The following is a 144,179-nucleotide window of genomic DNA, read 5'->3' on the forward strand; positions in this document are numbered from 1 at the left end:
ATATGAAGGTATTCCACTATTATTATTATTATTTATTTCTTGTTATGCTTGTAATAATTCAGGTGCTTTCCAAACAGAAAAGCTACAGGCCTTGCCCCAAGGAGCTCACAATCTAAAGGTGGACAAGGAGAGAGACATGAAGGAGAGGGAGTCCACAGAGAAGTCAAGAGGCCAAGATGGAAATCAACCATATCTTAGCAATCAAATCTGGTTCGAACGCATTGTTGCAAAGCTATACAAACTATTTTCCAATTACTGCTCATATTTTCCATTTTGGTTCAACTAATTCACTCCTAGGTGCTATGGCACAGATAGATGTGCAGGAAGGAAGCTTTCAATATGTGAGCTCAGAGAGAGTAGCACATGTGTAAAGTAGAGCTGGAAAACTCACCTAAAAGTATAGAAATGAGAGGTGTTTGTCTGGATTTTCAAAATTCAGTTCAGTACCAGGATAGTTTAGATCCAGAATGGTATGGCTTTAGGTCAGGTCCTACGAGGTGGGAGTTACATGTGATGGTTTCCATCTGGAATGTAAGTGTACTCTATGTATCTGGAGGTTCCTTAATACAGGCTAATACAAACTACAAAATCTATCATGGCAGGGCTAGGGAAGTTAAGAATGAAATGACCACACTGATGTGGTATATTCACATGTTTCCAAGGGAGGAGAAGCATGGTGCTGAGAGTTCGAGGGTGGTCATTCTTAGGTCAGTTGTAAAATTACATTTTTAATAATGTAGGACACCAGTCACCGATTAAAAAGAAACAGACTGTTTAATTTTAAAAATACTGTTTTTGACTAAGACAATAAGTCACTCATCAGTTATGAAAAATACTATTAGATATTCTTTATACATTTAAATGTCTAAGTATTTTTTATAAAACCTCCAAACAGGTTCCCCCAAACTCTGAAATTTTCAAAGAAACTCTCTTAAGGCTTGCCTTTAAAAACTTCTCAACAAATTGCCATATTTTTCCAAGTACTCAGGGGATCATTGTATGTTTGTTTATTCCTGAAGTATCTTTCTCTTAGGAAATAGGAGTGTATTGTGAAGGCAAAAGCTAATAAGCAGTTGAATATTAAAGTGCATAGGTTGTCCATGTTTGGAAAAATGAATGGTTGAAGAAGCAGTAGCTGTTGTGATTACAGATTTCTGGGGAGTAATCCATCATCAGCTTTTTAGCAAGCCACAGATATTTCTTTTACTGTAAGAAACATTTTTTACAGTCTTCAAATCCTGCAAATGCATTTCTAACAATGGTATCAGGACAGTGATAATCCTCGCTGGGAGGGAGAAGCTGTAATTAAATAATCAAATAGACTGATCTTTCATAATTTACAGGTATTCATATTCCTTCAATAAATAAAAGAATATACTTTATCTTGTGATCCTGTATAGCTTTTGAAACAAATCAAGTTTCTAGCAATTTAAATAAATTATTCTAATAGCTTGACATGAATTATGCTGACAAGAGCCATTTATGATTATTATGGTGCCCAGAATCTTTTAAGAAACTACAAAGTTAAATAAAGGCTTACAAGTCTCTTAAGCTACTTTTTATTTGCATAGAAAAATATTTATCATAGGAGTCAACTATCATGTGAGAGAAATTGCATTTGTTGTAATTGAAAAAGATAGCTAAAAAGTTTCTGTGGGTTATTGCAACAGTACAAGAATACAAGATGCTTCCATTTATTAAAAAATGTAAAACAAATCGTGAAAGCTAAAGCAGGCTACAAAACAGAAGGTCCCCGTATTATCTTTCTCTTGACTACTATGTTACAAGATCATGTGCCACAGCTGAGTACTATAAAGTGTAATTCTGCATTTGCTAATGTAACTCTTAAAACAAATTCCCCCCCAAAAGCACTATGCAAAATATATATATTTGTGAATGCTTCCTCCTGTAAGCATCACAACCTTGTTATCACATAATCACCCTGATCAATTGTTTCCTGTTTCCCATCGCAGTCAATGCAAATGTCCAAGTCCTTGTCCAGCTGATCCTGCGGTGTGGCTGATTCTGAGTTCTCTAACTCCATTTTCTCTGTTTCTGAAGCACAAATACTTCCCTCTTCTTGTGAATCCGAAGAGTCACTGTTATTTTGTGACTCAGCTAACACGCACTTTTCGTCAGGACTTTGGATGTTTAATTCACAGTTCATAGTCAGTTCTCCCTCTTCCAGTTCAGCAGTTTTCTCACATTGTTCTTCTGCCTGTTGACGGGACACTTCTTCAGAAACAGTGTATATTTTATTTGTACTCTGCTCCACAGAATTTGTTTTTGATCGTCTGTGAAATAACCCAAAATTTTTTATGTCTGTTACAAAATTCACACGCTTTTGTTTCTCCTTAGTGGACTCTGACACCATCATTGCTGAGCCGTTGCTCACATTATGCGCTTCAGAGGCAATAGTGGCTGATCTTGGGTGAATCATCGTTGTTATGTCAAAAAGGCTGAAGGTCTTTTTCTTTCCTTTCTTGTTTCCTTCACTCTCACTATTTTCTTCATTTTCTGACAGGGAGGCAGCATCTTTGTTCACCTTTTCAGTCTGCAAATTAGACAGCTTGCTTCCCTTTAACAAACCCAGGACTTCAAAACGAAAGCTGGAAATATCTTGTTTTAACTCCTAAAAATTAGGAAGATGAAACATCAGAACGTGAAAGCTAATTTGACTTTTCCTCTTGTAATTAAGAAAAAAAAAGGCTGTTGCTAGGGATCAGTAATAAACTTCACCATCTGGATAATACCTGGCATCTTAAAGGTGCTTTGCAGACTGTCTAATGGGTGAGACAGAAAAGTGATTAGCAATTTTATCAGAGGAAACGTCAGAGTAAATGTACCTTAGCCTAGACTACTCATAGAAATCACTGACAGTGGTGGAGGAAGGAGCATGGACAACTTGAAGACCTACAGCCAATCTGCTAGACAGTATTATCCCATCATAACAACAGCATTTTGATGAGCTCTTAACATCATCCCTTACAAACACACACGGGGACACATGCATGCACAAGGCATACACATGTGTGTACGCTTCCCTGTGAGTAGCAGTGCAGGTAGGACTTCGTGCATTTCCACTAAATGTTTGGCAGCTAGCAGCTAAGTCAGAGCTAGTCATTGGAGGCTGCTTTCAGCCAGTGCAACCTCTGTCTCTTAAAGGCCTGTCTAGGAGAAGGCACCTGGCCTTCAGGAGGTCCCTATTTCTCCTCCTTTTCTCTAAAGGCATAATCATAGAATCATTTGGGTTGGAAAAGACCTTTAAGATCATCGAGACCAACCATAAACCTAACACTGCCAAGTTCACCACTAAACCATGTCGCTAAACATCACACCTACGCATCTTTTAAAACCTCCAGGGATGGTGACTCAACCACTTCCCTGGGCAGCCTGTCCCAATGCTTGATAACCCTTTCGGTGAAGAAGTTTTTCCTAATATCCAATCTAAACCTCCCCTGGCACAACTTGAGGCTGTTTACTCTCGTCCTCTCACTCGTTACTTGGGAGAGGAGACTGACACCCACCTCACTACAAGCCCCTTTCAGGTGGTTGTAGAGACCGATAAGGTCTCCCCTCAGCCTCCTTTTCTCCAGGCTAAACAACCCCAGTTCCCTCAGCCGCCCCTCATCAGACTTGTGCTCCAGACCCTTCACCAACTTGGTTGCCCTTCTCTGGACACGCTCCAGCCCCTCCATGTCTTCCCTGCAGTGAGGGGCCCAAAACTGAACACAGGACTCGAGGTGTCACCTCACCAGTGCCCAGTACAGGGGGACCATCACCGCCCTGCTCCTGCTGGCCACGCTACTTCTGATACAGGCCAGGATGCCGTTGGCCTCCTTGGCCACCTGGGCACACTGCTGGCTCATATTCAGCCGGCTGTCGACCAGCACCCCCAGGTCCTTTTCCACCGGGCAGCTTTCCAGCCGCTCTTCCCCAAGCCTGTAGCGCTGTGTGGGGTTGTTGTGACCCAAGTGCAGGACCCGGCACTTGGCCTTGTTGAACCTCATACAGTTGGCCTCGTCCCATCTCAAAGGGACAGAAAAGGTGATGATGATTGACCAGGATGTAACTGAAGGTATGGGAACTGAGCATGACGTCAATGGTATAGAATAAGGGGTGGATACTGTCCTGGTTTCAGCTGGGATAGAGTTAATTGTCTTCCTAGTAGCTGGTACAGTGCTATGTTTTGAGTTCAGTATGAGAAGAATGTTGATAACACACTGATGTTTTCAGTTGTTGCTCAGTAGTGTTTAGACTAAAGTCAAGGATTTTTCAGCTTCTCATGCCCAGCCAGTGAGAAAGCTGGAGGGGCACAAGAAGTTGGCACAGGACACAGCCAGGGCAGCTGACCCAAACTGGCCAATGGGGTATTCCATACCATGTGATGTCACATCTAGTATATAAACTGGGGGGAGGGGGTGCGGGGGGAATCGCTGCTCGGGGCCTAATTGGGCGTCGATCGGTGGGTGGTGAGCAATTGCACTGTGCATCATTTGTATATTCCAACCCTTTTATTATTACTGTTGTCATTTTATTAGTGTTATCATTATCATTATTAGTTTCTTCTTTTCTGTTCTATTAAACTGTTCTTATCTCAACCCACAAGTTTTACTTCTTTTCCCGATTTTCTCCCCCATCCCACTGGGTGGGGGGGGAGTGAGTGAGCGGCTGCGTGGTGCTTAGTTGCTGGCTGGGGTTAAACCGCAACAACCATCGATCCAGCCTGTCCAGATCCCTCTGCAGAGCCTTCCTACCCTGAAGCAGATCAACACTCCCGCCCAACTCGGTGTTGTCTGCAAACTTACTGAGGGTGCACTCGATCCCCTCGTCCAGACCATTGATAAAGATATTAAACAGAACTTGCCCCAATACTGAGCCCTGGGGACCACCACTTGTGACTGGCTGCCAACTGGATTTATCTCCATTCACCACAACTCTTTGGGCCCGGCCATCCAGCCGGCTTTTTACCCAGTGAAGAGTACACCCATCCGAGCCATGAGCAGCCAGTTTCTCCAGGAGAATGCTGTAGGAAAGGGTGTCAAAGGCTTTACTAAAGTCCGGTAAACAACATCCACAGCCTTTCCCTCATCCGCTAAGTGGGTCACCTTATCATGGAAGCAGATCAGGTTGGTCAAGCAGGACCTGCGTTTCATAAACCCATGCTGACCTGGCCTGATCACCTGGTTGTCCTGTACGTGCTGTGTGATGGCACTCAAGATGATCTGAATGAAGCAATAATGAAGCAATTAGCTCAGGCTCTGGCTGTATCTTTGTAAGCTGAGGCAGATGAATGTCATTTTGAATGTTTGGAGTTTGAGGTGCCAATAGTAACAAAAATGTTTGATTCTAGAAATACACAGTGATGGATGTAAGTGTTGTGATATATATGGCCCTGTTCACTTTATCTGTGTCAAAGGATTTTAATGTTTGACTGCTTATTTAAGTTTTCCATCTTTTAAGTCATATAAAAGGTGTTCCGTTACAAGTAAGTGCACAACAGCACTCTATAGCAGAAAAATTCTATTTCCTAAGGTGCTGAAACTGTTTGCATCTTGCTTTAGCAAATATGTTGTTACACGCACTTAGTCACACCTTGGTGTCCCCTTACATGGGCACAATTCAAACCAGCTGATAAAACTGATTATTGCTCCAGCTAAAGAAAGAAGGAGACTTGCTGGAGTCCATGTACAGTACTATCTGTGTGTGGTTCATCAGGACACAGACATTACTCTAGGAAGCAAGTTATATGCTACCTGAACAACTGAGGATTGTGAGAAATATGCTTCACAGTCTTATAATATCTTAATAAAACACCTATAAACATATAAATAAATGCATACCTTAAAATTTTCTTCTGTCAGTCCTTCCTCAGTTTTGGCATCTCTTATCATTGCTGCAACGTATCTCTTAACCAGATTTCTCATAACTTCCTAAAAATATGAAATACTCTGTTAGCTTTCTTGGTATTAGTTACTAAACCTACACTCACTGGGCCTGTCTGGATTTCTTTGTGCTTAGGAACACGACAAAAAAATGTACAAACCTTAGATCTGGTTTAAAATTTTTTCTGCTTTTCAATGGAAAGTGCTGATACTAATTATCCTGAGAAGGGCTGCATTGGATTTGATCAAAGGTATGTCTCATGCCAGTAACATGCAGTCTGACAGTGAGCAGTTGGTGATGCCTCATGAGTAGTGCAAGTCTAGTTTGGTTGTATAATGTTATTTCCAGTTATACTCTCCCAAGCCTCCTGCAATGTGAGATTCAGACACTTTCTGAATCAGAAATGATAGCTCTAGGTTTAATGGGCCGTGACAGGTTTTCCTATGTGTTTTGAACTCATGTAAACTTTCAGCATCCACAAATCCTCTGCCAATGAATTCCACAGTATAGCTGGAATAAGATTCCATTTGGGATTTTTTTTTATTTTTAACCTGCTCTCTGATAGTTTCCATTCTTGCCTTCTACTTCTAAGAATCCTAAATTTATTTAGGTTGGAAGAGATGCCTGGGGGCTGTCTGATCCAGCTCAGGGCCATGTCCAGTCAAGTGCTGAATATCTCCAAGGGTGAAGACGCTGTAGCCTCCCTGAGCAATTTTTTTCCAATTCTTTACTGCCCTCATTGTGATGATTTTCCTTACAGAATTTCCCTTCCTGCAACTTGTGTCCATCGACTCCTGTTATTTGCTGTGCACTTCCAAGAAAAATCTGGCTCCTTCTTCTCTCTAACCACCCACTATGTTACTGAAGACAGCAATTAGATTTGCCTTAACCTACTCCAAGCTGAAATCTGAGCTTCTCCTTTTATGTCAGCCCTCTAACCATCTTGGTGGCCCTTTGTTGGATTCCTTCCAGTTTGTTAATATCTCTCTTGTAGTGGGGGGCCCAAAATAGGACACACTGCTCCAGATACAGTCTTGAAAGTGTGGGCTGGAGGAGAATAATCACTTCCCTCAAAGTGCTGCCTACAGCCTTACTAATGCGGTGTAGTACGTGTCTGGTATTCAGTTTGTGGCTAGATGGTAAACAGCTGCTCTGTGTTCACCTTTCCCATGATTTTATAGATCCCTGTCGTACTTCCCACAGCTGTCTCCCTTTCAGGTTGGAAAAGCCGTAGTTTACCCAGTCATTTCCCATATGGAGGCAATTAATTACCAAACCTACAAGTGTACAGCCCGCATCTCGTTTAACTTGCAGCCCTTTTAACACAACAAAAATTGAAAATAAATCTGAAAATTATTCCTTGTGCTACAATAATCTCAAAAAATCAGAGGCTAAAGCAGGAAGGATGGAAAAGAAGAACAGCTTACAGGGGATCTAGACAGAAGGGTTATTAAGGGACAGAACAGACAGATGGAGAGCAGGTTCTGATGCAACATGTCAGTGAGCTGCATATATGATCCTGATGAATCTCAGCAGGGAGGTGGGACTATTTGTTTGCTTTTTTAAAGGAAATCCATGTTACAGCGGGCAAAATACTGGTTAGGATATTATTGCTCTAGGAAATATCATTTTGCACACCAAAAGTAGACAACTCTACTTCTCAAATGCTGTTGTTTGAACACCAAAAATACTATGCTTATTTGCTGAGGATGAAATAAGTATGCATTTTGTGGTTTTTTTGTGGGGGGTTTTTTTCTGCTTTCTCATTAAATACTTCTTTTTTTTCCACTCATGAAGACCTTTTGGAGGCATAGAAAAATAATTGCCCCCAAAATAAACATGGGCCTGTACCTGGTATTGATGATGTCTTCTCAGATTGTCAGCTGCACGCCTCTGAAAAAAAAGGAAAGGAAAAGAAAAGAACAGAACAAAAAACCATTAATCCCTCTTTGGTAGTAAAATACTTACAGCATAGAAAAACAGCAGGTCTGTGCAATATGTGGTATCTAGCAAGCTGAGAGACATGGTTCAAAATCTGTTGAAAAATGGCAGTATTGGAGCAAAGCCTGTCATTAGCTTTACAGAAGGAAGAATGGTGTTACTGGGAAGGCAAAATGGATTTTCTACCTTTTCATCAATGTGCTGCTATTACAGCATTGGCATGGATGTGGTGGGGCAGCCAGGTCTCTGCTTGCAGAGCCCCAAAGTCACTGATCTGAGATAGAAGGGGAACAATGTGATCATGTCACTCGCTTGCAGAGACTGAAGTGTATTTTACTGAATTGAGAAAAGCTTGACATAAGCATGGTGGTAGCAAGACACTCGATATGGCTCCTAATGTGTGTTTTAAGACAGAGCTAACCAAAACCTGCATTATAAAACCATATTAAAGGGAAAATTTCCTGCTTAGTTCCCTGTTAAAAACACTGGGTGTCGTGGTTTAAGCCCAGCCGGTAACAAAGCACCACGCAGCTGCTCAGCTTTCCCAGGGACTCACAGCCATCTTCGGGGGGCTCTGCTCCCCCGCTGTAAAAGGAACCAGGCCTTAAGCCTTATTTTTTCTAAGACTATTCATATTAGACATATAACTAACGATTAGAAATTGTTTTAGATATGATTAATAGAATGCAGGTGCTTATAAAACAATATGCATAAGCTGCTTATTTGTCCTATGTGTCTCCCCCTCCATGGCTGGCTTGAAACCCAGTCAAGCTGAATCAACAGAAGAAGGATCATACATCTTAGACCTAAGACATGGGAGTAAGTGATTAACTTTAGAACAAGAAAAATTAATAGAATAGCCTGAGTGATTTTCAGAAATTCAAAGGTGATCTTTGATGTGCAAGAAGATAAGTGATTGTGGTGACCAAAGACCTTCTGCCTACGACCACTTACTTCAGAAGAACCAGGACATGAGAATTGATGAGATAAGATGATGAATGGTAACGACATGGGAACAGAGATCGACTGGAAAATTACAAAGACTTTGGACTGGGACAATGGGTGGTAAAAAGGTATATAAGATTGGGAAATTTCTGGAAGGTTGTCATTCACTGCGGTGGTGGCCCAACTCTGAGTTGTTAATAAAGCAAACCTAGAGAAATCCACGTTTGAAAATTCTTTAACACCCGCTCCCCTCCATGGGCTGGGGGGGACAGCCTGCCGCCTCACCACCGGCTGCGGGGGCAAATCCTCCTCCTCCTCCTTCCCCGACCTCGGTATCCGCAGAGGGGTTCCTCTCACATTCCAATCCCCCTCCTCCTACCAGTTCCCCTTCTTAAATCTGTTCTCCCAGAGGCGCTACCACCATCACCGACTGGGTCGGCCTGGGCCAGCGGCAGGTCTGACTTGGAGCCCGGGAAGCTTCGAGCAGCTTCCCACAGGAGCCGGCCCTGCCATCCCTCCCCGCTACCAAAAAACCCTTGCGCCACACAAATCCATAACACTTGGTCACAGAGAGGGGTATGGAAGATAGAAACTTAGCTTGTAATGCAGAGTTTGGTGTTGATAATGAGGGAGTGTAAGAAGGGTAGTAACTCTGAAGAGGAACAGCAAAAAGAAGTGTGGTAGGATGAAAGCATGGTACAGGCTTCAAGCAAGCCTTGCATTAGATTATACCGCTGTATCTAAGGGCTGTCCACAAGAAGATGGGGGAAAAAAAGGCCTGAATTACTTAGTCCTTGAATTCCTGTTGTCCTCAATAGCATACTGAGTCACATCTCCATATTCTCTACCTTTAATTATCCCTGACTGGTGAAAGACTTACAATTTTAACTTCGGTTTTTATACCTGCTGCTGGCAAGAAAAGAAGGTGTCTGAGCACTGATTGTATTTCTACAAAACAGAACACTTAACAGCATCTTAGAACAGGATAAAAGGACATCCAAGGGACTTGTTAAAATTGACCTCAGTTGCATAATGAGGCAGGCACAGTAAGGTATTTTGTCATCTCCTTTTATTTGAAACTAATTGGCAATTTATGATTAACAATTTCCCTGTACTTGGAATCAGTTTACACTTTAGGGTTGATTTCTTGTTTGTAATTCATTTGAGGGTGGCAGTAGCTGTGTGGTTGGGCTTGGCAAAAAAAAATTAGAAAGGTGAAAAGCATTATTTCCTAATCGCTCTGAACAGCCACTGTGGTGTAGGGTTTTATACATAACCATCTTGTCTTCAGTGTTTTTCCCGATCATGTTGCTGTATCTATGCCTCATCCAAAGAGAAGACAGAGATTCCTTGTGTTTAAGGGTGGAAGGATGGGCGAGCCTGCCCACCGCCGGGGCCGGAGGGGGCAAGGCAGCCGTGGGAAGGCTGAGACCCTCACACCACCCGTCTTTAGCCGGTTTTTAGAAAAAAAAAATCTGATTTTTCGCAGTTGACCACACGATGGAGATGTTCCATTGCTGCTGAGAAAGCACTAAGGGAGTCCGCGGCTAAGAAAGCTCTCAACAACAGATCTGACTCACAGGTAAAGGGAAAAACACTTTAAGGTGTAATTGAAACGCACTTCAGTTCAGGTAAAGCTAATAACTCCTATAAATAAAACAAATGCTGATTCTTGTCTCGCAGAATACTTTCTGCAGTTGCTGTCTGCTCTGCTTTATTTTACAGTGAAATGTGAAATAAATGCATAGGTTTAATTCTGTACCCATAAGAAAAGCTTCATATAAATCCTTTCCCTAGCATGTCTGCCGTAAACTATACTGACTCTGAACCCTTTCTTTATGAGTTCTGCCTGCATATAATGAACTTTCAAGTGTACACGTATATGTATATATATATACATGTATATATATATACACAGTGGTGTTTTGGTGACACATTTAATACATCCTTGATTCATTCCTAGCTCATGAATCCTGGCTTTTTGGTACTAAGGTTTCTTATGCAGGTATCATGCCTGATCCTTGAAAAATGCTGGCTTTAACAAGCCAGCTCCATTATGTCTATCATCTGTTTTGTATCCTCTAGCACTGACTCAGCCTTTGGATGCACACTACTGATTCTTCTACTGGGAAACACCATAGTACGTCACTGCTAATTAGGGCTTCCTAATAGGAGAGTTAGCATTTAGAGGTTGCAGAACAAAATGTTTTGAAATCTGAGTTCTGCCTCACAGAGAACATGGCATCCATACATCCATATAGCCAATGTAAGAAAATGAGCCTGAAACTGAGTCTATAGTGGGGTTATTTTCCCAGTTCTGGTCATAGGGAAGGAATCAGAGTTCATAATGCAGGACTCAATGAAAAGAAGTATCTTGTAGCTCTGAGGCCAAAGTTATTACAGAGGAGATTCCAGTGAGCTGGAGTCAGAGAACCATCATCTGAGATCCCCAAACAAAAGCCAGAGAAAACTCTTCATTTCCCTTTGGTTGAAAGGGTATAGAGGTTCTAAATTTAATTTGTGATGAAGTTTGTTGGGACAACTGAAAAAGTTCTGGGAACCCAAGGCTGAGCTGTGGGTGATGGGAATAAGTTTTTCAAAACCAGAAAGCAGCAAATTGCCCCAGGACAAACTATGAGATCACCTAGGTATGCCCATTCATTCTCCAATGACTTAACCTCTTGCGGAAAATCCAGTTAACAGCATCTGGTTTGCATCTACCCAAACTGTGTGTAGACCTGACCACTGGAGTGAATAGTGGCTCTCACACTCTGATGGGTATGGACAGATTTTCTTAATGTGGAAATCAGAGCGCATAGTGCATACCCACATCTTGGCCCTTTGTGGAGCTTGGGTGCATAACTGGGCCTAGAAATTGCAAAATGTTCCAAATTCAGATAGCCCTAATGGGTCTTCTGTTAGAGCTGAGGAGCTAGCTGAAGAACTTTGTAGTTCTATGAGATGCCCAGATGTGTGGACTGACATGACTCCCTGGTCAGACACAGCCATTCACTTTTTCCAGGCAGCTGGAAGTCTTGTTGCCATGAGCCCCCTGCTTCAGAGGGGTTTCAGCTATACTTGCAGCTAAGTACTTATTCTGTAGTGGAAACTAGCGATGGATATGGTCCTATTGTCTCACAGACTTTGGGATTTCCACTTTCATCTTTTTTTTTTTTTTTAAATTTACTCAACAGAAATTAACCAAAAATGCCCTACATTTCTCCCTCAGCTATGTCCTCTGCTCCCAAACAGTTCAGTAATTAGTGGTTCACATTCAAATCATAAGGAAGCCAGGTTCAGCTCCTTCTTTTCTGTTCTCCCAAGAGAGTATGTTTCTCCTCCAAGGTCTTAATGATTTTGAGATGGAAATCTCTCCTGTCAGAGCTGTTCTGCTTGGGGTAAATAATTAAATATCCACTGGAGAATAGAAATGAACCTGGGTCTCCCTTAGCCCAAGCTATTTGCTTTACTTGGCACCTGCTCCTTCTCTCTCCAAACAGAAATTTCATCCTGAAGCGGAAAAGTTTTTCCCAACAAAAGCTTCTCTGAAACTGGTATATATTAATGAAGAAGTTTGGGGTTTAAGGATTTTGTATTTTTTTCATTAAAAAAAAGAAAATTCTGTCTGGAAAAATTCCCAACCAGCTCTGTGTATAGACTCCCTGCCCTTTGACCCTTTGCTGCACCAGTTTTCCAGAGCTCAAGCTGCTAATTTCTAGAAGGTGGTATTTATGTACCCCAGCAGGAGGTAGGTGCAGGAACCAGAGGGTGACCTTTCTGAACCCCCTTCCTCACCATGCCATTCAGCAGAGGGCTGAGAGCACCCTGTTTCTTACTTTATTGTTCCACAGAGCCAGGAATGAGTTTACTCCCAGAGCTGCCATTTGAGAGGGAAAAAATATCCCTTATCGTGGATGGGAAGTGTGACAGAAAATACTGTCCTGAAGGTTTTGCTGGGATGTATAAGGGTATTCTGGATCTCTCTCAGTCAAACAGGCATATTGTGTTAACCAACCCTAGATCCTCAGCTGCTATACGCTGGCATCACTCCACTAATTTTAATATCACTCAATCAGTTTACACTAGCTAATCATCCCTACCAAATGTTTAACAAATGCCTAGAAGCATTGCCCACTCTCCCACACACGCAAGTACACCACTTCGTTGATATTCTCTTTCTAACAAAATCTCACAGTTTTTCCTCCTGTTGGTCTCTGCATTTACTTCTTTCCCTTGCCAGGTTACACAGTGATGTTTTATTCCTGAAATTCTTCACCATTCATGCTAGTTCATGTCTTTTATTTTTATTTCTAGCTGAATCACTGTGTCTCTTTACTGCTTTTCTAATACTAATTTTAATGCTTTTTTTTTCAGTGTTTCTTTCTTGTAGTCTATTACGGGTTTGTTTCAATGTCATCCTCCTTTCTTTCCTATCCACAAGTATGACAGCTAAGTGAAGCATATTTTGCTTTCACAATGTCAACTGGTTAAGCCTGATTAGAAGCTTTCCACAAAGAGGACAAAATCCATTCATCAGCTTAGGAATTGTGAATTAGTTTTATATGTCACTCTTCCTCTTTATCATACATCTGTACACCCCTGTGAACTTGTTCCTCCAAGTATATCTGGTGATTAAACTGAATGCCAGGATATGACAGCAAGAATATGTAGGAAAAGCCTATCCTTATTACTCACTTCTCAAGACACTGGGAAGAAATACAAAGAAAAGGTCAATAGAGTAATGGTCCAGCAAAGAACTGTATCGTAACCCCTGGCTTCTTTGAAATGAATGGAAGTTTTGCTACCAGGGTCAACAGCATGAGGACTGTAACCCTTTCTTCTTCTCCTTACCCACATATGATACGCTCGTACTCTCACTTAATGCTTTGCTATTGGAGTTCCTAACAGACTTGAAAACATTTATATTCACCAAATCCCTATCGTATAGGGACAGTGCCATTATCCACATTTTACCCACAATAGTTTTCTTTATGTTGGAATTGGCTAAAAGCAGTCTAGTTACTGAGGTTCTGGTTTGCTTGCTATGGGAAATGCAGAAAACATAACTAGAAAGATTTAGTTGTTGGTGGGTTAGGTTGTTGCCTGGATATTTCCTCTGACAATATAGAAAAACCTTGCTGCTGACTGCAGTATCTCAACTGGATAAAGCTAGGAGGGACAAATTCAAATCTGCTTAACCCACTGCAGCTACCAGAGAAAGTCTGTGGCTGAGATATTACACAGGCATCTGCTGAATCCAGATGCAGGACTACTCTTGCTCCCCTTGTGTGTCTTTTCCTCTCTTTTTTTTAGCAATTTCACTGCTAATCAGCACTATTAGAATAGGATACCAATGTGATTCTGAAATAACTCTACCTGTAAATTCAATTAAGCAATTCCAAGTAAATGCTGTTACCTTTCAAAATGTTTTCAAAATGGAACAGCTTTTGGTAAGAATGCTTTTATGGTAAACCCATTCGATTACATGGAGAGAGAGAGAGACAGAGACAGAGAATATCGCATGATGAGTACTTCATATACAAGTCTGTGATTCATGATATGTCAATGATACTTGAACTGTGACACTTGAGCTAGAGATCATCACCCACATCTCTGGGATTGGCAGACAAGTATACACATTTGATCTCTCATATTTGTATTGCTTTTAATCTTTCTTGCATTATCTGTAGATGAGGCACAGTCATGGTTCATATTGTCATTGCACAGGAATACGATGATGCTTTCTCTTCAGTCAAATACATTGACATGAAAGTAAAAAATAAACGTTCTCTGTTAGAATTATTCTCTACTCATATGCACATTATTTGGCAGTTTGGATGCTCTGTAAGGCTGAGAAATACTCATCTATATAGCAAAGAGGAGGACTACAGCCAGAGTAAAACACAGAACTTACCCCTATTGTTCCAAAACTTTCAGGCTTTCTCCTAATTTTTTTCTTGCAAAGGTGTCTCCATAACCATTTGACCAGATACCACAGAGACTTTGGGCTTGGTATGACATTAAAAGGAGTAGGCAGAGTTCCTCCTTCTTCAAAGTAACTCATCCAGAGTTTTGTTCGAGCAAACTTCCACTCAATGTCTGCATGATCCTGCACACAAGAAACACAACACCAGCACAGATGTTGCTGTAATTAAGGAGGTGAAACAAACTACAAAAATCTGAAAACCTAAAACTAGAACAACCCTGAAATACTAAAGAATTTTCTTGTTAAAATACTGGCACCTTCTTTAGACAGAAGGTATTTAACACAAAGCAAAGCTAAGCTGCTTTACTTCAGTAAAGAGATGTTAGTTATGTACAGTATACATCCACCTTCAACCTTGCTTTCCTTGCTACAGGCTTTTAAATGATTAGAAGTCTCAAACAACAAAGGATAATTACAAGCAGAAAAATGCTACATTTCTGGAAGAGATGTTTTGTTACAATACCAGCTCATCATTATTCCACATAGATCACCCTAATTACTCTGCTGTGTAGCAGCTTCAACAAGTCTGTAAGTCTCATGCACTCTCTTAGCAATTGCCAGCCCCAGAAATTCACAAATAGGTTATCCAACAAATCACGAGGCTACAAAAAACTGTTGAGTTGAGTATCTTTTTTTCCTCCTACTTCAGAATTATATATTTGGAATAGGTTGTGGGGTTTTTATTTTTTTATTTTTATTGGAAATTTTATTTCTTTTGGATTCTATATAATATTGTATAATTTTGAAAATTTTTTAAAAAATCAAAACTGAAGTCTATGGAAAGATTGCTAAATCCTAGCAGCTGAACAAGAAGTTTAAATTGCTAATACTAGATTTGGACAACAAACATAGTAGCCAAGAACTTAAACTACAGGTCTAGCCCTAGTCTTTAATATTTTGCCAGATACACAGTAATCAAAACAGTAACTTAGAAGTTGTAGTAGGAAAAGTATTCTACCTGCAGTCTGAGTTTTGAAGAATGCTATTGTGTTGTGATATTGTGTACCAGACTTTGTCAGGTAGCATTATATAAACACATGTAGTCAGTATTTCTCTTGTGGAAAAACTTGTAATTTCCAGATTAGAAAAAAGGCACATTTTAAAACCTTAAGACTGTGAAGGTTTCTTCTATTTGTTTGCTTTCTGCATGATCACATTTTAATTATCTTATGATGAATCAGTGTTTATTTTCATTAGTCACCTTAATAGACAGCTGAGAAATAAAAATAAGCCAATAGCTCTAATAAGGATAAAGACAGTTTTCATTGAAGGAGAAGACAGGACACTGCTGAATGAGAATTCATGACCTTTTGTTTGAATTGCTAATGGGTCCAAAACTGTCCATGAAACATGGGCATCCAATTTCTTTTAACTGTACATTCATGCTATACAAAAATCCAAAAGTAACAGCCTTTTAAAGGTTAATAAATATAATGTATTAGAAATACAGCAAAGACAGAACAAACTTTGGCGGAGTCTCTTTCTCAGGAGAGGTGCTGCACAGCGCAGCTTGGGCTGGGCTGGAGCCCACGTCACTTGCCAGCAGCTTCAGGACACCCTTCCCAACCCACGAGCTGCCTTCTGCAGCAGGGCCACCCATTCCCCATTCAGAGCTGTGGGGAAATTCCCTTCTGCCCAATCCAGCTGGGGTCTGGTTTCTGTGTCCTTCCAGAACAGTGCAAAAGAATTGAAATGAATCAGAGAATTTGTCCCACTATCCTGTCTGTAAGAAAGATTTACTGCCAGAAAAATGGGATGTAGGAACAGAGAGAAGGTATATATTATAAATGATCTAAGAATAAGGAACAACTTACAGCAATAAGTTGGTAAGAATTATTCATCATGGCTATTAGCATGTTGAGTAGAACAACCAGAGAGATTACATTATAGGTACCAAACATGGTGGCCCCAACAAATTCAGTAAATTCATGCCTTGCTTTCACATTGGTCACATAGAGATTGATGAGTCCAAATATAGACCAGAATAATGACTGCAGTGTTTCAAATAATCTGAAAAACAAAACCAGAAAGAAATAGCTGTATAATAACAATACATGCACTTTTCAGATGGTTCAGCTTTTCCCCAAACTCACAAAAGTCCTTGACTTGATTGAGATGAATGATACTTATCACAATATGAGCAACATATATGCAGTATCTTTCTAGGGAAATGATGGCTTAATGTTTCAAATCTGAGCCTCTAGATATACAATCCTGAATCTATAAATAAGCCTGTGAGTAAAAGGCTGATTTCGTTCTAACTTCTGAGGGATAAATATAGTTTTAGAGAACTTATTTTGGACACCTTCCTTTTTAAGTATTTTGGCCCATTGCCTTGACTGCAGAAGGTAGAAGAAGGATCCAAAAGTAACTCAATGACTGTGTTTCACCAAGATGTTAAAACAATTATGGTATCTTCATACCTACTTGGCGTTGTCAGTTTAGGCAATTTCTCATTTGTGTTGAGAGCCACTGAGATAAAAGGAGTGTATAATTAGAAAGACATTATCATCATTAGCATACGTTTTGTTTTGCAAAGAATGAAGACATTAAAAAGACAAACATGCCACTCTCAAATGAAACTTGTGCTTTTATAACTAAATTATAAGACATTCCCTCAGAAACGTTTGGGACAACAGCTAGGAAGCTAAATAACAATAACCAACTTTAAAAAAATCCTCTGCGACTAGATAGCTTGACGTAATTTCCCTTTTGTACCATGTTCGGCTACCGTACAGTGTCATAAGCATGGGCCCAAAAGTTTGGAGCAAAATTTTCTGCATGTCTTGTCCCATATCTTGAGGTGAATTGGAGAGAGTCTTCCCACTGCCTCCCTCCTGCTCCTTCGCCCTGACACCAGAAGCCAGTTACCCAGACAGGACGCGTGGGCCACCAGCGCTCTCCCCACTGCACCCGGAGCAGGGAGGCTGCTGAACTGCTGGGACTTCCACCACCCCGGAGCGGTTCTGCACACTGGGACCCGCTGTCCAGAACTGGGCAAAACTTCACCCTTCAGCCCCTCTCCCACCGTGAAGCGTAACTGTCATGCAACCCAGTCCAGTGCTGTCCTACAGTGACACCCGAGAGGGCAGTAGGCTTTTACTTAGAGAAACTCTAGGTCCTGAATCTCTGCTCCTGTAATACAGTGTATGTGAGTGGTAAAGCACCGCTCGGGAGTCTCTTGTATGGTGTATACTTGTCTGAGCACAGACTGAACAACCACTATTCTCCCCTGCTCACGGTTGCAGAAAAGGCTCATAAGGCATTGCAGTTTGCCTTGACACCATCTTCTGGCACTAGTACCAGTAGTCCCAACTATTTCCCAGAGGAATAATATTGCTTCTCTCAATGTTCAGCTCTGAAAAATTTCCCTGTGCTTTTCTGTTTAGATCATACAAAGTTTAGACCTGTATAAGAGGTTATTAATAAGCAAGATAAATACGCTGTGCCTGAGCAAAGTTACTTGATTAAGATGATATAAAAGGTGCTATTATTATAAAATTATTTACATGGAGAAGGAAGCCATTGGTAATAAATATCTTTTAAAAACAGCCTAGATATGATTCATAGAAGGTAATAGGGAACAGGTATTTACAGCAGGAGTTTGATTCAGACTGGAAGTTGAAAGATGAGATAGAGAAGCAGTATTAATTTGGTAGTGGTTTGGTGCTATAGATGAACTACAGAACAGAGTGAAGTAAAATTGATTTTTAAGTGAAAAAAAAATAAACTTTAAAACAGAAATTGGAATACAGTATTTGATTGTGTGGAGTAGACTCAGGGTCAGTAGAAGCCTGGACCGAATGTTTTTTCCTGCCTCAGTTTATCACATCTACAAGGAATCTTCATGTTTTAGAACACCAAACTTATTTAATGCCCACAAGCAGACATGGAAGAAATGCAGAATGACAGCTGCCGGGATAAGCAAGCTCTGATCTGGTGACCCTTCCTCCCTTAATTCTAAATATGTACTTTCTAATCTCATATAATCTCCCCCTCCTCTTTACTTTATCTTTTTATCTTTTGAGATATTTCCAATTGTACAGACTTCACTGTGGTATGGGATGAATATTATTACAGAGTCATGCAATGTTAATGTTTATTTTTTTTATTAGGGTAACTTTAGATGTATCTGTCAGGACACCGCTGTAATGCCAATAGAATACAGACAGCCTCTTCCCTGTAAACAACATCTAAGCGATTAAAATATTGTGGGCAGAAGGGGACAATAGAAATAGATCAGCCACTTACGTTGAAAATGCGTTATTCTGCTTTTCACATCGTATTCCTTTGCAGTTGCCAGATTCGTTTGTCTCATAGTAGAAGTACAGCTGGTTCAATCCATTTGCAAAAGCCAGCAGCACAAGGCAATATATGAAGAGAAACTTCAAAATGTCGAGCAACATTCTTCCTAGAGATATCTGCAGAGGTCCCAGGTGAGAATTTGCAGTGAATAATGAGATCAAGCGTAGGGAGCTAAAGATGTTTGCGATTGCAAACAGGGCCTCAGCCACCAGGGTTGGATGCCACATGTCCCAGCTCTCCCGTGGAACTAACCCACTATACTGGAAACAAGCAGAAGGGAAGAAATTACTCCTCTATTTTTATGCATAAACAAGTATGTCAGTTTCTTTATAAGCTGTTCAATTAATTTGCAGATAGCACAATAAAACTAAACATTTTTTGGAAAGCAACATGTCTTCATAAGAGTTTTTTATTTTAGCAAAACAAAAAATGGGCAGTACCCATATATTTGTCCTTCATTTTTATCTGCAGGATGGTCTACGCTTTCAAGTATTTTGCCTGTGTTTTGCATTTGGTTATAATTTTCACAGCAGCAAAAGCAAGTCTAACAATTCTGACTGAGAGTAAAAGGAACAGTTTTTGAACACCTGGGCTCTTAGAATTATAGAAACTTTCAGCTGTAAAATAAGGTAAATTATTTCTTTGGAGAACACTGCAGATATGACAATGACGTACAAAAACCTGCAAGAACTTTGGGAAGTTGGAAGAAAACATTTAATCAAGGTGTAAGTATATCGCTTAATCACTAACACTGGACCAATGATGAAAAGCTGTTTATTAATGAACCATGGAAAACTGCTTGTGTGTCTCATTATCAAAGAGTCTGATCCCTGGAACTGTGACTCTTTACTGTTCCAGCTCTACCAAAAAATTTCTTGAAGATGAAAGATGTTACTTTGAACTGAGGCTTAACTACTGTGGCAGACTCATTATTATTTATATGGTTTCATTAATCTGTTTTACAGAACATATCAGAGGGCAGAATCTATGCTATGAAGCACTCTAAACCAATGGGATAATATAATATGAAGAATATTTCAAAGGGGGACTATGGTACGGTCTGTATTTACCTACTCTAGGTCACCCAGATGCATCCTTCAGAGCTGCTGAGCATGCCCTCAGTAGTAAGGAAAGGACCTCTTCTGTGTCACTAGGGCCAAATGAAACAATATAAGCAGGCACCACATTTCCACACCACACTTATCCTCCAAAGAAAGTGACTGCTCTCAAAGTGGTTCAAGACCACCTGAGGAACGTGAACATACATAAGTCTGTGGGACCTGATGGGATGCATCCCAGAGTCCTGAGGGAATTGGCTGATGTAGTTGCCAAGACACTCTCCACAATACTCGAAAAGTCATGCCAGGCAGGTGAAGTCCCCAGTGACTGGAAAAAGGGAAACATTGCTTAAAATTCTACCCATTTTTAAAAAGGGTAGAAAGGAGGACCCTGGGAATACTGAGCTGTCAGCCTCACCTCTGTGCCTGGGAAGATCATGGAACAGATCCTCCTAGAAGCTGTGCTAAGGCACATGGAGGACAGGGAGCCGATTCCAGACAGCCAGGATGGCTTCACCAAGGGCAAGTCTTGCCTGACCAACCATGTGGCCTTCTGTGATGGAGAGACGACATCAGTGGACAAAGGAAGAGCTACAGTTGTCATCTATCTGGATTTCTGTAAGGCCTTTGACACGGTCCCCCACAACATCCTTCTCTCTAAACTGGAGAGAGATGGATTTGATGGATGGACTATTTGGTGGATGAGGAATTGGTTGGATGGTCACATCCAGAGGGTAGTGGTCAATGGCTCAATGTCCAGCTGGAGATCAGTGACAAGTGGTGTCCCTCAGGGGTCCATATTGGGACCAGTGCTGTTTAATATCTTCATCAATGACATAGACAGTGGGATAGAGTGCACCCTCAGCAAGTCTGCCGCTGACACCAAGCTGAGAGGTGCAGCTGACATGCCTGAAGGACAGGATGCCAATCAGAGGGACTTGGACAAGCTCGAGAAGTGGGCCTGTGTGAACCTCATGAGGTTCAACAAGGCCACATGCAAGGTCCTGCATATGGGTCGGGGCAACCTCCAGTATCAATACAGGCTGGGGGATGAAGGGATTGAGAGCAGCCCTGCTGAGAAGGACTTGGTGATGCTGGTGGATGAAAAGCTGGACATGAGCCAACAATATGCGCTCACAGCCCAGAAAGCCAACCGTATCCTGGGCTGCATCAAAAGAAGTGTGGCCAGCAGGTCGAGGGAGGGGATTCTGCCCCTCTGCTCCGCTCTGGTGAGACCCATCTGCAGTTCTGCATCCAGGTCTGCAGCCCTCAGCACAGGAAAGACATGGATCTGTTGGAGCGGGTCCAGAGGAGGGACAAAAAAATTGTCAGAGGGATGGAACACCTCTGCTGTGAGGAAAGGCCAAAAGAGTGGGGTTGTTCAGCTTGGATAAGAGAAGGCTCCAAGGAGACCTTATAGCAGCCTTCCAGTACTTAAAGGGGGCTTACAAGAAAGATGGGGACAGACATTTTAGTAGGGCCTTTAGCAATAGGACAAAGGGTAATGGTTTTAAACTAAAAGAGGTTAGATTCAGACTAGATATAAGACAGAAATTTTTTACACCAAGGGTGGTAAAACACTGGAACAGGTTGCCCAGAGAGGTGGTAGATGCCACATCCCTGGAAAAATTCAAGGCCAGGTTGAATAGGGCTCTGAGCAACCTGATCTAGTTGAAGATGTCCCTGCTCATTGCAGAGGGCGGGGGGACTAGATGACCTTTATAGGTCCCTTTCAACCCAAACCATTCTGTGATTCTGTGATTCAAACTTGTTGTTTTGGACAGTGCTAGTTTGGGCATTGTTTTGGACAGTGCTAGTTGGCACAGGACCCCACCACAGTGGGGTTGCTCTAACCAACTGGTAGTGCAGGTGAGACAGTCCCAGTGCCTGACAGCAATCCCTGGCATGGTTTTATTTACTCATATACAAGCAGCCATAGCATCTGACAGACTTGTGGATTTGGGTATGAGAACTGCAAAACTGGAGAACAGTAGTCCATTGAAGAGTTAAGAATCACTTAGCCTTACATTTCAACCACCAGTGATATTTGTTCTCTACAGAGTAGGGAATTAAATCCAGACCTGCTGGAGTCATAGGTCAGTACTCTCTTCATTAGACTATCCTCTCCCTAATGATCATGCTGTAAAATCAAGTCTTACTGCATTTGACATTGTAGCTCCAAGAGGGATGCTATGATGCCTCATCCACTATTGCCCTTCAGTCCAATTCTGATTGATTCAAGATTGGTGATGAAGTAACAGGCAGTAGAAAACAGAACTGAGTTACCAGAGATATCAGCTAAGAGATAAAAGCAAGAAGAAAATTAAGAAGAAAAAAATTTCAGTGTTTATTGAGAAAAGAGAGGTGAGAACTCCTCAGCATGTTTTCTATAATGTCTTTCTTTGAATAATATTATACAGTATATTACTGTGAATTCTGATGGCACTTTACAACCCTGGTATGTGAAAACTTGCACCTATTAAATAGGAACAATTGTCAGTACAAGCAAAGACTAGGTGCTGAACAGTGCAGTAGATGCTCAGATTAGGGAAAAGTACACAAGGTGTGTTGGGGAATAAAGGAAAATATATTCATGAAAAAATTTAAAGAAGATATTTGAAACTAAAAAGAGATGGAATTTTTGGTAGAGAATCAAAAGCATCCAACTGCAGACATATTTTAGGTGAAGGCAAGTAATGGGAGATTCCAAGGAAGTTAAACAAGTGGGGTGGGGTGGGGAATCTAAGGAAATACTCTTCTGAGAAAAACATGGAACTACAGGACACTGAATAAGGATAGCATACGATATAGTATGAGAGCAAGGATCAAGTTAAACCGATCAGGTGTGGACAGCCACATCTGTGCTCTCTGTCACCTCCTTTTACAGTCAGCAAAGAAAATGGGTATTTCTAGAGTAGTAGGAAAGCAGATATCCCAAACAGGTCAGATGAGCTGCTCTAACTTTCTCTGTTTCTCCTCACTGATTATTGGGGTAGGGGAGAGGCTATCTTATAGTTGCAGTCTGACAAGATAAATCCAATATCACCTTTTCTAAAAGAGATGAGGTTAAGGAGAAAGGTGAGAAGAAAGGACTTTATCTGTGATGTTCTGTATTGAGACACAAAACTGGTGTGTTAAAACAGTCAGAAAAATATCAAATGACCTCTCATTTGTAAAAGGGAAATCAAAGGCACAACTGTGTTACTTCATCTTAACTGACGCTGCCTTTCTTGGGCCCAAGTGCTTCCTCCATCTGTGGATACAGTGCAAAAGGTCTCATGGTTGTAAGCAGAGAGTGAGGGCTGTTATTTAGTTTTAAAGAGACATGATTTCAGAGACTGGAAATACTTGACTGCAAAATAGTGAGAAAGGTGAAGGCCTGAGAAGTAAGTTTGGAAATGGTCTGTGAAATATACTAGCTGAAAGAAGACAGCAAATAATATAAAGAAAATAATGAGTAGAAGAGGGCTCTGACAACAAAACCCTATTGATTACAGCTGCAAAGAAATCTAGAAATATCAAAGAAGAACCAGGAGAACAAAGAAGCTCACATGTGAAAATGAAAAGAAAGCAAAGGAGTGAAAAGACTAGGCATGTTAAAACCAGAAACAGTGAAAATATGAAAAAAATGAAAAACTATTTCAGGACCAAGCAACCCAAAACACACAGAAATGAACTATTTGTTCTCTCACTCATGCTTGTTGATGTTCTTCTGTTTTATATAGAATAAATAAATGGTTATTGTTCTAGGGAATCGAAATTGGTAAGAGCAAATATAGCAACACTGAGCTTGTTGTAAATCATGCCGTTGATACTTTGCAGTCTGTCTTTTATAATTTTGTGACCCTGCTGAATTTCTGTCTCCACTTCAAATGCAAACACAAACTTTTGACATGTAACAAAGCCAACCATCACTTAATGTGATTAATACCCATCACTGGTTTGTTGGTTGAAGGAAATGTACATGGCACATCAATGGAAAATTAAGAATAGTGGAAAACAAATTGAGCAGCATATAAACAGTAGAGTTTCAAGGCAAATATATGATGATTGTACGATGTCACGCAGGGAATACAAGCTAATAATTCTTGATCCTTACTCAAAGGAATTAAAAAGCAAATCTAATAACAGAACTATTTGTGAGAAGAAAGCTGAGTGTTCACTGTTTTCCCATGAAAACAAAAGTCATGAACTGTAGATTTCATGAAAGCACCAAGAGAGATCAAACAGACATGTAGATCAGGCTACCTGAATGTTTAATGGGCTGTTGGACCTTGGTCCCCTTGTTTCTGATAACAAAAAGAAAAGTTAAATAATATCCATTTCAGGAAAAGTACTTTAAATCCTTTCCTGAAATGTCATATGCAAATGTGAATTCTTCCTATTTTAAAATTAAAAAATCCATATCTTGGCATTCATTATGACAAATTTCAGAGCAGCAGTAAGAAGAGGGCAGGGTGATGGCCTCGCAAACAGCTGTAGAACAGTAATTACACTGAGGAATCGGTCTATAATTTTTCAGGGATTGAGGGGGGTCAATACTTATACGTAAATGGACATTTGGTCTGTGAATCTGGTGAAACATCAATATCAAAACCATTTTACAATGCAAACATATAAGAAGATGTTAGCTTCTGCAGAACTGGTGGCAGAAGAGAAATATAACCTTATTTACTACTAAACAGAGTAGATCTGACATAGTGATCATTAAGCCAGTAAATATTGAGACAAATAATGTATTTTTAGTTACTTTTCAGAGTTCTGTTTCCCTGCTAGCTTTTCATGTCAGTGGCTGAGACACATAATCAGTAATATGAACTTGCATGCGATTCCTAGCAGAATTGGAAACAAACAGCACTAGGTCCAATGCTCGGGTTTAACAAATATTTAAGATAAAGCAAGCAGGGTCTGCACATAAGTTGGCACTGCACCTAACTTTATGCATCAGTACAAAATAGATTATCTTCAAAAAACATAGAAAGAACCATTTTTCTTAGAGCACAACGATTTCTATTTACGTTTATAACCCTCCATCAAAACAGCTGTGTTGATTAAAATCTGTCATCTTGTACTCTCTTAAAACACATGACAATACACTATTTATAATGACATTATTTGTCGGGGAGAGAGCGTTTTCAGTGGCTATACTGAATAATTTAGAGACCTCACATGCTGATATACAATCAGAGGCAAAAAGCTGGGTATTAAATTACACTTGTATTACTCTGTTCATTACACCATCATGTGTTTCAACTGACTACCACAACTGAGGGTCTTTTAAGGAACAAAAAGGTATTTGGGTGCAACATTGCAGATGCAGTAAAAAAATAATAGCTGCAGAACCAAAGATAGTGCTTTATGCACTGTGTTGATTAGGATTGGCATGCTAGCACTAATTTGGAGAGTAATGGATGCACATTATCCCAGATACTGTCACCTTGGAATCTGATTATCGTAAGCAGAAGCTGTCTGGGAGATGAAACGATTATAACGTCTTCTAATTAATATCATTCTAAGTGAATAATTGGCCATCTCCAATGCTTTGAAATGTGCATTTTCAATGAACTGCTTGCTTTGTTACATGGGACAGTGAAATGACTATTTCTTTTCCATTCACTTTATGATAAGGTATCCTTGTGTGTAAAAATGCATTTCATCAGCTTTAAATGACAGCTCTCCTCACACTTCCGAGCATCTTGCTTTTTCAGGCAACAGCTCCAAATTTCTTTGAGTGAGAAGACTTCCCAAGGTTTGCAGCCAGAAACCTTTTGTCACAGGAGGAGGCTGGTGTGTCAACAGATCACAGGTCTTTGCTCATCCCTGCCCCTGCTGGGCTGACATTTGGACCCTTGTGAATAGACACAAGATGACACAAATTAGCGGTTCCTATGTTCTTCTATACTTATGGCAGGGCTGCAGCAGGAACAGCTGCTGTTTGAGGAGAGGGTGCTGTAACCAGCTACTTGACGGCTGTCTCCTTTTCCCAGCCAAAAGGATCTTGGCAGAGGAGAGACTCTCCTTCTATGCATACAGGGTAGCTGGTGGTAGGGAACTTGAAACAGCTGAAATAAATACAATGCTGATCACAGCGGCCAGTAAAAATGGGCTTGTTATCTTTACTTGGATGTGATAAGAGCTCCATGACAGATGCTAAGAAATGCTTTCATTTCCTTTCAGATGTGGTTTCCTTGTGCTTAAGACCACCTTTTGATTAAAATACTTCATTTTACGAGGAATTTCTATCATATTACGGATCATGTCGAATACATAGAAAATGCAACATGTTCCATGGCTTTGGAAAGAAGGGCTGTTTTGCTGGAAGATACTTCAAACAGTGGGTATATAAAACTATTCATAAAAAGTCCATGAAAAGGATGAGAAAATGAACATAACCAGCTTTAAGTGACCATTTTATCTCCTTCAGCTTTATTTTTAAAAACAAAATTAAAACCTTACTCTTTAACTCCCTCCCCCCCCTCCCCAGCCCCCTAATTTTGAGTAAATATTTTTCTTGTAGTCCTATCCGCAAGTTTTGCATGGTGCGTAAAATTGTCTTAGGGGAAATAATTTCTTACTGAAAAATAGGCAAAGACTAAACACAAAACATTATTAAATATTACCAGCGATTTTCCTTTCCCGAGAAAATGACAGTATGACTGTTCAGGATCAAATAACAAAAGATTGCCAGGTCCAAGAAGAAAAAAGTATATATCACAATGTTTCGTTTGCTCTTATCTTGGTCTAGCTTCTTGTCATAGCTGCAGAAGATTCAATGAGCACATCACACATCTCTTGCATTGCTAAGACTGAGAACCTCCAGATACAGAAGAAAGTTTGAAGCCTAATTTCATTTATCTTAAATATTTTGCTTAGTTTTTAAAAAGAGTTTACCTTTGAAAATGCAACAATTTTCAAAGAGATTGTTGCCAAGTACAAGGAGTTCATTACAAAATCCATGAGGTTCCACCAATCATGAATGTAGTCCTGTAGTCCACCATCCCACATCTGTTTAATTTCACCCCAGATAAAACCTGTAAATAGAACATAATTCATTAAGCATGAATATTAAATAAAAAAGGCTGTGACTATTCTAGACACTTATCTCACAATGGATTGATTCTCCTTACATTACTTATAAAGGGAAAGTGGATCAGTGCTCTAAATTACACATCTAGTTAGGTGAAATTTTATCTTCCCATTAATGTTTCCGGAATTAATTTGATAGGCAAAACTAAAAAAAATCATCTGCTTGTACAAGGGCAATTTCTTTGGCTTTCTTCAATCTCTCTTCCCATCGTATCCCAATAGGTATAAAGAGGGTCTTAAAATCAGTCATCACTGCCAACTCTGTCCTTGGTATCTGCTGCAATATAATTCAAACTGGAAAATATATGACTGCGAGAGTCAATCCAACACATTAATTTATTTCAATTGGAACCCACACAATAAGGAAGAGAATTTCTATTATTATTGTCAATGCTGAACTAAAGTCTCCCTTTTCCATAGGGAAGAGTAGTGTCTGCAGCAGAATATTTTTTGTTGATTCCTTCCTTTGAGACATGAAGCAATAGAAACTGTTTTCAGGTGTGCAGAGCATGCATTGCACTGGACACAAAGTGATACAGAAATATTCAACCCCAGTGGGAAATTTTGCAAGTTGTCTGACATAAACTTGGTTTAACAGCTCCAGAGACAACTGTGTGGAGACTCTTTAATGCTATAAACATTAAAACCTCTCTGAAGAAGATACTCCACATTATTGTATAATATGGTATAATAAAACAACATGGGACATTTAGATGCATGTTTCATATTATTATCTACAGACCTTATTTAATAATACTACAAGAAGAGCTTTTAATTTTTCAAAATTAATTATTTTCTTAAAGGAATTTCTTACTTTTTTGCTCATTAAAGGGACAAAATTCACCACAAAAGAGACCAGTCTCACATATAGAAGTTGAGATACAGTTAATTCAACATGGCTGTTCTCCACCTGCTTATCACATGTCCCTTTAGAAACTGTTGAACAGATTTCATGCAGGGGCCTATAGAGTCCTGCATCACTCTAGTCTGGCATTAATTCACCTTGAACTTTAACATTTGTCTCAATGGTCTTCTAGGTGACTGCATGGAAAACTTGTGTCTTCTCTCAAACATGATCCCTAAGGAGTAATTCCTGGTCTGTTCTTGTTTGTACCAGATAGGGTTTTGAGTGATTTGGAAGGCAGGAGGGCAGTAGATGGGAGGAGTACAATTTCATTTTGTAGTGTTTTGGCTTGAGTCTTTCTGTCTCCTGATTGTTTTCAAAAGGAAAGGTTCCCTTCCTCACTACCTTCTCCCCTCAAATCTCAGCCACATGTTCCCATCTTGTTTCTGTGTGTCATCATCAGTAATCACGAGTCTCAGAAGTATCCAAGTCATCTGATTTGTCCAGCAACTTATATTTTCATAGAGTTCATTTTCACCCAAGCCACCATCACTACTTCAGCATTCTGCAGAGCTGGGGGAACACATTCTGAGAAAGGACCATGGTGGGAACATGTAGACAGGAAAGTGGGATATGCCCATTTTAGTGTCTGCAACAGCCTAGACAGGCTCATTGCAACTCTTGTCTTTAGATTATCAGATAAAACTAATACACAGAATGTAGCACTGTTAAGAAGCTAACATTTATTTTCAAGCTGCAATCAATTCTGATGAGTCACAGTGAGAAAACAGCTGAACATTTTTGCATGGCAGGGGTGCCTATCCACTAACAGCATCCACTGCTGCTGTTAACTGCCCAAGTGCCATCACAAAGGGAACACCCCTTCACAGGGCTACTTGGCAGGCTCCTAAATGCCTGCTTATTTCAGTCTGTGAAATGACTTAACCACTTTCTCTTCAAAGAGCTGGTCACTCCTGACACACAGTATGAACAGGACAACAGCAGGTCTGGCTCTCCCTTCCCTCCACAGTCCCCTCCAACCTTCAACACGCAGTCAATGTACTTGCCAATATCCCTGCTTGCTCTTCCACTACCTTTTAGGCATGACATGTTAAGCATCATCAGGTCATAAAAGCAGCTGTTTTGTGGGCTGCAATATACCCCTCACATTTCAGACACTGCTCTGAATCACCCCTGCTCTACCTGCAGAACAGCACATAAAAATCACCACTGTGCTGCAGGAGCCTGAGGAGACCTGGCTCCAGGCTCGGAGGAGACCTGGAGCCAAAGGCTGTGTAATACGGATACAGCCTCAATGTTAAAGAACAGTTCCTTGCTCTTTTTTATTTAATAATACAGATGTAGCCCCAGGATCTTGACACTGGGCTATGGCACAGAAAGCAGACAGTTCCATTGATGGAAGATCCCCAAATAAAAAGGCTTTACAGAAATCAATACACACATTCACAGAATTAAATAAACTCTTGTAATTCATCACAGTTAAGCATTCCCTTTAAAATACGCTTTAAAAACAGAGCAGAAATAGGTTGGGATGATTAATAAGATGAATGCTTAAGTGAGAGGCTGTAGGTTCATTAAAGTCTTCTGCCAAGATATTCCATGATTCACAACCAGCCAAAGACATGAACTGACACAAACACAACACAGCTGTTCTCTGTAAGACCGTTCCTCAGCGTCATATGCTTTGATAGCACTGTCTAAAATATAGCAGAATTATGTACAGATTGAAAAAGGAATGCTGACTAATGCTGCTGCATTTGGTTTGTTCTGTGAGTGAAAAGCCAGACTGTTTTTCCAAGCACTTCTTGGGCTTCAGAAAATGAAATGTAATTGTAAAGTTGACACCAGCAGAGAAATACTGACCTATTATTGCATAGTGGAAGAGAGTATATGGCTATTGTAAATTTGACTATTTTGAATTAGAAACACAACTAATCCAAACTACCAGCAATGTTGAAGTCACTTGGCAGCTGAAAGTTCCGAGTATACTTTGACATCGTAATGGTGGTGGTTCTAAATTTTTTCTTGGTTCAAGACAACTTTTATGTTCATCCTGATGCAGGGCTTGTTCTTTTCAAGCAAATGATAACGAAAAACTGGAAATCTTACATTTTTGTTGGCTGTAATGGAGGTGTGATAGTTTAGTCTTTCTTGCCAGCCAAAGCATCTAAGTGCAAAATCCATATATAAATACAGTTACTGAGATCTTACAGGACTCCAGAGAACTTGAAACTAGGCTGACTGATGGATGCTATGTTTGTGACAGACACACAATCCATGTATGCACAGTAGAGCTTCCCAGACATGTCTTTTTAAAGGCAAATCTTTGAAGGTACAAGATCCTAAGGTTGACTGCCAAAATCCACAACTCCAGGACAATCTCACCATGAAAGCTGAGATCAGAGTCTTTGCAGGTACCAGGTTTCTATGGCTAGGTATCCTGAGGGGTTCTCAATTGGAGCAATGAATGCTGGAAGAACCGGGATCTCTGAAGTTCTGTAAATCCTCCCAAGTGTGCCTGAAGGGTTATCCTAGAAAAGCGTACTCTGAAATCCCAGAGCCCTTCGGCAAAGCTGAAGACTTCTCTAAGGCTTGGTGAGCTTACATGATGGAGCTATTCTGAGCAGCAAACCTCAGGGATTTAAAGTCGTGCTGTTTAGGATTAATTTACAGTCACATAGCCAGCGGTCTTGAAATCTTGTTGTAGATCATATCTTTTTGCAAGAAGGAAGGGTTGGGGGGGGGGCAGAAGTCAGTCAGCTCTTATCTTCACAGGGTCTGATACAATATGCCAATTTTGTTCTTTTACATTCATTGGGAGAATCAGGAAAAGGCTAGGAAAATCTATGTTTGTTTTTTTCTAAAAAGAAAAGGACATCCAAAGATCAGGGCAGCATTATCTCTGTGACCTTGCACACTTCCTTTTTCTATTTAGAAGACTTACGGATAGCTGGACACAACCTGACTTTATTATCTAAGGAAACTTTTGGGCAATTCCAAAATACAATCTGACATGATAGAAGAGAAGACACGCAGTGACAAGACTGTCTAATGGGTGCATTGTTACAGGTAGGAAAGAGATCAAGAGTCCAGGCATCGCCTGCTTATTAACGTGCCAAAGCATCAATGTTACCCCATGGTGACAGAGCTCATGTCAGCGCTACATGTTCAGCAGCAAGAAAGATGACATCTCAACAAAGCAGATGGGACATCACACAGGTATTGGGGAAAAAACTGCTACGAGAAACCATCTGGCAGATACAAGGGGTAGATCTAAAAGCAAGAGCCTTTAGACAGTCAGGGCAGGGACAAGTTCATTGCCCAAGGCCTTTTTACCTCCCTCGGAGGAAACAAGCATCTCCAAGGCAATAATCCTGTCATCTGCAGGTGGGTCAATCTTCCCATTGACTGAAAAGAGAGTCATGGAGGATCAGGCTGGATTAAAACAGATGTCTAACTTCCAGGTGCCTGTATTTAGCTGAAATAAGTCCACACAGAGCAGATTTCACTGTTTTAGCTGGATAATCTTTGCTATATTCTGGTTGTCTCTTTGCTCCTACTGTGTCCTTCCTATCTCTTCACACCAGGTAGATTTCATACCTGCCTCTTATACCCTCACCTATACATTCGCCATCAACCTGCTTTTATCATTTATTGCCACTTACAAGGAAATTATCAACATTATGCAGCTCTTCCACCTCATTAATCAAGGACTTAAATTGAAAAGTTGAAGGTGAGACTTTCAAGCATTTTTTGCATTGTTTATAACTAGATACTGAAGCAGTAAAATAGAAATAACAGCATGGATATTTTGAAACAGGCTGAGATGATAGAAACAAATTTCATTAAACGCCCCATGGTTTTAATGGGATGAAATAGACATACATTCAGGGCAGGAATCCCACAGACCACATGAGGCCCTGGGAATGACAGAAGTCATGGAGAGGTTTTGTATAGCACTGTGAAGTATTATACATGCAAGCTGATGAATGCAACCATTTGACTGAAGTCCAGTTTGTGTGATGCAAGAAAGGAACTAAAATAGATCAGATAAAATAAATTTGGAGGAAAAAAATGGAATTTGTGTGCTAGGTATATTTTCTTTTTTGCAGTACACATTTCTGAACATTGATGAAAAAAGTTCTTTCTTCTAAAGTAAACCCTACATATTGTGAAAATAAATTTTATCCAAGCCAACAAAACAGATAGAAATTAAAACACTTCTTACTGAAGAACAAAAGGCACTGAAATAAAATAAGAATTTTCTTCTTTCATCTTTCATTAATATTACCTTGTAACACTTTTAAAAAATCCTTAAGAATTAGGTAATGGATATGACATACTACCTATGATCAATGTGTAGATATTTGTATATGTAGATACATCAATACATACACACTGGTAAGAGTAGCTTTTATTTTATAAATTTATGTATAGACTTAGATTTTGAATCTGTATTTCCAGTCTTGAAGTCTCTGGATATTAAACACTGAAATGCCTTTTAAAAAATGTGGACCTACTTTTCTGTTCATAAAGTAAGACTCCATTGGCAAACCTTGGAACTTTGAGCAGGGCAGCAGCTCAATACTCTTATGAATGTTCTCTGTCCCTTTGGATAAAGCCTTGGGTTAGACACAATATCTTTTTGTGCGGGCTGGCAGATAAATTTCAGATCGTAAAAATTTTGGATCTATCCTGATAGATCCATTATCAAGTCACAGCTCCCTAGACCTGTAATTTAATTCCTAAGGAACATGTCTCTCATTCCCATGCAAAAGAAACAAACAACAAAGAAATAACTCACCCACAAAATCCATTCAAATGTGTATTAAGTTCTAAGACAAAAAATCTTAGATACACCTTGTCTAAATTTCTATCTTGCACTGAATCTTGAGCAACTACAAAAATCATTTTCCAGCAACTGTGGAAATTCACGAAAATGTTATGCCATCTCCACAACACTGCCTTTTGTTGTTTATAATTATAAATATGGTTAAAGTCTCACTGTAAATAATAACATTAAGATTTGTCAAAGAAAGATATGAAAGGCTGTATCCCAAAGTATTTTTGTTTTAAAAAACATTTGTGGATCCCTAGCTAATTTTGGCCTTACCTTTCCACAAAAGGTTGGTTGCTCTGTGCTATTTTTGTTCCTTAGCATTAAGTGATGGGAAGCAAGAGGTTCCTCAGGGTCAATCTCTGCATGCCAAATTCAACAACAACCTTTTAGTACGTTTCTTGGAGAACATATTTCCACTGGACTGTGAAACCATTTAACTGACAAACTCAACTTTGCTCTACTATGCAATCTAGAGTTTTTCACAGACACAACAAGTGAGACAAGCTGCTAATGATCTAAAGCTCTCCGAAGCAAAGGAAAGCCATTCCAGGGAATTCAGTGAGCATTGATAAGGCTTGAAATATCTCTCCTGTTTTACACCTGGGCTGATGAACTGATCTCTGCCGAAGGTATATGAAGGAAACAAGAGGAACAGAGAGGAGAGGCATCCTGGCATAATTCAGGGGCTCCCAATCTCTGGGGCATATTTTGTTAACAGAATACAGCTATTTCAAGGGAACACGCACAAAATCAACAGCATGCCTTCTGCTTTCCCCCGGAGACAGGGAAATGGCTGTCTGGGAGGGGAACAACTGTGCATAGTGTCTGGGTCCTGTGTCAGGTCAGGCAAAGAGCTGGGAATGACATGGCCAGAGGCATCATTTATGTCCCAGCTCTCTTCCCAGGACAGTTATACTCAAGTAAGCTGAGTCTGGGAATTGCTGGTTTAAATTATCTGTGCACACACCTCAAACTGAGAATACTTAATATCTAACCTCAATTCACTCTGTCTTCACTTTCTTATCTCTGCAATTGAACTTAATTCCCTCTCCCACAGAAGCACTGAAGATGAGTTTAGTAATGCCTCTGGAGTGCAGTGAAAAGGTAATGAACAATACAAGGATTATGGAGCATTCGAGCCTTTTGGATGAACTATACACCATCAGAGCTGAGAGTATTCAGTGCTGATTAGGTACCAGCAGTGCATTTACTGTTGTGTTCAAGGAAAAGTATAATTTCTAAGAAACAGTCATCAGCTGCAAATGAAACTGGTCTAGGCATGGTATTATGAATTATGGTGGTTTTATATATATATATATTTTTATATATATATATTTCACCCACTATGGAATGGCAGGTGCAAACGGTTTGGACAACCAGCATTGAACAGCCCCTCAAATATTTATGGCTTAGTTTCAGCACCTAGTCCAATAGCATCAGATTGTTCAGTTGCTTGTGTATTTATGCAGTAAGGCATCCATATAAGTGGGATAGCTATTCCTTAACCAAGTATCTTTAGAAGGGACAGTAGCCAGTATCTTTAGACCACACACTTTCTTTCATAACTTGAATAGCAAGAAATCTGACTTTCACAGTACTCATATAAATGCCAAAAGCAAATATATGTAATTATCAGTTAAATTGTTTTAAGCAGTCTTTTGGATTTCCTTTGCAAAATGTTCTGAAATGCAAATGAATTGTAGTTCATCATCATAGTGGAAGATTAAAGGAGATTTAACTTACTTAATATCTATCTTAACATTATTGGTCCTTTTTCTTCTTTTTTTTTTTTTTTTTGCCTCTGTAAAACAGGGTTTTGGTAACGAACAGGAATATAAGCCAATAAAAAATGATTAACGTCCTGAAGTGTATGCAAAAATAAATTGTAACCCTGGACTGACTGTTATGTTCAATATGAGTTGGCTAGTGGGGTTAATAAAGTTCAAATTAATCAAAGATGCTCATCCAAACCATTTCAGGTTCGTGCACCTAAGCCTTCCATACCAATGGACTCTAGATGGTGATGGTGTAGTTGTCATGATGTAGAGAAACATGAAAGATACTGTATTTTTTGAATGTATCATGTTTAAACAGAAGTGTCTAGTGCTGTTTTAGATGCCCTACGGATCCAAGCTGGCCACCCCATGCATTGCCAAGAAAAGGTACAGGTTTCCTGTAGGGTATTTATCATGGGCACAACCTCTCTGTGAGTATATCACACTTCAAAAATGGGACCAAGTGCCTCTTCATGGGCACCTGAGTTGCTTTCTTTATGTTTACTTTGATTTAGTCTCTTTGATTAAATCCTGATTTATAACAACCAAACTTGCTAAATGCCTGAGTTTGGAGTAAGGGGCTATGGACAGGTACCTAAATATGGCCACAGAGTACAGAAATTCTGCAAATTTCTGCTTTTGAACTCTGCTGTACAATAATGTTGTAGACAGAAATTCAGCCAGCCAAAAGTATTGGTCCATTCTCTCAGGTACTTTTGCATAGGCATGTATAAATCTCTTTAAAGAAAAAGTATATCCTCATTTACTGCTTGTAAATCTCTATTAAGCTCAACAGGTTTACATGAGGAGTGAAGCATGCATAATTTTACTCATTATCCTTTAATCTCCATGGCTTCATTGAAACTGTGGCATGTATTTATCAAAATTGATTTAATACAGAAAATAGTTTCTTGCTTTCACAAAAATATTGTGGACAGGGTAAGGAGCAAGGCTTATATCCTAACTATTACCATAGACAGCCTTAATTTATAAAGCAACATGTATCCAATGTGTACAGTACTGCAATCTAATATTCATTATAGTGTTATCTCCAAACATCTGCATGTTCCTTATCTTTGCCAGCACTTACTACATCCCCTCAGTGTTGCTAGAATAATATAATGAAGATATTCTTATCAGGTAGTTAATAGTAAGAAATACAGTTTTCAGGCGTGCACAAGGCTTAGATCCACAAAGAAATACAAGACCTGCGGGCAGAATAAATGAATGTATAGCTTGTCTGTGAAACATAGAAAGGCCTTTATAGCATTGCTCAAAGGCTCTGACAGTCCTGCACAGACCAGCTTGGCATTGTATGTGCAGCTCTTGGCAAGGCCAGAAGTGGATATTTAGGGATGTAGGAAACTGCTCATCCCCTTCTCTCCTATTAACAGGCATGTAAGGATTTGAACATCTCAATACTGAGGATCTAAACTTTGTATTTAGGAGTCCAGTGCCATGAAGGAGTTTAGTCACTGAAATATTCCATGATTCAATGTCTAAATTAAGTACACAGTACTGAAAGTAAAATTCACCATGCAAGAGACCTAAATTCCCCATAAATGGCATTTTATGCTCACTTTGAATTTCAAGCGCCTAGCTGAGGTCCACAGCCTACAAATACTGAGTGCTAAGACAGACTGGACAAGAGGAACAGCAGGAATTGGAAGGAGGAATGAGTCGCAAACATTGCGTCTCACCAGCACTTAGAAGCCTATCTCAGGGCTTCAGTTAGATGTCTACATGAGACTGAGTTTCAGCATCCAAAACACCTTCCTTTCCTGAAATGCTTAAACTATATCCCCCAAGAGTAGTGTGAATGTTTAGCACTGCAGCTTTATGGCTAAAATTCTTGCACAGGGAACAGGAAACCTGCCTTTTCTCAGCCTGAGGGAAGACTGAACCTCTATCCCACAAGAGTACTAGGGCAGGAATAACGGTGTGTGGGTGAAACATTCACCACTTCTGCTAAAAATGGGAGAAAGGGAAACTTAAGGACAGAGAATTAAAGAAGACAAAAAACCCAACAGCCTCCTTACTAAATGCCCGTACTAGGAAGCAAAGGCATCAAAGCTAGGCTTTGCACACCCACTGCAGACCTTTTCTGTTTTCTTTATCCTCAAGCTATGTGATTGTAACGTTAAAATGTGAAATATTTGAATGCTAGAGGAGCAAGCAAAATGGTACTCAATTGAAAACAGGACTGAAGTCCAAAGAGTATCTCAGAATCCTGCCAAAACCTGCTTCCATCAGCAAAGTATGGTGATTCCATGAAAACATCTGATTGCATTGAATACTTGTCCATATATGATTATTTCATAGTATTTTGTAAAAGCAGGTTCCTTGTTTGCAGTTCTAAGGCATTGCCTGTGGGAGGGAAGTTTTCCCTAGCTAATAAAAGTGTATGTAAAATGAACATTCAGATAGTCATTGTTAAGGAAGAGAACTCCCTTTATTTTTTGTACTCTATTTAAACACTGTGAAAAGCCAGTAAGGATAAGACAGACCACTGTTCCATCTAGCCTAAACTGTAGCTGGTCCTGAATGCTTAGGGAAAGGATTTGAAGACAGGATAAAGTAAAAGGTTCCAGGTTTGCTAAGTTCAGGGGTACCCTTGTCCAGAGATCACATCTCTGCTACTGTGACTTGGAGCCACTGATTAAGGCTAATTGTGACACTATGGATGGGATTCAGGAACCAAAGCACAGTCTGTAGCTCCATTTTAGACAGAGACACATTTACAAAGGCTTTTCAAATTTAGGATAGATTTTTACTAGAATACCAAAAAATACATACGGCTACCCATATTTAACTGGAGGTTGTGGCACCATTGAAAGTGTTTTCCCAAAGAAAAAGGCTCCTGACTTTTTTTTATCACAATCAAAACAAGCCATTTTTCTTTGGCCTCAGTTTTGGAAATGGCAAGACCATTCTAGATTAAATCTTTAACACAAGAAGACACATATCAGCCAACATCACCAACAACCAAAGAATAAGATAAAATAATCTACACAGAAGATGTTCTTCTTAAATATTTAAAACCTGGTAAACCTACAAGTGACTGAGTAAAAGGTCCTATTACAGCAAGATTCAGGCAGTCCTGACAAGAAGTGGCTCTCCTGATGTTTAAATAAATAATCTCATTAGTTGGTCCAGTGTTGGGATCCCCAACAAAAGAGAGAGATTAACTGACTGAAGTGAACGTACTGGAAGGCCACCAAGCTGACTGGGGGCTGGACCACATGATGTACAAGAAGAGGCTGAGACTGAGGGTGCTGAGTTTGTTCAGCCTAGAGAAGAGAACACTAATGGGGGGATATTACTGCAGTCATCCACTAACGAAATTGCTGCTTATGAATAATCGGAGCCAGACTTGTCCTAGAGGTGCCCATTGGAAGGACACCAGAAGAGGTGATGACTGTATGTTGTGGCATGGGATATTCCAACTGATATCAGGAAAAAAGTTCACCAGAGGCTAGACACAGGCACGGGTTGCTGAGACAGGCAGTGGAATATCTGTCCCTGGAGAAATTCAAGCTTTGACTGGATAAGAACCTGAGCAATCTGGCCTATCTTTGCAGTTAGCCTGTGTCTACCAGTAGTTTGGACTGAATGGCCTTGAGTGCTCATTATGTGCGTTATCCTTCTTTCTGACTGAAGTTGTGTTCCAGCTTTGTCTGGGATTATTTCCTCTTCTGCACGTTATTTGTCACTACTGGTTATGTACTGTTTCATCTTGCTGGCCACATTATCCTTTATATCTGCTCCCTGGAACATGTCATTTTGTACTAACTGTTTTATTTTTTACACAACACTTTCTTGACCAAATTTAGAAGATGATGCACAGTATACTTGCCACCTCTATGGTCTCTTCATTTGAAGTGTCTTGCTGTGCCATTGGTTTGGATGTACATTGCGCTAAGTACTGACAAGACTGTACACTCCCATACATCCCACCAGCAGTTTGCTGACCACAAATGTCTACAGTTTGCAGTTCCCAAACATCCACATTCTCTATAGATTCACGTACTCCAATAGCATAAACCACTCTGACAGAAAGGATGGGGAATGCATTGTTAAATCCAGTAAGGCTGCATTCCTGCTCCAGGCAGTATTCTGAACAACACAATTACGATGAACATTTAAAGATGCCCATAAAAGAGCAAAAAACTCGTCAAAACAAATTTGCCTAAAAAATGTTCTTTTTGCTGCAGCCACCCAGAACAACTGGCAGGGAGCTTTTTAACCGTATCTACTAAGCACCAAGTTTGTCTGGCTGTTGGCTTTCTCCTCTGAATTTTGTAGCATTCCCTAGTGAGCCAAATGCCCACTGTGAGGACATTGAGCATGGTCACTGTTAGGTTTGAGGGTAGGGTGTAGGGAAGAAGAACAGGTAAGACAAGTCTATAGGGATCAATATGATCCTTACAGGAGCTGCAGTCAAGGCACACAGAGGGTGAGGCTGGGTCTTATTTGATTTCCCCTTTGCATCACTGTTATCATGTTCAGAGGCCACTCAGCGATAGGATGGGGAATTTGATGATGGAAAATATTGTTCTTCCTCACTTTTTTTCACAAGATTGGGTTTTTGTTTTTCCTGTCCTTTTTTCAGTGGTGATGGATTCTCAAGTATAGAAAACAGGTCTATGTTTCTGTAGTGTGAAGCATCTGGCATGCTTGGGAGATCTAAATCAACAGCTAATAAGAAGAACAAAATTAATTTTCCTTACCAGCAAAAGCTTGTTTCTTATTTGTTTAAATGCAAGGACAGGAGATTCTGACTCCTCTTACCACGAGGTTTTTCCACAACTGCTTCTTAAAGCTAGAACATTAGCCGTGTTATACTGACTTATTGTTCCACGGATAATCACCACGTACTGTAACAGCACTTGTGTAATCATCTAATCATGTAAAAGACAAAATTAATGCAGAAGGTTCCTTAAGAGACTTTTTAAATGTAAAATTGATAGTCTCCATGGAAATGTAGTCCAATACAGGTTTTTCCTCTGAGCCTCCTACTCTAGTGACACCTTTAATATGTCCTAATTATACACATTCAGCCTTCTATTACATTGTAGTAGGCAAATGCTAATTACTGTTTGATCATTGGAGAGCTTAGATTGTTACGGACAATGTTGAAACTTGTTAAGTTCTATGAAGTATATGTATGCTGAAATTCATGTCAATGAGAAGCTTAGAAAGTAGAGATCCTCTTATTCTCTTAATTTTAAGGGAGGTAGCTATTAAAATGTAAACTACACGCAGACCTATTTGAATTAAGTGAAAGACAAACAAAGAATTCTATTGTTTAAAATGTTAACAGTTCTGACATGCTGTAGCTGCAAGGACAGCCTTTGCTTTGGGAGAAGGGTTTACTTGGTCATGTTTCCAATTTCAGAGAAAAACTATAACCCTAGAGCCACATTAGTTTTGTGTCAGACGTCAACACTTTTTGTTTACATCCAGAAAATGCAAAGATATACCTATGTACCTTAGATTTAGGCTCCCTTGTGTAACTCAAGAGTGCTGCATTTACCCTTTTTAAGGATACTGCATAACTGTATAGTTTGAAGAGATGAGATGACAGACTAAACTGTGGCCTGGAACTAACCTTAGCTTATTAATAAGGACTTAATAAAACTATTTGGTTTATTAAAAGATGCCTAGACCACAGTTTGTATGTGAATATGAAAACAGCAGGTTTTGGCTGAGATTCATTCCTTCAAAACAAACAAACAAACAAAAGCTGTAGACACATTGATCACGTGCTGTGAGCCAAAGCGTCCTGTGGAGATGTGTGTCTGTCTCTTTCAATGACAGGGGGAATTCAGGTACCTAATTAATTGCCTGCGATTACGGTGGGTTAGTCTGGGTCCTTATTGTTTGGGTGGGCTAAGGCACTGCAACAACCAAAGTCTGAAACCTGAACCCAGTAAATGTGAAACTGGAACTACAGGAAACCACTAGTTAGAAACCACTAGAGATCAGTGTGTAAAATATACCGGTTTAGATGCAAGAGATTCTGGAAGGCACAGTTTCTCTGAACATTACAGTCTAGATTAACCACAAGCTATTTGACCACATGGTATCTGACTATTGATCTTTATCCATGCTCATGAATATCTGTTTGTGCAAGCAGTTCCCTTGCCTTGACCTGTACTGCTTGCAGAGGAAGGGCTTATTCAGCACAGGCAGTACTGGCATCATCTGGCCATATAAGTCTATACTGCAAGTATTAATGCTGCTTTTAGAAATGATAGTCATCTTGATAGTCATAATTCTTAGGGTTAATGGCTTCTTCAAACAAGTGCTTTGGGATTAAACCCTTTCCTAAGTAAACAACAGTGTCAGAGGTTGAGGGCAAAGGAGGTTCTTCCTCTTCCCACTGCATGTTTTCTAGAGAGGAGTTGGTCACCAAAATTTTAGAACTGCCTTTAGCTGAAACTACCCCTTGCCCTTCTCAAATTGTGCCTTTTCTCTGGGCTCTAATTTCTTTCTTTAAAATGATAGGTTAATGATAAAACCCACTTTGGCATGTCAAGGTCTATATGTCAGCTATGCATTTGTGTTCATTATCCTTCAGCCTCAAGATACTGTGAAAGCTGGATAGATACTGACCACCTGCTATTTTGGAAGGCCGGACAGAAAAGCTACTAATATCTCCTCGGGGCACGGGACAGCACAGATGAGCCCCTTGCCCCTCCTCAGCATTGTAGCATTTATTCCTAAGGAAGTAATGTATCAACCTAATTATTTTTATATTGGTTTCTTATTTCTTGATGGTACAAAACTGGGAAAATTTACTGGAGGAAATTTTTTTTTAATATTTAAATGTGAAACTTACACACTGAAGTTAGTCTGACTTGTCTGTAGAAAATGTCATTCTATTCTAAGCAGCCTGCCAGATTGATTAACTGCTTTGCAATAATACTAGATATTGACTTTTTTAACATTAGTAGCAACATTTACCCAGCAAAGGACAACACACCTTACAGTGAAGGCTGGCGATGAGGACTGTTTTATGCAGTGCTATCATGGGGTAAATCTCAAAAAGCAGCTCATGTATGGAGGGCAGGTCCTTCTGAGAGGTTCCCGACAAGTAAGTGTACGCAGAGTTTTCAGTCATGCATGCTTGTTATCTTAAGTGAAAGACAGATGTAGCCCTGCCTCCTGCTTCCCACAGTGCTCTACCAAGGAACATAAAGAGGAAAAGCCACTGACTTGTTCTTCTCTGGAATATCAGGCACTGCCAATTAGTGTATTATAAATGAAACACTGCACTGTAAATTATATATGATCAATGATGCCAAAAGCCTTGTCAATTTGGTTGCTCTAAAAAAAGCCAGGTGTCTGGGAAAAGTTGCAAAAGTGAAGAGCAACAGCATCTCTTAATGGGAAGCTCTGGGAGAGCTAACAGTATCAAAACCCCACCAAAATATTTCAGAAAAGTTTGTGCATAAACTTGTCTATGTGATGACAATTTAAATGAAGATATCAAACTTAAATTCTTGCAGTTAAGGCTACTAAGCCCCTCCTTCTACAATTTCATTTCAGTCAAGACCAAGTATATTTGGACTGACCTGGTCCAACTTGTGCTCGTTCCTAAAGTAAGAAACAGGTAAGAGACCACAGCACACCAAGAGAGATACCATCTAGCAGAGCAGACATGCAAAGGCAGGGAGGACCTAGGACAGTCCAATTCAATAGGATTGAGTAATCACACAGGAAGACATTTAAGGCCAACATGGCCCACACCAAGTTGGCTTTCAATAATCCCAGACCAAAATTTTTATTTTAAACTATCAAGACAGAGTAGTGATTTTTTTCCTCATTTTAAAAATGCTAAGGGATTTTCTTATTCCTTCTGATGTAAAATATTTGCTTGAAGTTGAGTGACAAGTTCTCATCAATGGTTTTGCACAGCAAAAATACGCTGCCTGTGTATTTTAATGAAAATACTCACTTGAAAAAGCTGGTCAGCACTATTTGCAATAGGGTGGTCTGTTATATTAGAAAGAAGCATACTTTAGGTAACATGATAACACTCCAGAAATGACACTGTGCCTCATTCTAATACATGAAAAATAATCACCGTGGCAAAGGGACCCTTTTTTAAAAGTAGACGAACAAAGAAAAAAAATGGACACTTAGAAGAATCAGAATAATTTCTGGCCTGAGGAAAATAAATATTAAAAAGAATATCAATATGTATGTTTCAGTGCACTGCTTAATCACAGGAAGGAACCCTCGATATCTTTTTTTTTTCCCTCACTGTACTATATCAGGTGGTGACACTTTGGATTTTTAAACTCTTCCCAAGTTGTCTACTGCTCTTGCTAGGTATTGGAGGAGATGGACCATTTGCCTGTTTTGGTAGGTCAATAATTCATGGCAGAACTCTCTACTGTATTTCCTGCCTCAGGAATGCTTGGCAAAACCACAGGGGTCTAAACACTTTTCACTGTATTTTCTTTAGTAATACATTTACCCAGGACCCACGGTAATATCATCCACTCGACGATGGTTGGTGGTGGTCCCTGCATGTTCAAGTCTGACCTGTCAATGTGCTGAGAGGCAAGCAACAGCAGGAACAGAAAAGTCAAGTAGGATGCAGTATGGCAGATAAATTTGATAAATGGCTTTCTGATGAACAGCCCTAATGGGCTTTTGGGAGCTATCAGGTAGCACACAGAGAAGACCGGGAAAAGGAGTCCTATCACAACACATGTCAACATCTTCACAGCCCAGTGTCGCCTCCTCCATCCGGGGAACTCATCGTACCAGCGGGATGCGAGCAGCTGCTGGCAGTTGGGCTGAGCAACAAACTACAGAGAGAAGAAGAAAGGAAGATGATTAGTTCCTTGTTACCTCTGTAAAGTTATTTCCATGCCATGCATGTTACGATGAATAACTTTTGGATAGAGATTAAAAAAAAAAAAAAATCCACAGCCTGGGCAAGCCGACTCATGCTGATAATACCAATAAGACAGGGCTGGGTCAGCCTGCCCTTCCTTCAATGAAAGAAGTATAGTACAAAGCCATCAAAATTCACTTTTCACAATAAAGCCTGACTTCCCTGTCGGTTGAGTACACAAGGAGCCAACAGACTGTAAAACACATGTGCCTCAAAAGCTGATTTCAAACTGAAAAACAAGTTCACAAATACTTCCATTAGTCAACCAGCAACATTTGTGGAGAATTCACAGAACACAGGTGGAAGTCACTATGAAAATGAAAAGCATGACTGAGCTCTGTAAACAGTGAAACTGAATTCCACAACCATGAATGAACGATACTCAGTATGTTCCCTGCTAATTCTCTAAAAATCAGGCTTACATGCTTTTATACTGACAAAACTCTTACAGATACATTACATAATGCTTGCACAATAAGAACTAGGCACTAGCATTCCCCGGTGTTTCACTAATCCTTGTCAGGCTATATTCCTATCCTGTACAATATTTTATGGTCTGTCTGTTCTTCATGATGGGATTTCAGTTTTTAAAATATGTTCCTTAAAACTGAATTTCACCCCAAATCCCCAAACCCAGTAAATATTTAATATTTTTCAAATAGCTTTTCAAAGAAACTTTAAGTCTACTCCAGTGTTTTACGTCATATTTCTATTTGATCACTAGTTCCTATTTTCCCTAATGCTTTCTTTTATAAAGGGGAAATAGAGTAGCAGCATGCTAGACCTGACATAAGGGATATAGAGTAGAAGCAACATATGGATGAGAGAGAGCCAGAGTTGTTGCATTTTGTTTAAAAAAAAAAAAAAAAAGGAAGAGAAACACCATTTTCCTTATGTTACTGTGGTGGGTGGACCTTGGCTAGATGCCAGGTGCCCACCAGGCTGCTCTATCACTCCCCTCCTCAGCTGGATGGGAGAGAAAATATAATGAAAGGCTCATGGGTCAAGATATGGGCAGGGAAATCACTCACCGATTACCATCGTGGGCAAAACAGACTCGACTTGGAAAAAATAATTTAATTTATTGCCAATCAAATCAGAGTACGGTAATGAGAAGTAAAACCAAATCTTAAAACACCTTCCCCTCACTCCTCCCTCCTTCCCGGCTCAACTCCACTCCTAATTTTCTCTACCTCCTCCCCCCCAGTGACGCAGGGGGACGGGGAATGGGGGTTGGGGTCAGTTCATCACACCTTGTCTCTGCCGCTCCTTCCTCCTCAGGGGGAGGACTCCTCACTCTTCCCCTGCTCCACTGCGGGGTCCCTCCCATGGGAGACAGTCCTCCACAAACTTCTCTAACGTGAGTCCTTCCCACGGGCTGCAGTTCTTCACGAACTGCTCCAGTGTGAGTCCTTCCCACGGGCTGCAGTCCTTCAGGCACAGCCTGCTCCAGCGTGGGTCCCCCGTGGGGTCACAAGTCCTGCCAGCAAACCTGCTCCAGCGCCGGCTTCCCATGGGGTCACAGCCGCCTTCGGGCATCCCCCTGCTCCGGCGTGGGGTCCTCTCTCCCCGGGCTGCAGGTGGAGATCTGCTTCAACGTGGACCTCCCTGGGCTGCAGGGGGACAGCCTGCCTCACCATGGTCTTCATCACCACGGGCTGCAGGGGAATCTCTGCTCCGGCGCCTGGAGCATCTCCTCCCCCTCCTTCTTCACTGACCTGGGGGTCTGCAGGGTTGTTTCTCTCACAAATTCTCACTCCTCTCTCCTGGCTGCAGTTGCACAGGGTTTTTTTCCCGTGCTTTAATCTTTTATCCCAGAGGCACTACCCCTGTCGCTGATGGGCTCAGCCTTGGCCAGTGGTGGGTTCATCTTGGAGCCGGCTGGCATTGGCTCTGTCAGACATGGAGGAAGCTTCTAGCAGTTTCTCACAGAAGCTGCTCCTGTAGCCCCCCCGATACCAAAACCTTGCCATGCAAACCCAATACAGTTACACACATGCACATATACATATACTGGATTAAACCATTAGCTGAAGACTTAATAAAGCTATGTACAAACTTCTTTATCTTATTAAATAATAAAATTTTTAATTTACACCAAATAATTCTAATCAAATGCACCTAGTTTGGGATTTTACGTTATTTTGATAATACTTATAACTACAGGAGCTAAGTTCTTTGGGGGATGAATAATAGGTAACTTCTCAAATAGTTGATGAAATCACTGGAATTACTACTGGTAGGAAATGCTCTTTAGTTTGGAATGAAACGAGAGGCAGCATGCATCTTTTTATATATATATCTGGATCTTGTCAGAAACATTAACCTGAGCCAAATTCAAACCTCGCGTATATTAATGAAATGCCACTGTCCTTAGCAGAGAGGTATTTGCCTACCAGACACCAGCACTAAAGCTGCCTCTGACTGTTGTGAAAGACAAGAAAATTTACTCATACCATAAGCATCTTGAAAATAGCCTTAAAGAAAAGTAACAGAGTGTTCTTTTCCATCAGGAAAAATGCATTCGCAAGGTTTCAGAGTGTTTGTTTCAAGATAGAAATGTCAGGAATAATACTGCTGCAGTCAGAGCAGATGGTTTCAAAGTTATGTTCTTGCGAAGTTTTTAACAGGGGACTCCCTACAAAATTTTTCACCTTAATTTGCTTGGGTAGGTACAGATTAGTGCTTTGCTTGACTAGTGAAAAAGTATGACTCATGGACTAATCCCTGAGTGAACTATTTTCCTTTTTTTTGCCCCAGAGTCTGCCACATCCATGTTTGTTTCCCCTTCTTCCTAATATCTTCCCATTACGTATCCTCTCACCTGAAAGTAATCAGTTCCTAAGTCTTGCCTGTGTCCCCTTTCTCAACCCCTTTGGGCTGCCCTCATTGTGTTAGGGACCCAGGTGAAGAACAACTTCCAGTGGCTAGCAAAGGCTGCTGGTAGACGTAAGGGGCTTACTCCTTGCCAAGCATGGCTAAAAAGGAATTAAATCTCCTCGCTGTAATGTGGAGGAAATTAAGTAAAAGGAGGGGTTATTTTCCAATGTCCACCAAGTATTGGGCTGTCCTGGGGCTGGGTAGACCGGAGCTGATGCCGAGGTACCTCATGCCATGAGAAGATGCTTGCTGACTGCACCATCTGGAGGGTGCGCCACACAGTTCTAATCTTTAAACAGATTAATATGCAAAACTTTCAATGTTAATACAGAAAGCACTTCTGAGCAGGCTTGAAAAATTGTTTCTTGTCTCCTAATACCCATATTAGATTTTGTCATGTTGTGACTGTATTGCTAAGGTACGATGTGTTAAAGACAAGGATTGCTTTCTGAGTCACAGGAAGTTTTTCAGTAAGTGCAGAAAATTTTCAAATCCCAGACACTGAAAAGACAATTTTTTAAATTGCTATTTTTCAAGAAATTAGCTCTCATACTTTTTCTTCAAATTATGACTGTGACAGGACAGTTTTAGCATTGGTTGGATCCTCTGACTATAGGAGAAAACTAACATAGACTATATATTTGATGTCGCTAGAGTTAGGGGGAGCACCATTAGTAATGTACTTTAAATAACTTACTAGACCCTAAACACATAAGAAGCAACTAATACTGTAGTATGGAGCAAGCATATAAAATACTATGTAGCTTATTAAGAGCCGTATGCATAGGGAAGCATTTCTAGTATTGCAGGCAAAGGTCTGTAACAGAAACCACAACACAGTGTCTATAGATGATATACTGCATTTCGGAGAGGTCTAGATATCCAGTTACATGCTGTCATTTTTATCCAACAACACTGTTGGCAAGGTTAGTTAACAATGTCCTGAAGCAACAAAAATATCTGTCTCTTCACTGCAGCTTTTTCTTTATGGTTCTGAGCTCCATTGCCCATATAATATACACTATGAACAACTCCAAAGTGTCTTCTTCAGACAACTGGAAAATTACCCTAAATCTCTTGCTGACACTTCTTTTATATTTATGCTTTTCTGCTTCATTTATCAAGGAATTGCATGACATCATTAAAAATGTCCAAATTAATTTTCACAAATTAGACTATTTGCTCCATTTTTGTGGTTGAGAGATTGTCACCATATGCTGTGAAATAAGTTCAGTAGTGATACCTACATTTATTACATTAGCTGAATAACGAAGGAAGTTCTTGAATGGGGAACAGTTGGGGTACCCTGATGGAAGAAAAGTGTACTCAATTGTGAACGCTACAGTCTTGTTCCTCAGCTGCTCAGAGAAGGGGAGCTTGTTACTGCACGCTGCATCTCCCTGCTTGTCCTTGTGGACCTGTTTTCCTCCAGAGGAAATGAGGGGAAGATGTTGTGTACCCCACACCATGTCTTCATGTGTAATAAGTGAGTATTCGAGCACATACAGGAATTGGGAGCAGGGAAGACCTCCTGGGACGCACAGTGTAAATGCCACCTATATAGGCTGTCTCAGAGACATTACTCATAGGTTGCATACAGTTATATAGGTCAAGTAAGTTTATCTGTGATTAATATATTTTATTACTGATCCTGAATCCTTATTACACTTGACTTTTTGATTTATCCACTAAAAAGCCCTTCTCTACAGAAAAAAAAAAAAAGTCTTCATGGCAAAATTGTCTGGTCAAATGAGATTTATACTCTAACTATTACAAAACCTTCTATTAGAAAGGAACAGTAGAAGTAGATGGAAAAAAGACATGCTCCAAGCCATAAGACATTTCCTGTATAAATGTATGGAATCACATCTAGGATGATCACATAGTAAAGCTAAGTAGACATCTAAGTCCTCTGCTGAACTGGGAGCTAAAAAAAATTTTTGTTAAAGTATTTTACACAAATATTTTATGACTAGCAGAAATAGAAATACTCTGTGACATTAATTTGCCAGTTCTGCATTGCCTATGCCAAAATATTTTCGCTGTAGTATATTTTTTCTTCCTTAATTGGAGATATTACATTCTGAGGTATTCAAAGTATCTTTTGTACTGTCAGTATTATGTTGTATGTTATTTGACTTTGACATTGTCTCCATATAATTAGCAATCAGCAAGTTTATATTTTCACATTACAATGGCTTCCAAAAGCTTCCAGCAGTTTGTAATTACGCAAGGGATTTTGCTATAATGATTATTCCTGGTTGCACATCTTTAGCTCCTTCATAGAGTCTGCCCATCTGAAAATGTTTTGGTATTCATTCTCTTAGATGTCATGCTGGGAATTGGCTCTTCCCCGAGACTGGTGAAAATCAAAAATTATTCACTGTGCCAGCAAAACTAATCTGGTATAAATAATAGCAGAGCCTGATTCTAGTGATATCCAAGCATATACGTAGCCCAGGATTTAATTTTCACTGCTGATTAAATCTGATCTTTAGTTTTGCTATAATACATATCCTTCAGTCAACGGAAACGATGAAGAAATAACACTGTAAAGTGATACTATTAACTATATATTGTCTTTATAGAAATAATACTTTTATAAAAATACTTATTTTATAAATAATGTATCATCAAAGTCAAGTCAGTTCTTTACTGTAGCACAATATTACCTTTAAGTATTAATTTCATTGCATTAGGAAATACGCAAAGATATTCTGTAACCCACCTGTAAGAGTGCTCATTTTTACACTTACAAAGCAATCTAACAAAATCTGAGGTCCAAATTAAATTCTTGTTCTGAGATCAGTAGGTCATTTAGTATATGTTACATAGAAAAAGAATGTGATTTGTGAACTAGAAATGAAAGCTGTCAAAGGAAAGTGATTTCCTTTTTGACTTATGTAGAAGTGAGTTGTGCTGTAACACAAAGAACTATCCCTGATACCATTCTCTAACAGATAAGTGTTAAATATCTTTTGGGGGGGAGGAAGCAAAAGAAAATGGTTATCATAAACTGTCTTAGTAATACTTTTGTAAATTTGCAGTCAGATTCTCTGTTGTGCTGTTTTCTACTGCCATTACAGCCAAGCTGGCAGGAAATGTTAGCTCTGAGGTCTGCTGCTTTGTCACACACATTTTCCAATGATTGTGCTCCAGTTCAACAAGAATTAAGACAAGTTACTTTTTCTTTCTTGAGAACATTTTACTTTTCATATTTTGCATATTTTCCCAGATACTTAATGAAAACCCAAGCTCTTCTAGTTATTTTAACTTCAAATGTAGATGTCAAAATTCTCTATCTACTGGCTGTGAAAAGTATATTTGCTTGGCACTAATGACAGATTCAAGTCCCAACCTCATTAAGTAGACTCCTAAATTTGTTAGATTGTTTCTCCCTCTAGACACATCACTGCATATTCTTTTCTATATCTTCCCCCAAGGATTATATTTGTGGATTTTGGCACTTACTCTGTGAGGACTGGTTCATTAAGACAAATAACATTTAATTGCAATTTAAATGTTTTAATGTTATTGACTGGATCAGCACTACATTCTCCTTTCTAAAAGCCAGGGACCATGTTCTGGACTCCCTTGGGTATAGTCATACTGTCTGTTTTCTGCCTCAGGCCAGAAGCCCTGATCCCTGTGCCAATTACTGTGAATCTTCTCATGTCTATCCTGTCTAAGCCTAGTGCCAACTGGAGCAGGCTATCATTATAATCATGATCCTTGCTGGACCCAAACCACTGGGTCAACTTTTCCTCAGCTCTGTCTGCAGCTGTGTTACTAAGGGAACTAGCCAGCTCACTCGGGATCAGAGCACCAGAGCACACCAGCTTCTATATCATCAGGGCACCCTGCTTCAGATAAGGTCCCTACAGCAAAAAAAATTCACGGCATAGATGCCTTCATCATAAAATCCAGAGTTTACACTGCTCTCACCAACAACAGACTACAATGACAGGTTTTTTTACTGTAATTATCCTATTGTTTAACTTCAAATATGAGGAGGAAGAAAACAAAAGAAAAGGAAAACATAAAAGTGAAGACTGAAATGCTTTGTTAAGAGGATTAATGAACATTATTATACAAACAATGACATTGCAGTTTTTAATGTTAAAATTTTAAATTTCCTTTTTGCTGCATCAACACAAGCAGAAGCTCTTTATTTGATTCATTGCTCCTTCTCGGTGAAAGGAATCAGCACAGAGGAAACTATTAAATATCTATTTAATAAGTCAAGACTTATCTATAATTGCAGTGATTCTGATTAATTGCTTAGAAAAGGCAACAGCAACTGAAACTAGAATGCAGTTATTAGGAACCAGCTATGCACGAATAGCCTTGTTAGACTTCCTAGTGGTAAAGAAAAGTGAATCAGTTGTTGGGCTTTGGGATGAGTGTGTAAAACAGCTCCAAACTTCAGAACTGGGATGTTGGTATAATACTTCTGCTTCCCATTCTGGGCAAGTGGTAGACTCACCACAATTCAAAACATTTTTTGTAGGGAAAAACAATTAAAGAACTCCTGTAAGTATCTGCAGAGGCAATACAATATGCTTCTGTTATATTGGATCCTTGTTTTTACACACCTATCTGATGTGTTTCCATGCACAGCAAACAAAAAATAAGACTGATATTTATATGCAAAGTCCTACACTTGGGACAGAACAACCCTGTGCAAAGGTACAGGTTGGAATTCACCGTGTAGGGAGTAGCTTTGCAGAAAAGACCTGGGAACACTGGTAAGCAAGAAGCTGAATATGACTGGGCCCATGCAGTGCAAAAGTATAGCCTGAGCTGCAGTAGGTAAAGTATAGCCAGCATGTCAAGGAGGGCGATAATTCCTCTCTCTTTGGCACTTGTGAGGCTACATGTAGAGTGCTGCGTCCTGGTTTGGGTCTCTCACTACAAGAGAGACACGAGCAAACTGAAGGGAGTCCAACAGGGAGCCTTGGGGCTGGCTCTCGTGATGTACAGGGACAGAAGGGAATTGGGTGGGCTCAGCCTCAAAAAGATTCATGGTGGAAACTCACTTGCTGTCTTACACAAATGGAAGGGAGGTTATGGATAGAAGCAGGCTTTTCTCAGGAGCACAATGAAAGGATGAGGATGATCATAAGCTGCATCAAGGGAAATTCTAGTTTGATCTAAGGAAAATATTCTTCCCGACAAGAGTAGTTAAGCACTGGCACAGGTTGTCCAGGGAAGATGCAGAATATCCATCCTCGTAAATATTCAGAACTTGGCTGGGCAAATTCCTTAGCAATCTGATTTATCTTCAGTGTTAGCCCAGTTTTGACCAGGGGGTTGGACCAGATGATCTTGAGAGAAATCTTTCAACCAAGTATTTTTTATGATCCTACAAGCCTACGGCATTAAGCCAAGCAGTGTTTTCTGGGGTAATAAAACTCTTAGTAAGAGCCATAGTAATTGTGTTTACAGGTTTGCATTTATTTATTTAGGTTTGAATTACTTTTCTAGGAATATAAAGTATTACTATGATCTGTTTCACCATTGGTTATTCCCTTTGAAAGAGGCAGAGCCTGTCTATCTCATATCATTGAACAATATCATTGCCAAACAATACCTAAAACCATTTCAGCTGTTCCAAACACTTGTGCCATAATAACCTGTACATCATGTGTCAGGAAAAAGATATAATACTCAAAATATTTCCTTCAGTCTCTGTCACTTCAGTCCTATTATTCCAAAAGCAGTCTTCAGATACCTTGGATACCAAGTTTGCTGCCTGCACCAATAGTTTGTACAAAATAAATTAACTGAAAAGAGAATAGAAATAGTGGCTTATCATTCTCCCAGTATTCATTCTAAAATTGAATAAATTGAGACTATAAACACATCTTGTTTATAATCTCAAAAGTCCAAGTTCATTTTAGGAGACCAGAATCAATATATATTCTAAGCAACTTCATATATTAACACAGGTAGAAATCACATGCACTGTTCATAGCATACAATTCATGTAAATCATGCTACCAACTCAAACTGATTTGGAAACAAACAGCCACCTGTATAAAGAATAGTCTGTTGTCAGCCCCAGGGGCTGTAAAAAGAAAAACCCCACACCTCTGGACCAGTGAGCAATTACCGATAGCATGTTTCTTACATCCAAGCTGGTTTTGTGTCCTGTATTGGTAAGGCTTGTAAACATTAACTGGTCAGCCAGAAGGGGTTAGGATTAAAGTTAGTTACAATCCCACTATATGACAGAATCAATGAGTTTCCCCACATCCAGCTCATTGTACCACTTTGTCTACTTTTGTAGCTGCCACGTTGCCAGAAGGAAAAGTTACAAATTAATAAACCAACCTTTCAAAATTAATGAAGAAGCTGCAAATATGTTGAAAGCAACTGAAGCACAGAACACAGTAATTGGAGAAAAATTAGCTGGGAAAAGCTCTGAGTGAGGGGAGGGCAGGAAAGCAACTAGAAAAGCTAGATTCTTCCTCTGGGCATTGCTTGCTCATTTGAGAATTTCTGTTGGCATCACTGGAGACCACCCTGTTCCTCATTTGTGCAGTTTATTGCAGAGGCCAAAACAAGGTAGAGAGACATTCTTAGCTCCATATTCCCTTTTAAAATGTCCTTTCAGATTTGAGCAGGGTATTGAGCTATTTGGAAGAAACCTAACTACAAAATTATTTCTTCTTTCTTTTCTCCATTTTCAGGCTCTTTGCCTGTTTCTGTGAAGAGAAACCTTCTTGGCGCAGTGATATTTTGTCACATTATTTGATTTTTTCTGTAAAGACAATGGTAATCACCTTCCATTAGCACCAGGAAAATTTAGGTTTCACTCTGTTAGCTTAGCTTTATGAGGTGCCATCCTGCATCCTGATGTGAAAAATGGATATAAGCATAACTGTTCTTGACTGCAAGCTTATGCTGTTGTAGCCAAGTGATAAGAGAGCCAACAATGGAGTCATGTTGAACTCCAAGGTTTCCCACTTTCTTTAGAAATGACTGTTTATTATGTGAAGCTTGTGTGGAACTGAAGTTGCCAAAGTTCCCCAAAATCAGTGGGAATCCAGTTTTTGGAAAACATAACACTCATTTGAAGGCTGACTGAATACAGAATTAGAGGGATGAGGGAAAAATAAAAACACAGACTGATTACAAAGGCATTCAAACTAAATAAAGCAATAAACTGCAGATTTTTCTCTTGAAAGTTCTCTGTTAACATGTTGTAGGGAGGTCTGGCTTTGTAGTTTCATTAATACTTAGGAACAGAATGTATATAGTCACTCAATCTGCTTTTCTTTCTCTTCAAATACTTTAATGTTTTTCATCTTTAAGTTCCTGTTGTTTAACTTGGCTGTGTGTTTATCTGAGAATATTAAAGGCTGAGAAATCAGATTAATTACCCAGTTCCTGCATAAAGACTAAACTGAAATGATAGGTCTTTGGCAATGATGCTCAGTGAGCATTATTCTGAGACCATTTGCAGGAGAAATGCATGTGAGTCTGTAGGAGATGCATGAATTATATCAGTCAAGTGTGGCCTTCGTGAACCTTCCTTCTGGCCTTCAGAGATGATGTTTTTCAATTTTTTCATTATCTGTACAATTCACCTTTCTTCCCAGTTTTGCCTTAAATGAGTTCAGAGGCACTGCTCTTGAATGGCTGGTTGACAGCCACCATGTGCAGCTTCTGCAGTTTAAACAGAGAATATGAATCTTGGAAAGAACAGCAGGGAGTATAATTGCTTGCTCAAAGGCCTTGCTCTCCAAAAGCTCCTTTACACTTAAGAATAGGTTGTGGTTGAAGAAAATGACCTTCTCCTGTGAACAGACCTAAGAAATACTGTGCTTTCCCATAACGGAAAGATACCTACAACAGCTGTTAATGAAATTCTGTGTACCCAGCATCTGCCAGCCTGGAGAAATAATGACAGTCCTTGGGCAGTTCTTTCCCCTTATGAAGCTCTTCTGTTTGTGGCAAAACATTAGAGTTTGGTATCTCAAATGAAAACCTGGAGCTACTCTCACTGTTCTTGTACAGAGAGATGTCTGAACACTGCAGGTTTCTTTCATGGTGAAGAACGAGAGCGATGAAGGAATCAATAAAGAGCCTGTTTTACTTGAGTTTTACATAGGTGTCACTTTTAGGGATGTTCAGGCTACACTTACACTGAAGAAATCAAACAGTGACTGAGTTTGAGCACTGGACCCCAGTCATCCCCACAACCTAGTTGGTCTTGCCTGGTTCCTATTTTGACCTCTCCAGCTGCCTCTGTGCAAGGCAAATCTGCAACTTGCTGTAGCCTGTTTGCATACAAATCCCTCAGTATCCTTGGTCTTAGGGTCAGGCTATGGTCTGCTTTCATTTAGCAGTACAGACAATGTCTCAAAGACCAGTTCCTTGCACAATATTTTACTGATTTACATCATACATTTCTGAGTTAGACTGGTGTTTCTAAAACTCACTGCATGCTCCTAGAAATTGGGTAACTCAGGACATGTTTTTGTTTGCCCAACTTCCATAGCTACTTCTTATGGAGATGGAGTAGAACACATTGGCTTACAGTTCCAGGTAAAGGAAAATATTTTATTTTAAAATGTGGAAGAAAAAGATCATTTGCAAAAAGCTAGAGGTGGAAGAGGCATATGTGGAATGATATAAGCAAAGGCTGTGTTTCAGTCCCTAAAGGTTTGAGGCTACACTCTTCCTCAACAAATCACAGACAATTTGTTCACTGACAGAGAAAAACACTCCATAGGCTGTTGTCACTGCCTGCATGACATGCATGCCCTAGCTTCTGCTCCAGCAAGTCAGAAAGGGTACATTTCTAAGAGCGAGCTGCTCTTTAATCCTTGTGAAAGATAGCAAGATAGCTCACTGGTACTCTGAAGGAATATTTTCTGCTTCCTTTGCAGTCTTCTGTGGTGTTAAGCAGATGTATCCTCATCATATGCTGAAATCATGATTCCCTAATCTGAAATTTATTCGAGAATCAGACATATGTTATAATTAAGAATAAAGCAACATATTTTATAGTAAGAGGTAAGTGAATACAGAGAAAAAATCCCAAGCAAACCTACAAAAACACTGAAGTTCCTATGTGACATGCAATTTAAATGTAGATTGCACGTGTACCTTTCCCACCCCCTGCACTTATACAAAACGTACAGGCTTCAACAAAATCAGCCAGCTGAAGGACTTCTGCCTTGACCCACAGGCAGGCTGGGTGATGCCTCTTGAGCTAGAGTCATGTTCAGTATCTATTTTTCTCCACAATATCCAGCCTGCAGCTGTAAACGTCTCATGCAAATACCTTCAAATACTGTATTCAGGGAAGAAAGAGCTCTTCTTTATCAAACACCCCTCTCAAATTTACTCCCGAAATACCCTGTTACTGAGGTGATGGTGGTGAGACCCCCATTCCTCTCCATTACTTACCGCTGCCTACTCTGTGCCAGTCTGCCCCAACCACCCCAGAATCTGTAGTGCTCCTGACTCCAGCCTCCATCAACAAAACAAAATTGTGATTTCTTCAGCATCCAAACACTTCAGTGAGAGGCAGAGAGGATTGCAGCCAAAACAATCCATGCTTGGTCACTAAACAATAGGGAACTGCAGCAGCAGCAGCACTCGAAGTTTTAACTGCAAGCTCCTTTAGTGCTTCATTTCAGAACTTCAAAGATAATCCACCATCAGGGTTTTTTTGTGGGGAATTTTAGAAACCCCAACAAGGGACCTGACACACAAACCCCTTCATTCTCTAACCCTGACAGCTCACAAAGGCAAAAACTCACCTCCTGTTTTGAAAAGAAGACTAGTTGGCAGATATATCTCAGTACTCCTTTGGGAAAATGTTGTTCTTTTTCTGAAGTACTAAACTTGCTGGACTTGGTACAGAACCTAGCTTTTCCACAGAAATTGAGGGAGGATAGAAGCCAAAGGACCCAAGGCTGAGAGAATAATATTTACATTTGTATTGGCAGAATATTTATATTGGCAGTGTTACGACTACAGTCAATTTACATTAATTGCATTTGTGAAGGAAGGAAAGCAGAAAGGAAGGGAACTTCTTTATCTTAATTTTCTTTTTGAAAATGACAGGATAATAATTTTTACCTAAATGTTTTGAGGTGGTATCATCATATTTGTTGAAAAGTTGGTAGAGGAAGAATAATATACAATTGCTAAATAGTCCATTGTTCAAATTTTTTTGTTGTTGTTTTTGCTACTTTTACTTCTAATACTAAGCATTTGTGTTTTTTTCCTGGGGAAAAACATCTGTGAACCAAACACTTTCATATTCTATCTTCTGATGTAATAAATAATTTTATACTGATTCACTCTTTTCCTTCCTTAATCATTTGAAAATTCATATTACTTGGTTATTTCAAACTCGTTGAACTGGATGTAAAGTTAAATATCCCTGGAGCACTGCTGTAATATTAATAACAACAGCAATACTCCTTCTGTGCCCTTAAAAGGTGTTAAGGGTTAAGAAGATACAAAAATGTTTCTCTCTTTATGCTTTCAGTTGAAATGCCAGGGCATATACCAGCAAACACGTCTGAGAAAGACTAACCTGGCCAGATTTCTTAATACCACAGAAGAAGAGAGAGGCAAGTATCTGTCATCCTCTGTACACTTGATGACAGCTTCACAGAGACTTCCAAGCACACTGGCTACAATGCATTCGGCTCTTCAGTTCCCGTCATCAGCTCATAGGATAATCATCAGGCTAGGAGGGACCTCAGGAGGTCTTCTGTCCAATCTCCTGCTCAAACCAGGGTCACCTATGAGATCAGACTGGGTTGCTCAGGGCTTTATCCAGTTAAGTCTTGAAAATCTCCAAGGATGGAGACAGCACAACCTGTCTGGGAAACCTGTTCCACGCCTGACTGTCCTCATGGGGAAAGCTTTTTTCTTCTTTATATCCAGTCCAAACTTTTCTTCTTTCACCATTGTTTATAGTCCTTCCACCATGAACCACTGTGAAAAGCCTGGCTCCATATCCTCGATGACGTCCCTGTAGTCACTGGGGGGTGATGTTGGTTCCCCCTGAAACCACCTCTGCTCCAGGCTGAACAGGCTCTGCTCCCTCAGTTCCTCCTCGGAGGGCAAGCGCTCCAGCCCCCACCATCTCAGTGGCCCTCCCCTGAACTTGCTCCAATTTACTGATGTCTTTTGTACTGAGGGACACAAAGCTGGATGCAGGATCGAGATGTGATCCAATGAGTGCTGATTAGAGTGGAAGAAACACTTACCTCAATACACTATTGATGTTCCTGTTAGTACAGCCCCGGTTATGGCTAGCCTTCTTTGCTGCTGGCCTTCGTCCAGCTGGAGGTCCTCACACCTCCGGCTCCTTTTCTGCATTGCAGCCAGGCAGTCAGTCCCCAGCCTGCGTCACTGCAGGGGCTTCTTCCTTCCCAGGTTCAGGACTTCGCGTTTGTCCTTTCTGAATTTCAGTTAGGGTCCTGTCAGCCTGTTCCTCCAGCCTGTCTCGGTCTCTCTAAAGGCAGCCCTGCCTTGAGCATATCACCTGGTCTCTCTCACTTGGCGTTGTCTGCGAATGTTTTGAGAGTGGATCTTCTCCTGGTCACTGATAAATCTGGGTCAGTACAGATCCTTGCAGCACTGCAGAGTTTTTACTTGTCTTCAGATAGAGTATGAGCCATTAACCACAACCCTCTGAGCTTGACCATCCCACCATTAGCTATCTCGTTCTCCCATCCAGCCTGTAACATCCTAACATGGATACAACACTATAGTGAGAAATGCTGTCGAAAGCCTTGCTAAAATCAAGGTAAGTGAAATATCTTTGGCTACAAATCTAGTCAGTGTTCAAGCAGTGTTTCTGTGGTCAGGTATGTATACTCTAACTGAAAAAGCTGCAACAGAAAAGCAAGCCAACTTCAAACCAGTATAGTCTTCACTATTGACAAGGTCTTGTTTAACCATTCTTTGTACACTGTAATTTGTAATTATTATACCTGGAAAGTTCCGTCATTGACAAAGACTATTTTTGCCAAGGTTGAGTACAGAGCAAAGAGCAATTTTTCACAGCCAGGTTAGGAAGACCTAACCTTAATTTACTGTAATGAAAATGATGATCTCTCTTCATTCCAAGTGTGATTACGCTACTCACCTTTAATGTGATTTGACTAATATATTTGTATTGAGAATACGGCCACATGCAGTGAAAGAAAATATTTTTTTCAGTGCATACAAAAGCTTTGTCTTTTATTTCAAAATTTGGACTGATTTTGAATAAGTTCACTACAGGTTTCCAGCTTTGGAAATAATGATGAAGAAATGGCTCAACACAAGCCCCGCAGGCTGTCATAGCTCTAACAACAGTTATCCTTGCAAAATGTTCTATCTAATCTTGAGAATCTTCATGTAAAATTGAGGATTTTTCCCTCAGACCAAACCTCTGAAATTCAGCTTTGCATGATGCTTACTCCTCCAGGTGAAATCTGAAATCATCACCCAATCTCTGTATGTTGGTGAAAAAAAGTCCCAGTATGGCATGATGGGGGCTCCCAAATGCCTGATTTTTCTAGGACAAAGGTGCCACCTGTGCAAACAGTACAAGTCCTATAAAGCTATCTTCCAAGGACACATTGCCAGCTCTTCTGTAAGGTGGATACACGGATAATGGTGGTCAAAGAGAAGTTACATTTCACTGAAAAATGAAAGCAGATTCAAGAACATTAGCTCTTGACATTAGTCCAGTGAACTCTGAGGCTTGCATACTTCTCTTCAAATTGTTGGCTCTTAATCTGTGTGTAGCTCAGGTCTGGAAAGATGAAACTGCTTAGGATGAGCTGATCTGAGACTGTTTGACCATATCTATAATCCAAACATGACCTGTCGAGACTGCATGAGTGAGGCCTTGTCCCTAAAGCAAGATAAACTTTTAATATAGAATCATAGAATGGTTTGGGTTGGAAGGGACCTTAAAGAGGATCTGTTTAGGTTTTTCCCCTCCAACAAACTGTAGAGTGAGTCTAAGCCCACTAAGTCTAAATATGTAACTGTAAATAAAGGTCGTGGTTTAACCCCAGCCAGCAACTAAGCACCACGCAGCCGCTCACTCACTCCCCCCCCACCCAGTGGGATGGGGGAGAAAATCGGGAAAAGAAGTAAAACTTGTGGGTTGAGATAAGAACAGTTTAATAGAACAGAAAAGAAGAAACTAATAATGATAATGATAACACTAATAAAATGACAACAGTAATAATAAAAGGATTGGAATATACAAATGATGCACAGTGCAATTGCTCACCACCCACCAATCGACGCCCAATTAGGCCCCGAGCAGCGATTCCCCCCCCACCCCCTCCCCCCAGTTTATATACTAGATGTGACATCACATGGTATGGAATACCCCATTGGCCAGTTTGGGTCAGCTGCCCTGGCTGTGTCCTGTGCCAACTTCTTGTGCCCCTCCAGCTTTCTCACTGGCTGGGCATGAGAAGTTGAAAAATCCTTGACTTTAGACTAAACATTACTTACCAACAACTGAAAACATCAGTGTGTTATCAACATTCTTCTCATACTGAACTCAAAACATAGCACTGTACCAGCTACTAGGAAGACAATTAACTCTATCCCAGCTGAAACCAGGACAATAAACAATATAGATAAGTCTTTGTGGGAAACTAGGTTTCTCCCTGAACTTACCTGCTAAGGCAGACCCTTAGATCACACCATGCATTAGAAGAGATTTCTGCAAGCAGGTTCATCTAATTCAGCTTAAGGGGCTTTTTCAGTTCTCAGAACAACAGAATATCAAGACGTAAAAAAATTAGCTTTTGCCCTCCGTTACCTACCTTCCAGAAACAACATGCTATTCTTCTTAAAGGATTTTACCTTCTTTTTAGCCTGTACAACACATCTAGCTACCCATGTCTCCTCTGCAATAAGTGTAAGTAACATAGGTAGTGACAAAAATGATTTTGCTCTGAGATGGCCTGAGTTGCTGTCTGGAGATGTCTGTCTCTTCCCATCGACTATGAAGGGACCCAAGGCCAGGCTGCTGACATAGGTACCTTAGTTAAATACCTGAGGTTATGTGATATGAGTCAGGGACTCATAGCACAAACACACTACAGGAATGGCTATTTCTAGTTTCTTTCTGCATGCTATTAAGAAGGCAGAAAAAAAGAGTCTAAGCCTTCAACTAATTTTATTAATAATGTGTCAAACCTTTTTCCCTTCTGTTACACTTTCAGCATGTCTTAATGTCAAATGCTGCGTAACTGAGTCATGTCTTTTTGTGAACCATAACAGGGCTGCTAATGAAGACCTTAAGGTTAGCTATTTAGAACAACCTCTAATTTAAATGGCTACATTACCCTGGCAATTAAATATTATTATCTTTTCTGCACAGCAGGCAGAGTAAAATGTTTCCTTTTCCTCTTCATCTACCTAAAAAAATAATGAGTCAGATCCTGTACTTGAGCAACAGAGCATAGGAATGTTGCACTTTGTAGATCTTCAGCAACTTCTACTTGCTGAAGATCTGCATTGTTTTTTTCTCTCCCACAGATGTTAAGGGCCCTCACATTTTTCCAACATTATTCAGGAATGAAACACATTCAAAGTATAAAAGCCATAATTTGATGTAATAAAGAACATGCCAGAGGATGTTCAGTCCTGGATTTCTTTCTTCTCTTATTCATACGCATTCACCTTTGGCTTTCCCCTGTTCTTCAAAACGTTCTGTAAAATCCTTCCTTATCAAGCCCTTGATTGTTTGCAAGTGCTCACCAACAGCTGAGCCTACTGTCTCCCTAGGAAAAGAGTTTTCACTTTCTTAAAATCTTTCCTCAAAATATCTTATTTTTGCAAAATATCTCTAGCCTTTTGCCTCACTAAAACTTTGCATCTTTCACTAGAGGAGTATTTGATATGAGTACAATAATGGAAACACTAAATATCAATTTAGAATGGCAGGACCTGAATTAAAGAACAAAGATTTAAAAAAAAAAGTATAAACTTATTTGGAGATTCCACAGAGATTACAGAATTCAAGCCAAGAATGAAACTAAAAACTGAGTGGAAATACTGATGGATGATTCATTGTGTCAGGGGAGAACAGAAAGGATGCAAAGAAACACAGCAACTTAAGTAGCTGACACTGTCAAGATGCTATTCAATCACATATGCAGAGGACAGGGAAATCCGCCCCTCTAGAATGGGCACATAGTTGTATGGAACTGGTCAAGAATAGTGATAAATCACTGGATAGTAAGGAAAAGAAACAGTCCTTACCAAATCACACAGCTGTGTGACTTATGTTCTCTAAGAAACACTGCCAGTTGCTGTTGCATATGGTATTGAGGGGCAAGCAACAGTATAAAATGGTGATGCCAGAAGGCATTTTCCTTCCTGTGCTATCACTAGTAGATGACAGCATTCCAGAGAAACTCTGCATATTGCAAAACTGGACACCCAAGTTGAAATAAATTCCACTATAACTTTAGCTATAGAAAATGAGGTCTAAGACAGTTGTCAGGACCTCTCTTCACCAGCCAAAAGTAGCTGCAAAGGGTAAATAAACTCATTTTAGATTAGATGAACAAAATAATATTCTGGAAGCGTCTATTCCTCTCCACAAATTACTACCACAAACTAGGGATCTAGTTTGAGGTTGAAACACCTAAATTTAGGTATATGTAAGTAGTGTGCCTTACTTAATGAAGTTCCCATCATCAGTGACTGTCTAGTTAATACAGTTGATGGATCCTACAACAAAATTTACATTACATCTGGAGATACAATTCAGTTACCTACATACAGACATCTAGTGCTGCTTCAGATGTCCTGAAGTATTCCGGCCTGCGGTTCCTGATCTGGCAGGGCCCATATCCCCTGTAGGTATTGTGCCATACCTACCAGCTCTATTTATTCATCTAAGATAGCTTAGGTTATCTCAAATAACACTAGACAGCTGTGCTTAGGAAACTAAGTTTTTCGCTAGTGCCTGTTCAGCTGAATCATGCTCTAGGACACATTGACTGTAAATTAGTGAATGTAACAGGAGCTTACCCACCTAGCTCACCTGTAAACAACAGGTAGACCTTAAGAGGTTTAAATTCCTACACCTCTCCTACCATTTTACATGCCCAAGTGTATCTAAGACATCTGCAGAAGACTGAGATACATGACACAGGAAATACGGGTTATTGCAGGAGGGAAAACTGTTGATCTCTTGAATCCCTGAAATACCATCTAACATGGAGTGTACAGGATGTGATGTGTACAGGAAGAGTCTGCAATCTCAATTCTTTGTCCGGGGCTTGCTAAGCATTTGCTTAAGCAGAAAAAAAAAAAAACCCAACTGAAAGCGGTTACATATCAGATAAGCAGATCCGTTACTGAGTGTGTCTGCAAAGCACAACATGCAGCACATATAACCTGCTAAATGGTCTACTTCCATTATTGTGAGACCAAATTTAACAAAAATATAATTGAAAAAACCCATGTGCTTTCAGTTCTCTCTTCTGTTTATTGTTGTTCAGCATGCCTTCGCACTGGTTTTAAGTTGTGTCAGGTTCTGTAAATTTAGCACCATATAAATGTAAGTGATATTACCAGGAAAGTTAAGCAACATAGAAGAAAGACTGGTTATATTCTATATTCATTAGAGATAATAATGAAATAAAACTGATTTCTTTAGGCAACGAAACTAGCAAGCTTTTCACAATCTTTAAATAAAAACTCAGTATGCTTTTTTTTCCCTCCAATCTTTCCTTCGTTCCCTACAACAGAACTTAGCAGATATTGATGTGTTGTTTTCCAGACAACTGAAGCTGTAACTAACAACAGCAATTTCTTCTGGAGTTTTGCCCTCAAAAGGCACAATCTTTACTTTGTTGCCATGTTTTAAAAGAAAGTCAAGAATTTCTTTTAAGGTGAAGAAATGGATGATACTGTACTCACAGAAACAAAGTAAAATTCCCTTTCTTGTCCCAAGAAGACATTCTCTTAGGCAGATAAAAACTATAGAAAGTCCTCAAAATTTCATTGAAGCATAAGAAATAGAGCAGTTCTTTGGCAGGTCTAAGCAGGAGCGTTATCAAGTAACACAAAAGCAGAAGCTGAATCAATGAGTACCATAGGCTGCTCTAGCCGTACCCTCTTTCTGCTGAGGTAGGTTGGATTAGTTTCATTCATTAAGCAGAAATGAACCATTAGATTATTTATTTTGCCAGCGTCATGAGTGCATTATTCAAAAAACAAGTAAAATACAAGCCTTAAGAAATGAAAAGGAAAAAAAAAAGTGATTCCTGCTGTATTTACTTCACCCTTTATCATCAGGAGCTGCAGTCAGCCTTACAATGTAATTATTGCTCTCAAGGTGCTACAATAGCACAAACAGGCCCTATCTGTAACTAAGGCCTGACTGTGCTGAGCACAGCACAAAACCTATAAACAACAGGCAAAACTTATCCTGAAGGTCCTATAATCCCAATACATAATAGAGGGTGATAAATGGTTGAAGGCACATCACTGCATGCAGATCAAAGCACTAGGTTCTTGTGGAAAGACAAGAGACCAAAGATCCACCCAGCTGGACCGAAATGGAAGCTGATGTTGAAGCTACGTATAGACTTCGGGCTAGCTGTGTCCCGAAGTCCACCTTGCAATCCGACCTGAAGCACACTTGTCAACTTCATCAGAAAGGGCTGAGACAATCCCAAGGCAGGGTAAATCGGGGCACTCTCCATGGTTATGGCACCCTCAAGAAGTACCCCTTCAGACAGAGGAAGGAGTTCATGTCCCCCTTTGGGAATCCTTTTGGGTCTCAGCTATGAGTAAGGCACCAGGAAACTCAACATACATGGATTGCAGTGACTGGATGAATAGCCAAGAGGCACCGATAGCAACCCAAGTGATTATTCCATAAATCTTTAAGTGATTAGGGAGTTTACATACTTACAAAGTTAGACAGAAGCTGCAGATACCTGTACTTTATTTGTGAAGCTAACATGCAATCAACTTTCCAAAATCACTGAGCAAGCTGGTGGCAAAGGAAGGACTAAAATCCACTGTTCTGTCTACTTAACCATACTGTTTCTTGTGTAACTGAGTCTGGGAAATGAGAGAAGTTTCCTTTCACGACCTGTGTGTATTTACAAGGGTTTTTAGTCCTAGGAGTCCTGTTTGATCTGCTCTGTCTCCCAAGGTAGAGTCATTATATCAGGGAAAACAAGATTCAACAGAAATGCATGAGGCTGCAGGGGTCTGGGACACCGTTCTACTGGTGCTCAGCCTAGGGAATGACTGTATCTAAGCCTCAAGCTCCTTCTACCTCCTGCTGTCTGTAGCTTTCCTCTTTGGGAGGCAAAAGCAGTGGCAGTGGATGGGGCCCAGGAATATTTGCAGTAGTATTGGCCCTGTGGATAGGGCAATAGAGAATGGGCAATGGGCAATGGTGTCTGCAATTCAGTAGAGAAAAGAGAGTGTTAGAAAAAAGAGGAGACAAAGGGTAACAAAGAAATAAATATGGTTCCTGGAGTGTGCCAATAAAAAGGAGAAAGGATGTTTAAATGTATCACAAGGAAATCTACTGAGATGGTATCAAAATAATATAGAGTTTCCCGGTGTATTTTATGTGTCTAAGTCTAAGCTGTTTTATTCAATCCAAATTATTGACTGAAAGCTATTCTACTATTTGGACTAACCATGAAATAATAGATTGTGAAAGCTCAAAGTTCAAATGAGCATTATCAGAGTGCTGCAAATTCCCCTTACTTGTGATACCTCCACTGTGCATCAGAATTTATCGAGTCTTGGGCTAGAAGGAAGTGGGTCAAAGGAAAATGGGAGACACTGCTGGACCATGCCAAAGGAGATGGACTGATGATGATCTAATGAAGAGGGAATGGAGTGTGGAATACGGTCATCCTATTATTTGCAGAAGAAAGCCAAGTGTCTCTGTAAGGACGACTTGTTAATACTTTTGTGTGAACATTTTCTTTTTAGTATGAAAAATACCCTAAGAGTTCAAATGCCAACAGTCAAACTTGAGAGCTATATGGCTTTCACAAACATAAGCTCCTGTTTGTCATACCAGTGCCATACTCAACACCTCTCTTCATTTTTCTACTTTAACTCCTGGAGTTGTAAAGTTCAGAAGTTTTATTCACCACTCAAAAATTTGAATAAAGATCTGATCTCTTTGGAGGCACAAGAGTGAGTTCATACAACAGGAGTTTGTTTTTCTCATAAATCTCTTGTTTGATAATGGATGTACATACTGATGGAGGCAATGGATGAAGAAACCCTTTGCTATTTTAATCTTGATAGCTAAGGCTACAGCAAAAACAAGGGGTAAGGACGGAAGAGAAGAGTGCTCTGCGGACATCTGGTGAAGCAAAAAGGAGGTAGATTAAAAGAACCAGCAGACAGGCCTAAGACAAGTTTGCTTTGGCTGTCTTGTTTTATTGTTCAATAAACGTTTATCTTAATGGAGGGAGCCCAGCCAAGCAGTGGAAGAATTCACACTGCAACAGCATGCAGAAGTTTCAGCCAGCATGTTCAAATGTGCCTTGGTTAAGCAGTCACTCTGTCCTAGGCCAACTGCACCTAGCACAGGCATGGAAAGGTTAGATCTTGGACAGAAGGACAGGCGGCTTTGTGCAAGAGCCTCCTACAAGACATGTGAGAGAGAAGGGGTTGCTTAAGAGTGTCCTGGGAGCTAAGAAACACAAAAACCAGAAAGGAGTTAAATGCTCCTCTATGAGCCCTTCATGCTACAAGGGCAATTACTGGAGCTGAAATAATACAAATTATTTGAAGCTCTTGGGCTTTGCCAAAATTACCTGCAGTGAGGAGTGAAGCATAGCTGCTGGTGCAGCTATGGCAGAAGGTGTGGGGAGCACAACGGAGGGGGTGGCAGCAGTCAGAAGCGGCTGATGGCAGCCATGGGAGGAATGGGGGCAGCCAGCAGATGCAAATCCCACCACAGCTCAGTCTGGGGCTCATCACCCAGCCAAACTAACTGACCTGAGCTGTGGGTTAGGTGCTCTTGCAGGGGTGGGAGGAAGAACAGCCAGATCCCCAGCAAGTATATGGAGGGAGGAAAGAGGGCTGTAAATTCCTATAATTATAGGTTTACATTCAAAATTAAATCCTGTGCACTACCTTATTTATTCACCTTGTTCAAGATTTTTTTTTCTCTAAAATTTTGTTTGTTAAGTAAATGTTAACTGTAAGTAGAAAAAATTAGCTGTTGGTGCTAAACCTACCCCAGGTTTGTAGGGAAGCTTGTAGGTGCATTAGCAGTGACTCCTTCAAACCAAAAGCCAACTTCTGTTGCCACCAGTCACATCCTAACAGAAGGGTTGTGCACTGTTGGTTAGGGATACGCACTACTAGTTGTTCCTGCTTGAGGAAGACATCCCAGCAACATTTCTTTTAAGAAAGAGGCAGGAAAGGAACGGAAATGAGAGATTTCCACTGTACTTCATTAACAGCAAGTCTCCTCCTCTTTGAGTTAATTACTTCTAGCAAGTGTTCAAAATAAAAAGACATTGCTGTCAGTTCATGAATAGTTTAACTAGAACTGTGATGAGAGGGTAACAGCTTGTGTGCAGCATATAGCATTCGAAGGTTATCAATGCCTTCTGAGACATCATTAAAAAGTTAGTGCTGAGATTCATTTCCCCTTATGCAGGCTCTGAGCCTTCAGAATCTGAAATCTCTGTTACCACAGGGTAGAAACGGCAGTTGAAGCAGTAAGTTGTGTAACTTGCATCTACATTTTCAATGCCTAGTGAAGTAATTCTTCTAATTGAAGTGCCCTGTTTCCTTACCCAGCCAAGGGAGAAGAGAGAGATGTCTCTGAAGTTAACTTAGATGTCTTATCTTGAGCAGACAGGATCTCCCTCTGTGCATACCTCTGTCTTTTGACTGTATAAGGAATTTGCTCACATACTTTAGGAGGATTGCTTCACCACGCATTTAAAATGTAGGCACAATTAAATGCTGTATTAAGCAGATGTGCTCCTACCCTGTGATTAAAGAACATTTTTTTTCTAGTAGCAGTAAGTACAGCTTCCACAGGGACACCTACACTTCATTCCATTCTGAGGTAATAGACAACCAATTAGAGTAAGACTTTAAGTATGTGTAGCAGATAAGCTACTTACATAATTTATGCTATTTAACAGTCTGTGGAGTCTTTATCTATAAACACAGAGACTTTTACGTGATTTACAAAGCAAACATACGAGCTGTTTTAGAGTACCTGGCTCTTGCCTGGAAAAATGTTTATCAAACTTTTTGAATACTATGGCTGAGAGTCTGCAGAAAAGGGTCTTTTGGAGACATGGACCCAAACGTGCATACATCACTCCTCTCAGTTATGGGATTCATAGACTAAACACATCTTCCTTTGGTGTTAAAAATGTCCAAATATTATCAGAGTCCATTTTTTGTGGGGTTTTGTTATTTTTTACATGGAGACTTCTGACTGCACCTTCCCAGTCTTTTGACAAATACTCACATACACAGTGACTTGCTAACACATGGCTGCCGTGTTTCTGTTTATCTTTCAGGTGTGGTTTTTTTTAAATACAGGATAATTCTTAGATGTTGTGTTTCCAAAGTCACTCCTGCTTTCAGAGTCAATAATTCAGGTTTTTGCATCTGGAAGACTTTTAATGAGAAATTCATTATAATGGCTACTAAAATTACTCAAAATCAGTCTGTGGTTCCAAAGAAAATTCTGCTCTATGAGACAACCACAAAGCTTCACTTAGACTCTTAACCTGTATTGCTGCCAGAGAAGCAGAAATTTCCAGCATTTCCAGACATATTTTATATTCCATATCTGAATAAAAAGCCAATGTTCCCAACAGAATGGCAGCTTAAACATTAAAAAACATTATTAAGAACACAGCAACTTTTCATTTCAGTACTTTAAAGTTATTTTCTCTAGGCATTGTTGAGATATTCAATTTTGATAAGGAATAATTTTTGCTTTCTATCACATTTATACTTCTTTGTGTAATAATATGATATGGATGATATTAGGTATAAGCACTGCATTGTCAAAAATGTTGAAGTCCAAGTGAAGTAAGATGAAACTGCAGTCAAACAAAATGCTTTACTTAATTGAAATGAAATGTTTAGACATTGCCATGAAATGACAGGTTTGAAATGATTTGATATTTTCATTGAAAATTTCACTGAATTTGTGGCATTATTGTGAATCCTTTGGAAAATAGAAGTCCAAGCTAGAATTTCTTAAATGACTGTAAGGCAGGATTGCATTTCAAGAAATAGAAATAGTAGTTGTTAAGAAAAGTCTGGAATAGTACCATCTGAAAATAATTTATGAAGGCAGTGAATACGCTGCCTAAAACATTACACTATCAAATATAAAATTATGCAATAAATTTCCTGAAGGAAAAAATACATATTAGAAGACATGAAGTCAGAGAGCAATTGAGATATTTTTCCAGCAGTACTTCAGTAGATCCCTACCTTCATGATAACTTCTTTTCATTACTAAATTGTATTTCAAATTGACAACAGCATCATTAAATGTTTGGTTATTGTTCCTGCAAACCTTTCTAGCATATTTAATATATTAATGCATTTACTGTTATATTTTGCAGAACAGAGATTTAGCGGTGATAGACAGACTAGTTCAATATAACACAGAAGTTCCTTAAGCATTTGCCATATTTTATATGAACAAGTAACATTTAATTATTAACAGCATTTGTCTTGCCTATACACTTCCACAGTTCAGCTGATTTTGTATGTACAGGTTCCAAATGAGATGATAAAACACATTCTGACACGATGATGAGCAGGGATCAAGTGAAGTTTTGGAAATATCAGGGGAACTGTCTTCCTAACTCATTTTTCTCTTTTGATTCTTTTGCTTTTCCATGCACATAAGAACTTGAGTATTTTTAAAAGAAATGCAGACATCCTCTGATTCCAACTGAGTATCTATATCAGTAGAGCAAACTCATGAATTTTTAACTGTCATGCAAACCAATACCCAGGTATCTCCATTTTGGACTCTTTATGAAAAAGAATCTGAATGTCAGAATTCTGGGGAGTCATGCATTGCTATCAATCTTATGTTTCAGTAGCTATTTATAATAGCCATTTTTTGAAGAAACCTCCCTATAGAGGTACCTGTAGTATTTTATAGGTGTTTAAACACATAGCCTCCTTTTTCTGTCAGACACAATTAAAGCTAATTTGAAGCATGCTGTATATATTTCTCATCCTATTATTGAAGAGCTCTTCAGAGCACACTACTGGAGACTATGTCTATTCAGGTGCTAAAGAAAAAAAAGTTTCTTTGGATCTGTGCTATAACAGAACATTTTAAATTCTGATACTATCAAACTATAACAGCTACTCAATTCATCTAATTAAAAATATAAAAAAAAAGAAGAGACCCTGTAGAACAAAAAAAGATAAGCAGCAATTAGTCTCAGTTAAAGGGATGTATTTCAGGCTATTATCTATCACATTACTACTACTAAATATGCTTAAATATTCTCCAGCACACTCACCTCTTTTTGACGGTACTTAATTGCCAGTTTCAATCTTGCAAGATCATTACCACTTTGTTCTTCTATCAAGCTATTATCATCTCTGTAATTAAGAATAATTTCCAATTCCCTGGAACTCCGTGTCTGATCCAGGAGATCTTTTGCAAATTGCTTGCATTGCCGTGACAGTTCCTCGTACTCTGATTTAAATTCATTTTCGACTTTACTCAGTTCCTGCAGCTCCCAGCTCAGTTGAAAAGCGGTAAGGAAAGGATCCTCACTGGACAAAGCAATCAGCGACGGGCTTGCCAGAGCCTTGTAGATATTGAGTCTAGATCGAGAGTGGCGGAGGCTGTCCACGTCTGAACTTGAGACACATTCGACACAGTTACAGCGGACCTCATGTGGCCTGGGCACAGAGACCCCTTTCTGCACAAGGAGCTTTATGATTTCATAATTGTTGGTGTGGGCAGCCAGAATAATGGGTGTGATATCTGGCGTAAATTCCGAGAACTGCTTGTCCAGAAGCACTGGTGGCACCTGTGAAAAAAGGCAAAAACGCTTACAGGCCTCTTCTTTGAACAAGAGCTATAGAAAATTAAGCTACAAATAGTTTAGCAGGTACTAACTTACTGATGGATCTTTGCTTCTGGCCAGAGTTGAAGGAAACACTTAGAACAATTCAATTAGCTAAGATAGCTTCTTTCTGGTTAATAAATTGCTATAAACAGGGTGTGATTTTTCATAAAACCTGTTTGTACGTAAACAACCCATGGGCAACAATTCATTAGAGCAAATTATTAGATAAACAAAGAAGAGTCAGACACATATGCTCCTGTGGGGTCCCTTGAAGTGCAAGCTGTGAGCAAGATGGAAATGCTTTCTTGTCTCTCACTGGTTAATCTCAAGTTTTATAGGGAAGACAGATTCATGGAGGTACAACAGTGATTCTCTGAAGGAAGTGGTGAACAGGATGCAGACAAGTTAGAGTTATAAAATAAAATGGGCAAGTAAATGAGAAAGAAAAGACATGTTTTCTTAAACAGAAGGTTGGAAACATGACTGTGTAGAGAAACAAAGATAACCTGCTGCAGAAAGCTTAATGTCTTAAGGCTCAGTTCTACATTCACCTGTGCAAACAAACATACTCTTTACACGAAAATGGGGGAGCTGGTAGAACAAGGGCTCCAAGAGAGCATTTTTAAAGCCTCTTCTGGTGTGCATTTCTGTATTTTCAGTCTTCTGGTGTGTTTCTATATTTTATCAGAAGACTGTAAGCTCTTTCATTTTAAGCTTGTTTCTTTATTTTACAATACCAGACTCTAAAGCCTTTCCCAGATCAAGACAGATCATTAGACTAGTACGATGAAGCCATATAAGTGTAATTAGCCAATGTCAATCAAAAAAATGGTATTGGCATCATCACTTATGGACTGCCTTTGGTCCATAGCTCAATAACCAAGAACAAACTCAATCCACATCAACAAGATGCTCTGAGTGATGCTCCTTTAGGAAGAAGAAAAGGGGAAAACATTTGACTCAAAGTTATCTGAAGGCTACGGAAATATATGGCAACTGGAGGGAGGAAAAAATGTTTGATGGAAGTCCTACAATAGCAGAATAACCTCATTGCCAGGTGGAAAAAACACAAATAGCTAAGAAGAGAATAGAAAACAGGTAAAGCATGTGAGAAAAGTCTAAGAATAAGTTGAAATGAGCTATGTTTAGAGCCTTGGGAGGGAAAGAAGCAGAGCAAAAACCTGAAATGCACAGAATCAGACAGAAACTCAGTGGAAAAGAAAACCAGAATGAAATTAGGCTGAAAAGAAATGGTAGTCTGTGGATCTAAATCCATAATCACGGATTTTTTTCTCCCTCTTTCTAATGAAGACACTGTGTATTTTGTATATTTTTTAGCTGTTCTGCATGTAAAACAGCTCATTTTTGTTCAATGACACTGTATCCATGTATAAGAGTGACTGTGTGTGGGCTGTAAAACAGGGGCCTGAAGCACTAATTAGCTGAATGAGAGAATTACTTTGGGAGGTGGCCACTTTTATTCTTATAAAATGGGGTGGAAAGTCAGGACTGGAGATCTGGTGTTTGGGATTGTAATCACACAACCCTAGGGAAACAATCCCTGCCTGGCCATAGCGTATTGCTGACCTCGAGTAGCTGTGCCAAATTCTGAGAAGCTATGTGGAGTCAACAGGCAGAAACCCTTTTCTCCCTTCTCACGCACTCAAACACGCACACTTGGCTTGGCGCTGGGTAAGGCCAGCACAGAGTCCGTTTTAGAGCAGGACAGTGGGATGCCTGAGGTAGCCCACCCACCCTCACGACCTCTTGCAGAGGGAGCAGCCGTCCTCATGGTCCTCCCCACAGGCTTACGGGAGATGTTTACAACCAGCGATTGTGAGCCGAACAGCTCCTGAGCAAGTTCTTTCTGCTTTCGTTGTTGTGAGGTACAAACAAAATAGTGTAGTGTGTGCAGGCTAGATTGGGTTTGTATGGTGGGGGTTTGGTAGCAGGGCAGGGGCTGCAGGGCCAGCTCCTGTGAGAAGCTTCTAGAAGCTTCCCCGGCTCCAAGCCGGACCCGCCTCTGGCCCAGGCCGAGCCCGTCAGTGACAGTGGAAACACCTGTGGGAGAGCAGGTTTAAGAGGGGGAACCTGCAGGGAGTGGGGGACTGGGATGGGAGAGGAACCCCTCTGTGGGTACCGAGGTCAGGGAAGGAGGAGGGGATGCCCCTGCAGCCTGTGGTGAGACAGCAGGCTGTCGTACCCCACCCCCCCCCCCCCCCCCCCCCAGCCCACGGAGGGGAGCGGGGGAGCAGATGCCCACCTGCAGCCCGGGGAGAGAGGAGCCCACGCCGGAGCAGGGGGATGCCCCCCAAGATGGCCGGGACTCCATGGGAAAGCCCGCGCTGGAGCAGGCTGTGCCTGAAGGACTGCAGCCCGTGGAAGGGACCCACGCTGGAGCAGTTCGGGAAGAACTGCAGCCCATGGGAAGGACCCACGTTGGAGAATTTCGTGGAGGACTGTCTCCTGTGGGACGGACCCCACGGCGGAGCAGGGCACGAGTGCGGAGTCCTCCTCCCCCTGAGGAGGAAGGAGCGGCAGAGACAAGGGTGAGGAGCTGACCCTGACCCCCATTCCCCGTCCCCCTGCACTGCTGCGGGGGAGGAGGGAGAGAAAACTGGGAGTGGGGTTGATGTGGGAAGGAGGGAGGGGTGGGGGGAAGGTGTTCTAAGATTTGGGTTTACTTTTCATTATCCTGTTTTGATTTGATTAGTAAGAAATTAAATTGATTTTGTTTTTTTTCCGCAAGTTGAGTCTGTTTTTCACCTGTGACCATAAGTGGTGAGTGATCCCTCCCTGTCTTCATCTCGACCCACGAGCCTTTTGTTATATTTTCTCCTTCCCATCCCCCTGGTGGGGAGGAGTGAGCGAGCAGCCTCATGGTGCTTTGTTGCCAGCTGGGCTTAAGCCACGACACAGGCATACACAGAAATATTGGTTTAAAATTACTCAGGAGGTAAGGAACCAAGCTGAGAATATACTGAAGGTACATATGGATGGGGGACACACTTGGGTACAAGAACAAGTGGAAAGTCTGTGCACTGTGCCCGATCTCAGCTGTGGTCAGGACAAGAAACACAACCTGGGCATATGTCTTCTCAGAGGACTCTCTGGCTGTGTCCACACTGCTCTGTCAGGTCTCTTCCAGGACACCTCTGGGTCATCTGTCACCTCCAGGCTGAACACTATGCAGAGCCCACCCAGGGATGCCCACATGCCCAGATCGTTTCATTATTCCTGCCCAGTATGGACTGGGGCTTGTTTTCTCACCTGTCTATGGCGTCAGTGGGGAAAATGAGACCCATTTCCAACCCCAAATGTCACTGGCTATTGTAGTCTTAGATTTATCTTCTCTTTTATTTACATATTATAGAGGAAAAAAAAGAGAGCACGTGTGCATACACACACTTTTCCTGCTCTCTCAATTGCAACTGTGGCCAATGCTTTTGAGGCTTAGAAAGAGATGAAAATGGCAGTAGAGGCTCAAAATTTGCTTTACTAGAAGTGAGATTTTGGGCTATCATAGGTCTGAAAAAGGTTTATAGCGAGCTATGTATTGTGCTCTGACAGTGTCCACCACAACTAGTGAGACTCCCTCTTGGCCCCAGGGTCAGGCTACCAGGGAGTAGAAGAGAGAGCTGCAAGGGCAGAAAACTCAAGGATACGAAGCTATAACTCAAAACTGACTGCTCAGAGTATTCCTCTGTCATTTAGCATGTCATTATCTTTCTACTTTCTGACAGTACTAAACTATTATTTGCTTCGAGCCCTGCCAGAACTGAAGGCTATCTGAACATGTCATTAACTGCAGTCTTCTCTGAAAAATTAACAGACATGGCTTCAAACAGCATGGCATTATAATGATTGACTTGTACATGGGGTCCACTAACTCAAAAGCTGCTTGTTTTTCTCATAGCTTAACAAAACCTTTTATCTTAAGGTAACTCAGCTATAAGGCTAATGCACACATTTTGGAATTCATACCATCAGAACTTACCTAAATATAGAAGTGTGTATTAAATCATTTCAGCCTTAGCTTACAGAAACAGTTAAACTTAAAAAGCAAACCCTAAGACTGCAATTGTAATTACAGCATGAGTTTAACCTCTGACCCTTTACCTCCTATTTTAAGATTTCCTACTCATTTAAACCAAAGATATACAGAATGCCAAAGCAGTAAGGTCAAATTATTCCCTCATCTGCAACATAATGAAGTACTTATCTTTTGAAGTTCTGAGTGCTCTCATGGCACTCAGAATATTTCAGCATTTAACTGTTGACCCAGAGTACTTGCTCTGAAGCCACAAGACTTATGATGAATTTTACTTTCAAACTACTGCAAAATAATTCTCTTTAAAGAAGCCAAAACAAATAACCAGCACACATTGATATTAGCCACACAATCTAAAGCTTTGACAGAACACTCACAGAGAACATATGAATCTTCCTTAAATCCTGGGAGGATGGGAAGCAACCAGATCTTACAGTCACTGACTGTGACCTCCCAAAACTTAGCAGTGGTGTAACTATATTATACACTTTGGAGCTAATATGTCAATTGTGAAGCTGCTTAAACTTAGAATGGTCAAATGATTTTTGCCTTCTTACATTTTGTTGAAAATTTTCTACTTCAACCCTATTTATAGGGCTGAGCTAAGCAGTTTGGTGATTGTGTGTACTTGTATGCATATCTGTATGGGGATGAGCAGGCGAAAAGAAAAGAAGCAAGCATAGTTCAAAGTCTGTACACTTCAGTGTTCAAGGACATGAGATTTTTCATTGTGTTCCTTTACCCTGCACTTACTGTAAGTGGGAATGAGTCAGTCTGACTTGGATATCTAACAATTTTTTTTAGATACTAAGTGGAACAGCCCTCTTCAATATGTGTTTAAGTTCCCTGTATGGTCTGTGTGAAGAGAAGCCCCTTTGTTATGACAGAAACAGAAATCGAGGCTAAATTAATGCCAGTTAGGTCTGAGACATTTTCTATCCCTATGACATTAAAATAGAGACCAATTGCTGGTGATCTCTTAGATACCCAGGAAATAGAAAAAGATAACAGTCAGTTTGGAAAAGGAGGAACGGAAACCCCAGATGCGTCCATTTCTTCATCTAGATTTCTCATAATGGCTCTCATTACTCCAGTATCTCAACAGGGAGACTGAAAACCGCAGTGCCCGTTTACCTCCTCCTTAAGTGCAAGAGCTCAGAAGCTACATAAAGCAACCTATTTCCTTGGGTAAATGGATAGCTTGCCTGGTTCTTGTCTTTGCTTATTTATTTACAAATATTTTGCCTTTTGCTTGTAAAGGAGAACAAATCCTGCAATGGCTACAAGTAGTTAGGTGAATAAATTTCTGAGTCATGTCAATCATGACAGCACGATTGGAGGAAAAACCTAAAGCAAACAAAAAAAAGGATGTATGACAGATAACAGGATTAATACATATGTCATCTTATACAGTACCACATTATATAAGGAAATTAATATTATAAAGGTGTGTCATCAAGCTCATCAGTTGCTTCAGCATTATTGCTCTATAGCTGTCATCACCCAAACACCTTGAAAATGCTGAACTCTACATTTCAGTACAGCCCACAGCATATCCCTATGCATATACAGTCTTCTGATTTACATTCTGGTTTGTTGAGTTCTCTTCTTTGGTTTCATATTATTATATCAGCTGAAACACATCCTGATTATGATAATAGAACTAGGTCCACCAGGAAGGATTCAAAAAATCCTCCTACCCCATCTCCTTTCACATGCACGAAGTCACTCATGAACTACCAGATAACTTGAATGACTTGAAGGTGTAACTTCAAGATAACTTGAATTCAGTTGTCACACCACTGAAGAGGTCTGTACACAGACTATCCTGAAAGCCATGCTGAAACTACCCTCACAAGACTGCACAAACTGCAGGCCTGCAATGGTGGCCCCAGATTTGGCCAAAAGCCCTTTTCCCCATCCCAGGGCATGTTGTTTGGCCATCGAGCATGTAAGGCAGGCAGGTGGATGGAAATTGCCAAGCTGAGCTCAGGGACAGCATCATTTCAGAGCAGCGTGGTTGATGCTAGCCATGCAACACCCGTCTGGTATATTGTCATTTTCTGCTTTCCATAGGCAGCTTCCTTGGCCTCCTTGGAAAGGGTTCAACTTGTTTATTGTCCTTGGACTCACTACATTTCCTACAGGTAAGTACCACACTCTTAATGTGCTACTGAAGTATTTTCTTTCCTTTTATAATATTCTGTCTCCATGTCTATTCTTTTTGTAGGAAACGGATGTATCCACAAAACCTCACCCTTGCTCTACGGCACTGTAAGTTAACTGACAACAGTCTGAGGACTAAATGTAAATGTATGAATGTACAATGAAATTTTTTAGAGATACTGTAACCTCTTAAGAATGCACACTCTGAATACTAATTAAACATCTGAAATGCTGCCTGTCTAAGTTCAGCAGATAAAATTTCACCACAAATTGTGTCCTTTAACATTTTCACACCCCCAGCTCAGCTCAATGCTGTCAAGGTGTTTAATGCTCATCTTCCAGATCTCTCTTCTCTGGAATCTAACCACAAGCAACAGAGATGATAAAAATAGGACAGTACATATTTGAGGTTAAGTGATGCTTATCTTTTGGGGTCTTAAATATTGACTCTTAAATGAAGTGTGCTAAAAAAAATATAATATTGGTTCTTATATAAAATATAGTAAGACCTCCAATTAAAATTCTAACGCTAGATACATAAGGCCATAAAACATCCCTCTTGTGCTAAATTATAGGATGTGGTTTACAGCAAAATGAAAGGACTGACTAGCCAAAATGAAATCCTAACCACAAGTTGAGACTTTGTGGTGGGAAGGTTTCTTTGGGCTGCAGCTTTGAGATGGAAATATCTTTTGTGAGATTCCAAATTATGTTATGAATGGAAAAAGTGGGGGATTCCTCGAGGGGAAGAAAACACATAAATGTGACTTAAGGCAATAACAGCTGGACAACTTATCTGGATCTCAGGACTTGGGTTTTGTTACTAGTTCTTCCAGTAAGTCTAGGTTGCCTAGGCAGACCATCCCTTTCTGCTTCTTTCCCCAGTTGGGTATACTTTTTTGAACAAATGTTTTATCAACCCAGGATGTAATTCCATTTATGAATTAATGCCAGGAAGATATAGCAAAAAATAATAATTAAAAAAACATATTTTTGTGTGGACATTTTTGAACAAAAGATTCTGGATTATTTTTTTATTTATTTTTAAACCTTACTTTTTTCCAAAATTTGCCTATAATTTAACAATAAGGACCAATCCCCCAACATTTTGTTTCAGATTAAATTATTGTGATTATACTATTTTATTATGACAATTCTAACTATTAATTTTATACAATGTCCCTAATATTTTCTTACAAAAATACAGTATTTCAAGTCAGCCAAGGAAGGTGTCTAACAGAGAGAAGCTTTGATAAGCAACCCAAAACAGGTATCTAATTTTAGATAGCTAAAGTTGGGTAAGGTAAACACTCCCCTTAGCATACAGCCCAACAGAACCTATTCAGCAGACACAAGCCATATGCTGAACTCACTCAAAATTTGATGGCGGTGCTATCTCATGCTAATACTAACCCACAGCTAACCGTAGTTCATGCCTCCTAACCTGCACCGCTAAGATACAAGATGGGTATTTTTCAAAAGTACTGGCTTCGTCATTCTGATCAATTTTCCAGGGTTTATGAGAAGAAGGTATGAACAGTTAATGATGCATGTGTTACCTCTAGGAGTTTGCTTTTTGTCTATCTCCTATTGGTAAGGCAAGGAGCTGCCATTTTTGCCTCCTTGCAAGCCCTTCTCAGTGTACACCACGTCATAAGTATTTCCAAGGATTAGGCCTAAATGTCCCTATTTGCTGCTAACGTGCATTATTGTTAGCAAAGGACAACTTCCCCCCAGTTAGAATAGTTTGTTATGCAATATCATGTCCATTTATTTTGCTGAAAATTTACTTCCAGCTTTGCTGGGACATGACAAGGAACAGGGATGTTGCCATAGCTAATACAAAATCCCTGCCACATTTAAGGAGGCTTCAGTGCTTGCCTTTTTGTGTATAAGGGAATTTTGCAAAGCTAAATTTACAAGTTTGAGTTATTGTCATTCTGTTTTTTCCAAGTAGAAGCTGAGTTTTCAAAACCTCAGAGTTTTTATCTTTTTTTTTATCAGTTACACTTAACCCACCCTAAGATGTAAGCCTATAGTTTTCTAATGCTTTTTCATGCTCATCCTATTACGGCTGAATCAATTTTGTGTGTCACAATAGTCACAGCATGGACTGATGACTTCCAGTCTCTGTGCCAGCCATATTGCACAAAAGGCATTAACGTTACATATTAAGAAAAAGAATTACATTAGCATTTAGTAATTCTCTGAAACCAACATCGCTTTTCTAAACAATGAGGATGACTTGCATAACCGCATGATACAAATAACAGTATATACTTAACACATCTGCAGAACATTCAAGTCAAACAGTGTAGAAGGATTCAGCAATAGGAGCACTGGACAGCAGGAAGGAATTTGTCAGAAGGTCTTGTTTGCCCCCTTGAACCCAAAGTATGGTAACTACACCTAGATCATTCCCCATAGATATTTGACCAATCTGTTCGTAGAGTCCTGCAGTGGTGGGTGGATATGTTGCACCATTTCCAGACTATGTTTCTGATACTTAATTTGTTTTACCTTTGTGCAGTTTAAGCCTATAATGTCTTGTTCTATAAAATGTGGATACAGAGAATACATTATTTCTTTACTATAGTTTCAGTTTTCTCTTTTAAACACTCATTCCTTCAGACTTTCCTTATGGGGAATATTTTCTAATTTTCTGAACTTTCTTATTTCTTTCTGCATATTCCTTACTGCTTCTGAGTATAACAGAAGACAAATGCACGTATATCTTATCATCTGTGCTCATCCTGATGTGACCAAATATGATGATACTGGCTTTTGCACAGTAATATGACATTGTCCAGTCTTTTTCTATTAGTCTTGTTGTAATCCCCCCTGCAGAACTGTTATCTTAATAGTTTTCAATTCCAATATATACTTGGTTGATTATTTCTGCTCTACTTAGAACCTTACACTTTTTCTTAGTGTTTTATTTTTTACGGACATAATTTCTCTTGTTTGCCCAAATCATCCTGAATTTTAATTGTGTCCTGCAACAGCCTTGTGATCTCCCCAGCTTTGTGCTGCCTACAGATCTAACACACCCTGTCTTTCATCTTAAATGTCAGGAATGAATATACTGATTGGGATAGACCCCTGCAGAATTGCTCATTTCATCCCTCTGATTCATTCATGCTGTTTCACCAAGTACTGCTGGCAACTACTCTGAGTGTGGTTTTCCTAGACTGTATTTTGGGTGACAGTTTATGAAATCTTACAAAACTGAAGCTATATGATACGTATATACTGCTTTTCCCCAACATACAGAGCTTACTATCTGGTGATGAATAAAAACTATATTGTTATGACAAGATTTCTTCTTGACAAATCCTGGTAGGCTGCTATTCATGTCTATGTTTTCTTCTAGGTGCTTACAAGCAGAACGTTTGATTATTTTCCTCAGGATTCTCCCTGCTGTGAGAAAGTATAGATTTCTTTTATTTGAAAAAGGAGAAGAGAGAATGGAAAGGAAATGCTGTAAAGTGAATTTATAACAGTTTCCAGACAGAATCAGAGGAGAAGATACTTGATTTGATAGATTTGGGACATGCACTTGTCGGGTGTGACTGATGACAAAATGCTTCAGCATTTTATTTCTCTTTTTTTTTCTGCTCCCTGTATCTCTGGTAGCTGATCCAAAATGCACAAAAGTGGTCATTTTCAATTAATGTTTTCCTGTGAGCATTACTAGTGGATGGATATGCCCTTCCCTCAGTCAATGTCAATAGCTTGAGCAAGAGCGGGGAACGACTTAAAAGCAGACACGCAATAAAAGACTGCCAGGATATTTTGAATTTGTTTCCAGCTCTGAAACTCATACCTGCTCTCTCACCACTTATCTTTTTGAAACTAGGTAGAGGAGTCTTTCAATTAAGAATTCTGGGCATTTCTTGAGTGCTCATAATGAAAAATGACAAGCAAACAGTGGTGGTTTCACTCAGGGACAGTGAAAGAAGATAATGAAAATGCTTTGCAAAAATATGAGAGCTAAGAAAGAAAAAAGATCTTATTATGGAAATGATTAAAGGAGAGCTCGAATTATTTCTGTCCCATCATAATAAAGCTCATGTATGTCTCTCTCAAAGTTTGCATGATGAGCAAAGCCAATACTGAAACTTCCTGAATGTTCAAAGTAGACCTAGTGGGGTCCTTCCCAACCCAATGTTTTTAAATGGATGCATAGATACTTTTCTAAAACACAGAATGGTTCATAAAGGCAAAATCGTTTTAGTGAAGTTTATGTCTGACATTCCTTTTCCTGACAACCCATGTCTCTGGTCTGATTAGAAAAATGTGGAAAAGCTCTTGCTTTTCCCTGTTTTTTGCCTTCTCCCAAAATGGCACCAATAGTTAGCTGGGGACGTTGGAGGAAATTGGCTTGCTTCTCCAGTGAGGTCTTGGCAGAGATGTTAGCAAAAAAGAGTTCTTAGAATCTGAGCTGGATCCTTTGTTTTTCCCTGAGCTTCATGGATCTAGAAACAAGAAAAGGCATTCCACTGGCTAAGGAATGAGAAAGATGGTTTTTCAAAAGCAGCTTTTGCAGAAAGAAAAATAACAGATTGGTGGCCTCTCTAGGTATCAACAAACTGTTTAGGAGATATGAGCGTCTCAGAGGGAAACTAAACTTCTTTACAGCTGATTGTAACTATTTAGCATTGCAAAGTAATTTGAGATATCTTCATGGCTGGTAAGTAAATTTTGTGTCTGAGAAAATTAAAAGGGTTATACTTTCAAAGAACAAAGTGGGAATCACAAATTTTCAAAACACTTAAAGAAATATGTTTTATGTATTTTCAAAATATTATGAGAAAGGAATACAAAAGAGTATGGCAGGGACATAGAAACTCCATAAATCTGCAGAGGATGCAAAGAAATGTCACAGTAAGCTGTTTCATAAGTACATTATTCCTGGTATGTTATTCAGTGGTTTGTTATTTAGCAGCAGCTCTAGTTTTTGAACCATGCTATAAGTTTTCCATATTTCACAGACGCAAACCAGAACTTGTTTCAGAAGTAGACAGAGGAGACCAAGGCTCACACAACTACACTAGGACATGCTGGGAGTGAAAAATGGAAGTTCCTTTGAGAGGCAATGGATACACAATTGAATTTTATTACAGATTAATGATATTCTCAGCTGTGTTCAATTCCTTAATGATAGACACTTTAAGATCCTCCCTGCATGCAAGAATCAATTGAACAATCCTACTGCTTATGAGGTTCTGGAAAGATGTAGTGGTAAACAATAGAAGATTGCTAGAAATAACAAATTTCCATTTGAATTTCTACTGCAAAGAGATCAAAGGAGAAATGGGAGAGGCGTGCATTATTAATAACTTGTCCTATTCAGGGAGAGACCAGGAGCAGAATAGTTAGTTAGAGGTATTTAAGGGTAGATCGCTAGAAAGAAGCTTTTGAAACTGGTGCCAAGGGGAATGGATTGGTTCAAATCCTTTAATACTGTGAGTTCTCCTTGTTTCAGGTTAGTCTTATGTTAGTGTTATATTTCTTTTGAGCTTACTGATTTGATTGCAGATCTTGATCTGTACACATCTTATAGACATGCTGCATCCTAGTAATGAATGGGTAAAGAGGTAGTCCTAACGTGCTTTAGGATATGGAAAGTTTTTTTCTTTGAGCTTATGTAAGTATATTTTTACTCAGTTCGGTGCATGGTAGTAACAGCTGCTTAATAAGCAGAGGTTTAAATGAGCAGGGAAGAGAAATTTCATCTTGTCAGCCGGCTTGTTTGTACTTACAGTTGATGTCATAAAGCTAGTTGGTAGCAAATAGAATGGTGGCAGACTTTTTTGCATTTTCTGCAAATATTTAGCAGCATCTCGGCAGTACATAATATGAAATTTAAGGCTTTGAGGGTATATATTTCAGGTTTCTGTTTTTCCTGCCAGAAGGCCTCACACATTGTGACAAGCCTGCAAACTAGATAATATTTTATTACCAACCCTGAGTAATGTTTTAGTAGCTGAATTGAAAGGGGAAATAATTTTGCCTCCTGCCAGTCTGGGGTGAAGACATGGAAGATATGGATCCTGGCACTGGCATAAAGGACAATTAAAACACTTCTGTCAGCACAGTATGTGACATGCATATCCTCTATCCAGAGAACAGTTGGTAAATCGACAGGCTAAATTGGTGGTCTCCTAAGAAAAGTAAGCCTCTCTAATCATGTTAATGGACTCTGTCAGTCACCCCATTGTGACTTTTGAATTTGTTGGGCTGTTCCAGCTGGATGTTAACAGGAAGGAATATTAGAGATACTAAATTCCTACAAGTTTCCTAAAAGAGATGGATGATTGAGATCTGAAAAAAATTCTGGAGTGTGAGCTCAACTATATTATTAGATACCAGGGAACCCATACAAAAAGAGGATATTATGAGTGTGTCATCCTCTTAAAAAGCTTTGATAAACATTCATAACATTAAAACCAGAGGAAATTCAATCATGATGCACATAGCTGTGTGGAAATCATATTTCATAAATTTCACTGCTCACAGAACAATTTGACAAGGGATGACAAGAGCAAAGTTGATGGTAGAGTGTCGAGGGCCATACATGAGCAAGTTTCTCAACAGTACATGTGCGTGTTTTTAAATTTTCATAGGTTTTTCCCATGGCTGAAGGTTTGGAAAGCAATTAATTTTAAAGATCAATAGGTATGATTGCATGTTTGACCCTCAAAGACTAATGTTCACTTTGAAAAAGTCTTTCAAATTCTACTCTTCCCTGCATACAACTTCTTTAAGAGGTATCTCCACAATCAAGTTCCAGGTAACTGCATTTCAGCACAGTGGCTCACAGACAAGGAAGAACTTTGAAAAAATTTTTCAGTGGACCACTTTGCAGCATTGTATTGCCTGAAAGTTTGTGCCCATGAGGACCTTCTGTGCCTTTGAAAGAGCTTCTTTCAACAATAGGGCTCTGGTGGTTCTCTTCCTAAAATCCTTCCTGGGTTTCTGCATTGGACATGGTCAGAGAGGGGATATGTTGTAGATGAACCTACACGATGGGATTTATCTCCAGATTTAAACACCTGATTATAGGCTCTATATGTGAATTAGGTTTTTAAGCTCCTGTTATACCCAGTGCAAATCTTGGGTTCATCTCAACTGCCCCCATGGAAGTGCCTAGTGCTGTTTCAGATACCTCCAGGTGTCCTGTGTGACCTCCAGCCACCACCCCACACAGGCACAGGTCTCGCACAGGTCCTGTGTCATAACTGCCATGCCCACATATGTCTCACAGGTATACTAGGATGCCTCACGTTTCACTTATCCACTACACGTGAGCCTCTGAGCCAGGCCCCTGGTTGATGTAGTCAGTAGAGTCCAGAGAACTATTTTTCTTAGTTTATGGTAGACACTTGCATTTGGTCAGCAAACCATCTAGCTCTTCACTGACCTTATTGGGAGCTCTGATATCTGGCTTATATGTGAGCACTAAAGGAGTGATTCGGGTACCTAGACATAGGCATCTAGTACTATTTAAGGTACCCTAGAGAATCAGAGCGATCTGCACAGATACGACACAAGACCTACTGGAGGGTCTCACCGCTATGCAGCGTAGATGGAGGACAGGCAGGCTGCCCTGACGCAGGAGACACCTCTGCATAGACCCCTGCCTCTACCACTACATTGCATTCAACTTCAGGCATCTGAATCAGGAGCTGAGTCCCACTCCTTACATACATACATAGAGCGGATCTTCTCAATCTGTTTTATCAAGGGCAAAATCATTAACTGTCCCCAGCAGCTGCTCTAGGCAGAGGAGATACTGGTTTGTTTATATTGCTCCTTTAATGTTTACAAATTTGTTAACTTCATAAGTTAAACTGCATAGCCAAATGTAAAGATAATTGGCTACGGGCATTTCTAGACTTTAGAAGACAAGACTACCTCAGTCAAAAATGGTTCTATTTGTTGAATCTCTTGGTCTTCTTAATAGTTTTATACTACTGGCTGCAGAGCTGATTCTTAACCTGCTTTCAAGCACTGAAAGGCTGTTAAAATCTTTAGCTGAAACTGTCTTTGCAGTTGTTGAGTTGTCAAGGAAGTGAAAGCAGGTAGGTTTGGCAAAAAGGATTCCAAGCATGCAGGCTTATGAAGATGACAGCATAGGACCACTGATTGTATAAGGCAGAGGTTTTGGACATTTTCTTTTTATTTGCATGCTCTCCCTATTCTGACTGTAAACTTGGGTGAGTGCTGTAAAGTGGGGCTCAACAAATATAAAAAGAAGGGAAAAGAAATCAGCACCGAAAATGTGACTTCCTGAGGAGAAATCTGACTTTTCCAAAGACCTCATTTTTGCATTAACCTTCTAATGATTTAGAATTATTTTAGACTTTTCTAAAGATTTTGATTTATTTTAGATTTTCAAATGTTTATTGCTAATCTGCACTCATCTCCTCGTGGTAGAAAAGTGTTTTCATTTCCAGCATGAGCTGAAAAGAAGTGTGAAAAAGCCAGCAAATAATGACAGAAAAGCACTTAATCTTTCTGAATCTGTAACACTTAAAGTTTAGGTAGAAGTTTGGTTCACCAATTGTCTTTGAACTAAATCTGTATTTGTCATCATCAATATTTTCTGAACTTCTGCAAACTGCTAAAATGGAGGACTAGATTCACAGCTGGTGTAAGTCATCATCAATGAGCCTACCTGCCAGGAATCTATCTGTAAGGATTCTGCTAGTCAGATTTTTTTTATGTTGCCAATAAAAAATGGCTCATCATTTTGTACAGGTCAAGAAACTATCATGTTTCCACATATTTTGGCGTGCTTCTTTTGCCACTGCTTCAAATTTGGAATATTATGTTTTAGCATTTATTACAAGGTGATGGGTGCATATTGTAGTACACATTGCCTATCTCAGTATTGAAATTGCTAGCAGCATTATTTGATGGCACCAGCATTCCAGCTTCTGGAGTCTTTCTTCAGTAATTGTCACAGGTTTTTCTACACAGCCACCCACCCTACCTCTGATGCATATAAACACAGGCAGTTTGGGTTTATTGCCAAGACATAATGACACTTATGTGAAGCTTTTTTTTGAACTTGAAAATAGTCAGCATCCCTCAAAAAAAAAAATCAAAGAACAATATTTTGTAAATCCGTATCTCCATCTCATATGCAATTAGTCATCTCCACCTTATGGTATACCTTTCCTTAAAAGCTATGTGTTTTCACGTGCCCAAATGATTATACGAAAGACTGAACATGTGGATAGGCTACTACATCTATTTCATCAGTAAACTGAAATATCCCCTACACAGCCTCTCCCGTTTATATCTCTCTATCAGTATGTTAAAACCTGCCAGAAAATTCTAATTAATCAGATGCCACTGGGAAAAAAATACTCAGCTACCCACTCATACAGCTAGGAGTGGGAAGAACCAACTTTGTGCCCTCACATTCCACTTCAAGACTGTGTACTTCAAGCCCGACAAAATAGCTTTGCATTGCCTCCTCCATACTCATTACTAGCTAGACTGTCATTAATCAGAACATTCAAAAAAGGCACTTAGTTCATGAACTTCTGTGGGAGACATTTTCAAAACAAAATTGATGTTTTAATCTCAACAGACAAAGAGCATTACACAAGTGATTGTGACTGATATTTTCCAAAGTTACTGGAGAAAGAGTTTTAGATAAGAAAAACTACAAGGCATCATGCAGTACTCATAAAATCTTTTCTTTCTTTCCGCCCCTGTTTCACCAATACAAGTCCCAGTTTGGTAACTACGTGAACGTTCAAAATAACATCTTAAAACAACAGGTCCAACATCTTTGTACTTAGAAGTCCATTGCAGGTGTGCTGGGCCTACAACCTGTATACTTTCCCTGGTCTTCTCCATGATGACCCACACTGCTACCAGGAGGAGGTACAACCCCGACACAGAAACTTCCCCAGGTACACCGTTGGGCTGTGGGGCGATGAAGGGCTGGGAAAATGATACCATCCCATGAGGCTTGGAAGGAAAATAATGGACCGAAGCCAACTAAATGCTCTGCACGTACTAAGAGGAGCCTGACTGAGACTGAAGCTGGGCTATGAGCGCAGCTCCAGAGAAGAGAACTGGCCTCATCTCAGGACCCTGGCACTCCTCAAAGGGCAATTTCAAGAAGTCCGAAGATACTAAGAGACATGAAAGCAAAAGAGTGGGTGATGAAGCCACACATGGGGAATTACCTAGGAGACAGGAGCTCTGTCAGACCTGATAGGACGTCTGTCAGAAGAGCAGAATCTATGCTGCCAGCATTTCAGGAATGGAAAATGACTCTTCAGGCTCTGTGCTGCTTTCATGCTGTTTCCTGACTTTTCACCTTTAGACTTTTTATCTATTTCTGGGAATGCTGCCAGACTGAAGGCTTTTTGCCTGCAAAGCTGTCTAGCCTTGCTGTCTGTATCCCTTCCCAGATAGCTTAGGTGAGTGCCTGAACATCCATGTAGCAGCCTGCCCCAGCGGCCTAGAAACTACTGTACAACATCCTTGACACATCCTCACACAGGACCATTCCCTCCTCCTAGCTGTTCCCCTACATTCTTTCATTCTCCCCAAAACTACATGGCAACACTGCTAAAAAGAGTCGGATGTTGAGACACATTTTGGCATAAGATCAATCATTGTTTATTCTGACGAGACTTGCATGCAGTAGATTCAAGCGAAAGACAACTTGTATTGTCAACACTTCCTCTTCTCTTCTACCTTCCCGTACTCCAAATAATTATCAATCAGCTAAATGCGTCAATATCCCAGTTGTAAAGCCTACCGTGACCAGAGAGACTACTAAAAAGGCCCTTAAATGTTCATGAAGAAGGGTTGCTCAGTCTGTCTAGAGACAAAATGGTTAATTATCTTTATGCTCTTCCTGAGGGAGTCTCAGAACCTGGTAGTGAAATCAGAAACTTGAATCCATAGCTCTGAGTGCAACCCAAATGGTAACTAACCAGGTTTGTTTGCATGTGAACTATGGTGAAAATTGGGATGGTGGAAGAGGACTTTACAAAATGAGTGTATGTTACTTTGGGGTAGGTGGACATTTACAGGACCACTGTAACCAGGTAGCATTGACAATCCCTGCTGTGATTATCTCCATCTTAACTAACTTCTAGCCTTGAAAAGGCAGGAAAAGTTCATGAAGGTGCTGAGATGCTAATTCAGGCATCAGTATCTTCTACCACTTCCTAACCACTTGCCAGACTCTTACACCCTATCCCTGGGTATTCCTTGGCTTTTCACCAAGGAATATGCTGTGTCTTTCAGTCTATCTGTACATTTTAGGTTTCAGAGGTTTGAGTTTTGTCTGTTCTAATAAATATTTTTTTTTTCCCAAATATTTAGACAACACATTGAACTTATCCTTTCTTGGGTCTTTGAGACACTGCCAGGAAAATCCATGAAAACCAATCAAAAAAAAACCCCAAAACTATCTATGCCATGGCCTTGCATTTTTAGAGGCCAACACATTGAAGAAGCTGAGGCCTGGCTTCCTGGTTCGACTTTGACTGGCGGGGACCACGACTGAGTCTGTGGGGGTGAGCAAGCCGCAGAAACAGAAGTTGCAAGTATGAGATGGAGAAATTCAACACGTGTAACATTTCTTAGCACAGTAAGTAGAAGACAGGGATTTTGCTTTAAGTAGTTTATCATGTGATTTCACTGGTTGTCCCAGGAGAGCAAAAAGGCTGTGAAAGCTGCAGGAGGTGGATATAATCTCTTTTCAGCTTCTTACTGCCAGCAGTTTCTTCTTTTCTCTGCACGTGGTGTGACAGCACAGCACACAAAAGGAGAGAGGAGTCAAGCTGAAATGAAATGCACATTTCACAGCATTCTTGTAGAGGTGGAGTTAATTGAAGCAATTCTTACAAAGGTTTCCTAAGCCAGGGCATCAGAAAGTATGCACTGACTGTTATGCATTGGCTATTCTCCTAATTTTGACCAAACATGAGTAGATATCGTGTACCTTGCTAGGACACCCTGAAAATGCAGAGGTGCTGTACAAGGAATTGATGCGCTACAGGCAGAAAGATCTTCCTATTAATAGAGAAACCTGTCTGGACAGTGGACAGGAGACAGGGATAGAAGTCTCACTGAGGACACAGCACCTCTGGGGAAGACAGGGTAAGGGCGACATTTGATCTGTGCATCCAAAGCACCCACAGACCAAGCAATCTGCTGTATAGGAGATTTACCTCCCAAACTGCCTTGATGGCTACTAACTTTTTGGTTCCAAACTGACTGGAAGAAAGCTGCAGGGGCTGGAGTCTGCCAGCTTCCACCTTCTTACCATGACCCTCCCACCATGCCCAGCAGTGTTTTCACATTAACTGACTTCCACAGCACAGAAGGAGTGAACCAGGGACATATCACTGTGATCACTTTCCTCCCTGTCCTGAAGTTCTCCCTCCTCTAGCAATTCCCTTAGGTTTGCAAATGCCAGTCTGGCCTTAGTACGGTATTTTTTTTCAGACATCTGCAGAAAGCTGTCCCTAGGGTGTCCACCTATAAAAATACCCACAGCATCACAAGATCAACTTCTAATAGTGAACAGGGAGGCATAAAAGCACTACCATGTGCTTTTGCTAGCCAGGCAATGTCTGTAAACATTGCACTTAAGTTCCCATGGCCTAAATCTAGACTGTCAGTTAATACAATGCTACACAGATTGAAGTTCAATAACTGAGACTTCAGCTTCACTTACATGCTTTGCAGCATCCTTAGGAGACAGCTACACCTCTGCTTCAGTCTTCCCTGAATATACATTAATATCTAGGCAGTCAACCACCCAGCTAGAGATTGATGCCTGGGTTCCTCAAGCAGTATAGCATGCTGTGATTTAGATAAAGGTATTCTACTCATTTTTTTATGCTACCTAATCCCCATCCCATCTGTGGATGCTGCATGCAATTTAACTAGATAAAAATGTTTTCTTCAGATACTAAATTTTAAAGAACAGCTTTTTTTTCCCCTCTTAATTTGGCATTCAACTATCCATCAGGGTAAGCAACAAGTGACTTGGCAGATAATTCAGGACATATGGCTTTGAAGAACCAGTAATTTAAAAGTATTTGGACAAGTTTCTTCAGCTCATTTACCTTAATTTGTGTTATTCTCTTTTACATGTCCCCTAGCAGCTGGTACAGCTAAAAAAAGTGTAGAAAATATAATGCAAGTGACAAAATAACCCTTTCCTGAGTTGTATTACTGTATACCACAAAAACCTCACTCACAAACTGAGTAGCAGGAGTCAAATACAGTTCAAAGCTGTTAAACATACACACATGCCTCATCTGTAGTCACCAGGTGGCACCAGATGTATCCATATATTGACAATTAGCTTAAACCTACTGCAACCCGTGTGGTCTTTGAAGCGAAAAGCACATCAGGTATGAATATTAGGTAGAGCCCAATAGCTGAGTGGTCAGCACACTAGACAGTTTAGATTTAACTTTAACAAGATCTGACTTGGTTTTGGGGTTGTTGGGTTTTGTTTGGGTTTTTTCTGAGAAGGAAGTACTGAAGAGTAAGTTTCAGTAGCACCTCCTAATTTTGAAGATACTGGTTGGAAAACTTTTCAAAAAATGCAAAAATGTATTATTTTAACTAAATGCATTGATTCTTGGTCAGCATTAACATCTTTTTACACTTTTTCCCTTTTCTTTTTAAACAGTTAAATGTTAAAAGAATGAAATTTTGGAGAAGAATTAATTATTTCAAAAGATACATTTCAGCTGTCCTGAAGAATTGTAGCTTCTGTTGATACAAGAGGACATTTTCTTCTGGCGTTCTGACATTGTCAAGGAGCTCTTGAATTACGTAGGAAATCCTATGCTTAAAAATGCTTTTATTTTACAAATATAATTACACTATTTTATGAGGGCGAAGCTGAAAATAGCTATGCATCATACATAGTATATTATCCCGTGAATATAAAAAAAATAGTGAGAGCAAGTTCATTTACTTGTAAATCATGAGTTGTATCAGTTTTTTTCTGCATTTGAATGTTCATAACTTTCATCACTAATGAAATATTTGGGAATCTAAACTGATTCGTGAGCTTGGCAGTATCTAGCACGTGCATTCTTCTTATTCCTTATTATCTGTCTCCTCTGTGAATAACTTTTCATCAGGGGCAGAAAAAAAACAGCAGAAGGATGAAATCTTGACCTCACTGAATCAATGGCAAAACTCCCGCTAACTTCAAGGGGCCAGGATTTTACCACACATGACCAGCTTTATACAAAGACAGAAAACCAAATAGGCAAAGATACCATGTTATTAAAAGCACAGAGTCTGAAAATGAATCATCACCTAAACAATACAGCAAATGTTTACAAATAAAAGTAATCAAAAAAAGTCAAGTTGTAGGTTGAAATAGAGTTTCAAAAAGAACTCGATTCTCCAGGGAAAAAACATATCTTTCTGTCTAAACACTGAAAATATAAATTTTAGTATATAATTCTAAGCATCCAGATTTTATATCTTTAGCCTATTGTAATGATTTCTGAGCCAGCAGGTACTTTTGATTATATTAAATACGCACAGTTGTATCTGCTTCATTGCAGCATTACTGCAAAAATGTAATCCACATTTACATTCTCTTCAGCATGACCCATTCCTAAAAATGAACCAATGTGATTATCTACACATATGACACCCACAGAAGCTTAATGGTTGTTGAGGTCCCCAGCGCAAACAACAGCACGTGCATGTAAATTATCTATTTGTCTAAAGAACATTTTTTGCAAGCACTGGCTTGCAAGCAATATTTGCATTGGCAATGGGCAAGCCTAGCCTTGGACAGACACAAAAGTAGATGTCTCTGTTCAAATGATTCATGATTATTCTTCATGCTTTACAGTAATGGAAAGACCCTCAGCAAGTACAAACAGAGAAACCAAGGAAGACAAGGAGAAGCAGCACTCGTCATACCAGCAGTGGAGTCTGGCACTGAAACAACACGCTTAAGCTCCAGCCCACAGAGCTAACTTCTAGTTTGGAGCAAAGAAGTTTGTGGCTAATTTAACACTGTAGTATGCACCCAAAATGTAAGCCTATCTTTCATCTGCTATAGCATGAAGCTCACCTAAACCAAGTTTTACTATTTGTATTCACGCGTTTCCATTACAGTAGATGTGGCATATACCAAAAAGTAGTCCTGAAAGTCTGAAAAACAGCCTGAAATTTAGGCACCTAGTATAAGGTAAATTTGTATACTCTCTCTCTAGCTAGTCCAAAAAGTCGTTTATGCTGTCTTAAGACAAATAATTGAGAAAGACAGCATAAGTTTCTCTCCAGGTATCTCCTTTTTTTTTTTTTTTTTTCCATTGATGAGGGGAGCCCAGGCAGCCAGATCAGAGATGAGACACAGCTTTGGATGGCTACTGTCAAGTGAGATGAATTCCACTCTGCAAATGGCAACTTCCACTATAGAGGCTGGAGAATGGAGACACAGGTGGTTTAACTGGCTTGGCACAGGGCCATGCACTGATCCTTCCAGGTCCTGGTACATTGCATTGAGAAATTCCCATACATTGTATTCTCATCTGCACTATCAGTTGAGAAATAATGAAACAAGACAAACATAGTGAATCTAGTTTTCTTCCCTTTCTCTGGCATAAATCTGTCTGTTGTCATTATACAGGAGCTCTGCTTTTACTTGCTAGAAGAGAAGGCAGACACACACATTTGTACAAAGACCTACTATCTTTCTTTCTTTCCATAACCAAAAAAAGCATAGAATTAATGTTATTTTATCAGCAAAAGTTATACTCTTTACCTATTATCTGCAATTCTATCCATAGCAAGTACACTATACTGTAATTAAAGTATATTGTATGCATTAGCTGTGAAAGGGCTGTAATCATTTCAACATACTATTCATTGAAATACATTAATACAGTACCTATAATACATGAAAATTGAAATAGATTAAAATAGAATACAATATTATAACTATTTTTAAGGTTTTTCTTCCTGGAAGATTCCTAGGAATATCAGAATTTCTGGGCTATGTTATCCTGTCTCCACTAGTTTCTTAAAATGAGAAAGATATGCAAGAGGCTAGTTACCTCCTAGAGATGTCTCAAGGCAGTGCAAGGGGAAGCAGAGTAGGTATCATATTTATCATGAGACTGTATGTAATGATTTTTTCCTTTGAGAGAAGACAGGGAGAAAAGGAGAGGAGTTTGTACCTTTCTAGCTGTACTTGATAGGATGGACAACTACTGGAGACAGGGCTGAAGTTCTGATCAATTGGGTCATGTCTCCCAGTGTTCCCTGCATTAATGATCTTAATTAATTAATTATTAATGATCTTTAAAGGTCCCTTCTGACTCAAACCATTCTATGATTCTATGATGTCTAAACACAAATGAATACAATGCATACAGCAAAGTCATTGATTTTCTGATTTTAAATACTTGTGATAGTTGGTTTTGTTTTTCTTTTTGCACACTCCCCTTGCACAATTCTTCTCTTTTCATTAGAGCAGACTACAAACCTAGAGAAAATCCTGCACATACCTGTTTCTCCCCACTGGGCTTCTTGTGGTTTAACAGCAGCTCCACAGCACCAACTACCTCCTTTCGTATGGCATGCAACAGAGCGTCTCCCACATATACGTTAAAACTTAAGAGCAGCTCAATGAGCTCAAGGTTCTCATTTTCAATTGCAATAAGGAGTGCAGTTCTTCCCAGGGGATCAATGCAATTAATATTGATCTTGAAATAAATTTCTGCTTCCTCCAAAGCTTTCTTTACACTGGCATAATCTCCTTTCTCCACGGCGTTCAGATAGGCTTTCTCTGAATGAGACAGTTCAGATTCTGCCCGTACAATACGAAGAGGGATACGATCTCTGTAGGGAGCATTGACACTTCTTTTGTAGTAGAACTGGGCCATATTTTATGCCATTCTAATACTTGTCTCTGCAATGTGAAAAGAAAGATTAAATCAATAATATATTTTGGGGGTACAGTGCACCAAATTATCTGCAATATGTAAGTATTTAAAACTCATACTAAAAAGTGATGTTGAAACAAGTACAAACAATCTCTATCAATAGAGCTTGTCAGATCACCAGTATAACGTGGAAACCAAAACATATAACCAAGTTGTCGCAACTTACCAACTCAAAACATATCTGTCAGCATACCATTCACTTGTATGTATGCCTTAAACCTGTGACAAGCATGAGGTAATATGATACAATGTAGTTTGCACCAAACCTGACACTCCACTTTATCCTTAATTTCTTCATTAATTTCCACTGCCTCATGTTTCCCACAGTTTAAGAGTATTCTCATACACAGTTGCTGGTGCTGCTCAGTAGACTACAGGGCACTTACACCTTTTAAGTTGATTATGGTAGGGGTTATGTCATACAGAGATTGGTTCAGTTGCCCACAGAAGGTACCCACGCCTCTTTGAGATGCACTAGTTATCTCATCTGCACTCCAGCACGGCTTGGGTCCTTCACAAGGCCTGTGCACATTCAGTACCTCCGTGCAAATGTCTCTGGTATCCTAAACAACACAGGCATCACTCATTCCTCATGTGCGGACAACTAAACACAGCCCTTCTTATCTGTTTCTTCAGCTTGGGCAGAAAGAACTTGTTAGAGTTGGAATAGTTATTAGCATTTACATCTTTTAGTGCTGCTGAAATATCCTGACTTATCTTTGGCAGGCACAGTTCAGTGGTGAGCTTTCCTACTAAGATTTTGATTCAATCTCATATGCTATTAGAAAAACATTCATATAAAATGCTTTTTCAACCAGCACTTACTAGGGTATAAATTAGAATTCAGAGCCTAAAAGGAAAAACAAAATCCATATGAGAGAAATTCCCAAGGACTGGTAGATAATAATCATCGTTTTGACTCTGAACTATTCAGTTCTAAACTGGAATTAATACTGAAACACTGCAACTGTAAAACAACTCTAAAGTCTTACATATAATAAAGCATTTAATGCCTCTGCTTTTACTCTGTATACTTTGTGCAAGGACTTTACAAAAATAATTCCTTCTAACAGGATGATTTTCTCCTGGCTCTATCTTCTCCCAGGGGGTGGGGGGTGGGGGGGGGAGAAGAAAGAGGGAAGAGAAATATTTGATTTTAAAGAACAAGGTACACAAAAAATATTTCCTTCTGCACTTCAGTTAGAGGTTGAACAGCTTACTAGCCAAAGAACTGTAGTTTCTTGTCACTTTCTCAGCTGACAATGCAGGTTGCAGTAACCCACTGCCTTTTCCTCCATTTCCTTCAGGAATTGAAAAAAAAAATTTCTGTTGAGATCCTAGTTTGGAAAAGATAATACATATTTTTATTATTGTGAAGTTTTGATCAATCAAAAATTTCACTAAACACTGTGAGGAACACAGTAATTCATCTGCTCCAGTCTCCTTATGCAGTGCGATGAGAGCTAAGTACAAAGGCTGTTACTAAATTGTTTTCTTTGTTTCCCAGGGCAGATCAACAGGGCTTGAGGCAGGAGACAGCAAAGGAGACACGTTAGAAAGAATTCCCCTCCAGATCCATATACAGGAGCTGAGCAATTGCAATCCTTTGCAAGATGTTTCCCAGTTCTCCCTCCAAGATGGTATCAGTCTGCAGTCTGGGCTACTAGAGGTTGCACAGTCTGTGGATTATGTTCTGTTAATCTCACTCTAAGTAAAATAAAGTACATATCCATTGCACAGTTTTGTACCCCTGGAACAGAGATACCACATTCTTATTGTTAATGCACTGTGTTTTACCAGTTTGCTTTTCATTCTTGCTTTTCAAAATTGCAAGTTCAATTCAAGAAGAAAAAATTTTCATGTATGTTCAGCTCCAAATTAACAGACTTAAATGTAGATGTTCACAAGTAGATATCTACAAGAAAGGTGGGTTGCTATACTCCCATTACAGCCATGGAGATTTAGGGCTCACAAATTGTCATCTGGTGCTGGATGCTAAAGGGCATCCTGCCTGACTCCAGCTGCCACCTCAGAATGACTTAGTCGCACAAGAGGTCTATTTCATATATGTCAGGCAGATGTTGGGTTAACCCACAACAATGCACAAACATTATTCGGTTTATTAAGATGTACAAAGAGTTCCTCAAGATCACCAGAGAAAATTGAATGACTGTAACTGGGAGGTTATTGCTAAAAACTCCTCTCTCTTAAAAGCACAGAAACGAATAAACGGATCATTGCCTCCCCATTTATTGGGAGTTAAACCAGCAATTAACTTGTATCAATGAAATTGGGCATCATAGAGATGCTTATGGTAGAAGAGTACAGTGATTTACAGATGGGATCTATTATGATTTCATTAGGATGATTTGGGGGGGGTTCTTTCTTTGCTTTTATCATAAGTCTGAGGAAGGTCTATTATTGCTTCACTGTAAGCCCTAAGGAAAACGCTTGCTGGAACCTCTTGGGTTTACCTTTTCATCATTCTGGAATGGGGAAAATTAGATCTAAGCTCAGTTTGTCTCTTTCAGAAGAGACACATTAAACACACATTCTTCTAAATAGCTGTCCTCTGCTAGTCTTTCTCTCTCACCTGCACCACTTCCTGAAAATAATCAGCCATAAGTAAAGTTTTGTCATAACTAAAAATATATGTTTACATGCAATTAGAAAGTAGAGATTGATTGCTGATACAGTACACTCCTGGAAGGTGATATATACATCAAAGATAATGGTTCATGTGTGTTTACAAAAATAAACATTTATTTTTATTTTATCTACAGGTAAATAGTGTTGTGTGACAACAGGTGCTGTGCTGTCACATGCAAATGTATGCATTTGACAGATTTACAACATGAGAGCTGTAAGAGCTAGGAGTAGCCAGCAGCAGTAAGGAAGTATCCATTTGCTTTGAGTTCCTCTGCAGGAACAAGAGTCTAAAGAAACAAGTGGTCCAGTACACTACACCAGTGCAAGGGGAATAAAAGACAATAAACCATTTATGGTGCAAAACTTAGCAAAAGTGGAATTATAGTTTCCACAGAGTCCATACACCTAACACATAATAAAAATACTTCAGAGAAGAGATAAAGACAAAAAAACTTGCCCTGAAAATAAGAGTATAATCACATATCAGAAACTCATTATAACCACAAGCCAATAAACACCACGTGACAGATTGTACCTGAGCCATCCAAACATTCAGACTCATGGGGCTCAAATTCATACCTCGGAGGAATTCTTTTTGTCTCTTTATTGAACTTGGTGAGGGGAATTAGGGACTGGGAAAGAAGTTCGAGACAAAGAGAAGAACTGATCTTCAATATTATTCTGCTCTTGCCTGTCATCCCCATAATCCTGACGGTGTATTTAAGACGTGCCATAACTAACACAATTTATTTAACATTTGGAGGAACCCTCTCTGACTTGCAAAAGAACATATAATGAACTTGGTAAAGCAAAATAAATTCTTTTGATCAGTTTGGAGAAATATCACAATATCCTCTTTCTACATAATCTGTAGGTGGGTTTGTATTTTTGAAAGGCAAAACAAACTATTACAACTGGCTTTGCAAGATATTTGACGATTCCTCTGACGCAACTGACAGCACTGAAAATTACTATTGCTTTAAGAAGTAATAGTACATTGATCAGTATTCTGATCTACTAATCCATGCTTTCTATTAATCCACACAAGGGACTTAGTTACAGCACTTGCAATAAAAGAGCTAAAAATATTATCAAGCTGTGCAAGGATGAAACTTACGCTTTAAGACATTTTGTATGAAGAGATAATATAAGATACTATGTCTCTGGAATACCTGAATAACTAGACCCCAAGATGCACAGAATATTTTGAAATAGTAGTGACTAACTGTAAACCCAGCTGTGAAATGTTTTAGGATTTAGATTTATGCTAGAAAAAAAAGCCTCACTGCATGCAAAAGCAAGAGGTATTAATTTCAAAATAACCTTCACTAGATAATTATGTCACAGCTGAAAATTATCTGTTTTGAAAGTGCATGTTTCTCCAAATACAGTTAAAAACTAACAAAAGACTTAGCATAACTTTCCCACAACTAGAAAAAACAAGCCAGCATCAAACAGGGTCAAACAGTTTGGTGATGAAGGGATTGAGAGCAGCCCTGTGGAGAAGGACCTGGGGATGCTGGTGGATGAAAAGCTGGACATGACCTGGCAACGTGCAGCTGCAGCCCAGAAACCCAACCGTATGCTGGGCTGCATCACCAGCAGCGCGGCCAGCAGGTCGAGGGAGGGGATTCTGCCCCTCTGCTCCGCTCTGGTGAGACCCCCCCTGCAGTTCTGCGTCCAGCTCTGGGGTCCTCAGCACAGGAGAGACAGGGACCTGTTGGAGCGGGTCCAGGGGAGGGACACGAAAATGGTCCGAGGGATGGAACACCTCTGCTGTGAGGACAGGCTGAGAGAGTTGGGGTTGTTCAGCCTGGAGAAGAGAAGGCTCCAGGGAGACCTTATGGCAGCCTTCCAATACTTAAAGGGGGCTTATGATAAAGACAAAGAGAGACTTTTTACCAAGGCCTGTAGTGACAGAACAAGGGGCAATGGTTTTAAACTGGAAGTAGGCAGGTTTAGATTGGATGCAAGGAAGACATTTTTTACAATGAGGGTGGTGAGGCACTGGCACAGGTTGCCCAGAGAGGTCGTGGCTGCCCCATCCCTGGCAGTGTTCAAGGCCAGGTTGGATGGGGCTTGGAGCAACCTGGTATAGTGGAAGGTGTCCCTACCCATGGCAGGTGTTTGGACTAGGTAATCTTTTAATCTCCTTTCCGACCCAAACCATTCCATGATTCTATGTTGTCTTTATGATTTTCTTTATCAGTATTTGCAAATATGCTATTCATCACCAAGCTAGCTGTAGAAATGATAGAACAAATATTAACAAAAATATTGAATAATGTTATATAATTATAAAAGATATTCAATTACTTTCATGCCATTAGTCTGACCCACTATATACTATATACTTTAAGCTACGCTTCAAGAACTTAAGGGAGGTTTTAGAAAATACAATATTAAATCTACAAAACATTGCAGCTTGACATTGGTAAAATTTTTAGCTATGAGCTAATTATAACACATGAAATATATGGATCTATTGACCCCTACAGTCAAGCAATTTGCAATGACAGGAAACTAGCCAGAATGCTTTAGTGCTTCTCCAGTAGCATGAGATGTGTCCAAATGGGGCACAGAGCCAACCTCCTATGGAAGATTCATCCCACTTAATTTTAGGAGCACAGCTGATTTATTTAAATATTGACATTTATTATCATGTTTTCACATTGCCTAGGGTACCTCACCCCACCTTCCACTGTTTCTACCAAAGGGCACAGGTTTCCTTGACGGGTCCCATGTCACACCTGCCAGCCCTGGGCCAATGCAAGCCCTCGGCCAATGTCCTGGGCATCTCAAATGGCCCAAACACCCAAATTCTGCTTTAGCAACTGACTGCTGCCCTCAGTGTTTACAGTTGAGAGTAAGGCACTTCCTGAGCATAATTTGTCTGCCTTTAAACAGCTACATTAGGGTGAGAAAAGTCATACCCTTCTATTAACATGGTTAAAAAAGAATTTGGTTTTAATTTCCCTTTCAAGGGCCTCCTCAGCTTGATTTATGGCTACTCTCACATTATTGGACATTGTGACCTCTAAAACCTAGCTTACTGTATTGATCAGTCCTTTCTCCCTTGTCTGTAGGCTCCCAGTTACTCCTGACTTCCTTTCTAAACTGACGACTCAGTCAATTAGGTTTACAATCCTTTTCCATACATTTTTTAAACATCTTTTTGGAAGCAAGTCGCAATTATATTTTGGCCTAAAAAAAGTCTAAGACACATTTGCATTAACCTTTGTTCCAAATTAAATTTGGGGTGGATTTTAGATGAAAGTAAGCAAACCAGTGTCAGAGAGCACACTGAGGTTCAGAAAGCTTATATTTTTATATACACTGGTAATTATAAATAGTGAATAGGCTCAGCAATAGAGCCAGTTTTTCAGCAGTTCTTTCATTTACCAGAAAATTTCCACAGACCTGAAAAAGCCAGTAGCTTAGAGCTACGAACAGTTGCTTGAAAAGAGGGGGAATCTTAGTTAAATCTTTTCTCAGGAGGGTCTGGTAATTACCAAGTTATTGGATTTCCCAGCATCAATTCCTCTCTCAGAAATCCAGCATTAAGAGAAAAAAAAAAAACCAGAACAAAAAAACAACCAAAACCCACCTATGATACTTGAAGACAAGATACTGACTAAGAGAGTCAGCTATCATTGGCCTACAGCAGATGTACCGACTGAAGCGCACGCACACACCCCCACTATATATATGTGTGTATATATATATTGCTTCCTGCTCTCTGCAGATGTCAGGGAAATATCATCAGCACCTGAGCAGAAGAAATATATAAAAGAAGAAAACCGTAATACTTTGACAGAAAATTGATTCTTATGAGAAAAGATTTCTTTCTTAACAGGCAGTTTCATTTACATCTGCTACAGACCACTATTTCAAATGATATGGGACTGTATTTTTCATACACCGTTTTTCAGGGAGGCATGGAAACATTTTGCCTTTTTTGCAAACCTTTAACATTTCCACTCTATTTATCATTATTTGATAATTCAATATTTTTTAAGAAAAGCTGATATTAATTTTACTGGTGCTAAAATAAATAATTGGAAATTGTCTTCTACTGCTATATCATATGTGTATATACATGCCTATTGTAACCACAGGTACACAGAAGTTTCCCCATCAAAGTTAAAGCTGAAAAAAAATGCAACGAGAAGTCCTTGGCTTTTATTCAACCTCTGCTTTTGCCTTATTTGCTTCCCCTACATATATGATCATATCCTCACTATTTTTCCAGGGGACCCGACTTGCATGTCCCTTGCATGCTGTCCCCCACCCCAAAACACTATTGTAGCTGTGTGCAACGGAGAGAGAGGAATATCAGTGACCCACCAGCAGGCACCAAGGGCCTCTGTGACAAGCCACTTCTATTGCCAGCCACAGTAACTGTGCTTGCGTATTGTAACCCTTCCAGAGACAGGCAAAGACACCCGATGACAACACATCTCCTTCAGCAGATGGGCAGCTGGATGGACACAGATGTGCTCCATAGTATCCACATGTGCCACTTCTGAAATCCTCATTGATGCTACCCTTCTAAAAATACTTCACTTCCACCACTGATCACTCAGTCAGACTTACTATAGCATTATTATACTATATAGCTTCTTCTATGATGTCATCAAAAGTACACTTCTGATTTTGCTCATGAGTTTGCTCTTCAGACTAGTTGGGTGGAAAAAAAAAAAAGCAAAACTTCATAAGAAGTTACTATGGAAGCACCCTGCTCAGGAAACCAAAACATTTATGACAAGTGAACATGCTGATTTCTCTGTGATCTTCTGAAACTATTTTATATGCACTTTTCATGGCAAAGTTTCTGACATTTGTTATATTCATGAAAAGTATGAAATTTTCTTTCTAAAATAGATCTGTGACATACCAGCTTTAATCTGACACAGAATCGTATTTGATACACAGTAAAAATGATGTTCAAAAGGAATTTTTGAAAGCAAGACTCTAGCTCTGATAAATCCCAGTCCAAATGAAGCATGAAGTTCCTTCACTTTCAGCCACCAGGACAGACTGTTTCATTTGAACAAGAACAAAAGAAATGCAGATAAACCTTTGATTTTTGAACCCAGCGTCAGTCCAGATACTGGTGTATAACCAAATGTCTAGACAAGTAACTTGAACGTGCCTCTAGCACTGAGGTCAACTGAATAGGCTGTGCCCATACCATTAAACTCTCTTGGTCCCAAAATAGGGCAGCTGAATGAGAACTGTTACTGGGAATAATTTGGGGTCCACGCTAACTCCTCAACTGTGCCTGGAAATTGCACAGTTAAGATGTTAATTGCCTTGAGCCAACACAATTCCAGGAACTGTTCTAACACCTTCAGCTGCAGGTGATGGTGTTCCACTGCCCACACGTGCCTTCTAGCACTATTTATTTTACAATTGTTATAGCTGGCAATACAGTATACGGGGTCCTCACCTGAGAGTCATTTTTCATTGTTACAACTATGATCAGCTTCAGACTTGAAAGCTAACAACAGCAAAAGTAGCAATTTGGACTTTAACACCGAGTCATGCATGCAGGACATAAACTAAAAAGCACAATATGGTGTACGTTCCCTATGAGGCTGTTGATTAACTTTGAATAGAGCTAAACCTCGTTTGTGCTCTGGTTTAAAGTACCCTATAATCCAAGTTGCAGTATAGCAAAGAACATGACATAGTATACAGCTGTCAGTGCATGACGGGAGGCAGGCTGTCATGTTGTCTGCTTATGTGTGTTCTGGCTTCACAATCAACAAGGCAGGTCATCAGCTAGAAAGAACAACTTTCAGGGGCCAAGACACAATGGATATATGACAGATTAAATTCTACCACCGTCTTACATTAGCAGCTTAAGAGATCAAGTCCCAGGAGAGTACAAATGCTGACATTCAGTGAATGCGATAAACCTTTACTGCGGTGACACCGATTACTTGCCTAGATGTTTTTTTGTCAGTTTTAAGACAGGATGCAATTTCATAGCAATTTGGGGGGTTTAAAGCATTGTGCTTCATATATAGCGTAAGGATGTTCTGTAAATTCACTTAGGCTACACCGAATGGGAGGAAACTTTCATCTTCTAGGGCTGACATCACATCAGATCTTAGTTAAGAATGACAGGTTCTTCTTGTAACAGTGACCTTTAAGGTCAGGACTGGTATCAGCCTGAGGTTTGAGAAATATCAAAAGATCAGGTTTGGGAGATTATGGAAAAAACATCATTGAGAGATATTAGAAATTATTAACAGATCATATGGGGTAGGATTATTTGGGCCCAGGTACGCAGTATTGAAAATCTGCATAATTGTTAAAATCGGAGGTATTCAAGAACTTGCTTCTTCAAATACAGCTAAAACTGAGCCTAATTTCACTTACCTTATGCGCGAAAAACCATGAAAAAAAATGAGCACCACAAGCTCACAGAAGTATCATTAAATGATTATAGCTCTCTAGTACATAGTAAATTAGTTCATCGTCCCAGTTTTATTTAAACTAGAAAGAGATACTCTCTGAAAAAAACAACATGCATGTTTACCTCTTGCTGATGGGTAGCAGTATGCAAATATCCTTGGGAAAGTCCGGGAATGACCCTGAAGCCTGAACTATTTGTTCTTGCTCAGATGGGAATACTGAAGTGTTTAAGCCTGCTACCAAAGCAAAGGAGAGAAAGACTGATTTCCACTGACCGACGTGAACTTGTTCTTTGAAATGATGGAGCATGAATGATGTCAGCCCAGCCTATACGCAGTAGGCAGCCAGTTTGGGGTGGGAAGGACAGAGAAGGCAATAACATAGATAATGATCTTAATGAGCGACTGCACCATCCAGTTGAGCTGACTTCCCTTGGCTGTCTCCTCGGCTGGTGTTATTCTCCTGGGTAAACTCAAGGAGCTCTCCAAAATAATTTTCAAGAGAAAGTACATCAGTGTCATCTGGCTACAGAGACGCCCTTCTTCCAGCATTGCCAACAGTAGTGCTGACCTTATGCTCTGTGGGTGCGATCCTGCAGTATTCATACAGCACAGCAACATTTCTCAGGGGACGCGGGGAGCAGGCTGTCCCCTGCTCGCGCACAGGGAGGGCGGTCTTTCTCCAAATGAGGAAAGCATGGGAGAAGAAACAAGTACACAGCTTCTGCTGAGAAATGAAACTATGGTTGGGCAGAAAGGGTCTGACTGTACAAGTTCACTTGAGGAGGAAAGGGGAGGGGAGGCAAAGTAGCCTGGGAAATACAGGAGAGGAGCATTACTTGTGGGAGTGACGCTACAAGTGGCAGCGACTTTTCTACGCTTCAGGATCTGTTTACGTGCAGATCCACGTCTTCCCATGCTTCACGTGATGAAGCTCCAGGCAGCATGCAGTCTGGCCAGAAAAGGGAGGTTTTGGGCAGACTGCCCAAATACCTTCCATAAAGATCTTCTAATAAAAACGCTCCAATGTGGGTCCATTTTCAGATGTACAAGCTAAGCCACCCCGAGGATAAGTTAAAACACTTCCTAGCGTTTAGGGCCAATAGAAAGCCAGCTGTGAAGAGATCTGTGTACAAACATATACGCTTACGTAAACATTTTAGTACTGGCTGCTGCCCTCAGAGTACTACGTATTTCGTGGGGAGCCTCAAAAGAGGCTGAACTAAAATAAAACAAAAGCTGTCAAGAAATAAAAAGTAATTAGGGGGAACTGTTCAGTCTTTGGAATTTATTGGCCTGTTTCCACCCAGATACTCAATGGTTCTGCCCTCACACTGCTTATTCAGAGACAGGTGATTCAGTGCATTTTAATATATTCTACTGTAAGACTTCATAACAAAATAAAATCAGGAAAACTTATTACCTAAGCTCGGCTACCAATAATAACACACTAACTCAAGTAAAAAGAATAATAACAATCAATCAAATAAAAATCAAATTGATATCAAAGCAAACCAGTTAGACTCCATAGTAGACAATCTAATCTAATTCCACAATCTAATCAGTTAGATAACACAAAATGTAGTTATACAAGTCTAGAAAAGATGGTTACCCATTGGCTAGAAACCCCAACAAAAGAATTTGATTGAAATCAATCAAATATATAATTTGGTTAGTTAACTAGCTTAACACCAAAACCTAATTACTATCTGGACCAAAGCCTGAAAAAAATAATGATAATTTTTTTCTCAAGAAATTCTGTTCTTATGTGATGACTAACCCCTTCCTGCCCTTGTAGCAATAAAGACTTCAAAGAATAGAATAGAAAACCAGTGGTCTGACAACTCCTATTTATCAGAAGTCATAAAATGACAGCTTTGTGTCACTCAGGGCCTTTAAATGTATAGCAAAGAACATGCCCTAATGAGTAGCTTGATGAGTTTATTATATAAGGCTGCTTATATCCAGGGGAACATTTCTTTCCAGAAATGTGCCTGCATGGCCAAATTGTCATTTATGCATATGCCCAAATCACAATTCAGGATAAAAAGTCTCCTGCTAAACGGGAACAGGAGTGAAAAATATAAATAGTAACAATAAGAGAATTCTCATTGCCAGAAATGGTGAAACCAGAAAGCTATCATGTGGATTCCCTGGCTTACAAAGGCATGTCTATTGTAGTGCTCTATAGATTCCTGACCTAGCAGTAACTATGTGAGCTTGGTAATAGCTCAAATGCTTTGAGCACCCTTCAGGAAGTTTATATTTTCTTCCTTGGGTGGGAAAAGGTCAGAAGAATGTACATCACCATATTACAACACAAAAACTTTAAAACCAGATCACCTGAAAACCTTAACAACAAAGCTAGCTCCTCAACACTCACTTATGAGCTGCTTTCTGAAGTATTATGTAAAGTCTTTTCTCCTAAATAATGACTCCTCTCTCAAACATACAATTATTCCAGCTGGTTATTCACAGGAAAAATATATTTGACAGAGACAGAAATAGGAAATAATTAATATAGAAAATGTGCACTGTGGAAAATGCATCTTGTCATGATTTCCAGTTGGCAGAGGATTAATTCTGCACTCTTTTAGGCCAGGTTTTCATTCATCTAGTGTAAAAAGTAATCATTCAGATTTATCTCTGGAACTTGGGAGTAAGAAACTTCATTTTGAAGCATCTGCGTTATGTTTCCTGCAGCTAGAGCCAGAGGGGACAAGTTCATCTAAACGCAAACTAGCCTAACTCAGAGCTGCAACCAATTCTCAATTTGGGAATACTTGCTGGGCAAGACAATAAAATACGTGCTGAAGACAACAGGAAGTGCTATTAAAATTTCAGCAAAATGAAACTTAGATACTAGGAGCTCTTTGAAACATTATTTTAGCTATCAAGAAGATGAGGTGTTACGAGAGATTCACAGACCTAAGGATTACTGCAAATACCTGATCTGAACACTGTCATAAGGCAGGTCAAAAGAAAATCAGCATTGCTTCCTAGTCCTGAGAACCCAGAACTGGAAGAGGCTTCCTGGGTCACCAAACCCAGCCTCTTTATCACGGGAAGCGCTCTCAGACCATCTTTCCTCAAACAGATCAGACTGCCTGTTAGAAGTAGTGGGCATCCCCCTGCTTGACCCACCTTCCCCTCTGCTGCTTCGGAGTGGTGGTGGACAGAGCCTCGTTTCTCTGACAAGATAATTTCCTCAATCCTAAATTAGGTTCAGCTGTTGAGGGCTGCTGACAGGATTATCCCTCCTCCAGAACAGTTAGAGAAAAAGCTGTCATTCCTTTAGACTTCATTTTGCCAGGCTGCACAGACCTGGATCCTTGACAGCTCCAGCCCATTAACACACATTGATGCCACCTGAAATGCCCCAGATGCTGCCCTGAAAGGGTATGGGTCCCCTCCAGCTCTTGTGTCACACCCCAACCCCTCACACCCTCAGGCATTCAACTGGTAAAACGTGCCTACAAGGGGGCAACCGAATTCAATCTTCAGTATCCTTCCGCATTTGCACTATTTCTTTCCCATATCACTTCTTCTGAGTGACCTGAAGTGTATAGGTTACTCCAAGACACACTTCCCTGCCTTCTCGTACAATTTCAATGCTTCTCTACCTCATGCCTAGATATTTTGCTTGATTAAGTTCTAGACATACAATCTACTTGTTCAAGGCTGTACCATAATCATCACCTTCAGTCTGCAGGTAACTCATGTTCTTTTCCTCCTCAGCTGTTTTCAGTCAATAAGCTTCCAGTGTAAGGAAAAAAAACGCCTTTTTTTATTGCTCTATAAATGCTTAACCTTGTAATTTGCACTGCTAGATAGATTAGACTAACCTTTCGTACTTTGCTTTCTGCGGTAATGAAATAACTGGTCTCAAGGGCAAAGCAAAAGAAACCTCATGATGCATGTACTTAATTCTCCAGTGATGCATATATATAAGAATTTTTTTCCTCCAGCCTTGCAGCAATCAGCTTCCTTCCCAGTTCTTGAGTTTTAGTCTGTTTTCTCTTAAGTGCATCGCACAGGTCTCTGCCTCCATTAGTACTCAGTAAGTCTTTGGCTCTGTGATGTCTTGTAGTTATGAATGCCAAATGTTCCCTGTGAACTACATGAACTTTATTCTTGAAAACTTTGTTCTAAATACACCTGCCACCATTTTATTTTATTGGGTAGGATAGGTGGAACATAAATATGAGCCATTAATTTGTCTCACTGGCAAATCTGATAAATAAAATGAAATAAAAGAAAGAAAGAACAAGACAGAGGCCATCATCAAGTGGCTAAAAAGAGAGGTTTATAGTGTTTACTGTTTTCTTCAAGTAAATAAAATGACATCCATCTCATACTAGTGAATGTAAGAGGTGAATACTGTAGGTATTAACCACATTCAGTGGTGCTGTACGGAGATTCAACAAACCTAAATTTAGACAGCTTGCTAAGGTTTCTAAGTTGGAATGTATTTATCTTGGACTCCCTCTAGAGTTAGTGGAGAAAGAGAAGGAAAGTCCTGCTGCAAGCAATTCAGTCAAATCTCCATTTCTTTCTTTTGACTGGCATAAGTGGGCACGAATCTAGGCCTGAACACCTGCATTTGAAGAAGTTTCTGAACCAAACATGCTCAGAAAGTTCATTTTGAAAAGAAAATATTGCAAATAAATCGCATTTGGTCAAAACCAAAGGAAGACAAATGTACAAAGGAAGACATGCCCCTACCTTGACTGGAGTATGTCCTGATGTGTGGGATATGCAGGTTCCTGTCACTATTGTAAATCAGATACAGCAATAACCTAACTGCAGGCTATGGGCCAATCTTGTTTTGGAAAGATTTCCCTTTGCAGGAAACCTATTTCTTACTCTAATTCCCTTCTAAGTATGAATACATATAGCAGCAGGTGATGGACTGCACCGTGAGTTGTGGCACATGTCCCCTTTCAGATACTGTGCTAAACCAACATACCAAACCATCGGTGACCACTAGAAATCTCATTAAATGTCCTGAAAGATTAAAGAAGCTCAACCATGTTCAAGGGGTATATATGTACAATCCACTATACCTGGTAAGGGAAGTAACACCTACTTTTCCTTGAAATTAGTCTTCTATGAGGTGAAATTGACCCTAAGCTACATAAAGAAGATTACCTTCAAATACATATGTGCAAGCTATTACAATTAATCATCATTGTGCAGTTGTATCCTACATTCTCTGTAGTCATCTGCATGCTAATGTTGCACAGTTACATACTGAGTGTATGAATTTCTTTCAACCTCAGTCGCTAGTGATGGAGTTTCCATTTGCAAATATTTTCTTCTTCTAAAGATGAGACTTTAATATATGAAGTTGAGCACAATCCACATAAACCAAAGGTAAAACCAGATATTAGTAACACTGCTATGTACTTCTACTAAGTAATCTTCATGCTCTGTCTTGAAAGTAATTAGTTTCTTGACCCTATGCATCTACTAGAATATCATTGCAAAATACACTTTTTTCAAATCCTAATTTTCAGTCTAAAATTACTCATAGAAAATTCATATGCATTTTTTCTCATTCTAGCACCTGCTTATAGAATAACTTTTTGAATTCCCCAACATATACCTTCATGGTGCATTTGTAGAAAACAGTATCTTGGGCTCTTTGACTGGGTTTCTGAGTCACTCTGGGATTCATCTTAAATGAAGGATTAAAGTTATCTTCAGCAGAAACAGATAGACTACCTGCATTGTCACTTTCCCTTTAAGAAGGAATTCAGCTTGCTCTCTGACTTCAGGGAACGGGAAGAAACTGAAATAATGCTATTTTGATACTGAACTTCTGAAATAAACTTATTCCTGTGAGTATTACTAATATGAATGAGAACAGTTTGGTTTAGCTATTTAAAAAAAAAAAAAAAAAAAGAGTTTGTAAAGACAATGTATGTTTAGATACTATCTAATAGTTGCAGCATTTTATATTTCATCTTCTCACTTATTAGATTGCCATGTTAATATGAGATCAGGTCAATGTTTTCAATAATCAGCACATTGTTCCAAAGCATCATGGTTCTAAACCATTTAAGCACCTTTTAACATGATTTTTAAAAAATAACATCAGGTTCCATCCAAGACAGCGCAGGCTATCAGAAAACTCTATTTTATAAAATGAGAACATATCTCAAAGTGTTTATACATAGATTTTGGAACATAGGAGATCAACACCAAATAAATTGATTTCAGGTTCCAAGTAAGTGCAAGACAGAAGACAAAGACCCAGGACAAGATGAATTTCAGTTGCCAGGAAAACTTGCTAGGGTAAAAGAGAGAAGCAAAGCGAGAAAGAAAATTGTCTACGAAGTAGGTAGGAGTGGACATATCAGGACCTGACGAAAGTGAAACAAGTATCCAGGATAGATATATAGGGAGAACAGCAGGGCACAAATGAAACTGCAGAGAAAATGCTGAAAAACTAATGATGACTCTGCTAGAAATTCCATGTGTAGGAGGTGCATTAACTAAATAAGGACAGATTATTCTGGCCTGACAGTAACATCTTCCCTGAAAGCACAGCTAGCACATTACACTATAGCAACATGCCCTCCAGCCAATTGCTTCCCTACAACCGAACTGGTGTCCCTGCAGGGATCTCCATGGGTCCCTGCTGGGCTGGGCTGCCCCACATGACACACATCACCACCAGGCCAGCCACAGCCAGCTGTGCTGAACACTGCGCGCTGCTGCAGTGGGGAAGTGCCCTGATGTTCTGGCCAACACCAGTGGTTTCTATTCAAAGAAATCTAAAATTATGTAATGACATTCTTTCCATCAAGAGCCACAGTTCCAGACATGCAATAGCCCTTAACAAATGATCAGGAACTGTTAACATAACATCATCCACCATAAAAATAGTTGATACTGTTTTACCAGAGCTCTGAGGAGAAAAGCGGACAAAAAAATTAGCATAATCCCATTTAAAATTAAGGCTTGTGAATGGAAAGAAGATACCCTTTGGGAAAGACTAAGAATTAAAATATTCAAAATTATTTTTTTACAGCAGCAAAAATTTAAGGCTATCAGGTGCTTGGGATAGCACGTTACTGAAGCACGCATCTCTCAGTCCTCTACACTCATTACTTGGAACAAGGGGGAAAATGCAACTGCCATTGGTACGTGCTCTGCCTGAGTGCTTACTCAACTCTGGTTGAGTAAGGAAATGCTGGAAGAAGTTTTAATGTTGTTTGCAGTAACCATTCTCATGGTAAAAATGAGCAACTTTGTTTTTCAGAGTTTGAACTGTTTCTAGACTAATCACACTCGGTTGCTTAGACAGTGAGACAAGTGGGACTAATTCAAGGGTAGTATAATTTTGGACATTGCCTTTGCAGAGTAGTGCCACTGCTCATTGCACAGTCGCATGTCAGGAAGAACTTAATCAAGCTAATTGTCTGAAAACATAAGGTCAACCTCAAGGTAGAAAAACCAGCTGGTAGTAAACCCCTCTTCTCAGAAACAATTATTCCGTTTGACTGAACAAGGGTATCTTGATCCTGCATGTTGTGGAGATGAGTAAGAGTAAAAAATGTTCACCATTTTTAGCAGTGGCTTAGCAACTGACAGGACCAGGCCAGAAAAGAAATTGTAACAAAACAACAACAGGGCAGTGGATCAAACAACAGAATGTGTCCATCTGAATACGGTAAATTACACAGAACTGAGAATCACACCTAGTGGTAGGGGACCCGAAAAGTATACTTGTATTTATTTCTGAAAAGCAAACAACTGTTTGGATGAGAGCTGTGTCAAAGTGCTGCATATATTTGACAATCGTTTACTGGCAAGTTCTTGGCATTTTGCTTCAGGCAATCTCATGTCCTTAGACTACCTCTTTTTGGAGGATAAAACTGTGGGTGGGATTCAGTTTAGGGTTAAGACACCTACGCTAAATGTCTAAATGTAGATATCGACATTTGAGGTAAGTCCCTAAACTCCCTCTGTTTTCAGTGGATAGCTAGGATGGGATTAGATTTTCTAAGCAGAGATTCTAATGACCTTTAAGATATCCTACGTGCCTGAGACATCCCTGCAGACTGGCCAAAAAGAGTATACCTTTCTTTGTCCACAGGCAGAAGGCAAGCAGGATACCATCTCAGATAACTTGATCACAGCTTTAGTCAGTAGAATTAGCAGCACTTGCAAAGTGATTCAACTCGCCTTGGGTACCTACACGCCGGTCAGCTGCAACACTTTCTAGGCTATGCTCTCACCTAGCATAATTATGGACACCTGCATGTACACCCTGTGTGGGTCTGGAGCCAAATCCCACATGCTGAGCGGAATTCAGTTGCCTGAATATTGGTGCGTAGGGGCATCAGATGATACATTAGGGTATCAGAGATGTCCAAAGGGAACTAACAGTTACAACACAAACCCTGTGGAAGACCCATGCCCTTCTGGAGTGACAAGCGAGGCATGTTCTGCTCAGCACACATCCAGAGTGTGGCTCTGCCCAAAAACCAGTGATGCTGGTAAGCCATCCTGTGTCTCAGATCACCAGTGCAAGCTCTAGCTCACAGACTCCCTGTGGCTGCCCACAGTCACCTCTAATTAATGGCAGCTGGACACAAAACATCATTAGGGAAAGAAGAGTCATTTCACCTGAACTGGGTCAGGTGAAAGCAATGACAGACAGGAAACTGGCTGCCTCTACAGCAGGTATCCTCTGCCAGGTTACTCATTAGTAAAAGCCAGGAAGCACACTGAGTTTAGATGTCTGCTGGGGAAGGAGGAATGCACGCAATGTGCAGCAAGGCAGCTGCAACGCCAGGGGCATTACTGTCAAACTGCTCCCTGGCTGTGCAGCCTATAAAAAGCCAAACACTGGGTCAGAGGGATGGAAAGGAGCATGTCTCTTCTCCCCATGGTGTCAGAAGGTCAGCAAAGACTGAAACTTCAAAGATGCTGGCAACATACTGGCGTGGAAAGGAGATGCCTCTACAGTTGCACCTCTTTGCATGATCTAGGGTTTGCCATGCGCTTGTTGCTACTAATAGTGAGGTCAAGAATGCCTCCCATTAAATCCACATCCGATGAGAAAATGAAGATATAATACGTTAGCAGTCATCACTTGGCACATGTGAGGCTGTTGCAGGCACTGCTCCACTTTTGGGGCAATTAAAGTTTTGCCTTGACACAAAGTGCTAGCAGGCAACCAGGTGTCATCATCCCACAGTTCGGTACCCTGTTACTCCACATTTGAGCAGACGTCAGAGCCCTTCTGGGCTGCCATCTGGTTATTTCTGATCTATGATATTTGGCTCACTATTTGCCCCACTAGAGACATATACTGCTAGGATTAAATCAGAGGTGCCAAGATTTCCCAATAATTTTCATAGATACATGATTATCATACCACATTAGAAAGGCAAAAAAGCATAGAATATAAATGATGAATACATATGCAAGTATTTCAACACTAGGAGAGAAAGTTTCACAGTCCAACACACTTCAGTATTCAAAATGCTTTCCAGATATTTAGCTGATACTTTACTTTGCTAACTTTCACCCCATTACTTCTAATTATACTCACACTGACCTACTTAAGTAAATTTTACTAACAGCCTGCTTATTGACAACCATTCATCCAAGTTGTTTTCATCTGACATCTATTAACTGGAAGGGTTTGGGGTATACTGGCTATATGTCTGCCTTTTGCTAGGGGACAATGGGTACAGCTTTCTACTGCATTCACAACTTGTTGCTGTCACATTTTCAGGAGTGACAGCATAAGATGACTTCAGGATCATGTGCCACCTCTGAAGCAAGAGTCTTTATCCTTACCCTTACCTTCACACTTCTTCAATCAACTTTTCATTTCATCCACATTTCTCCTCCCCAAAAAAACCAAAACCAGACTAAACCAAAAATAGCAAGCGTAAAGGACAACAGGCCAGCCTTCTTGAGAAAACTGTTAGCAGCATATCTGCCAAACTTCAGTTTGTGTCAGGTGAGAAGCTATAAGTGAAGAATCAAGCTGGCTGGTGACCAGCTCTGCTTCTACTCTACAAGTCCAATCTGATTTGATGAGAGCAGCTGAGTGACTGCTAAAATAGCTAAACACTGCAATGTTGCTTTTAACTGTGCAAAGCAAGCCTGATCAAGAGCAACCACCAAAGAGAAAGCAGGAGCAGGTGTACCTGTGCCTTCTGTGACGAAAGCCCTGCTGTCTCAGCTATATTCAGAAAGCCACCTGCTACTGCAGATCTGTGTGTGACAGAACCAAGGCATAAGGAAGGCACCGGTTTGCTTACTGAGGCTTGCTTTGGGCTCTTTGAAAGCATCTGCAAGCCTTCAGCGGGTCATGAGAGCGCACTGGAGCTTGAGCATTCTTTTTTCTTGCTGTGATGCCTAGAGGAATTGACACTCTTAAGACTGTACCTGCCTCAGCAAATAACGCAGTGCAACAGGAGAGGACCTCTAGAGTGACACAAGAATTGCTGAGTGCCCTGTATTTCATGAGATTTACCTCAGATGAGCTCTATCCTGGTCCTGCGAGCTGAGTGTTAGCAGCTGGAGTGTGGCAGGCACGCTCCTGGAATGCATGCTCTGGCTTTGGGTCCTGCGGAGGAAACTAATCCACATGCTCCAGGCTGCTCTGCAGTGCCAAATGAAGAATGGTAGGAGGAAAATCAGGAGATTCATGTAGAGGGTACTCTGCTGATATGATACCAGACTAATGTAGATGCAGCTATAATAACTGAATCGAATTTTTTCAGAGTTAAAACTCTACTGCTGACATAATTTTCTCTGATAACTAAGTACCTAAGAAAGTTTCCCCCAGCTCATTGATACTTAGAGTACTGCACTTATTTTCATGGGTTCTGGTGGCTGGTACATGGTGTTGGTTATTTCATAAGAAGCACTTGCCTTGATCAAGGGAAGGGTTCAGTTACCTATATGACAGCATGACCTTTAGTGCATGAATAGGTTCTTACTCTATGTATTGAAATGCTTAAATCCTTCAGGATGGGATCTCAAAGTGGCAGCATTTCAAAAAGATATAGCCAAGGAGACCACATACATGGAAGGGCATACAGGAAGAGCATCATCACCCTACCAGCTCAAAAGATGAGTTCAGTTGATAGCCATCACCCTCCCAGAAAGAGCTTAGCTATGGTATTTACCTGGCAGAAATCTATATCCTCACCAGAACTGATGTGGCAACCCAGACAGAGCTGCTACGAAAACATGGAGCCATCCAGGTCTCAGGCTGTAGGGCATGCCAGAGCTTTTCACTAGTAATTGATGGCAGTAGTGAGAACACCTGTGTGAGGTGTGACCAAGTAGATGATCTGCTCAGCTGGGTGGCAGAGCTACAAGAGGAAGCAGAAAGGCTAAGGAGCATCAGGGAGTCTGAGAAAGACATAGACTGGTGGAACTATGCTCTGCCCTCCCTGAGACAGAAACAGCTACCAGAAAAAAACCCCACAAGATCAAGGGGATCCCGTATCCTCCCCCAGCCAAGCAGAAGGCAGTAACTTAAAGGAAAGGACTGAACGGAGGCAAGTCTATGCTGGGGGTAGCAGGTGAACCCCCTCCTTGCCCACTTCACCTTCTCAGGTGCGGCTGTACAACAGGTATGAGGCTCTGGATGTGGAAGGTCAGTCAGCTGATGATGTGGATGATGATCCATCTACACTAGAGGCGTCGCCGAGGTCAGAAGGGCCTACCCCCATACCACGACCACCTCCACAAGGAAGAAAAGATGGGTTATAGTTACAGGTGACTCCCTTCTGAGGGGAACAGAGGGTCCAATATGCCGGACAGACCCCCCCTCTTAGGGAAGTCTGCTGCCTTCCTGCAGCCCAGGTTAAGGACATCACTAGGAAACTTCCTAGCCTGGTACGGCCCTTAGACTATTACCCGTTACTGCTTTTCCATGTGGGTGGCGATGAATCCGCAACGCGTAGTGCAAGGCCGATCAAAAGAGACTTCAGGGCCTTGGGATGTTTGGTAAGGGAATCTAGAGCACAGATAATTTTTTCCTCTATCCTTCCAGTTGCGGGCAGCAATACTGCAAGAAACAGATGGAGCCAGTCTATTAATACATGGCTCTGTGGCTGGTGTCACCACCAGAATTTGGGGTTTTCGACAACAGGATGGTCTACACAGCACCGGGCCTGCTGGTGTCGGTTGGGATTCACCTTTCTCAAAGGAGAAAGAGGGCCTTTGCTCATGAGCTAGGCAGGGATGACTGACAGAGTTTTAAACTAGATTTGAAGGGGGAGGATGGGTTGCTAGCAAAAGCCCTCAACCTGTTGCTCTGAGACATGCTGAGTACACTGGAGCCCACCTGAAGTCTTATGGAGATGAGCCAGCAGCTCCTGAGGTAATAGGAGCCAACAGGGAAACACCAGTGAAATACCTCAGTGGAATTAAGGTGTGTTCCTCTAAGAAGGTGACACGGCTGACAGCCCAGCTGAAGTGCCTCTACACCAATGCGCGCAGCATGGGCAACAAACAGGAGGAGCTGGAAGCCACCGTGCTGCTAGAAAACTACAACCTAGTTGCCATTACTGAAACTTGATGGGACTAATCCCATGAGTGGAGTGCAGCTATCAATGGCTACAGGCTGTTCAGAAGGGACTGGCGAGGAACGAGGGGTGGAGGGGTGGCCCTCTATGTCAAGAAATGGATAGAGTGTGAAGAGCTGTCTCTGAAGAATAGCCACGAGCAGGCTGAAAGCTTGTGAGTAAGAATTAGACACCAAGGCAAAAAAGGGAACCTTGCGGTCGGTGTTTACTACTGCCCGCCTGATCAAGGGGAGCCTATTGACGAAGCCTTCTTACTCCAGCTACAGGAGGCATCATGCTCGCAGGCTCTTGTCCTGCTGTGGGACTTCAACCACCCCAACATCTGCCGGAAAAATAGCACAGCGAGCTGTAGGCAATCCAGGAGACTCCTGGAATGCATTGAGGATAACTTCTTAAGCCAGGTAACAGAGAGCCCTACCAGAGGGGATACGTTACTGGACCTGTTGGTCACCAATGCAAGTGAGCCAATCAGAGACATCCAGACTGGGGGTAGCCTGGGCTGCAGCGGTCATGCACTGGTGAATTTTGCAGTCCTGAGGGATATGGGACAGGTGAAGAGTAAAGTCAGGAGCCTGAATTTTAGGAAAGCAAAACTCTAGCTGTTAAAACAGTTAATCAGTGGGACCCCCTGGGAAACTGCCCTCAGGGACAAGGCAGCAGAACAGAGCTGGCAGATCTTTAAGGATGCTTTCCACAGAGCGCAAGAGCTCTTGATCTCCAGGTGTAAGAAATCAGGAAAGGAAGGCAAGAGACCAGCATGGATGAGTCAAGACCTGCTGGTCAAACTAAAGAGCAAGAAGGAAATGCACAGTCAGTGGAAACAGGGAGAGGTATCCTGGAAAGAGTATAGAGACATTGCCCAGTTGTGTAGGGATGGGGTCAGGAAGGCCAAGGTGCAGCTGGAACTGAACTTGGCAAGGGACACAAAGAATAGTAAGTCTCCTACCGGTATGTCAGCCAGAAAAGGAAGGTCAAAGGAAGTGTACCTCCCTGATGAACATGACTGGCAAACTTGTAATAACAGATGAGGAGAAGGCTGAGGTACTCAACAACATTTTTCCGCAGTCTTCACTGGCCACCTCTCTTTCCACACCTCTCAAGTGGATGGACCTCAAGGCAGGGACTGGGGGAGCAAAGTCCCTCCTACTGTAAGAATTCAGGTTCGAGACCACCTGAGGAACGTGAACATACATAAGTCTGTGGGACCTGATGGGATGCATCCCAGAGTCCTGAGGGAATTGGCTGATGTAGTTGCCAAGACACTCTCCACAATATTTGAAAAGTCATGCCAGGCAGGTGAAGTCCCCAGTGACTGGAAAAAGGGAAACATTGCACCCATTTTTAAAAAGGGTAGAAAGGAGGACCCTGGGAATACTGAGCTGTCAGCCTCACCTCTGTGCCTGGGAAGATCATGGAACAGATCCTCCTAGAAGCTGTGCTAAGGCACATGGAGGACAGGGAGCTGATTCCAGACAGCCAGGATGGCTTCACCAAGGGCAAGTTTTGCTGGACCAGCCTCGTGGCCTTCTGTGATGGAGAGACGACATCAGTGGACAAAGGAAGAGCTACAGTTGTCATCTATCTGGATTTCTGTAAGGCCTTTGACATGGTCCCCCACAACATCCTTCTCTCTAAATTGGAGAGAGATGGATTTGATGGATGGACTATTTGGTGGATGAGGAATTGGTTGGATGGTCACATCCAGAGGGTAGTGGTCAATGGCTCAATGTCCAGCTGGAGATCAGTGACAAGTGGTGTCCCTCAGGGGTCCATATTGGGACCAGTGCTGTTTAATATCTTCATCAACGACACAGACAGTGGGATCAAGTCCACCCTCAGCAAGTTTGCAGCTGACACCAAGCTGAGCAGTGCAGCTGACATGCCTGAAGGACAGGATGCCATTCAGAGGGACCTGGACAAGTTCAAGACGTGGGCCCATGTGAATTCCCCATGAGGTTCAACAAGGCCAAGTACAAGGTCCTGCACATGGTTCAGAGAAATCCCCAGTATCAATACAGGCTGGGGGATGAAGGGATTGAGAGAGCCGTGTGGAGGACTTGGTGATGCTGGTGGATGAAAAGCGGGACATGAGCCATCAATATGCACTCACAGACCAGAAAGCCAATTGTATCTTGGGCTGCAGAAAACTAAGCATGGCCAGCAGGTCGAGGGAAGTACTTCTGCCCCTCTACTCCACTCTGGTGAGATCCAACCTGGGATACTGCATCCAGGTCTGCAGCCCTCAGCACAGGAAAGACATGGACCTGTTGGAGCCGGTCTAGGGGAGGGCCATGAAAATGGTCAGAGGGATGGAACACCTCTCCTACGAGGAAAGGCTGAGAGAGTTAGAGTTGTTCAGCCTGGTGAAGAGAAGGCTCTGGGGAGATGTTACGGCTGCTTCTCATTATATAAAGGGGGCTTATGATAAAGACAAAGACAGACTTTTTACCAAGGCCTGTAGTGATAGGACAAGGGGTAATGGATGATGGTGGTGAAACACTGGCGCAGGTTGCCCAGAGAGGTGGTAGATGCCCCATCTCTGGAAACATTCAAGGTCAGACTGGATGGGCCTTTGAGCAACCTGATCTAGTTGAAGATGTCCCTGTTCATTGCAGGGGGGTTGGAACTAGATGACCTTTAAAGGTCCCTTCCAACCCAAACCATTCTAGGATTCTATGATTTTATGATTTAAATCCCTCTCCTTTGTGGGGAGATAGTTGCCACCCTCCCTGCCCTCGATGTAGAGGAAATTATTCCTCTTCAGATAACTCTCACAGTCTTTCTTCTGAAGGTAAGACACTGTAATCTGTTTTTCAGGAAAATGAGCTGGGATCACTGCTTTCAAACCAGAAAGACCTGTGATTCTTGCTTTTTACAAAGTGGTTCAGTGTTCAGAGCACTGGGTCAAATCTTGAAAGAAGCATCCCGAGATGGTTCATACCCATATCTCCTAATCACAGTGTTGTTCCGAAGGATCATGTTTTTCAATATTTCTTCTGAATTTTGTCACTGAAGAAGAGATTCAAAATTGACTAGAGTAGGGAGAAGGGACAAGAGCGTGATGCCAAAGACTAGTGCTTATAGCACTTGGCTGGAAGAGTCAGTGTTCAGGCCTGCATTGAGGACTCTCTAGTCCTAAAGGGTGAGGACATAAATAGAAACCTTTCAGGGAGAGGAGGATTTCAAAACATGCCTTTTACCAAGCATGATGTTAGAATTACAGCAGGACTGTAATCAGACTATGTTCAAATTTATGACATGGTCTACAGAGAAAATGAACTGAAAATTATAAAGTAATTTTTGCCCTATGAATTCTATATGGCTAATTACATAACTAGCCATAGCAAAATGTTGCTCTGCCAGTGTGTAATCCTGACCGTGAACATGCATTGAAAAGAATTTGGATTTATGCTTTCTATGCATTCTACAGTACAGATCAAGTAAACAGAATATAATCATTAAACAAGGAGAAGTCATTCTATTTTGCATAGCACTACAGACTTTTAAATTACAGTTCTTAAATTCTAGCCACGATTTGCACTGACCTCCAGAACAAGTCAAGAGTGATTTGTCACTAGCTACCTCTATTTTTTTTTCCTTCTTGATTGAAAACAAACCTCTGCACTGTTTTTTTTTTTTTTAATTTTGTAAAATGTTTATATATATTGGACCAACATGGGCAGAATACTATGAAAGTTTCATTGGATTTTTTAACTATCCTTCAGAAATTCTGCAAATTAACCTTGGTAGTGAAAAATTGCTTCAGATGGTAAGACAAGGCAAAACTACTTTATGCTTAAAAATATCTCCAGAAAAGTCTCCTAGGAACAATAGTTGAGAGATTTCCAATTGCTTATGTTCATTTGCAGGTCAGAACCGACTCTGTTATCTAGAAAACCATAAGAGTTGCTGAATTAATTACCATGTGGCCTTTTTAGAAGCAAATCTGCTTAGTTGTTGCCGCTATGTTGAGTCTGAATAAAGACGGTTTGTATATTCTTTTTCTGAAGATAATGTTCTTCACACACCACCTACAAATGCCTAAATGGAGCTACATTGTATTGTGATACTATTTCTGATTATTACTAAAAGAAATCTAAAAAAAGCTCCTCACATGAGAGAGCTTTGCTCTTTTTTAATGTTTCCTTCAGCAGACATGGCAGTATTCAAAATTACAGGGATCGTATGGATCAAACACATCTTCAGCATGGACGTTTCCTCTGAAAATACATTCATATGACTTGAATCTTCTACTTGCATAGTTTGCAAAATGCAGGTGGAGGATAGAGAGAGAGATGTCAAGCAGTCTGGCAGGTTGCCAGGTAAAGGGGATGTGAGATGTTTCCTGCTGCTTAAACAACCTTTAAAGTGGATCCAGTTATGACTTTTTTAATAGCTAGACATTTGGAGAATAATGAAACTCCAAGGACTATTCCATCAAACTTGCAATATAGCGTTAAAGGGAAAAGGCTGTCATCTTGCATCAAGTTAATGCACTACAAATAATTACCGCTCCTGTAAGACTATCACTCTCCATCTCAAACAGATCAGTTGCCAAGTGCAAAATTCCAAGCTTTTGTCAGCCACTGGTGAACGTTTCTACCTCCTCCATTCCAAGCTTGTAAATCAAGAAAGAATGTAGCTAAAATAAGATGTTCTGAAGTACATCTTCCACAGTGGTCTAGCTGACAAATAAAAAATACCTCATTACTTATATAAATATATAATATGTCTTATTGGAATACCTAGAAGCTAATACCTGAAATGCAAAGCCCTCATGGTAGTTATTGCGAAAGTTACTTTGGAATGTAACAGATGATATATGAGCAAGCAAACGGAACTATAAATCCCCAGTATCACATACTATGCCAGTAACATACTGGGAAAAAAGAACTGAGATTTTTCTGTACTTTTCCTGATACCTGGCCATTAATTCACACTGCAAGTGTACCCAGGGCTGTGCAGTTTGAGTATAACAAACTATTCACCCTGAGTGAAAGGATGCAGGCAAAGAAAATCATTCAATCATGACAAGATGACAATGAAGTGATTATCAATCAGTTTTAAAGTGAATTGCATGAGGAACACAATGGAGTGACGCCTGTTTCCAGTAGCTTCTCAAAACAAACACAGAATGGGGCAATTGTGAAAGCTTCCCCATGTCCTGATACTATGCCTTCACCCTCACCAAGACAAACAGCCAGTTTCATCTTTGCCCACGACAGTGAGATCATCATTTCTAACTGGCATGTAAACTGTTGTGGAGGAATTCCTCCCACCTAAGTTTAGTTGTCTAAATTTAGTTGTCTACAGCAGGCTTAGTTAAATTTAGTTGATTAACTAAGGGTAGTCTTCCTTTACAGTCAGTGTAGTGAAACAGGCCACTACAGAGGGAGATTCCTCATAATATCTTAGATGCTTCCTTTAGGATCAGATTAATTCCTCCTGGAGATCTTGGGGACTACAAGGGAGGCTGATGTTGATTTGCTTAGATTTAGACATGCCTAAATGAAATAGAAAGACTCTTTGTATGTCATCCAGAAAATGGATTTAGCCCACAAACTCTTTCCATGTGGGACACAGAAGAGTTATGAAAGGCAACAGGAGAAGGCTTAATAATATATTAAAATGTGTTTTGGACAGATGGTTATTTAGATCTGTAGTACACATTTTTATAGTTCTAGAGTTGTTTTGCATAATGAAATTCATATTAACAACAACTTCAACAATTATATTTGTAAAAAAAAGTGTGACATGCCAAATTTTAACACTTAAATTATTTGTACCTTAAACCTTAATTAAAATAGGTCTTAGTTTAATTCATGTTTTGAAGTAGTTACTCTGAAGCTTGACAAGTTTTATCGGTTTTGGGAGACTGTACTATAGTGTCTTTAAGGAAACTTTCTTTTAATTTTCATCTATTATAAAATGAATTTCTATTACCTCCTTTGACCCAAAATGCTGTAGCCATTTACACCCTTGCTATATAAAAGGAATGATGACCCTTTGGAAAACTTATTCTTCCCTTTCTTGTTACATGAACACAATGTCCCCGGTACAACATGTAACTTAAAATTACGGAGTCACCATATGACAATGCCAGGCATGCTGGAGAACTCAGATCTGAAACAGTACAATTCTTGGATTTTAAATCTTTCATTCATGCCACTGTGTGAAGGTCAGATGTTGATGTTTGAGTTGGTTAAGGACTGTGGAATGTTTTGCTTCTCAGCTGAGAATATTCTTCCCAAGCAGCCGCAGGGCTCGTTCCTGGGCCTAAATCAAGACTCAAAACATTCCACGACCCTTCGCCTTGTAAACTGAAACATCAATCTGCCCCACATACCATCCCTCCAGAAAGAGGACACACAGGCTGAAACACCATCAGAAGTATTCTTACATATTATTTAGGAAGAGCCATCTTCAAGCCATGACAGTGGTCATAAATAATTAATTGGATTAAAACCCCATACGTTTATTAATAGGGTTTTCAGCTGGTATAGCTTTGAAAGAGCAAATTCCAGGACATGTCAGCTTCTGCAGATTTTGCTTTTATTTTTGTAAATAATTTGGTCATGAGAGTAGCCAGAAGGAAGGATTCTCCAGACCTTCTACTCTAATGGAGTGTGCACTACAGCTTTTAAAACCTGGTGGTGGGAAACTTTAATTTACTACCTTAAATTTCACATCTTTCCATAGTTTCTCCAGGACACTTACCTTGCTGGAGACAGAACAAATAAGCTGTTACTAGAAATGAATACTTCAGTAGCACTTCTACCACCATTTCCTATTTTTAATAATGATATGCATCATTAGGCTTTGTATTTCAGATGGTTGCTTATGTTCAGAACTATTTCTTTTCTATTTTTGGATCTGATCCTTCAGCACTAAACATTTCATTCCCACACAACAGCCTTAAAGAGACACTGAGGCCACATAGGAAACGACAGAAACAAAACATTTAGAAACAACCACACTTGCAGCATGGACACAAAGTGGAGCTGCCATGTAACAGAACCTCAACACCTCTAGTATATCACAGATTCTTCCCTGTGGTTCCAAAAAAAGATCACGGTCAACCAGATGACGTGCACCCTGACAGTAAGCTGTGAAAATGCTTGCTTATTACTTAATCCACTGCATATTTCCTGTTTGTTTTTAAGCATAGAAAGCTCTTCCACAAAGACAGTCACTTTGTTGTGGGAAGCATCTACCTCTATTAAATCAGGAGGCAAAACCACCTTTGATTTTATGATGAAATTCTACTGAACTGCTAGTTTAAATTACAATATATTCAGTAATGGATTGGGATCAGGCAATGATCAGGATGAGTCCAAACAGATGAAGGAAATGTGCTCACGTGGGAAGCTGTCACTAATTCAGGTCTGCAAGGGGACAGGGAGAGATCCAGGAGACCTGCAGAGCGGGGAGCAAGTGATCCAGTACAATGGCTTGGGAAGTTCAGATGCCAGCACCCAGGAAAACCAGCTGCAGAAAGCTGGCAGAAAAAGGGTGCAATCCACTGCACACTGGAGAAAGCGTGGAGAAAGAAAACCTTTGCTATCAGGAAGGAAGACGACAATGGTGTAGGAGGAGAGCACCAGAGCCATCACCAACTTCCCTTAGAAGACTGCACCCTGGATAGAAATATGCTGCATGAAGACTGGGATGTGGGATAAGTCTCACATTTCAGGGGACTCTTCACCCGAAATAATTCCAGTACCTCCCTAAATGACCTACTCCATGCCAACAAAAGCACTTGTCCATTGCCATAGCATTTTTACAAGTATAGTGGTGTTTTCTGGTGAGTATGGCCTTTCTCATCCAGCTAAATGACAAAAATATGCAAAGAAAGTATTTTAAATGACATCTCTCCAAAGTTAAGCAAGAAGTCTGTGGAATGACTGAAGGCTTCTAATTAAAGGTTTTTCTTCCCTCTCTCTGGATGATGTCAAAATTCTTAACTTCTCATCTGTATTACAGATTATATTTAAGAAACTGCTCTGAGATTGTTGCAATTTTTTTTTTTTAAGGGATTAGTGACATTTACTCACTGACTGGATATAGTACGTCCTCTCCAAATGAACATCACTGAAGGCAGTCTTGAAAATACAATCTTACAACTAAAAACACCGACTGACTGTTACTGGCACCACCTTAATTACTAAATGCAATAGGACACAAGGCTGAAATGATTATTAAATTGATTACTAAATGATTACTAAATTTCTTTGTAAGTAGTCAAAATATATTAACACAGAACACCAAATGTGATGTTATTATGTACAGTTCCAATAGCTGGTCTTTAGTGCAAGTCTTACTCCAAAAGTAAAACAGATTAATTTTTGCCTTAAACTAATGATTGTAAACTTTTGTCTTAAAAGGTGGGAGTCAACTGGTGTTTCTTCTTTGCTGCAGTATCTTTTAAATAAGGTATGCAAGGTGTTGATTCCACTGCCACAAGCATGAACATATTTCTGCCTGCAGAAATAGCTTATGACAAAAAGGTTTTGACAAAGAAATTCTTTTCTACTTATATAAGGTTGTGTTCATTTTGTATAATTTTTGTTCCAAACCAAACACCCAAATTTGAAAAAAAACAAAGTTTTTTCACGTAGAACTAAGAGTATAAACTACTAGTAGCAAGTACTAATAGTTTAGATGAGAATTTATTTTTTTAAAGGGCTTCTGTAGTAGTTCTTACATACTACATCTATTTCAACAGAAGAGCAACAGAGGTTGAGAAAGTTACTGGGGAAAAACAATAACCTGAAAGCTAGAGGGTGTGGAAATATCTAATTAAAGCTGGAGTAATAATCTCTGCTTTGCTGATTTCCTTTGTATGGGAGAAACCGAGCAATTACCATCTAAAATAAATTACGCTCCCTGTAGCCTTCCTGAATGAAAACAGTGTGCTGTGTTGACACATGAAAACATAACCTACTCCTGTCCTTTGGACGTGCTCAGGAGCTGTGTCACTAAAAGCAGTGCTGATGGGCTTAGGGTGGGTTTAGTCCTTCATTAATACCAGGCAGCATCTAGTGCCCCTGTGCTGAGTGGTGTGAACGCCAGCACGTGGCTGCGCGGTCCTTTCCCAGGGATCGTATGAGTGCCCAGGTAGTGTCTGTACACGTCAGATGACCAGTGCGCAGACACACGTCTTCTTTCCTCTGTATTTTGATCGGAGCTACGTTTGGTGCCGGATTTTTTTGCTGTCAGTGAATTACAGATGGAGCTCCAGCTTGTGATGTGAATATGTAGCTCCTTATGGTGTGGTGCAGGAACCTGCTGAGCTTGAACAGAAATGGCAAAAATAAAGGGTGGTGATCAATGCAATTCCAGCTTGTGGAGACTGTAGCCGAGACACCATGTTGTCAAATCTGCCAATAAAAATGAACTTCCTTCTTGGTATTTCTTTTTCTCCTTCTCCTTCTTCATATCATTTAAAAGTTAAATTTTCATTAGAGAATTTGTTCTTACATTTCCCAGTGTAGGTACTTGTTCCACCTTGGTGTAGCTCCACGCAGGGAATATTGCTGCAGACAGAGCTCCATAAACCATTTAATTTAACCCCGCTCAGAGCAGAGAGAGGGTGTAACAATTAAATTGTACTAGGTAAACTCCACTCTCTTCCCCAGCACAGAAACAACCCAAGGAAACGTTCAGGAAAATAAAGCTAATGTGAACAGACTGCCTGTGTACTTAACTTTCTCCTCTCCTTTGCTCTCTTAGTAGAGAAACCCTTCAACTCAGAGGCACAGAGCCCCGGGCATTGCATTTCTTTGGAAATTTATGCAAATTTAGAGCAAGGTGCATTCAGTTTGTCCCTCACTACTCTATTTAACTTTTCTATTACTTATCACAAAGTGATTTTGCAGGAAAATTTAATAACATGCAAAGACCATACCAGATGTGATAGCTTTGCCCCAGCTGCCCAGAAAGCCAGCCTGAAATGCACGATACTTGTAATAGCTAGTTAGTCTGAGTGTATTATTTGGGCCTTCTCTTCTCTGCAGACTTCCATACTTAACATGTTTTATGCTAATAATTCATAACCCAAATTACATTAAAACTTTGTCATCATATCAATAGTCCAAGCAGCTAATGAATGTGCTAATCAACTCTTAAAATTTACAGAGTATTACACAATGTGCTGCCAAAAAGTAGGATGAAATCTGCATGCTGAAATACTGACAAAGTCTTATAGTTTGGGGTCATTACTTAATGACAGACTAAGGCTCTGCAGAGGATCAAAATGCCATTTTACAGTGGATGTCAAAGTTTCAAAATTGGGCTTTGTTCCAAATGAGACTATTTCAATATTCCTCAAGAAGATAAAATGCTGAGAAAAGGAAGTGTGGGGAGAGAATATGTTGATGAAACAAAAGCTTAAAAAAAAAAAAGTTACAATTTTGACATTAATAGTGCATTTAAATAATTTAAAAATGAAATAAAAAATCAAATAACTAAAACTTTTTGAAACATTCTTCCAAATATATCAAATCTGATTATTTCAACATTCTGAAAACATTAATCTTTCCCTGAAGTTTTCATCCAAAATATAATTCTGATATCAACTAGTCTGCTAAATGTTGGATGCAATTTTAATCTGTCTTCTTATTTTTACCATCTCTAAGTTTTACTGACTTTGATTTACACTGAATGGCAACTCATGAATCTCATTAGCAGAATGAATTACATTCATTACTTTTTACTTCAGATTTCAGAGGCAGTGATGTAAATTTTTTTAACTCTTGATTGGTTAAGTACACTTTACCAAATCTGTGGACACAGAACAAACTGTAATATGAACTATCTGCAAAAAATATTATTACCGGAGATGCTCTTACCGTATAACAGGTCTGCATTCCTACTGGGATATTTATATTTTTTATATTTATATTTGAATACTTACATACATATTTATATACACTATTAAAAGTGATGACATTTCTGTTATGGATTACATATTTAAAGACAAAAATCAATCACAATTATGTTATAAAAGACTGAAATAGATCCAAATCTCTGTGACACTAAGCAGATTTTTGGACCAAAGTTAACAAATATGGCTTGTATAACATTTTATGTGATTTCATTAAGAGCGCTCACATAGTCTTTAAGTCACATAGATACCAAATTATATTAAAAGACATGTCTGTACTTCACATAACAGGAATGCAAGCTGGGTACCTATTTCCATAGAAATATTCCATTATAAATTAAAATTAAATAATGAAAACCTCTGATTTGTGTGTGTGTGTGTTTGTGTGTTTGCATGTGGGGAAATTCGCTAGTTCTTGCAAGGAAGTTGATGCCTCCCTCTTATTATCTTCATATTTGTTTCATGAAGTTAGAGGAACGCCACGTTCAGATTCAGGGTTCTTTATATAAAATATGCAAATAGCAGCTATAAAAGATTCAGGTGATCTGCATAAAGCGCCCTCAGGCAAGGTTCATTACACCTTAATGGAACTAGAAATTTGAAAAAAAGTCCCATGTGGCCATGTTTAACTGCCTGAAATAGACCAAGAGCCGAACCGCGCAATGCTAATTCATTTCCTCAGTAGGTGTTTTGCTCATGTAAAGACTCTCACAAAGAAGACAGAATTAGCAAGAACCTAGGATACGCTGCAAAAGGCACCACAGCAGCATCACTGAAGAATCTCCACAGAGCAAGAAATGTCGGTTCAGGCCTTTTTCTGGAGCTTACCGATCCTCGCTGCGCCTTAACTCTGCTGGTCTGCCACCATCCCCGCCGTCTGCGAAGATCTGCCGACAGCCCTGCGTTGCTCGCTGCAGAATGCTTTCACAGGCGACGCACCACCCTGTTGTGGGACGCGGGAGCCTCCGGCCCGCCGAGGCCAGAAGGGAGGATGCCCTCGTGCTTCGAGGGGATTTAGCTGCTGATGGGCTGTCCCACTCGCGCATGCCGAGAGGCTTGAGTCAACCCATCTGCAACCTCCTCCTGAGTCCTGGGCTCCAAAGACAGGGACAGAAGGACAAGGAGGGAGCTGAGGACCACATTGCCCACCTTTGGCCAGGCACGGCTGTGTCACACTGCATTTCTGCCTGCCTATGCAGAGGAATTGCATGTCTCTTCCTCCCTGGGCATCTTGACCTCTGCAACACAAATAAGGCCTTGATCTTCCTTGGTGTTTTGTGTCTTGTCTGCAGAGGCAGGTAAAAGAATATGCTTCAGCCATACTCAGCCTTGTACTGAGGTAACAGAGCGCCATAAAATTGATATACTATTTTATTTTCTCTATTCCTCCCTTTGGGCAAAGAGATGCAACCAGCCTGCCTGGGCTGGGTCTTTAGAACAGAACAGAACAGAATGGAATATTTCTGTTGGAAGGGACCTACATCGATCATCTAGTCCAACTGCCTGACCACTCCAGGGCTGACCAAAAGTTAAAGCAAATTATTAAGGGCATTGTCCAAATGCCTCTTAAACGTTCCCCACAAGAAGCAATGCACACCCTGCTGCTCTACGAGAGACTTCTTGTCAGGCGAGGGAGCACTCAGGTGCCACATGCCTAATATGACTTTACAAATGAGTTTTCCTATCCACAAAGTGCTGAGCAGCTTGAGCTGAGGATAGCGTCTTCACACTGTGTTTGCTGACAGCCTGGGTGGGAAGATTACTTTTTGTTTGGTTGTGTGGTTTTGGTTTGCTTGGTAAAAATCTCTCTCAGTTGTACTTTGGTTTTCATTGCCTGAAGGATACATGAGGCTGCATGATGATGCGAATTGCAAATTAGCTAAATGAAAGCAGGAATAATAAACAGTCTCAGTAAATACAAAAGTCTTTTGACAGGGAAAATGTCAGCAAAAGACAGAGGTTTTCTTTCCAAGTTATTGTGAAGAATATAACAGTTAAACATTATTTAACTGTAAAAGTTAATTATGAATGACACATTTTTATATTACATCTTGAGGAATAATCACAGAGAAAAGAAAATCTAGAAATATTGACCAAACTGCTACATTTTCCTTCATTTACTCTAATATTGCAGCTCAAATAAAGGTACGATTTTGTAATATGTTGAAACTCCTGATACACTTATTGGAACACTTTCCCTTAATTAGTGATATTAGAAGAGGCACAAGCTAGATGTTTGAAAGGGAAAGTCTGTAGCTTTCATTTTAATTTCATTTCTATAGTTTTAATTATTTTTAAAGGAAATTACTTTCCTGTTTGTGATACATGGCACTGACATTCAAGTGTAACACACTGAAGTAACATAACAGTGATGACTTCAAAGTACAGTCATTGCAAGGCATACATTCAGAGAGGTTCTACAGTTTGTGCTGTTATTAATCAAGAACACATGATAAATAATGAAGGAATTACAGTACTTTGTTGTCTAGAAGGTACAATTCTGGGCTTCACAGTCCCTGTGAGAAGTGTTACTTCAAAAATAGCTGGAAATACAAATGACAAAATGTGCTTATTTTCAGCTCTGTCTTCAAGTGCTTGATACTGTGTCTCTGCTACAGCAGTGCCAACAGGACATCCCTCACCCCAGAGGGCAAGATGCTAACAGTCTTACTGCCAGCTAATTGTTGTATTCTGGTGTCCATAAGCCAGCAAACCTCAGTTGAAATTGTTCCCTGAATGAGAGATTATCTCTCTTTTACAAAGTCTGAGGCTGAATTTGTACTGACTTGCGCAGTGCCACAAAGGCAGCTGAGGTGGTCCAGGTGGAGGTGAAGTCCTGCCTCTAACAACTTAGTCCAAGTGTGAAAAAGGAGACTATCTTTTATTTGACTGAAAGTGCTTGCTGCCATTCTGATGAAGAGTCAGTCATGGATTTGCTACATGCAGAAGGGGAGGGCAAGGAGAGCTATCAGAGTCATGGAGCTGCCCATTAACAGCACCTTCTGGGCCCCATGCTTCTCGGTATACCATGAAAGAGGCCATGTCCTCTTCTTCCCTTCCTTCCACACCCACCCAGAATCTCACTAATTGCATCTCCATAGAGAGTTACAGGCCTTTTGGCTTACTTCACACTCAAAGCCTACAAGATAGTGATGAGGTTATTTTGCTGTATTTGGTGGAATTTCATAGGATCACAGAATCAAAGAATGGTTTGGGTTGGAAGGGTCCTCAAAGATCATCTAGTTCCAACCCCCCTGCCATGGGCAGGGACGCCTTCCACTAGACCAGGTTGCTCCAAGCCCCGTCCAACCTGGCCTTGAACACTACCAGGGATGGGGCATCTACAACCTCTCTGGGCAGCCTGTTCCAGTGCCTCACCACCCTCACAGTGAAGAACTTCTTCCTTACATCTAGTCTAAATCTACCCTCTTTCAGTTTAAAGCCACTACCCCTTGTCCTATCACTACATGCCCTTGTAAAAAGTCCCTCTCCCATCTTTCTTGTAGGCCCCCTTTAGGTACTGGAAGACTGCTATAAGGTCCCCCCAGAGCCTTCTCTTCTCCAGGCTGAACAACCCCAACTCTATCAGCCTTTCCTCACAGGAGAGGTGCTCCAGCCCTCTGATCATCTTCGTGGCCCTCCTCTGGACTCGCCCAACAGGTCCATGTCCTTCTTACGGCGGGGGCCCCAGAGCTGGACGCAGAACTCCAGGTGGGGTCTCACAATAGTGGAGTAGAAAGAAAGAATCACCTCCCTTGACCTGCTGGCTATGCTTCTTTTGATGCAGCCCAGGATATGGTTGGCTTTCTGGGCTGCAAGCACACATTGCTGGGTCATGTTGAGCTTCTCATCGACCAACACCCCCAAGTCCTTCTCCTCAGGGCTGCTCTCAATCCACTCATTGCCCAGCCTGTATTTGTGCTTGGGATTGCCCTGACCCATGTGCAGGACCTTGCACTTGGCCTTGTTGAACTTCGTGAAGTTCACACAGGCCCACCTCTCAAGCCTGTCAAGGTCCCTCTGGATGGCATCCCTTCCCTCCAGCATGGCGACCGCACCACACAGCTTGGTGTCGTCGGCAAACTTGCTGAGTGTGTGCTCAATCCCACTGTCCATGTCACCGACAAAGATGTTAAACAACACCAGTCCCAATACCAACCCCTGAGGAATGCCACTCGTCACTGGTCTCCACTTGGACATCGAGCCATTGACCACAACTCTGAGTGCGACCATCCAGCCAATTCCTTATCCACCAAGTGGTCCATCCGTCAAATCCACGTCTCTCCAATTTAGAGACAAGGATGGTGTGGGGGACAGTGTCAAACGCTTTGCACAAGTCCAGGTAGATGATGTCAGTTGCTCTTCCCTTATCCACCCACGCTGCAACCCCATCATAGAAGGCCACCAAATTTGTCAGGCACGATTTGCCCGTTGTGAAGCCATGTTGGCTGTCACCAGTCACCTCCTTACTTTCCATGTGCCTTAGCATAGTTTCCAGGAGGATCTGCTCCATGGTCTTCCTGGGCACAGAGGTGAGACTGACTGGCCTGTAGTTCCCCAGGTCTTCCTTTTTTCCCTTTTTTAAAAATGGGGGTTATGTTTCCCCTTTTCCAGTCAGTGGGAACTTCCCCAGACTGCCACAACTTCTCAGATATGATGGATAGTGGCTTAGCCACTTCATCCACCAGTTCCCTCAGGACCCGTGGATGCATCTCATCAGGTCCCATGGACTTATGCACCTTCAGATTCCTTAGATGGTCTCAAACCTGATCTTCTCCTACAGTGTGTGGTTCTTCATTCTCCCAGTCTCTGCCTTTGCCTTCTGCATCTTGGGCGGTGTGGCTGCAGTACTTGCCAGTGAAGACTGAGGCAAAAAAGTCACTGAGTATCTCAGCCTTTTTCATATTCCAGGTAACCAAGTCTCCCGTTTCCTTCCAGAGAGGGCCCACATTTTCCCTAGTCTTCCTTTTATCACCAACATACCTATAGAAGCTTTTCTTGTTGCCCTTGATGTCCCTGGCCAGATTTAATTCTATCAGGGCTTTAGCTTTCCTAACCTGATCCCTGGCTGCTCGGGCAATTTCTTTGTATTCCTCCCAGGCTACCTGTCCTTGCTTCCACCCTCTGTAGGCTTCCTTTTCGTGTTTGAGTTTGCCCACGAGCAGCTTGTCCATCCATGCAGGCCTCCTGGCGTTTTTGCCTGACTTCCTCTTTGTTGGGATGCTTCGCTCCTGAGCTTGGAGGAGGTGATCCCTGAACATTAACCAGCTTTCTTGGGCCCCTCTTCCCTCCAGGGCTTTATCCCACGGTGCTCTACCAAGCAGATCCCTGAAGAGACCAAAGTCTGCTTCAATTTAAGATCTACAGACACCTTTGGGCATGCAGTGCTGAGGAAAAAAATTCAGCAGTAGTGGCAGCAACAGCAAAGGAAAATAGCTATTACCTGAGAAGATCTGTTTCTCCAATTGTAAATTAGCCCAGAAGACCAAATTATATCTTATTACAAGACCGGACCAGCCACACTACATGAAATTTGCCAAACACGTTATCTTACAAGAGGCAACAACTCAATTGCTATCACTAAACAAGGCAATGCAGTCCAGACAGAGCTAAAGCAGCTTCAGAAAGGAGAACATAAAAGCGTAAAAGGCTAATTGTCCAGACTTGCCAGTTTATGGAATAATTTAAGATTGCATATTTAAGACCTGTACTTAGAATAAAATTCCAGCCCTCTGGTATTTTAGGTGGAACGTGATTTTATAAATCTTCACTACGTCTGCGGTGGCCTGTCAGCATGAACTTGGGAACTACCCCAGTGAGCGAGCCCCAAGCTGGCTCAGAGGGGACGCAGACTAACTGTGACAGACAGGAGGAAACCATTCTCATGACTGTGTGTGCTGCAGAGAGGAGCATATGTGCTTGTGAGATAATGTCAGTGTGGGACACCAGGCGTGGACTGAGATATAGTTTTTTCCTGATAAAGGAACATTGATGGTTACCAACTCAGATGATAAAAGCTTTTACTCATCATACTCAGTGAGGCTGCCATCTCCTCAAGTTCCCATGACCACAATGCCCATGGCAATCTAGAAAACACTCACAGCACTGCCCAGAGACAAACCCTGCAAATGACCTCTAGTGAAGGAGCTGGGTTTCAGATAGCTGGATCACGAAGCACAGAACCAGTGAAAGACTGAACAAGTCATGAAAAGCTCTCCAACTACAGACTTCCCTAAAACTCCTCCAAAATAATTGTGCTACTATGTCAACAGCATTTGATCCTATCCTAACTAGAATTTCATCCATAAAAGCCAAATGGCACCCTAGGAGATTGCCCTACCAGTCGAGACTTGCTGAGATGCTAAGAACACTGGAGAAAGCAACAAAAGGAAATCCCATCCCAGAAGGGAGAAGTCCCTTCCTCCACCTTCCCCAAAAAGGAAAAAAAACAGGTCCTTTTTCAGGCCAGTAAGCCTAACATTTGCCTGAGTGAGTGTTTCCATGTTTCCTACTTGATCTAAACTAGGTCTGTAAAAGCAGGGCCAGCAATTGACAGGTTTTGAATGGGAGCACAGCAGGAACAGCCTGAGCCTTCTACTGTCTGTATCCTTGAGATATGGGCAGTATACATCTCTCAGCTGCCTTTCTGATATTTACGCACAAGCAGATCTGTGGCCTGAGTTATCTCAGTGCAATCTTGTGGGGCAGGGTATTAGCACCGAGACCTTGGGGACAAGAGAAGGGCAAAGGGACAGTGGAGTTGAAGCATCACAGGGGACGCTGCACAAAATGAACACTCAAGCTTAGCTCTTCTCTACCATCTCCTGTCATTTGCTCACACATAGCTGCTACGAGTAGGGCCAATGGTTTTTTTCTAAAATGGCACCTGTGATGGATTTAAATTTAGAGGTGAGACATGAATATAAATAGTAAATGTATTTTCATAAAAACAGTCCTACAAACAGAGCTAGCAAAAGACTATCCTTGATTCAGAAAGCACTCTGGCACTTAGTTAATTCTCAGTGGGGTTTAATGGGGTTTAGAGGTACTCTGAAGGCTTTGCACTACACAGCCATTACAAGTGATGTTGTGAATGCACAGGGCATATAAAAGATTGAATGTATTTGGCTTACAAAAACCTTCTTATCTTTCCTTGAGTTGTACCACTTTACATGAAGCGAACCTCTAAGGAGACCATTATTTCAGGTCATTTCATTGCTTACATTTACTTACTAGCTTTCCGTTTTACTGTTTTACTTTTACATCTCTCCCTGTCCACCATATCCTGAAAAGCAAAAATCCAAGACAGAAAGGAAGCCACACAAAAATCTGGGTTAGGCTGCGTAATACATGCCAGAATTTAGCTACAAGATTATGTATAGGATTTCAAGAAATGTGCCACATTTTCAGATCCTTAAATGCCAGGTGATATAAAGTATTCAGAGGAGAATTTCTTCCTGCACATGCAGAGACTTCTTTTTTAATAGAGTCACTGTATAAAAGCAACTTCTAATATAAATGAAACTCGAATTTCATTTGAAATGCAAGCAGTGTGGCCAATTAAAAGGAATTAAATGTGTAGTCAGTGAATCTAACTTTGGCCTCTCTAACGAAATTTTTATGGAATTGTTCCACTTACAGATCATGTTCCCACATTTAATTTTTTTTTCTCCTCCCTAAGATGTTCATCCTGCACTATTGAAAGTAAAGGCGCCTCTGAGTTCACTGTGTACATAAATTAAATCCTAAGCATCTGTTTAAGAATGGCAAATATGTTTTATTTCCAGAAGAATGGTGGAAATAACCAGTCACCTCCATTCAAAGGGACAAAAAGCCATAGATAACGCAAGAGTGAATAAAAGAACTCATGCATGCATTTCCACATTGCAGAACTATATATACACTCATATATAGTCACAGTTCTTCTTTTACCAGTGAGAAGTCTGATCACGCTTATATAATGTACTTAGGAGAGACTCTTAGGAAGAGGAACAAAAGATTTCAGAATAGCTGTACTTCTGTTCAGTTAGCTGGTGAGCAAAGAATCGGGCTGGAATTCAAGATACTGGGTGAGATTGGGTGAGTCATGTCACCCAGTGACTCACAGAATTAGGATCGTAAAACTGATTTTACCTGGGACAAGCACTGCTTACAGAAGAGCTATTATTCTCATTCCTGATGGGGGAAGAATGTCCAATACTGCCCTTACTGAACTTAATGATGAAATTGCAGATCAACCTTATTCAAAACTCAAAATGAAGTCAACATTCACAAGTTATAATGAAGTTAGGATTAAGCTATTGGACCTACTTGTACATGCATCCAAAATGCACACAGGCATACTGGACCGGCTCAAAAATACTGGTTTTACCCATTTTCCAAAAAAATATGTTAAGAGCTCTAGAAATCACATCTACTAAAACTAATATATTTTAAAATTCCTTTTAGACTCAAATAGAGAAAGTCTCCACAATGAGAGACATCATATCCTCGTTACAGCACAGCAGAAAGTTTCTAAGAGTCTCCATTTGCTGCTCTCAGCCTGCTTGCAAAAGATTTATGTACAGGGTAGCAATTACTTTAAATATACCTTTTTTAGTAAAACCTACTTATATATGCATTTTCCTCACTTCTATTCTGTTTTTGATTTACTCATTTCAACTTAGCTGTGACATCAACAGAAAACTTTTTAATTGTAAGCATAGTGAAGATAAGGTTGTGGAATCACCATAATCAAAAGTATTTTAAAAATGTTTTAGATAAACAACCGTCATTAGCAACATAGGTACAGTAGGAGGCGTGCTTTTTGTAAATATACATCTTGTGGTCAATTGGCATTGTCTCTGTTCCTTGATTAAGGAAGCCTAGCTCATATAGTCAGGAGCATCTGTGAAGAACTAGTTTTAAACCCTGTCATGCAAAATTTTCATGAAAACTGAACTGAAATAAGACTGTAAGTTGAACAAATAGTAGTGAGAAACCATACTTATTCTGAGGAAAAAAAAAATAAACCCACCAGATTAAAACAATTTCCTCTCATTAAAGGCAATCAAAATAGCACTAGCAGTCTTGACTGCTATTAGATCAGGCCAGAAATATCCATCACACGTTTATGTCCATGTGATGGTTAGGAAAGCTGGAAATTAAATATATACATTTTTCTTCTTTCTCTTATATCACAGAGTACTTTGCAAATGTTCACCCTCCACTATCAACTAATCATTGCAGCATCCAGGGAACTTTCACGTGGCACATAGACTCCTACTGGCAATAAACCATTGGCTTGTCTGAGACAGAAGAAATCTTTGGATCAATACCACAGGAAGAATTTTGGACACTATCTGGCACTCACTATGCCATAATCAGATGCTTTAATACATACATGGATGCCCATACAGTTGCAGGTAATTAAAGGTCTTCATTTGTTCTGTTCCCTGCAATGCTTTCCCCGCATCTTTAGCATGTAGCAGATGAGGATCTTTATTGTTTTCACAGCAAAGACCAGCCTGAAATGAAGTTATTGAAGTTTGAAGCTTCTGTTCAGTTATGAATGTTTGTGCTCATATGAGCCCACCCACTGTGACTGAGAAAAAATGAGAGAGGCACCCACTTTATAAGACAATATTTTGTTCTTAAGCGACTGAACTGTTGAGTCATTGTGTACATGCATGTATATTGTGTGGTATTTGTACATGCCTCAATACTTTGAGATAATGAAAAAAATTTTTTAAAAATGTACGTGGTTACTGCATTTTTGCTTTGCCCAGCACACAGAGCTTTTCAAAACTACAGAACAGCTGTTCTTGTCTTATGAAACATTTGCAACACCTTCTAAAGATTAAGTTAAAATGTTCAGAGATCAACAGAGTTATTGAAAGGTGACCTCTCTATGCAAGAAAAATGCTGTTTTTCTCTTAACAATTGTTAACAAAAGGAAGCTCTACACAAAATTAATCTCTTCTCCCAAACTATTTGGATGCTATCAAATTCAGGGGCCAGCACTTTCCTTAGCCAGTTATATATGAAAAATTTCACTGGCATTTGCAGGTGTGTTCAGGTACTTAGTATCACCTGTGTGAACAACAGAGATGTGATTATTTTCAAATAAAGGTGTATACCTTTTTAAGCTTTTTCTCATTGCATGCAATTTTTTTCTGCATATTTAAATATGTCTTGGGCTGAAAGGTCTAGAAATTTTGTACCTAAAAAGTAATATTTTAATGTTAGTTTCTCTAGCTATAAACAAGAAGCCATATAGTACCATTTCTAAAAGTTCACTGCTTGGTCATACTATGACATTTATTTTGCGATTTTAAGTAGTCTTTCTCATGCAAAAGTGAAACAGTTACTGTATATGAATGGCAGAAGTAGCACCACCCACATACTACAGTGTTTATTATACAGTTCACTGCTATAAGTCTAGTACCGTCTCTGGTTTGGAAGTAACTGTTGGCAATATTTTTGATATATATTGTCTTTTAGTTCTTAACTTTTCCTACTGCACTCTAAAAGTACTATGAAAAATCCAAATCATGACTCTTCCTTTAGGTACTTTTCCATGTTACAGTCAGCTAAGTGAAATGTACAGTCCAACCACAGTCATCTGCAATTTTTATGTCCCTTTATAAAGTACAATCATTTTTTCCAAGGCAGTAGTTATTATCCACACCTTGCAAATGCATAGCCTGATGATTAGAATGAAATACAGCCTCACCTCCCCTAACATAAGCAGTCCATTTCAGGAAGGATGACTTACTACCACATTCTGCTATTGCTACGACTCCTGCTGTTTTGTCCTGCCTTCTGCCTCCTTCTTCTCTTCTAGTCACAGCGTTAACATTTATGATGACTATAAACAGACCATACTTGGCAACTGCAAGATCCAGATGCCTTGCTTGGGAATATATTTCCAATGTCTGCCTTTGTGGTTTGTTCCTTCATTAGCTACGCTTCTAGCAGTGCTGATAGAGCAGAGAGGTCTATCTGGGCTGGCTGATAGGACTTCTCTCTTCCCCTGTTTCTCTATGACTCATCCTCGAATCTCAGAATGACACATTTATCTTAATTCTCATATACAAGATAATAATTTCTGTTGATAATTACCTACAAAATGTATTTGTAAATACTTTTCATCCCAATCAGCCTTAAAATGGAAATATGCTTAGTTTTTATTTTCCACCAACAAATAATTAAAATTTTGTATGTCTATTTCTTTATTCAACTTTGTAAAACTAGATAAAATTTAACTAATCACTGACCGAAACCTGTCGTATAATGTGCTATTATTCATAATAACTGTGCCATTAGGAAATGTGATTCTTCATGGTAAACAACATCTGCTTTGGACCACTGCAGGTAAGTACAATGACATCAAGAAGAAAAGGGAGAAACTGGTTAATCAGAAGTGAGACCTCTTAATTGTAGAGACATTAAGATGTAATGTGAGGAGTGCTGTTTTTGAACTAGTATCATAAGTTCAGCGGGCCAAGCATTAGATTAGTCTGGGGCTCATCAGAGCCCTAGCTAGAGCGTGTAGCTGTCATCACAGTAGGCATGATGAATTTTAATAAAAGAGCAGGAGATTTTAAACAATGAAGCAGCAACATTCTTTGCAAGCAACTTATATTCACTAGAGGAGAAAGCAAAGATCTGGCATCTAATAGATTCTTCCAGGTAAACCACGATTTTCTAAAATACCAAACAGTCTTGGATGCATCAGTGGCACAGAGACAGTTTAAATTGTCTGACTGGATCAGGGAAGCTAACACATTAAGCTACAAAGAAGTTCATCTAGAGTATGAATGACGCACCTGTTATCTTCTGCCCAGGAAGGTGAAGGGCACAATATTAGCTCTTACTATAACGTACGCTGAAAGAAAACAGTATCACTTCTATGCTGAACTACAGTACAGAGCTACTTCTCTGCCTACCCCAAAACTGCTGAGAAAAGGCTAAGTATGTTCTACTGGCACTTTCCTTCATGACGCAGTGAAGAAAGCAAAGGAGTACCATGTGTGTAACCGATGTCATCAGAAGGCCAGCAGCATCAGCGTGAAGTTAAAAAGGACAAAATCTAGAAACTTTTTTCTGCTTTGTGTTCTTTCAGTTTGCCTGTCCCTAAATGAAGACTTGCTGTCACATTGTCCAGTTTCAGTGAGCTGATTTTATCCAAACATGGTACGAATTACAGTGGGAATTCAGGACTTTGTTTCACAGAGAGAACTAAAAAGGTGAAATCAGCCACTAGGATGACTCCTAACAAATTGGCGCATTCAGTAGTTTAACCATGAAGCCAGCACATGTTGAATTATCTGATTAAAGGCCAAGGGCAGTAAACACGGTGACCCATGAGGACCAGAAGAACTGTGTCAGGTGGAGGAACCCCAGTAGCCCACCTGATGCAAAGGAAGCACCTGGACCTGGCTGCTGTCCGGGATCCTTGCAGGGGAAGGATTCGACCACTGTGCCGTGTGAGACCCACTCAGAAGAGTCAAGGCAGAACACTTTCCCCAGAAAGCCATGCCAACTAGAGGGGGTTATCCCCTACAGGGTGAAGGACTTCTTGTGAGATGCAGGGGGAAGAGATTGTTGGACTGTGCAGAACTTATTATGGGATGGTTTAGGGCAGGCTGGGGAACGTGCAAAACTTACTGCAGGATGTCTAGAGAAATGATCAAAAGCAGTGAAAAGAAGGAATTGTGGTGGATTGGGAAGAAACAAATAGGGAAACTAAAGAGACAGTGGGATAAAAGGGGCTGGTCAAGTTTAGGCAAGTTGCTGGTCAGTACGCTTGTCTGACTGAGCCCTGCACTTGACCACCACAGTCTGACCCTCCTTCTCGTTAAATCCTAACCATCTTCTGCATAGGTGTGTTCTCCACTCTGAGTGTGTGGGACTGAATGCTAGCCAACTTCAAGCGAGCTAGCAGGCAAGTAGGGTAAGAAGTACCAGCACTTGGAGTGGGACAGTGAGCTTAAGGGGCTTAGAGGTGCAGGTGCCAGCAGCACGGGGAGATCAGGGGACCTGGGACCAGCTCCTGGCCACACTGAGTGCTTAGGGCCAGCAACCAGAGGGACTTCCATACGGAGAGGAACAGGATCAGGCCTTCTGTAGCGTTCATGTTTATGGGAGTGCTGGGTACAAGTGCTGGTAAAGGCACTGTATTGTGCTTGCATTGGTCTGCGTGGCCAGCCATGTTCTGTGCGTGTGTGTGCCCACATGCACGTGTGTCTTTTGGGAATACATGCTCAGCATGGCGACAGGTTGGACCTGGGGACATGTAATTGCAGCCTCCCATCCACTGGGTTGGGACAGGAGGAGTCCCCCTGGGTCCTATAACCAGAGCTGACCACCTGTAACAGTAAGGATTATTCATCATCAATGCCCAAGAGAGAAAACTGAGGGACCTCAAGGATGCTGTACATGTCACCATTTCATTTCTATTTTCACCATTTTTTTTTCCTTTAGTCAAATATGACTAAAGCTTATCTGCGGTGTTCTGTAACCCTGTCAAGATCTTCAGCAAAACTCAAACTGAGCTATTGCAGGCTGAGCCTTTTTCCTTTTGAAAGAGTAATGCAAATGTGTGATGTCCCAAGGGTTTGCATGGAGAAATGTTGTCAAACAGTGTGATCAATGTCAGTAAGAGCAAGATGCCGGGTATTGCTGGAATCAAGTGAGTATCCGAATTCCAGATCAAAACACATCAAAACCAGAATAAGCTTTGTGATGCAGTTGCAACGCAACAAAATGAAAAGCACAAAGGGGTGTTTTATTCAGATTACATAGCAGGGACTTGAGTTATAGACTTCGTGGCACTTCTGAACCACAAGATTATCATCCCTAATGCTCTGCGACAGATATGCGTGATAGAATCATATCACTTTTGTATTGTTTGTAATCAAAAATTGATTATAAGACAGGTTGGGGAAGGTAGACAGTGAAACACTTCCAAGGCTAATGGTTCCTCAAAGTTTGGAAATGGTTCAGCCATGGGCTTTCTGTGTGGCTTTTGCCTGCTCAGCCTATCCTCCACTTCAGCTGTTCATATACAATAACAAAGACAACACCCTGCAGTGTTAGAGAACTGACATCACTCCTTGCTTGGCATGTGTGAAGTTTTCAAACACGACTCTGGTGAAAATCAGAATCGCTCTAGCCCACAGCTGGGTTATGTTTCTGTCAATGCCAACAGAGTGGGAACTTGGCTATGAATGCATCTCAACAGTACTACAATATAAATTCTAAATTTTCCAGGTAGATGTGAGAGAAATGAGATTGAATGATGACTCCTTTCCCTTCAACGTGCAAACTAGAAAAACAAATTAACTGTTAACATTTTGTTAAAGGATCTCTTGATTTATTTTCCTTGTATGTCTTGAAGAGAAACACATACACTGAAATTCTATACTTCAAGTCTGAAGAAAAAGAGGGATTGTAACTTTGTGATAAATGTAATTAGAGTGCAAAAGACAGAAAAGAACGGTGGATTCTGAATGGCTCAGTGGGTAGTCTCCCTGCTCTTATTTTCAGTATTAAATGACTCAGTAAACTCCTATTCTCTTAAATTCTACAGTTCCACAGCCTGACTGAGATATGTTTTTAACAAATGCAAAATGACAAGTTCAGCTGGGCAGAGAATCATTAGAGTGCAAAACCAGTGAAAGTTCAAGTGAATAATGAAAGTTCTTGTACAATTTGCATTAGATCCATATGCTACAGTGAGTAATAAGCAGAATTTTAACACACACACAGGAATTAAAAGGACTGATTACTAGTATTAGCAAGCATTTCCACAAGATAATGATTCAGGTTTTACAGAGTTGTTTGATCTTTATTTCAAATAGAAGAATAGAAGTTATGCTCCCAGCATTGAAATAGACTTCCATAAACAAAATAGAAAATATTTTATAAATCTTCCTTTCTTGTCTAAGCCTAAATGAGTCATGACCAGTTATGTTCCCACATGTCTCAACTACCTCTGCCAAGTTTGCTTCAGGAAAAAGAAAGTATTCTGAAAGTATCTCTTCTTTGATAACAAGGGGCAAGACAAAGAATTTGGAGTCATGGTTCCCAAAAGATAAGATTAATTTTCTCTAATTAATATGCCCCCTTCCTGTCAAACAGAATTTGCTTCACTAACACTAATGGGAATGTATATGTGTCTTTAGTTTCAGAGTGGCACAAAGGATTGAACATGCATTTCTAGGCTCCTTATCTCAAAAAAGGAGCCAATAGCACCGGAAAACATTCAGAGAAGGGCAGCAGAATGATTAAACTTACAGAAGAGCTTCCAGAAATGGAATGACTAAGTTACATTAGTTACTTACTTAGTAAGTTACAAATCTTCACTCTGTAAAAGAATGACAGATGGCAGGTATAATATAGGTCTGTGTAATTATGGGTGTGAAGAAGAGGACAGACATGGATTAACTATTCACCGGCTTTTCAGGTACAAGATCCAGGAGCGATCAAAAGAAGGCAGTAGGAGTCAGGTTCAAGAAAAACAAGAGCTGATGAGTCTTCAGGCAGTTACTTGATGAATTCATTGCTGAAGGAATGTGAAGATGCTAAAAGTATATATGGATTACACAGAAGACCGGATGAGTTAATGAAACAAAAACCCGCAGAAGATTACAAAACACAGAGAAACCATATCTGGCAAAGAAAGACCGTGCACTGAAAGTGGCTGGAGTCTGGGAGAGTACTACAACAAATGATAGCATATGCTTCCTCTGTTCCTGTACTTCTGTCTAGAAACATGCTTTTTGCCACTGTCAAACAAAACTGTCTTTTAAGCTACTAGGCTTCAAAGAATTTTGATGGAGGCACTAAGGCTATGGCTGTATTAGAATTAGTTGAAAAACTTCCATTAACTTCAACACAGGTTATTTTCTTCATTTCAGTTATTATCTTCCAGGTTTTAATCCACCACAGTTTACGAGTTCACTGTATTACTTCACACAAGTAATGAGATTTACATACCCTATACTTAGGAAATCAACACTTACTTATAGAGAAAGTAACACCACCATTTTTACAGCACTTTGAAAAACACAAATTGTCAAGATCAGTTGACAGCTGAAATGGGAATCTTTCAGTGAATTTTATTTGAAAAAAGAACTGTTTCCATTGCCCATATTCATCTATCTGTTCAAGTACAGTATATTCATTTTAAGACATCTGTTACAACTCCTCATTTGTTTGGAGTCTCTCCTACCTGGCTGCCAAGACTCGGTGTAGGTCTTGGTCTGTGTTGCTTCTTATTCAGCAGCTAGAGAATAATTTGAGAATTAAATACAATTAAGAATTTTGTATCACCCAAATACATGATTCATTTGATTTTCAAAAGCTGCCAGCACTGCTACAGTTCAGCAATTATATCCATGATACTACATAGCTGACTTCTGCGGTCACTCAGATAATGTTATTTAAGGCTCCAGTGGTGTTACCTTATTTTGGGGCTTTTTGTGCTTTCCCAGGCAATTTTAAGCACATTCTCATGTGCCCTTTGATTTCTTCCATGTGAAATCTCCAAGATGGTATATGGTAAAATGTTCCACCTTCTACTGCCAACACTCCAGTAAGCCAGTTTGTCCCACCACTCATAGCATCTTTCAATCTTGACTGTTGCTAAAGTATCAAAGGCATTATGACTACCCAGTAGTTGAAGTAGTATCACAGCTGAAGTCAGTGGCAAAGCAAACTTTGATTTAGCTGGGTAGGGGATCACTCACAGTGCATGAAATAAATCTTTGCAGGGCTAGGGTTAAGGAAATGATAAATTAATTCATTAATCTAAGATTTCCATTTAAATGTGCCAGATACTATAGGTCAGAAAGCAATGAAGACATACATGTCTGTAAGTACAACAGTAGTGCTACACTACAAATGCAGTTCAATAGCTCTGGTTATTGTATACCCTAAAAACTACTATTTGTCAAATTACTACTACCCATTTCAGTAATCTACACTAGCAAATGACAGAGCAAGTGATTTTCTTAGCTTTTTGGCTCACTGTGATCTGGCTTTACTGTACCACTCAATCTTTCAACCTTCTACTTCAAGTCCTCTCTTCCCTCTTCAGCAAACTATGGTTTTATCTACTCTTAAAACCTCTTTGAAATCTCTTCAGTATTTGTCTATTCCCTGGTGTGCTTCCTCCTATTCTGTGTGTTTTATTTAAACAGTTTCTTAATCTTTTGGAATGGAACAGCTGTTAAATGTTCTTTTAAATTGGACTTATTACTACTGCTTTTTGTTCTCATCTCTAATCCATTTTACACCTGTAATCCTGTAGCAAATTCTTTTTTTTTTTTAATTATTATTATTAAATAAAACTTGATACAGACATTTTGGAAATGTCCTCTTCTTGTTTTTAGCATTATAGGAAACTTGGGGGTGCCTGTACCTAGCTACTTTAGTTCAGTCATGTTTCTGACCTCTACTGAAACCCAGAAAGGCAGAAGAGAAAAACAGGAGAGATGAGGCTTGCAGTTGTCACTCTTTTTGCAATGTCAGACCTCTGATTAGGAACAGATTCATTGTCAGCAGTCCAGAGATAATAAGCTATGATTACTTAGGATCTCTCACTCAATAACTGCTTTTCTGAACCCATCAACAAGGACCATATTCAGGTGCATCTCATGGGGGACTGAAACTGTCAGGCCAGGCTGATGTTTTCTAGATTGTCTTAGATGATATACACCGCTTACTCGAAAATCCCCTTTTTCATTGTGCCTGTATCCTCCTCCTCTATTCTCGTAACAGTTCTCACACCTGAGTGCAGGAGATCACAAAACACAATCAGCTCCCAGGCTTCTGCTGCTGCAATGACTCTTTGTGAAATACCCAGCAGG

General features: G+C 40.3%; 1 protein-coding gene across 1 annotated transcript; it reads right to left on the minus strand.

The window, feature by feature from the left end:
- Positions 1-1,542: 1,542 nt before the first annotated feature.
- On the minus strand, positions 1,543-93,743 carry TRPC4 (transient receptor potential cation channel subfamily C member 4). Its single transcript, XM_052812559.1, has 10 exons — positions 93,350-93,743; positions 70,025-70,543; positions 43,176-43,512; positions 27,013-27,152; positions 19,010-19,323; positions 16,573-16,768; positions 14,687-14,881; positions 7,738-7,779; positions 5,844-5,933; positions 1,543-2,632 (listed from the first exon to the last, which is right to left on the minus strand). The coding sequence occupies exons 1-10, from the start codon at positions 93,725-93,727 to the stop codon at positions 1,916-1,918; spliced, it is 2,928 nt and encodes a 975-aa protein (XP_052668519.1). The 5' UTR covers positions 93,728-93,743; the 3' UTR covers positions 1,543-1,915.
- Positions 93,744-144,179: the final 50,436 nt, after the last annotated feature.

Source organism: Harpia harpyja, chromosome 17 (assembly GCF_026419915.1).
Source record: "Harpia harpyja isolate bHarHar1 chromosome 17, bHarHar1 primary haplotype, whole genome shotgun sequence".
NCBI lineage: Eukaryota > Metazoa > Chordata > Aves > Accipitriformes > Accipitridae > Harpia > Harpia harpyja.

Bases quoted from the DNA above. Each gene is read 5' to 3' on its own strand.
- TRPC4 (XM_052812559.1), bottom strand. From the start codon at position 93,727: ATGGCCCAGTTCTACTACAAAAGAAGTGTCAATGCTCCCTACAGAGAT. The intron at 70,544-93,349 runs GTATGTGCAGGA...CTTTTTTCACAG, and splicing joins AGCCCAGTGGGGAGAAACAG to GTGCCACCAGTGCTTCTGGA. The intron at 16,769-19,009 runs GTAAGTGGCTGA...TTTGTTTTTCAG, and splicing joins CAGAATAACGCATTTTCAAC to ATTATTTGAAACACTGCAGT.